At 41.6% G+C, this 121896-nt stretch overlaps 3 protein-coding genes across 7 annotated transcripts; 1 reads left to right on the forward strand and 2 right to left on the reverse strand.

Annotated features, from left to right (window-relative positions):
• Positions 1–39300: 39300 nt before the first annotated feature.
• On the reverse strand, positions 39301–42158 carry LOC124009775 (zinc finger protein SNAI2-like). The gene is made up of 3 exons (XM_046321929.1): positions 41914–42158; positions 41107–41628; positions 39301–40492 (listed from the first exon to the last, which is right to left on the reverse strand). The coding sequence occupies exons 1-3, from the start codon at positions 41990–41992 to the stop codon at positions 40311–40313; spliced, it is 783 nt and encodes a 260-aa protein (XP_046177885.1). The 5' UTR covers positions 41993–42158; the 3' UTR covers positions 39301–40310.
• Positions 42159–44943: 2785 nt separating this feature from the next.
• Positions 44944–90304, forward strand: LOC124009148 (gamma-1-syntrophin-like). 2 transcript variants are annotated; one of them, XM_046320665.1, is made up of 19 exons: positions 44944–45688; positions 57133–57412; positions 60265–60319; positions 62312–62446; positions 62704–62760; positions 62986–63043; positions 63147–63190; positions 63397–63438; positions 63754–63856; positions 64186–64268; positions 64639–64769; positions 66916–67045; positions 75507–75545; positions 77237–77353; positions 78253–78324; positions 86246–86398; positions 86762–86854; positions 88322–88432; positions 88611–90304. In XM_046320665.1, exons 3-19 carry the CDS (start codon positions 60293–60295, stop codon positions 88794–88796), a joined length of 1581 nt encoding a protein of 526 aa, XP_046176621.1. In that variant the 5' UTR covers positions 44944–45688; positions 57133–57412; positions 60265–60292; the 3' UTR covers positions 88797–90304. The 2 variants fall into 2 exon arrangements, with proteins under 2 accessions (XP_046176621.1, XP_046176622.1); XM_046320666.1 differs by lacking the exon at positions 77237–77353.
• Positions 90305–92811: 2507 nt separating this feature from the next.
• Positions 92812–111271, reverse strand: LOC124009527 (protein-L-isoaspartate O-methyltransferase domain-containing protein 1-like). Of its 4 annotated transcripts, none has more exons than XM_046321387.1 (9): positions 110924–111271; positions 108547–108644; positions 107956–108042; positions 107026–107341; positions 106577–106743; positions 106222–106324; positions 100328–100499; positions 96091–96214; positions 92812–95584 (listed from the first exon to the last, which is right to left on the reverse strand). In XM_046321387.1, the coding sequence occupies exons 4-9, from the start codon at positions 107163–107165 to the stop codon at positions 95166–95168; spliced, it is 1125 nt and encodes a 374-aa protein (XP_046177343.1). In that variant the 5' UTR covers positions 107166–107341; positions 107956–108042; positions 108547–108644; positions 110924–111271; the 3' UTR covers positions 92812–95165. The 4 variants fall into 4 exon arrangements, with proteins under 4 accessions (XP_046177343.1, XP_046177345.1, XP_046177344.1 ...); XM_046321389.1 differs by having other exon boundaries at positions 107026–107345; XM_046321388.1 differs by lacking the exon at positions 110924–111271 and having other exon boundaries at positions 108547–109059.
• Positions 111272–121896: the final 10625 nt, after the last annotated feature.

The following is a 121896-nucleotide window of genomic DNA, read 5'->3' on the forward strand; positions in this document are numbered from 1 at the left end:
TCTTGGATACAAACTGAGTGTCCTGTTTTCCTGTCCAGTATGTCAGTTTGTGGTGGGCTTAGCACTTAGCCTAGCCAGTGTGTGTTGCCTGGGTAAAATCAGGCCAGTCAGGCCGTGAAAGGGTTGAAAGGGTGAGAGAGGTGGAGGTGGACAAAGCAGTGGTATGGAGGATAGACCCGCAGTGTTTATGGAAAGAGGCCGGCCAGCCAGCTCTGCTTCGGGGGGCTGAGGCCGGGGGCTGAGGGGGCTCGACGGGGCTCGGGGAGGGAGGGAGAGAGGGCTGTAGACCAGAGACTGTAACTCATTGTAGCCTGACTCTGCTGGCTTGGGTGGCAAAGATCGGGAAGTTCTGGACATTCATCAACCTGCCGAGGAGGGCCGCCTGACTGGAGCCAGGGCCTGTTTTCTCCCCCCCCCTTCCTCTCCTCTCTCACTTTCCCTTCACCCTTCCTTCCCTCTCTCTCTCGCTTTCTCTCGCTCTCCCTCTCTCACTTTCCCTTCACCCTTCCTTCCCTTCTCTCTCTCTCTCTCTCTCTCGCTCTCCCTCCTACTCTATCCCTTCACCCTTCCTTCCCTCTCTCTCTCGCTCTCCCTCCTTCTCTTTCCCTTCACCCTTCCTTCCCTCTCTCTCTCGCACTCTCTCGCTCTCCCTCCTTCTCTTTCCCTTGCTCCATGTCAATGTGATCCAATGCAACTGTGTCCTGGCCGAGGCTAGCCGCCTGGCCCTGAGGAGACAGACCTGGGTCAGTGCAAATAATCAGGTCTCAGACGCCTTGGCTTGTTACTGGCAGGAGGGGTGGGGGAGGAGAGGGATGCCCAGTAGGCTGCACAGCAGAGGGGATCCCACAGGAAACCTACTCTCCCGGTGATAGCCTGTCAGCCAGGGGAGGAGAAGGTTAAGGCGTAGCTGGGCCGACTGGCCGTCCTCACTGGGCAAAACATGCACACATGGGGAGTGCTAGAGAGCAGGAATCCTTTCTAACCCTAAATTATCATTAAAGTAAGGATATAGTTAAACCCTACATTAACAGCTGACTCTGAGATGACTAGTGTGATAGTTTACTGAATGACACATCTAACATTTAAAAAATATATGATTTATTAATTCAATACATGGATATCATCATCTTTATCATTCTTTGGAATTATATATGGGAGCCACAATATCATCATGGTTGACCTTTGATTTAAAGAATGCCTCTGGTGGGAAGATACAATGAAAATATAAAAACTTGTAGACTAGTATTGGCTTCACACTGTAAGTCATCAATGGCTTGTTTCCTATGACATGGTCTCAGTGATAGCTTAACCATGCTGAGTCAGACCCTTTGCAGTTAGCATGGGAAAATCCGTAGGCTTGGAATGTGTGGGGGAAAGTCTGTCTGAACTGAAGACACTCCAGAGTCTGCTCAGCATCCTTTTTTAAATCAGAGCTCATCTCTCTTTTTTTTCCACAACATTTTGGGCTTTCACAACAATGTTCATCATCATCGTGCCTGGCTACTTGCCACCTCCCTTTAGATTTTCTGTTGACATTGGCACCAATTGTCCGTTAGACGTATTGCAGTGGATTGAGAACCATGTATTTGATGACGTGTAAAATAAAATGTAGATGAGTTGTTTTTCAGTATACATGGCAGCTAAAAGCTAAATTACATATACAGGAAATTCAACATAGTAAATCAGGCTATTTGAATTGTTTGCAGACAATATTGTGTTAGTGTTACTGTTGTATTTCTATTGTATTTACTGCTTGTCTGATCATTGTGACAGTGAGCTCATTTTAGCTGGCTTTCTTGGGAGAGAGGCCATTGAGATGGAGTATGATGTGTTTTATTGTGTATGGAAGCTGGATCCATTTAAAACATGTTACAAAATGCTCCAACAAAGCTCCACTTCCGCAGCTTCACTTTCAAGTTAAAACATGAATACATTTTCCTGTGTAAGTCGTCATTGCATTGGCGTCTCCTTTGTTGGCCTAATTTTTCAACTCTTTTAACACTATCTGATCGAGCCAACAGATCACCACCACCACCACCTCCCCTAAGACTCATAGGACCTCGGCAGTACAAATTTCCATTTATGCCAGTGGCTGGGGCTGACGACACCGCAGCGCTCTGCCCCACAGATTGACAAGGCCTCAGATGCTGATTTACTGTACATGACAGCCACTCTGGAGCCTCCGCACATCTGGAGTGGAGTAGGCTGACCGAGAAACAGGGGCCAGCCTTGGCCCAGCAAGTGTAGCAGAGCACAACCGATGAAAGGCGCCCTCTCCCCCCTCCTCCTCGGCTCCTAACCCCCCAAGCTCTCTCTCTCTCTCTCTCTATTTCTCTCTCTCTCTCCTTTCTAGTCTCAAGCCATTACAAAGACCATGGGAGTACTCAGTTCTGTAAACAAAAACTTGAAAACGATACATTTTAGAAAGAAGGCTGCAGACTAATGATGTGATTGTGCTGCTGCGAATGTCTTCAGAGGGCTTGCTACTGAAATCTTCACCTTGTGTGTGTGTGCCATGGTAAATGCTTTCCAGGTTTGCAACAGCAGACTTTTACTTATATTGAAATATTAATAGAGGTTGAATGCAGTCCACTGATTATATTTAAATCATTTATTTAAAAAAAAAAAATCTGTCCACATTTCATCTGGATTCAAATCTTATCAAATGTATTTCATGTGCACAATTAAATAATTGAAGCATTCTAAAATCACAAGTTAAATGTATAATCTATCAGTCGATACTAGTCAGTTGGTTGCAAATGTATCAAGGAAATACACATTCATGCACTCTAATACATACTTCTTTAGAGTGAAAAATCTTCAATCAGAATGAGCTGAATTGGTTTTAGAACATGCAATAAATGTCTGATCTATGCTTTCAAATGTATTAAAAGCTAACTGGACAGAATATCCTCTGAGCTGCTCCTTGGTAGTGTTGGTGTTAGCTCTGCTTGATGCATAGGACAAGGGGGGGAAAGAGGGAGAGACGGCATCAGAATTATTTGTGTGTCAAAAGTGTGTGTAGGTTGGACAGAGAGAGCGTGAGAACGTACGCCCGTGTGTGTGTGTGTGTGTGTGTGTGTGTGTGTGTGTGTGTGTGTGTGTGTGTGTGTGTGTGTGTGTGTGTGTGTGTGTGTGTGTGTGTGTGTGTGTGTGTGTGTGTGTGTGTGTGTGTGTGTGTGTGTGTGTGTGTGTGTGTGTGTGTGTGTGTGTGTGTGTGTGTGTGTGTGTATGAGGAGGTAAAGTGTCAAGGAATTCATTGTCTGTTCTCCACCTGTTATTATTCTGGTCCCAATCAACCTGCTAGCCAGTCTGGAGCCAGTGGCCATCTGGAAACACTGCTCTGTTTATAAACTTGGCAAGGATCAGCACTCCGGGGCCCTGACCTCCCACACAAATCTGGAAACAATTAGAGCAAGACAGTCTGGCTGATTACTGCAAACGGGCCCAGTGTGGATCCCACTGACGGTTGTGGGGACGCCATGGTCTTGTTAGAGAAAAACGCAAACTCTGTTTTGTTTTACATACCCAGAATCACAGTCTAGAGTACACACAGAACTATTTGGTTACACGGTATACTCTTCTAGCTCTCTATCTCTGCTGTGTTCCATTTCCATGTATTATTTTTACTAGTCTCTAACCAACCAATCATTCATGGTAGATTTTTTTGTTTTGTTGATACTGTAAAAAATACCCATGTTGTCTATTTAAGGAAGCAGAACCCAATAACCCCATCCACACAATGACTAACACTAGACTAACTGCCAACATACCTCCCAACCAGTCTAAATATAGGAACTTCTCAACTCTTTCTATACATTCAGCGCCTTGGGTGTGAGAAAAGAGCTTTACAAATTACATGACTTCCTGTTATTATTACATTTGTTGGAGTAATATTTTCCATACATTGGGTCTGAATACATACACATTATATGACCTACTTTGCTAGAACCCCTCGACCTTGTCACCATCTGTCTGTTTAATAGCAGTATGGATTTGGATCCAGTACTTGGGAGAGTACAGAACACACAGCCGAACACTTTCATGGAGTGGAGTTCCATGGAATTTGGAGAAGGGTTTTGACTGAGCAGCCAAAGAGGCTTCCCAATCAGTAATCACAGTTACCCATCATCTTACTGTCCTGTCTAGCTGCCTGTCTGCCTGCTCTCTGGATGGTCTCTGAATGTTGAGAAGTTCAAGCAAGCATTTTATTCATTTGAGATGTAATGCTTTTTTCCCCCAGTGTGAATTTGTGGGTCTCAAATGCATTCATGGCTAACAGAAATAAAAACAATGTTTGAAAACAATTGTTCTCATAGCCAAATTTTTCCCAAACAGTTATAATGAAATGGTCGTCTGACTGTGCTTGGATCCATTTTCTAAATCAACACCCAAATCCTTAGGAATGAATAAACTAGACATCTTTCATAGCTGCTGCTGGTTTCTCATGCAGCAATGACACTGATCCTTACCCTTCAGAAAACCAATTTGAACGATCTGGATTGAGTAACAATATGACTAAGAATACACCCACACCCATTACTGCCAAATATGGACTGAGTCAACATATCTTGTCTCTTGCAATATAACACACCAAATATGTGAATGGAAAGTACAGTAACATGGTAACCAACATATTGGTTTGTAAATAGTGGTCTCCAATTCGTTGTCTATGTAACCTGTAAATCTACAAGAACTAAATCAAATATTAGTATTTGGACAGTTACTTTTGTCATTACAGCTAGGCTACTACTGAATAATCACTGCTACTGTCCTGAAGCAACATTTTACAACACATACTTATCCCAATGCAAAACTACATTTACATTGACATTTTAGTCATTTAGCACAGGGTTTCCCAAACTCGGTCCTGGGGCCCCCCTGGGTGCATGTTTTGGTTTTCGTCCTAGCACTACCCTGCTACACACTAAGACAACTTTTCCTTTAACGAGTCGGACGAGAGAGATTTACTCCAGACACCAGACAAGGCCCTTATCCCCGTCATTTGCAGGGGAAAAAGATGGAGATATCGAGGACGATGATTGGGGTGCCTTGTAAGGATCCAGCGGCGAGTGGGTAATTTGCCTTGGTCCTATTAGCCAATGTAAAATCATTGGACAATAAAATAGATGAACTACAAGCATGTATATCCTACGAACGGGACATTAAAACTGTAATATCTTATATTTCACAGAATTGTGGCTGAACGATGACATGAATAACATACAGCTTGCAGATTATACACAGTATGGGCAGGATAGAACAGTAGCCTCGGGTAAAACAAGGGGTGGCGGTCTATGTATATTTGTAAACAACAGCTGCAGCATGATATCTCAGGAGGTCTCAAGGTTTTGCTCGCCTGAGGGAGAGTATCCCATGATTAGCTGTAGATCACACAATTTGCCAAGAGAGTTTTCATCTATTTTATTCGTAGCTGTCTATTTACCACCACAAACCGAAGCTGGCACTAAGACCGCACTCAATGAGCTGTATAAGGCCATAAGCAAACAGGAAAACACTAATTCAGAGGTGGCGCTCCTAGTGGCTGGGGACTTTAATACAGGGTAACTTAAATCCATTTTACCTAATTTCTATCAGCATGTTAAATGTGCAACCAGAGAGGGGAAAAAACTCTAGACCACCTATACTCCACACACAGAGACGCGTACAAAGCTCTCCCTCCATTTGGCAAATCTGACCATAATTCTATCCTCCTGATTTCTGCTTACAAGTAAAAACTAAAGCAGGAAGTACCAGTGACTCGGTCAATGAAAAAGTGGTCAGATGAAGCAGATGCTAAGCTACAGGACTGTTTTGCTAGCACAGACTGGAATATGTTCCGGGATTTTTTTAGATGGCATTGAGGAGTACACCACATCAGTCACTGGCTTCATCAATAAGTGCATTGATGACGTCCCCCCCACAGTGACTGTATGTACAGTACATACCCCAACCAGAAGCCATGGATTACAGGCAGCATCCGCACTGATCTAAAGGGTAGAGCTGCTGCTTTCACGGAGCGAGACTCTAACACGGAAACTTATAAGAAATCCCGCTATGCCCTCCGACGAACCATCAAACAGGCAAAGCGTCAATACAGGACTAAGATCGAATCGTACATCACCGGCTCCGACGCTTGTCAGACGTGGCAGGTCTTGCAAACTATTACAGGCTACAAAGGGAAGCACAGCCGTCAGCTGCCCAGTGACACGAGCCTACCAGAAGAGCTAAATTATATTCTCGTTTTGCGACAAGTAACACTGAAACATGCCTGAGAGCAACAGGTATTCCGGATGACTGTGTGATCACGATCTCCGCAGCCGATGTGAGTAAGACCTTCAAACAGGTCAACATTCCCAAGGCCGCAGGGCCAGACGGATTACCAGGACATACCTGTACACTCTGAGCATGTTTTGACCAACTGGCAAGTGTCTTCACTGACATTTTCCAACTCTCCCTGTCTGAGTCTGTAATACCAACATGTTTCAAGCAGACCACAATAGTCCTTGTGCCCAAGAAGACAAAGGTAACCTGCCTAAATGACCATTGACCCGTAGCACTCACGTCTGTAGCCATGAAGTGCTTTGAAAAGCTGGTCATGGACCATATCAACACCACTACTTTAGAAACCCGAAACCCACTCCAATTTGCATACTGCCCCAACAGATCCACAGAGGATGCAATCTCTATTGCACTCCACACTGCCCTTTCCCACCTGGGCAAAAGGAACACCTATGTGAGAATGCTATACATTGACTACAGTTCAGTGTTCAACACCATAGTGCCTTCAAAGCTCATCACTAAGCTAAGGACCCTGGGACTGAACACACCCCTCTTCAACTGGATCCTGGACTTCCTGACAGGCCATCCCCGGATCCTGGACTTCCTGACGGGCCATCCTCAGATCCTCAAAAAGTTCTACAGCTACACCATCGAGAGCATCCTTACTGGTTACATCACTGCCTGGTATGGTAACTGCTCGGCCTCCGACCGCAAGGCACTACAGAGGGTAGTGCGTATGGCCCAGTACATAACTGGGACCAAGCTTCCTGCCATCCAAGAACTCTATACCAGGCGGTGTCAGAGGAAGGCCCTAAAAATTGTCAAAGATCCCAGCCACCTTAGTCATAGACTGTTCTCACTGCTACCGCATGGCAAACGGTACCAGAGCTCCAAGTCTAGTTCCAAAAGGCTTCTCAACAGATTTTACCCCCAAGCCATAAGACTCCTGAACAGCAAATCAAATGGCTACCCAGACTATTTCCACCCCCCCCCCCCCCCCCCCCCCCCCCCCCCCCCCTTTTACGTGCTGCTATTCTCGGTGTATTATCTTTTCATAGTCACTTTAACTCTGCCTACATGTACATATTACCTCAATTACCTCGACTAACTGGTTCCCCCGTACATTGACTCTGTACTGGCACCCCCTGTATATAGCCTCGCTTTTGTTATTTTACTGCTGCTCTTTAAATATTTGTTACTTTTATTTCTCCTTTTTTTTATTTTTCTATTTTTTACACAACAAGTATTTTTCATAAAACTGCATTGTTGGATAAGGGCCTGTAAGAAAGCATTTCACTATAAGGTCTACTACACCTGTTGTACACGGCGCATATGACAAATAACATTTGATTTGATTCAAATAACCAACTCATCATCAAGCTTTGATTATTTGAATCAGCTGTGTAGTGCTAGGGCAAAAACCAAAACGTGCACCGAGTTCAGGAAACCCTGATTTAGCAGACAATCTTATCCATACCGATTTACAGAATCAATTAGGGTTAAGCACCTTGTGCAAGGGGCACATCAACAGACTTTTCACCTAGTCAGATCAGGGATTCGAACCAACAACCTTTAAGGTACTGACCCAATTCTCTTAACCACTAGGCTACCTGCCACCCTACTACTGCCATTAGAAAAACAAATTAAAAGTTATCAATCTAAACGATAATAATGATGATTTAGATTTTTGTACCCAGTATTATTTTCTCCCTTATATAAGGCCTTGTGGTGAGTTGTGCAATGCATGTGAATGACTGAGGAAGGGCTGTTTGTAATAAGCAAAGATTATAGGAAATGGGACCAAAGCCCAATAGAACATTTCCAGCTGGAAGTCCATCCTCTCAGCTCAAAGCAGAGCAGAACACCAGCTCACAGGGGCTCAGCCCAAGGGAAAGAGAAGGCTGCTGCATTTACTCCAAATGTACTGTATCATACTGGGAACTTTCTTCAAGGCTGCATTACTACAGCAACCTAAAGTGCTGCATAACATATGAATTCCTATAGAAAATGAGACCTTACAGATTCTTCTGCTTTTTCATAAAGTAATGTATAACTAGTAGACCTGTGTTCAAATAGTATTTGTTGTCTTTAAAATACTTTTAGAGTGATTGAGCTTGACTGGAGTTCAAGATGGGCAGGGTTGGCACTTTTGGGACTATTCTATTTCTGTAATCACTGGGTACTCTCCCCAAAACTGTATTTCTACACCGTACAGTTATTACATGTATTATATATTACTGTGCATTTCTCCTACAGGCCTTGCTGTGGTCACACAAGATGCCCTTGCTTTAGTCATGACCAGACAGCTATCACAAATCCCAGATTCCATTTACAGTTGAAAGACATTGCAAAATATGCTGATTGTTGAGTCAAGTGACTTGATGACACATGATTCCTACTGTGACTTTGACGCAGCATGCCTACATACTGTAGCTATTGAAGTTTGAAATAAGACCAGGGTAAAGGGCAAGGTAATGAGTGTAATATTAATAACTTAAGGAATATCAAATACCCGCACTGAAGTCACTGATAGGAGATGAAACGTGAGTTGATAAGTATTACTTTACACTCAGAAAACAACATACAATAAACAATAAAACCCCATGTAGTTGCTAATTATGCAAACAGGACAAGAAACATGAACACGACCAATTCAAATCATGTCGTTAGTCATTGACATTATCATCCAGTAGTCATATCTATTATGACACTTTTGAAACCGCTCCATTCCCTAACTTCCGTTTTACCCCGGTCTTTCAGTGTTGCGCAAACCACCCTACATGGACAGCCAGTGACAGAGAGAAAACAGGATCTTGTGCAGAACAGAGTACATTTTCAAGAGCTGCTGCCTGGTGGACAAGGTGAGGCAAGGCTGATGTATCTTTGAAGAGGCAGCAGAGGAAGAGCATAGGCCAGTGTCCTTCCTGGTTCCTGGCTCACTACAGCTTCCTGTAGCGAGCAGAGCCAATTGTTACAATTCATACTCACCTTCTATGCCTCTTATGCCATCGTTTCAACTGCCCATTGGTCTTCTGACTGAGATTTCTTCCTTTGACTTGACAACCCAACCCTGTTGACTAACTCAGTGGTTTAGTCCTCCCTAGAGATAGATATGTTACTAACAACCAAGTGAATCACTGGTGTCTACTGTAGCATGCCCCCCATTAAGGGCACTCCCAGTCACCCCACCCCACAGGCTGCCATGCCATGACCAATATCCTGTAGGTCCAAGTAAAAGGGAAACTCAGACAAGAAGTCAATATTCTCTGAGGTATTTTGACACCAGGCACATATGTTAGGGTCCACCATTTGTAACTTCAGGTGTGAACTCTCTGAGCCAGCGTTTTTGCAGTATTACTGTTAGTGATCATTTCTACATACTGTAGGGTGACCTCTGAGAAACGTCCCACATTTTCTCTTACAACCATCTAATGGAGTGAAAACAACAAGGGTCCCAAAATAAGAACCGTTCTGCAGTTTATTTTTTCTCTTTAAGAAAGTAATTCATTACTTATTCTCCTCAGGCGTTGTACTACAGCACAGCTCCAGGTGGTGGCAATAAGACCTTATCTATCCAGGTACAGAACACACCATCACCTACTCTCAGGGGAGCTCTCCTGATTGTCTCCTAACTGACCCAATAGCTGTTGGTTTAACACTGTTTGTCATGGTTTAAAAGATGCTAAATATGTTCTCTTAACTTCTGTATCTCAAACATCAGAAATGAGTTGTAGCCTAATTCCAATCTCTTTTATCGACAGCCATGCCTAGTGGCGCCAAGAAGTGTGTGTTAATTCTTTGGCACATTATCGAAATATAAAGTGACACAAAGACAGCACATGACCAGATTATGATATCAACTATCATTCTCATTGGTCAAGTCAAGCCAAATAGGATTCATATACAGATGCTGGGGTTTAAATGCTAAATGTGTTGTGCAGTTGGTACGCCACGTAACAACAATCTTGTCTCTGTCATAGCTACAGTAGTATAAACCTGTAGAGGGAATGAGTTAGTATTATGATCCAGTATTCCCTGGAACTGGAAGACAATTGACTGACCAATCATATTTCAGCAATCTGCCTCAATGATGCTCTCTCTGTCCCTCTCACTGTGAATATTACATGTTAAAAGTCTAGTCTGTCATTCAAATGATTATCACAGAGGTACAGCAAGAAGAGGAGTTGAGTAAATCTAGATGGACCCTGGATGCAGGTGGAATTGGATGCATTCTTACTATGATTATATTGGCTATGAGTTGAGGAAGTCCTTATGTGGGATTAATATTCAGTTGGGCCACAGCTCAACACAGCCTTGAACAGAGCAGCTGGGCTGAACATGAAAAAAGGAGCACAGCTTGGCAAGGGATGAGGATTCCCGAATTTGGGAAATATTAGGAGGTATGTAAGATACTATAAACATTTATACTATTAGGTGTTTTGTGTCAGTTCAGTGGGGAAGTGTCATGGTAGTTCTGGTTTGAGTTAGCTCGATATTTCCTTAATCAAATAGGAATACGAGGTCGGTTTTCTTCCTCAGCCTAGACAGATGGCGATGGACACCCTTGAGGAAGCAGGTGAATTTGAATGACAGGTGGTATCTACCGTGCTTCCTGTATCTTGGTTGGTGTAGCTGGACTGGCTGTAATGTCTCTGGATCCTCCAAGTCTCCAGAAAAAAAAATGTTTTTAGAGCCAAAACTGTCATAGAAGATTTAGATAATAAACTAACAGAAGAAAAAAACAATCTGAGGACACATTTTATTTACACTATTCAAAGAACTGTTCATGTTTTGTGTATGTCATTAGTTAGAATTTACAATAATATAATAATCTGCACGAAAGCATAGTTTACAAATTAAAATAGTATCAAACTTCAGCCAAATTTGAATACATCTAATAGACAAACTTTATTAACGATGCTATGCCAGATCTTCAGCAGGTGTACCACTTTTCCATTGAATTCAAATACTTCTGGGAAACCGAACCCATCTTTGTGTCCTACAGCAATGCCTCTGTCCCAAACACCACTAACTATACAAATATTTACTAAAACAGTGATGGTGCTTAGTGCAGCGTGTTTTAACTTGCTGTGGGTGCTACTCAGAATCACAGCCTGGAATGTAGGGCTTTTCTTCTGGTTAAGGGGTAGTGCTACCTGCCTCTCCTCTCCTCCTCTCCAGCCTTTGTCTATCATTATGATTACAGGAGTCACACAGTTATGTGGGTGTGAAGTACTTGGAAAATTGTCCTACTCAGGATGATATAGTTACAGTAGGCTACCTCACACCACACGCCTGTGCTTACAATAAACTCAGACCGTATGTTGTTTTATACTCTCAAAAGAGCTGATCAAATAATTACACTAATCAAAATGTGGGGGAAATGTACTCTGAAGATTTGAACAATAACACTTTATTCTAGCAAGTCAAAAGCTGACCTCAAACCACTGTGAGTGCACGTGTGCATTTGTGTGTGATCAAGTGTGTAAAGCCTTGACATGATCATTTTGACTGAAGAGGATTTAGGTTGTGGGTCGTGAGGTGAGGTGACAGGGGGCTAATGCCATTCTCCCTCCAGGACAGGTAATCCCAGGTTCAGGTCATCACCTCTGGATTTAAACCACTTCTCAACAAGAGCTACCAGGCAGCTCCGACATCCTCCGGTCTCCCCTTTCCACATTCCATCTAGGTAGTGCTTCACATTACTGCAGGGAAGTGATAATAACATGGTAATAGCCTGTTGCTAATATAAAGATATAAAGTGCTAACCTCTCTATGAAGTAGGAAGACTAGGGACAGGGAATGAGGTGATAATATACTTAATCATTTTCATAAATGGCCCTATAATTGAATCAGAACATAGCTAGGGGGGTATAGTGAAGGTACTGCAGCCAGCTATTGGTTATATGGTCCTATTTATGTTATGGGGACATTACAATATGCCCACATGGACAACCTACTTTTTATGTCATACATGTTCTATGTTTCTACTTACAATGTTTTCTCATATAGAAGTATAAAGACTGTTACAAGGTAAATAGTGATAAAATAACATTGTAAGCTACTGTATATGAACTTTTCACCTGCCTTGGGCACTTCACAAAATTACTTCCTGTTGTTGTTGTCTTTGTCACCCTGTTTGAAAGCTCTTCGAGGCTTTTGAAAATAAGCCACCCTTTCTCTCTCCGCCACAGGCTATGATTCTAAAACGCTAACGCTAGATAGCCAGGGGCTACATTAAGATGCCTTCCAGATAGGAGCTGGTTTAACCTGTCTATACTCAAGACAGATTTATTCAACAGGGGACAAGACAGCATCAGAGAAGGGCTAATTATTTGATCAAATGTATAAAGCATTACAGTATGGCTGAGTGGAAACCATGTGCATTGGACTAGTAATGTCACTCATTGCAATTGCGTGGGCTAGGTTAGAGCTAGAGTTATGATTATTTAAGGTTAGTGTTAAAGCTCGGGCTAGGAGTTAAGTTGATATCAGGATCATTTACCAAGTTTGATCTAATCTATGAAGTGTAAGATCCTGAAGTTGTTTGGGCCTGTGATGATAAAAACTGAGAGATGTACTGGGAGATTTCTAACCTTCATGCTGCTTTTGAAATTCAAAGATAAAATGAAAACCAACCGACATGCAATCACATGAATATAAATATACCTTCAAGCAATATTATTTTCTCTGCCTGCAAGGCACCTGTGGGGAACTTGTTCGTTTTAACTAGTAGACCTGCCATTGATGTCTTTACAGCTCTATTCTTAAAAAGGCAACAAAAAAAGCAACAACAAAAACATTCACTCTAATGTAAATTTAGGAATCCTTGTTGTTAAATAAAGACTCCAGAAATAAAGGAATATCAAAGACTGAAGAGCGTGCTCTCCCTTCTGCTTCCCTTGTTCTGTTGACTTAGGGTCAATGAATAGTAGCCCCATGGTGGTGTCAGAAGAGATTAGCAGCACAGTCCATCTTCCAGGTTTCAACAAACAAAACACTGTTTAAAGCAGGGGATGTCACTCAATCTCTCAGGAGACATGTACCTGTACGGATTACTGAAGCACTCTGACAGCTGGAAACTACCTGCACAAATAGACTAGAGGAAGTTTGAAAACAGACAACCAAATATTTGTATCAAAGTTATAACACATTTATAAGAAATGTATAGGTAACTATGTTGACTTTTCATTTAGACAAAATAAAAAGAAAGTTCCACCTTAAACCTAGCTTCCTGTCTACACCCCGGCACAACCCCAGCCATAGCCATAACCCTTACCCTAACCCTAGCTTCATGTCCACACCCCGGCACAACCCCAGCCATAGCCATAACCCTTACCCTAACCCTAGCTTCATGTCCACACCCCGGCACAACCCCAGCAATAACCATAACCCTTACCCTAACCCTAGCTTCATGTCTACACCCCGGCACAACCCCAGCAATAACCATAACCCTTACCCTAACCCTAGCTTCATGTCCACACCCCGGCACAACCCCAGCAATAACCACAACCCTTACGCTAACCCTAGCTTCATGTCCACACCCCGGCACAACCCAGCAATAACCATAACCCTAACCCTAACCCTAGATTCATGTCCACACCCCGGCACAACCCAGCAATAACCATAACCCTAACCCTAGCTTCATGTCCACACCCCGGCACAACCCCAGCAATAACCATAACTCTAACCCTAGCTTCATGTCCACACCCCGGCACAACCCAGCAATAACCATAACCCTTACCCTAACCCTAGCTTCATGTCCACACCCTGGCACAACCCCAGCAATAACCATAACCCTTACCCTAACCCTAACTTCATGTCCACACCCCGGCACAACCCAGCAATAACCATAACCCTAACCCTAGCTTCATGTCCACACCCCGGCACAACCCCAGCAATAACCATAACCCTTACCCTAACCCTAGCTTCATGTCCACACCCTGGCACAACCCCAGCAATAACCATAACCCTTACCCTAAGCCTAGCTTCATGTCCACACCCCGGCACAACCCCAGCATTAACCATAACCTTAACCATAGCTTCATGTCCTTCATGTCCCAGCTCAACTCTAGCCATAATCATAGCCATAGCCATAACCCAGGGTTCCAGACTAACATTTTCCCCAATTTTCAGTTGGTGTCTCAGCCTGGTCACACCAACAACAAAAAACATTCTCTAAATATAACACCTGTTGTAAAACATTTATTAATCTAACAGTAAATGTGGTGTCCTAATAAACCTTTGCATCAGTAGTAGACCTATAACCCAATGAGGCCTAGTGATCTCGCTATGGCCTGTTCGCATTTTGTGCACTCCTTATTTCAAAGCCATATCTCGATTGTAAATCAGTGTGTTTTGAATTCAATATTGAGAGTTGAGAAAAAATATAGACTTACAGAAAGCTGAGATCCTCCTCTCTTTAACATGGACAATAGTAGTTGCTTCCAAAGTTGTGTTTTCTCCTGCAATTGAGTATTGCTCATTACAGCAGCCGGGCACAGGCACAGCAGCAGGGCAGACACTTTCATTACAGGAATCATGAGGATAATGCAGTTGATCAAATCAGGATTTTATCTGGCCAAAAAAATAGGATGCTTTGATTGAGGTGACAATGTAAAATGTGCAACTTGCACCGGTGCGACCAAATAAATGTTTTACTCGCACAGCCAAGTCAATGGGTCTCAAAATGTTACTAAATGGTTGCAGTCTGGAGCCCTGACATAAACCCAACCCTAGCCCTAGCTTCGTGTCCACACATAGGCTCAACCCTAGCCATAGCTAACCCTAACCCAAAAACAACTAGGCTACGGGCCTGTGAAAGACAGGGTGACAATAGCTTTGTAACCCATAGTCCATCCCACAGCACTTACGAATAACAAGACACTATTATGAATTGTGAGTATACAGTAACATCTCACAAATCACATCACTGCTTCTTCTAAAATATTATTTAACTACAAACATTGCTCTTGTTGAACCTTTTCACTCTTGTTTTCCCCCTCAGAGTCAGCTCCATAAAGATCATTACTGTCAGGCTGTGATTAGAGGAATCCCTCCCAACACGATGGGACATGCTTGCTTACATAGCTTTGAGGTTTACTGCACCGTACAGGTACAGGTGCCGGCCTTTCACAGCACAGTAACTACAGAGAGAGATGGCAACACTATTTGAATTGTTTCTTTATTACATGTTGGGTATTCAAAGTCAGCTGAATGGCACATTAGATTTAGGTGAATAGAATGGGTATATTACAGTGACCACTGATGAGAACATGTGGGTTGAAGTACAGTGGACCAACTAAGCTTGCGTGAACTGGATCAGTGAAGGTCATGAAGGTACTATTCCTGCTTTGTTGTTGGACTTTTGTCTTAATTTGTTTAGTATCCAAAAGTTTTATATATATCATTTTGGCAAATGACTAGATGACACAAAATAAGTAAGATACTACTTTTCCCCACTGTTGGAGAGTGCTTTGTAAAAGTATTCCCAGACAATGTAATAACCATGTGTTATTTACTCACATTACATGACAAGCATTTTGCTACACCCGCAATAGCATCTGCTAAACACGTGTATGTGACCAATAACATTTGATTTGATATCAAATAAAAGAAACCTTCAAGTGTTGGTGAAGTTAAACATCCTGGGATTTTCCCATTGTTATTGCTGAAGCTTGGAGGTGCAAGTGGCCTTTTATTGAACCGGGTGGTTGCTGACTGAGTTTCTAACTTGTCCTGACAATTCCACATGTTGGGTACCTCTTAATAGGAACAGCTCAGCTTCGTCATGTCTGCTCCCTGCACCTGCCACAGGCAAGTGCTTCAGCCTTTACAAAGGCATAACTTAATGCCGGAGCAGGTCTCAGCCTGTGTCCTCAGTCACTCCATCCTCTTACTCAGCCCTAGCTTGTTGTTCCTTCAGTGTTCCATTGTCAACCGGCTAGGGTATAGAAAAGAGCCTACTTGACCCTGTTTTTGGGGCGTTTTCATGGTATTGCAATGGCTTTCAGGGAAAATATGGGGATTGCCCCTGGACTGGAAGAAATAGGGGGCGTTTCCAAGAAGACAAGTTTGGTTGAGAAGTTATTCTGAGATATCTTACTTCAAGCTCAGCTGATGCTAACGAGTGAATGAGGAATGGCGGATAATGCACTCTATGCCCAGTACATAGTGTTTCTGCTGTATTAGCATATCCAGTTCATTTTCTACATTTCCTTGCATGAGCCACGATCAGCTGAAGATAATACTAAATCTTTCTAAAAAAAACAACTATTTTGCCGTAGCAAGCCTCCATATTAGAACCAAGTTAAACTCTGATTTCCCCAACACACCCTAGGCCACAGTATAATATATTATGTACATTTTTTGGGACATTGAAGCTTAGAGCTTGATGTCTTAGAAGAGTCCTCTTGCCCCTCCTGTCCTGACAACTCCATGGTACATGTATGCCAAACAGATATTATTTAGCGTTCCTCTTTCTTTATCCCCATCTTCCTCTCCATCTGCTGCCAATTACATCATCAAAATGCCGCAGTTCCTGTGATTTCCTCCTTCAATGGCTGAGTAAACAGCACGGTGGGGAAATGCTTGAATCTATTGAGGCAGAAATGGAGGAGGAGGTGCATGAATGAACTAAGCTAAAAAAGAAAAAGAGGCAGATTTCTGCCTAGAAGTTATGCTTCTCATCTACTAGTCATCTGAGCCAGTGAAATAACCTTATCTTGCTTGGGATGGTTGATTAAATTAAATTCAGATCTATGCAATTGGTCGGATGAAATGTTATTTTTTTAAATGACATGCTTTCATGCCCGCCTTTATGCCTATCCCATTGGAGATTTCAGAGTCGAAGGGCCTAACTGGGGAAGTCAGACCGCATACTGCATAGGACAATTGTGGATTTATTTGAAATGTGATAGGATAGTTACTACACACAGTAGCCTGATGAAAATGCTCAACACACTGTGTACAACACATACAATATCAATCTTGAATGAGCACTCTTGCAAATAAAAATGAATGGAGAAAAAAAAGTCATTAACAGAAGCAACAAAAAAAAAAGAAACTGCCTCTGGCTGTTCTTTTCCACCTCGCTCCTTGAGGTTGCAAGGTCATTTGTCATCCTCTCTTTTCTTCTCAATGATTAGCCATAGTGTTCTTCCACTCCACCAAGCTACGCCCAGTCGTCTACCTCTGGTGAAGCAGCAGAGAGTCAGAGAAAAGGAGGGCAGGTACACCTGTGGATGGCTGGCTGAACAAGTGTATCAGTGTCTTTGGGGTGCGGTGTCTCAGCTTGTTTGGCCCTCTCGTCTGGAATGTGCAGATGAGACAATCAGGTGCAGGAGGCGTGTGGCAGCTTGCTGCTGGAGGAGATAACCTGCTCTGAGACACGGGTGGGGAGGGAGTGCCGGACGATTCATAAACCAACTATTTATCGCCCCAATCAACTCGCTATGCAAACTCAGAGAAGACATGCAGAGATCAGTGCAGGTGACACACCTCTTGCGAAGGTGTTGATTTCACAACATTGTATTATATATATTTTTTATGATGGTAGGACTGTACAGTATACAGTACCTTCAGAAAGTATTCACACCCCTTGACTTTTTTCCACATGTCCTTGTTTTACAGCCTACATGTAAAATTAATTACATTTCAATGTTTTGTCACTGGCCTACACACTACCCCATAATGTCAAAGTTGAATTATGTTTTTAGACATTTTTACAAATTAATAAAAAATGAAAAGCTGAAATGTCAATAGGTATTCAATCCCTTTGTTATGGCATGCCTAAATACGTTCAGGAGTAGAAATTTGCTTAATAAGTCACATAATAACTTGCATGGACTCACTGTGTGCAATCATAGTTTTTAACAGGATTTTGAATGACTAGCTAATCTCTGTACCCCACACATAAAAAATAATTGTAAGGTCCCTCAGTCGAGCAGTGAATTTCAAACACAGATTCAACCACAAAGACAAGTGCGGTCAGCCAATGCCTCACAAAGAAATAACCTATTGGTAGATGGGGTGGGAGCAGAGGTTAATTACACTTTGGATGGCGTATCAATACACCCAGTCAATAGAAAGATACAGGCGTCCTTCCTAACTCAGTTTCCGGAGAGGAACCACTCAGGGATTTCACCATGAGGCCAATGGTGACTTTAAAACAATTACAGAGTTTAATGGCTGTGATAGGAGAAAAGTGAGAATGGATCAACAACATTGTAGTTACTCCACAATACTAACCTAATTGACAGTGTGAAAATAAGGAAGCTTGCACAGAATAAAAACATTCCAAAACACGCATCCTGTTTTTACAATGCCCTAAAGTAATACTGCAAAAAATGTGTAAAAGCATTTCACCTTTTGTCCTGAATATAAAGCGTTATGTTGTGGGCAAATCCAATAAACTTACTAATTTTCCAGTATAGTGGTGGCTGCATCATGTTATGGGTATGCTTGTAATCATTAAGGACTAGGGAGTTTTTCAGGGTACATTTTTTTAATGGAATGGAATGCACAGTCCTAGAGGAAAACCTGGTTCAGTCTGCTTCCACCAGACACTGGGAGATTAATTCACCTTTCAGCAATAACATAAAACACAAGGCCAAATATACACTGGAGTTGCTTACTAAGAAGACAATGAATGTTCCTGAGTGGCTGAGTTATATCTGCTTGAAAATCTATGGCATGACTTGAAAAATGCAATGATCAGCAACCAATTTGTCAAAGCTTGAAGAATTTTGAAAAGAATAATGGGCAAATATTGTACAAACCAGGTGTGCAATGGATAGAGACTTACCCAGAAAGACTCACAGCTGTAATCACAATAGTTATGTGAATTATATATTTCTGTATCTCATTTTCAATACATTTGCAAACATTTCTAAAAATAAGTTTTCACTTTGACATTATGGGGTATTGTGTGTAGATGGGTGAATATTTATTTATTTAATCCATTTTGAATTCAGGCTGTAACTCAACAAAATGTGGAATAAGTCAAGTGGTAGGAATACTTTCTGAAGGCAATGTACTCTTAGAAAAAAGGATTTAAGTTCTACCTATGTAGAATCCTCTGTGGAAAGGGTTCCATGTAGAATCCTCTGTGGAAAGGGTTCTACATGGAAACCAAAAAGGTTCTTCAAAGGGCTATCCTATGGGGACAGCAAAGAACCCTCTTATGTTCTGGATAGCATCTTTTTGTTACCCACCTTTCTTTCTAAAAATGTAGGAACATACTGTGCATTTATGCTGGAGTGACTCACCCTGTTATTGAGAATAGGGTGGAGTTTGGGAAGACTTTGTTTAGCTTCAGGGGATGAATTCATCGCTCTTGAAAAAAATGTAATGAGCCATGTTTCAGCTTGACAGGAAACAGCAGCATCACACATGATTGGAGAACTCATTTTTTTGTAACACCCAGCCACGTTTTTGGTCAATTTCAACAACACACCAAAATGGAAGGGAATCAACTATTGCTCACAAACTTCAACTGCTATACCTATATTGACCTTTCCCTAAATGTTTTTTAAATCTTTTTATCTGTACAATTCTACTTCTCAATTTTCTTACAATTCTCTTTGAGTTGTTGTTTTAGTGACATGCTTCCCTACCATTATTTGACTGTGCTGTGGTCTTCAATTGGTATTTCCTCATGCAAGCCATAGCTAGCTAACCCCCCATAGTTAAAGTGCATATGTCTGGGGACACTATGTGGTTATGTGGTTCCTTTCGTAATACCAAAACATTTATTTTATCAAGGCATGCCATGACATCACAACCGATCACCTCTGGCCGTGAACCTAGATTAATTGGTTATTAACAACATGGTCATATGTTATCTGCAGACATATTTCTCTGAAATTCCCAAATGTTACTCTTTCTAAAGGGGGAATATTATTTACCACTGAAACCCAAACCAAAGCACACTTTGAGGAGAAACGGGCCCTTCTTAAATTCTCAAATGTTCATTTTTCCAGAATGTGTGTATTTTTGTTGTCTTAAGTTTTCCTTGGTGGCAGGGAACAAAGCGTTCTACTGTGAAGTAGTGGAGTCGATCGCAGACACAGTGTCTGTACTGGGAGTTCCTGTCCCTGGACCAAAACCCACAGACCCACAGCAGAGAAGGACAAGGTCAGCTATTGCCTTTCTGCTGCTGCTACTTTCTCCTGACATCAACGCACAGGAGATTTACCTCGCTCTAAAAGCCAAATTGCTAATGTTGTGTTTATTTATAAGTTTATAATTTTGCTTTCAGTATGGAATATTAAAGTCGTAAAACACATCAAAAATATATATTTTTTCTGCTTCTTTTTTTCAACGAACTTCTGTAAACTACATGCCACACATCACTTTTTTGCAGTGAATATTTTATGCTCCACACATTTCTGTCTGTTTGTTTAACTCTTTCCTCACATCACATTACTGACTAAGACATTTATCAGCTGTTGGAATTCCAGACGGTGTTGCACATGATAAGGGAAGATCAGCAATTGCGGGAGATTAAAGCAGAAACACTCACAAATGAAAACAGCACAAGTCTTATCAGATTGACATTATGGCTTTGATGATTCCTCCCTTGTCACTGGGATCCCTTTGAAATCCATTTCACTGTCACTTTTACAAACTCTGGTTTATATTGTTGTTCATCAGGCATTGTTTGAAGGGAATTCACAATCCTTTGTTCTTTTCTAAATGACAAAAAAATATCATGTAAAGTTCTCTTGACGTTTGTTCATTGTACATATAAGAATGTATGTTCTACAGTGTGGTGGTATCAAAATGTACGGAATTATTATTTGGCAACACATTACATAAAGAACAAAATAAGAATACTAAAGCCAATGAAAATGTAGTTTGTAAAGCAAAGTGACACTAGATTGCGTTTAGACCAGGTCTCTCTTGAAATAGATTTTATCTCAATGATAAAAACCTGTATAAATAAAGGTTAAATAAAATCAATGTAACGTGGCACCAAAAAAATACGTTAAAACGACTGACAAGAATACAGGATCAACAATTGGAAATGAATGCTTGGTATTAGCATAAATAACTCAAATATACCATCAGATGAGATGACCTTCAACATCTAGATATGCATTTAAGTCATTTACATATGCCTCAACAGCTCAGACCCATGACAGAGGCCATCCTAAAGTATATGTACACTTGGTTTCCTTATTCTTGCCTCATTTGCACACACTGTATAAAGACTTTTTCTACTGTATTATTGACTGTATGTTTGTTTTTTCCATGTGTAACTGTGTTGTTGTATGTGTCGAACTGCTTTGCTTTATCTTGGTAAGGTCGCAGTTGTAAATGAGAACGTGTTCTCAACTAGCCTAACTGGTTAAATAAAGGTGAAATATATATATTTTTAAATAAATAAATACATTCTTGGCACCCAACTCGCGGAGGGCTTGCAGCACGTCTGCAATAGCAACTGAAGTGAACAAGGATTGGAGGGCTTCTATGGTTCTATCTGGCCTTTGCGGTGCAAGAACGTCCAGACCCCGAGATGACATCACTAGAGATTACAGGGTCCATGTGTTGCGCTGGTATCTGGGGGAGGGGGTGCGTTCACAAGGCCTAATGACCAGGACGGGATGATGTGGAATCTGACCCTTGACCTCAGACTAGCTGTCTGACATCATCAAGCCTGTGTCCAAACTGAAGCTATAAGAAATATGAAGCCATCTCATTCAATTTTACACCAATGTTATTGTTGTTAATGATGGAATTATATCAAGGTATGTAAATATAAAGCACTGACATTCAATAATTTAAAATAATTAAATTACAGTCTCAAGGCTACATGTTTCCTGCATTCCCAAGGCGACAACAAAAATACTACATTTTGGCTACTGAGAAGGGGGGAAATCTCATTATCAACCCTCACTAGGGATATTGTGCCTTCTGCTATAGGAGTAAAGTGGATATAATTACTTGTTTTATCATAGTGCCTTCATTATACAGAATGTTTCAAATGCTAACCTATTTACCATGAGTAGCTAATCATTCTCATGTTGGATAATGGAATAGGACATGTTCTATTGACAGCAAAATACATAAGAATGAAAAGGATTGTTTAGTCTATATCATTGACACAATAGAGTACAGTTGCCAGGTAGAGTTTCAGTATTCGATGTTGCCTTCTTAACATTGATATCATTGAATGTAGTGGTGGTAACTGGCTTTTTATGAATCATGTCCACATAGGCAACACTCCCCCATGTGAACTCCCCTGCCTGTCTATCTGTCTCCACCACATCCTAGTGAGTAAGAGGAGCTCCAGTCAGTACTCATCACAACCCTGCCTGGTCCTAGGCCTGTGTTCACAAAATGTCTCAGAGTAGGAGTTATGATCTAGCATCAGGTCTCTCCTGTCCAGGTAATTTGATTCATTATGACCTAAAAAACAAAACATGGTCCTAAATCAGTACTCCTGTTTTGAGGCGCTTTATAAATATGGGCCCTGGTCTCTCCTATCCTTTCCTCCTGTCCTACCTCAGCATGTCATCATCATACTACAGACAGCCACAGCCAGGGCCACTCTACCCCTCTGCCTTTATCAGCTCACCCTTCCTGACACACAACAACAAGAGGATGCCTCACTTGCCTGCCTTCATGCCTTCAAGTAAACACAGTCCAGATTTTGGCCTTCACTTGTTCACTTCAAAGCTGCAGCATGCTGATAACAAAGCAGTGGCCTGGAGTGTCCCTCTCCTCCCCCTCCTCCCCCCTCCTGCAGTGAGGATGGCTGGTGGCTAGGACAGCTACACACAGGGGTGTGAGCAGGAGAAGGGAAGGGAGTGGGGGGAAGGGAGGTGTGAAGGGCCTTTTGACAGCCACAGCACCTGCTGCTTCACCACCACCAGCCGTAGAAGACACAGCCATTTGTCTTGGCTGACCAGAGAAGATAGCCCAGACCTGGGATTAGTAGGAGGACTCAGTGGGGATGCGTGGAGGTTTGGGCGTTGATGGGTCAGGAGAATGTGTTTCCTCTCCTGTGTTCAGCCTGCCCTGCCAGTCCCTCTGTCGTCTTAGTGGAACATTCCTGTTATCTGTGGCAAGTAGTGCGACTGTTGTGGGATGATGACGTGTCCCCAGTTTCTACAAGCCCTCATGTGTCTATCGTCTCCACTTCTGTACTCATTGTAGTGACACAGTGGAAGAAAAATCATGTCTAATTGATAAAGATCTCCAATGATCCCTGGTTACGGACAGGGAAATGAACAGGCTCAGTTAAGAGGCGTAAATTAGTATTAATCAGAAAGTCATTACCTTTATCATTCCAAATGGCACTTGTTGTTGGCCATAAAGCCCAAGTTTATTCTACATCATTCTACGTCTTCCCCAAATCCCTTATCAGAGTCTGTTTTCTCTGCAGCTCATGACACAGCTTGATCAGGTTCCGTTCGGGTCAGGGCAGTGGAATGAGAGAGCAGTGATGCAGAGACAACAGACCAGGCCAGACCACGTCATCTCTTCTCAAATCCTCAAAGGTTGTGCTAGGCCCAGGAATGCAGCAATGACAAGAGAATATTTATGGCAGTCGAGATTGTGACCACTAACTGAAAAGGCAAACTCTCTCTTGGAAGTTTCTTGCAAGATGCCATGGTGATGTTGATGCACTGTTTATAAGTGTTGTAATTGCAACATATCCACTTGTAGAACAGAAATATGTAACCCCCCCACCCCCTTTAGTTTGTTATCGTAGAAACATAAGAGTGCTGCAACTCTCCACTTTTCTTAGGAAACAGGATAATAGCAATTACAGTAAAAGCTCTGCTCTCTAGTAATACTAATATGATTAGGTCTAATTAAGTTTCTCTGTAGAGGCATCTGCCTAATATTTTTTAACCTGACTAATAACTTGTTGTACTGCATTATATGTGTTACTGTACATGCAATACATTTATTCAGATATTCTATTTGTTATGCATGTCCTTGTAACCCTTTTGAAAAACAATTAATGACTAACTCATTCTGAGTGAAGTATTTGTTGCAATTGAAAAAGTTTGTGAAAACGCACAGTTCACAATCAAAGAAACTTAAAGGCGTGTATCTACATCTACAATTGTATTATACTATACCATGTACACTATCCTATAGCATCTAATTGCTTTCCAAGTAAAAATCACCTTGAATGCATGATGGATGAGTTGTGTTGTCATGTGCTGCTGCCTTGCTATGTCCTTGTCTTAGGTCTCTGTTTGTGTAGTGTTGTCTCTTTGTCGTGATGTGTGTTTTGTCCTATATATACATATATATTTATTTTTTTCGTACATTTAAAAAAATGGTAGGACGTCATTGTAAACAACAATTAGTTCCTAACTGACTTGCCTAGTTAAATAAAGGTTAAATAAAATAAAATAAAATACACATTACCTGTGATTATAATAATAATAATAATAAATAATAATAATAATAATAATATATGCCATTTAGCAGACGCTTTTATCCAAAGCGACTTACAGTCATGCGTGCATACATTCTACGTATGGGTGATCCCGGGGATCGAACCCACTACCCTGGCGTTACAAGTGCCATGCTCTACCAACTGAGCTACACAGGACCATGTTGTTCCTGAAGAAGTGTGACCATCTGGTTCATGGTGCATGAATCCTGCGAAGCCAAGCCCCACTAGAAGCAGCTTCTCAGGAGGTATCTGTCCTGTTGGGACTTGTCTGCTCAACACAATGCCCAGAGTCTGTATAATAGTAGTAGTATTTAGTATTTATTGGGATCTGTTGGGTGTAACCCTAGATAGCAAGCTGTCATGGTCAAAACATAGACTAAATGGTTGATCAAATGGGACGAGGTCTGTTCATGAGAAGGCGTTTCTCTGCTTTCTTGACATCTCAGTCGACCAGGCAGGTCGTACAGGCCCTATTTCTGTCGCACCTGGACTACTGCCCAGTAGTGTGGTCATATGCGGCAAAGAGGGATGTAGATAACTTGCAGTTGGTCCAAAGGAGAGCAACGCATATTGCATTAAGAATGTCAGTAACCAGCCTGGTCTCATAGACTAGACATTTCAAATTAGTATGAGATGTTACGTTTGGTATGGTTACATAAGGCAGATGGTTACTTAAAGCAAAATGAAAGTAGTGGTTAGTCGGGATGTCTGGGTGGGTGTATAACTCAAACGTCTAGCAACCTGAGGCTTGCAAGTTCGAATCTCATCATGGGCAACTTTAGCATTTTAGCAAATTAGAAAACATTCAATTACTTACTACTTTTTAGCTACTTTGCAACTACTTAGCATGTCAGCTAACCCTTCCCTTAACCCTAACCTTAACCCTTTAACCTAACTCCTAAACTTAACCCTAACCATAACCCATAGCCTAGCTAACGTTAGCCAGCTAGCCACCTAGATAGAATTCCTGCCACCTAGATAGACAAATTCGTGACATTATTCATTTTGTAAATTTGTTACATACAGTGCATAAAGGTGAAATAAAAAAATAAAAAAATAACATTTGTTACGTTATGGCCTTATTCTAAAATTTATTAAATTGTTGTTGTTTTTTTGCAAATGTAAAAAAAAAGAGAAATATCACATTTACAAAAGTATTCAGACCCTTTACTTACTTTGTTGAAGCACCTTTAGCAGCGATTACAGCCTCAAGCCTTCTTGGGTATGACGTTACAAGCTTGCACACCTGTATTTGGAGAGTTTCTCCCATTCTTCTCTGCAGATCATCTCAAGCTCTGTCAGGTTGGATGGGGTGCCTTGCTGCACAGCTATTTTCAGGTCTCTCCAGAGATGTTCAATCGGGTTCAAGTCCGGGCTCTGGCTGGGCCACTCAAGGACATTCAGAGACTTGTCCCAAATCCACTCCTGCATTGCCTTGACTGTGTGCTTCGGGGTTGTTGTCCTGTTTGAAGGTGAACCTTCGCCCCAGTCTGAGGTCCTGAGTGCTCTGGAGTAGGTTTTCATTAAGGATCTCTCTGTACTTTTCCCCGTTCATCTTTCCCTATATCCTGACCAGTCTCCCAGGCTCTGATGCTGAAAAACATCCTCACACCATGATGCTGCCACCACCATGCTTCACCGCAGGGACGGTATTGGCCAAGTGATGAGCAGTGCCTGTTTTTCTCCATACATGACCCTTTGCATTAAAGCCAAAGAGTTCAATCTTGTTTTCATCAGACCAGAGAATCATGTTTCTCATGGTCTTAGAGTCCTTTAGATGCCTTTTGGCACACTTCAAGTGTACCTTTTACTGAGGAGTGGCTTCCATCTGGCCATTCTACCATAAAGGCTTGATTGGTGGAGTGCTGCAGAGATGGTTGTCCTTCTGAAAGGTTCTGCCATCTTCACAGAGGAACTCTGGAGCTCTGTCAGATTGACCATTGGGTTCTTGGTCACCCCCCTGACCAACACCCTTCTCACCTGATTGCTCAGTTTGTCCGGGTGGCCAGCTCTAGGAAGAGTCTTGGTACAGTGCCTTGCGAAGGTATTCGGCCCCCTTGAACTTTGCGACCTTTTGCCACATTTCAGGCTTCAAACATAAAGATATACAACTGTATTTTTTTGTGAAGAATCAACAACAAGTGGGACACAATCATGAAGTGGAACTTCAGCAAGGCGCTGTAGTTACAAACTTCTTCCACTTAAGAATGATGAAGGCCACTGTGTTCTTGGGGACCTTAAATGCTGCAGAAATCCTGTCTTGGAGCTCCACGTACAATTCCTTCGACTTCATGGCTTGGTTTTTGCTCTGACATGTACTGTCAACTGAGGGACCTTATATAGACAGGTCCCACAGTTGACCAATCAATTTAATTTACCACAGGTGGACTCCAATCAAGTTGTAGAAACATCTCAAGGATCATCAATGGAAACAGGATGCACCTGAGCTCTAACATTAATGGCACCTGATCCAATTCTGAGGTCCAATGATTTCATGCTGGTCTCCAGGACTGGCGATTCTCAAGCCCCTGCCACATTCTGTTTCACTATTTACCCATTCAGTCAAGAGAGGTCATGCTGTAATATTGTTGTCTCTGAACATATGTTCTTTGATGTTGGTACCTTGGAATTGCCCGGGAAGCCAGGGACTGGGAACTATTCCCAGGGGACCTCCCTGGGGTTTGATCCTGTTACTTCTATAGACTAGCAAGCCAGGGACTGGGAACTATTCCCAGGGGACCTCCCATGGGGTTTGATCCTGTTACTTCTATAGACTAGCAAGCGTCAATCTGCCAAACTCCATTTCCGTCAGGAAATTTTATCCATATCCAAATGTCTACTTAAACAATTATAAATTGCCCACCGTTCATCTGCTACGCTGTGTTTGAAAAGCTTTAGGAACTGTTTAGCCTCGCTATGATAGCTTATGACATTCAGTTACCTTTTGCAAAGAAATATCTCAAGGTAACATTAGCTAATTCTGATTCAAAATCTAAACACATTTTTGCTGCCCAATGGTTTGTAAATTGTAGTTGTGCATTCTGTTGCTGTGGAATGGAGAACCACTTACTAAGCGGCTAGTGGCCAGGCAGCCAGGCATCCAGGCTGTTCTCCCTAGCTCTGATTAATTATAATTAGATCACTGGCTCGGCCTCCCTCCCCTCCCTCCCTGGGGATGCTCTCACACACTCCACCGTGCCCCAGCTACACTCCTATACCCCTGCCACTGTATGACCAGGTTTGTGTTCAAGCAGCTACCCACATAATCAGCACTAAAAATAATGATGATGGACGCAGAGATGTTTTTTTAATTTTATTTATTTATTTCACCTTTATTTAACCAGGTAGGCCAGTTGAGAACAACTTCTCATTTACAACTGCGACCTGGCCAAGATAAAGAAAAGCAGTGCGACACACAACAACACAGAGTTAAACATGGAATAAACAAACGTACAGTCAATAACAAAATATAAAAAATCTATATACTGTGTGTGCAAATGAGGTAAGATTAGGGAGGTAAGGCAAGAAATAGGCCATAGTGGCGAAGTAATTACAATTGAGCAATTAAACACTGGAGTGATAGATGTGCAGAAGATGAATTTGCAAGTGGAGATACTACGTTCAATGTGCTCGGAAATAATGTGTATTGCTTCACCGCAGTGGCAGACGGGTGAAAACACTTCAAGAATAGTTCTTCACTAAATTCTTGTTCACATTGGCAGTTTGAAGTGACTCCAATGAATTTTTTCTTCAGATTTGATTACAATCTGTTATTTTGCCTGCAGTCTGAACAGCCAAAAAGCAACATGAAATCAGATATTTCATTCCACATTTCAAACCACCTCCGTAGGTGGTTCAAAATCAGATACAAATCTCATTCCTGGCCATGCGACTTTTTCTGAAAGGTTAAATCTGATTTATTTGCCCTAAAGTGGGTTTTAGACTGTTATTTGGTCAATCTTGTTGCTTGCTAGTTACTCTGTTGACAGTTTGACAAGAGCATGTGGTAGCTAACTAGCTTGTTCATTGTTTACAAACAAATGAGATAATGTGCTAGAAAGCTAAACCGCTACCTAGCTAGATAGTTGACTGCTGTGGCTAGACAAAAAATAACTAAGTTTGAAAGTTGGATCATCTTATCCTTTAAGGCTTTAAAAGTGTTCTTATACTTTGATTTTGAACATTCAAAGCAAATGGGAAATGTCCATGGCAGGCATTGTTGTCACCTTAGCTTGCTACAGAACTTCTGAGTTGAGGAAGCACAAGCACCGCCACCAATCAGTTTACACCACTGCGCACACACCTGTCGTTACATTGCCAACTAGCGTAGCCATGTCAGCAAATAACTGCTGCCTGAACACACACAAATCCAATTTGTCACTTGTAACTTGTTATTTTGTTGACTGCTGTGGCTAAAACATATCTGAAAAGAAAAACTGATTTAAGCATTAAGGCCTATAGAGTGAACAAGGCTTAAATAACCTGAAATCTTTTCATAAGAAACGGCAGAAGTAGTCTATAAACAATATAGCATATGTATTGAGAGTAACATGGTTTATTTCTCACAATTTCTTTTCATTTACCGTTTGGACATGAACTGATGCAATTATAGGGGTACAAGTCACAGCGGCTGGTGGTATAGTCCTCTGTGAGATCTGAACTGGCAAACACACATTTAGCAGGCATACTGTATCACCTACCTGTGGAGAACACATTATTGTAAAGCACCATGTAGCCTATCTAATGGGTCTGTGTGTCCGTATTCTAATAGTAGAGGTATACTGTGGAATGACCTCACTGCCAAACACCTTGATTGAAGTTGAATGAAGTTCACCTTGAAAGATCCCAGAATACACATTTCTGTGTGTCTTTTAATCTAAAAGTAAACTTTATTAACTAAACACAATGAATAGTAATGAATCAGCTGCTCTGGGTATTTTGTGCAGTTAGGATTTACTGTTGAGAGGGGATGGTAGCTGATATACTGCAGTCGAAGAACATGTCATTCTGATGAGATTCACTCTAATTAGTTAAGTGACATGTGATTCGGGTTGTCACAGTCACATGATCACATGATGGATCAGACTAATTTGTCAAGGTTGGGGGGCCGGGGGGTTACTGATGTTTGGCAAGTCTGTCTCACTGTAAGATATCAAACTCAGCACAGAAGCAGTGCAGGTTAAAAGATGGAAGCAGTCAGAACTTTTGTAATGAATGATTTAACAGTATTGTCAGATACATAATTCATTATGACATTTACCGTTTTGTCACCCTTTATTTAGCATAACTTTGTTCTGAATGATTTCTGAATCATCTACATATGTCTCATAAAATGGTTATAAAGGCTTCAATAAGCCTTAATTAATAGTTGTAGTCTGTCTACGTTCAACCTGTTTAACATATAGAACTAAAATAGATGTGAGAATCCATCACAATCAATATCATTATTCAAACGCCACTACCAATCAAATCAATAGGCCTACAACATTGAAGAACAAGTCTTGGTTAACTTAGGGCATGTTTCAGCTCTGCCAAACACTCCAAGGCCACAGGGACATGTTGTTTACTGAAATGTTCTCTTTTCTTGCTGTAGTCATGAGATTTTGCGACTTGCACATCGAGGAGGAAATACAATCAACTAAGTATGATCACAGGACCTTCGACAGTTGACCTCTGTTCGAATGAAACTGCATCTTGGAAATATCAGAGTAGCCTCCTATTGAATGGAACAACATAGCATTGTTCGTCATCACTTCCAACTCTTCTTAGAGCTTCTGTAACGACATGTTGACCTAAATTATTCCTTGACATGGTTGTAAGGGCATCACTCCACTTTCACAATCATGGATGTACACATCAAGTTAAATGCAGATTAAATGTTTTTGTTTGTTTGTTTCCCAAGTGTTTAGACACTCAGAGAAATTGCTCATACAGCCAAAATGCATAATAAGATTTTAAATGTTTTCACCTATTTGACAGCACTAACTTGATGTGTATGTGCACATTGAATAAAACTCTTTAACACCTAGCCTGCTACATTGCTGGAAGTTGAAGAGTCTGAGGCACCAAGGCTGTGTTTACACAGGCAGCCCAATTTGAGTCTTTTGACCAATCAAATTAGCCCTGAGAAAAAACTGATGTGAAAAGATCTGAAGTGATTGATCAAAAGACCCACAGAGCCCAATTATTATTTACATTTTTTCCAATAGTGGAAAAAATGTAAATAATAATTGGGCTCTGTGTAAACATAGCCCAAGACACGTTGACCACTTTCAGCAGAAATAATTAAAAACATGTATTGAAAAAAGCTATCCATACAGTCAGTTGGAAGTAATAGTGCAATTTGATATGAAAGGGGGGCTGAATATAGTGATTTAGCCTCAGTTTTAATAGTTCTCATTAGAAAATGCAACTGAGAACGAGATTTAGGTCTTGGAGGTGTGCTTTGATTATGTGTGTTTTTCGTACGTCGGACACATTTGTACATTCACTCTGCCAAAACAATACACAGTTACAGTCACTCACCCTTCTAGATAACAGTCTAACCAGGTCTAACCAGGTCCTGTGTCTGGAAATAGCCTAGGCTTGCTATCAAGCTAGCCAACTTATTTAGCCAATTAGCTTCAACTGGCTGGTGTGCGACCATGACAAAGCTGATTTGATATTGGATAGCGTATCCGTGGGACTAGTTAGGGACCGTCAATATATTATACAATTTAAATGGGACAGTATTTTCATTTTGCACAACTTTCAGTTCTCTCATTAAAGGGATACTTCAGGATTTTGGTAATGAGGCCATTTATTTACTTCCCCAGAGTCATATGAACCCGTGGATACCATTGTTATGTCTCTGTGTCCAGTTTGAAGGAAGTTGAAGGTAGTTTCGTGAGCCAATGCTTACTAGCGTTTGGGCAATGACTGGAAGTTCATGGGTTTCTGCTAGCAGATACCATAGACTTTCAGTCATTATGCTAACACTAGTTAACAATTGCTAACAATTGCTATAAGGCTAGTTGGTAACTCCCTTCAAACTGCACGCATAGGCTTAAAAATAATATACACAAGTTCATCTGACTCTGGGGAAGTAGATAAAGGGCCTCACTGACAAAACCAGAAGTATCAATTGAAATTATTTCAATATTTATATACACTGAATAAAAATATAAATTCAACATGCAACAATTTCAAAGATGTTACTGAGATACAGTTCATATAAAGAAATCAGTGAATTGAAAACATTTACTAATCTATGGACTTCACATGACTGAGAAGACAGATGTGCATCTGTTAGTCACAGATACCTTTAAAAAAAGGTTGGGACATGGTTCCGAAAACCAGTCAGTATCTGTTGTGATACTCATGCAGCTCAAAGATGCTCAATGGGTGACATGTCTAGCGATGCAGGCCAAGAACTGGGACATTTTCAACTTCCAGGAGTTGTGTACAGATCCTTGTGACATAGGGCTGTGCCTTATCATGCTGAAACATGACGTGATGGCGCCAGATGAATGGCACAACAATGGGCCACACGGTGTGTCTGCATTCAAATTGCTAACAATAAAATGCAATTGTGTTCGTTGTCCGTAGCTTATACCTGCCCATACCATAATCCCACTGCTAACATGGGTGACTGTTCACAACACTGCCATCTGCCCGGTACAGTTGAAACCGGGATTCATCCATGAAGAGCTCACTTCTCCAGTGCCAGTGGCCATCGAAGGTGAGCATTTGCCAACTGAAGTTGGTTGCAATGCTGAACTGCAGTCAGGTTAGGACCCTGGTGAGGACGATGAGCACGTAGATTAGATTCCCTGAGACAGTTACAGACAGGTTGTGCAGAATTCCTTTGGTTGTTCAAACCCACAGTTTTATCACCTGTCCGAGTAGCTAGTCTTAGACAATCCCACAGGTGAAGAATGTGGATGTAGAGGTCCTGGGCTGGAGTGGTTACATGTGATCTGCGGTTGTGATGCCGGTGGGACGTACTGCCAAATTCTCTAAAACAACGTTGGAGGTGGCTTATGGTAGAGAATTAAACATGACATTCTCTGGCAACAGCTCTGGTGGACATTCCTGCAGTCAGCATGCCAATTGCACTCTCCCTCAAAACTTGAGATGTGTGGCTTTGTGTTGTGTGACAAAAATGCACATTTTAAAGTGGCCTTTTACTTTCCCCCGCACAAGGTGCACCTGTGTAATGATCATGCTGTTTAATCAACTTGTTGATATGCCACTCCTGTCAGGTGGATGGATTACTTTGGCAAAGGAGAAATGTTCACTAACGGATGTAAACTAATTTGTGCACAAAATTTGAGAGAAATAATTGTTTTGTGTGTATGTGTCACGTCTACTCCCGCTCCCTCTAGCGTTCAACATTGCCAGTTTACTGACCACCGGTCCTGGCATTCATCATTATGTGCACCTGCGCTTTATCATTAGGCTTACCTGGACTCCATCACTTCAATGATTACCTCACCTATATCTGTCACTCCCTTAGTTCCATTCCCCAGTCAGTATTGACTATGTGTTTCATGTCTCTATGCTACTCTTGTTTTGGTGCATGTTCCATAAATTATTAAACTCACCACCTGCACTTGCTTCCCGACTCCCAGCGTCCACGTTACAGTATGGAACATTTTTGGGATCTTTTATTTCAGGTCATGAAACTTAGGACTCTTTAAATGTGGATTTACATGTGGATTTCATATATTTTTTCAGTATATTAATTTCTTTAATTTACAGTTGGCTTGAGGTGGAAATGTATGTCATTGAAATGTGTAGCTATTGAAATGTAAAATATTGTCCCGTGTACATTGTGTAATTTACTGATGGTCCCTAACTAGGCCCATCAGGATATCCCAAGGCAAACCAAATTTAACATGGTCAGTGTGCTGGGTATGCAGCTGTGCTCTGAACTGATGATTACTTGGTTGCTGCCAGCTTTGGGCATGTGGACAGTACTGACATCAAATCAAATCAAATCAAATCAAATCAAATTTTATTTGTCACAACCCAAGGAAAATTGTTACAATCCCTTTGTTCTGAGACGTAACCTTTTTCCTAATAATATTTCAAATCTCAGTATTGAACAAGACTGACATTGTAACCAAAATTATCCTATTACCACATTGTAGTCAATTTTGACAATAGAATAAATGCTTCTGACTCATATCGATGCCACATAGGCTGTTTTCAACTAGATACGTTTTTTTTTGCTCTTTAACAAGATGTGTGAGGTCTTTAAACAGGCCAGGGTAGCATCCCTGCAGGCGGGCGTAGGGAGTAACAGAGAATACACAATCAGGTCATTCTTCTGAGCCAGGGTTTGGAGAGGAGCTGGTAGATCACGCTGTGGCTGGCTGGACAATCAGGCCTCAGAGGACACCCTTAACTTTATTTGTTCCACTTGACGGTCACAGAGGAACCATACTCCTCAGTCACCATTAAGTCAGCAGGTTTCAAAGAATTTGCCCCCCTCACATCTCTCTGACCATCCCAAGCAGTCAGTGCCCTATGTGTGTGTCAGTGCTCTAGTTCTTGTGTCAAACATTCTGTGGTGTTTATATAGAGCATATGTTATAGGACAATGACATGGATTTGAATTGAGTAACCATATACTAGAACAAACAAATAAGAGTCCTGAATTTATTTTTAAAGCACCTAAAATCAAGTGGATTCAACCTTGTCATGCAGAGCTCTGGCCCCCCAATGGTGGAACAAACTCCCTCACGACGCCAGGACAGCGGAGTCAATCACCACCTTCCGGAGACACCTGAAACCCCACCTCTTTAAGGAATACCTAGGATAGGATAAGTATTCCCCCCCCCTTTAAGATTTAGATGCACTATTGTAAAGTGACTGTTCCACTGGATGTCATAAGGTGAATGCACCAATTTGTAAGTCGCTCTGGATAAGAGCGTCTGCTAAATGACTTAAATGTAAATGTAATGATTATGTCATTGTTTAAATCTTCAGGTTTGGTAATTATAGGGGAGGGTGGGGTAACTTGAGCCATTTTTTACATTCAGCATCACTCCATATTCTTTCTAACAAAGATATCTACATACATTTCAGGATGTTGTGTATCCCTGGAAATAATCAGAATTCATGTAAACATTACAGTTTTGAAAACATAGCTTGTCTAACAAGAGTGGTCTCTTGGCACTGCTTACTGTTATGTACTGAATTCAATAATACTGCTAGCTTTTTAAAACCATGTCCATCTTTATTTCCAAAAAGCTTTTTTTGTGTTTTAATAATTTTAAGCATATTTTAACCCAGGCGTAACACCTAACAAACTCTTTGTACTTTTTAAAAACACTTTTAACATTGGACAGGCACTGTTGTTACCTCATATCTTGTCAATAATGCCTTGCATGGGAAGAAAACATTTCAATTTGCTCAACTTACCCTATGACCATTGGCTCAACTTACCCCAAGGCAAATATTTTGACTATATTAGCCCCCACAGCTACAAGGATGGTTGCCGCTCAGGTTATGGATGTATCACTGCAACCTTAAAGGTCCTCAATGATGTCACCATTGCACTTGATTCTAAGCAATGTTGTGCTGCTATTTTTATTGACTTGGCCAAAGCTTTTGATACGGTTGTCACACCCTGACCATAGGTTGCTTTGTATGTTTCTATGTTTTGTTTGGTCAGGGTGTGATCTGAGTGAGCATTCTATGTTACATGTCTAGTTTGTCTATTTCTATGTTTGGCCTGATATGGTTCTCAATCAGAGGCAGGTGTTAGTCATTGTCTCTGATTGGGAACCATATTTAGGTAGCCTGTTTGGTGTTGGGTTTTGTGGGTGATTGTTCCTGTCTCTGTGTTTGCACCAGATAGGGATGGTTTGGGTTTTCACGTTTCTTGTTTTGTTAGTTTGTTCATGTGTAGAGTCTTTATTAAAGAACCATGAATAGAAACCATGATGCATTTTGATCCGCCTCTCCTTCAACTCAAGAAAACCGTTACAACGGTAGACCATTCCATTCTTGTGGGCAGGCTAAGGAGTATTGGTGTCACTGAGGGGTCTTTGGCCTGGTTTACTAACTACCTCTCTCCATTAGTGCAGTGTATAAAGTCAGAACAAATGCTGTCTCAGCCACTGCCTGTCCCCAAGGATATACCCCAAGGCTCAATCCTAGGCCCCACTCTCTTCTCAATTTACATCAACAACATAGCTCAGGCAGCAGTAAGCTCTCTCAAGCATTTATATGCAGATGAAACAGTCTTATACTCAGCTGGCCCCTCCCCAGATTTTGTGTTAAACGCTCTACAACAAAACTTTCTTAGTGTCCAACAAGCTTTCTCTGACCTTAAATTGGTTTTGAACACATCCAAAACAAAGGTCATGTGGTTTGGTAAGAAGAATGCCCCTCTCCCCACAGGTGTGATTACTACCTCTGAGGGTTTAGAGATTGAGGTAGTAACCTCATACAAGTACCTGGGAGTATGGGTAGACGGTACACTGTCCTTCTCTCAGCACATATCAAAGGTGCAGGCTAAAGTTAAACTTGGTCGACTTGGTTTCCTCTATCGTAATCGCTCCTCTTTTACCCCAGCTGCCAAACTAACTCTGATTCAGATGACCATCGTACCCGTGCTAGATTATGGAGACGTAATTTATAGATCGGCAGGTAAGGGTGATCTCGAGCTGCTAGATGTTCTTTACCATACAGCCATCAGATTTGCCAACAGTGCTCCTTAAAGGACACCTCACTGCACTCTATACTCCTCTGTAAACTGGTCGCAAGACCCACTGGTTGCTGCTTATTTATTAAACCCTCTTAGGCCTCACTCCCCCCTATCTAAGGTATCTACTGTAGCCCTCATCCTCAACACCCATTCTGACAGTCACATTCTGTTAAAGGTCCCCAAAGCACACACATCCCTGGGTCGCTCGTCTTTTCTGTTCGCTGCAGCTAGCGACTGGAATGAGCTGCAACAAACACACTGGACAGTTTTGTCTCTTCATTCAAAGACTCAATCATGGACACTCTTACTGACAGTTGTGGCTGCTTTGCGTGATGTATTGTTGTCTCTACCTTCTTGCTCTTTGTGCTGTTGTCTGTACCCAATAATGTTTGTACCATGTTTTGTGCTGCTACCACGTTGTGCTGCTACCACATTGTGCTGCTGCCATGTTGTGTTGCTACCATGCTGTGTTGTCATGTGTTGCTGCCATGCTATGTTGTCGTCTAAGGTCTCTTTTAATGTAGTGTTGTGTTGTCTCTTTTGTCGTGATGTGTGGTTTGTCCTATATTTGACTTTCATTTATTTTTAATCCCAGCCCCCGTCCCCGCAGGAGGCCTTTTGCCTTTTTTGAATCCGTCATTGTAAATAAGAATTTGTGCTTAATTAACTGACCTTCCTAGTTAAATAAAGGTTAAATAAAAATACATCAAATAAAAGGATGCACTATCATGCTAGGGTGAGGACCTCAAATGATGTATCGTACAATCTTAAAATGATCTACTTTGGTTTAGATACATTCATCATGAATCCTGTAACACAATAAAATCATAGACTTGGTGAATATATTTTTTTAACCTAAATTGCTTACCACCTTTTCCATGTGGTTTCTTTTTTCACAGACTCCATGAAATGATGACCCCACCTACATCTTTGGTCAAATCATTAATTTTGGGTATGGTTTCCTAGCAACAAGGGTGGCTCAGATTACCCCACTCTCCCCTACACAACAGGATAATTACCGACATTAACAGTTTCCACCCCCCACAAATATTTGATTTCACACGTTACCATAATGGCCATATGCTGCAAACCTCTTCTTCTCCTCCTCCTACCACCACCACAGCTGCTACATTAAATATTCATGCCAGGATGAAAAGCATTGCATGTCCTTTTCACAGATGATAAATCAGCCAGGCTATTAATAATCATTGTAATAAAAATAAATGGTAGGCCCTATTTCACAAGAGAAGGAGATAGCAAGTTATGGTAATATTACATTGAAAATACAACATTGTACAATGCAGTGTGCATTAAGTAGAAAGAAACCATGCTTTTATCTTATGATGGCATTTCGAGTATACCTAAGAGCAGCTGATTAATTAGTATTCCTTGGGGACATATTCCTCGTATTCTCTCATATACACTATGTTACTGATATTTCAACATGAAATCAGGACTGTATTCCCCATAGCTATAAGATAATATTATGTGGTGTATGTCAGTGCCTGCACCTGCTTCTCTCACAGAGAGGTCTGACGTAAAAGCATAGAGCCACCTGGTTCATACCTGATCCAATCAGAGGAACCCAGGATAGCACCTGGAATAGCTTGATGATGACTCATAGTGTATGTATGGATTTAGAATCTACCTACAGGAAAGACCAGCTCATCAGCCCTTCAAAATTACCCAGGAAGGAGCACAAGTGTCTGTTTGTCAAGTCAGATCACTCGGGTCAGCAGCTTTTGGGAATTACAGAACACTGAAAAAGTCTGGCTTGTTAGAGAGAGTTCAGTGCAAATGGTATCCTTTTAGGTATTGTACTCCTCAGCCTGGTTTCTCTCTAGGTTTCTTCCTAGGTTCCTGCCTTTCTAGGGAGTTTTTTCTTGCCACCATGCTTCTACATCTGCATTGCTTGCTGTTTGGGGGTTTAGGTTGGGTTTCTGTATAGCACTTTATGACATCTGCTAATGTAAAAGGGCTTTATAAATACATTTGATAGATTGATTGACTGTAAAAGATGTAGCCCGAGGAATTCTTTGGTGGCACACATCCCAGAATCCTTGGAGGTTGTCAAAGCAATAATGCAAAACTGGGAATTAAACTATTCAAGTGTCTCTGCAGTGATTGCTGTGAATTAAGCATTCAGTATTAGACATCAGTTTATGCATTAGCAGGAAGACAGATTCAATCAACACACTGGCTGAGAGCGTTCTCCACATGGTCAGACAGAGAGACAGACAGAACCCTGAGGGGTCCAGTTGATTGGCCAATTAGAATTACAATAGATAGCTGTCCACAAGACATCAGCTCTTCCATTTAAAAAGTCAAACTGGCTGCAGGCAGGAAAATGAGGGCCCTCAAAGGGTGTAACAAGTGAGTGTTGATCAATATAGCCAGCATGTGTTAAATTTCAAGTTTGTTTGGACAGGTTCACAAGGAGCAGGTCCAGCCTTGAGTCTGGGTTGAGTCACCCTTCGTTCTTTCTCCACCTCCACCATGGAATGAAAGCATGAAAGCAGACTGGAGCAGGAGCCTGACTTCTGCTGTTGTATGTTTATCTTTGAAGCAGTTGGAAAGTTACCATATAAAGTTGTCTATGACTCCACAAAAAGGTTGTTACCATAGTAATGCCAGGCTTGTAGTTTCAGAGAAAGTAATACAAATATTTTAACTTGTATACTGATAAAAATCTACGGTATAGACATCGTACATGATGTGATACATGTGATTTAGTATATTTGTTTGACTACTAATCTCATGAAGTTAAATTAAGAAGATATTTTATAACACATTTTCTAGAATATCCAGCAAGTGCATGGCACCATGCCATGATGGATCCCTGATAACAAACTATTCACAGTCTTTGCACAGAAAAAGAAAATCAAGCATTACAAACATTTCATGAACCTTTATTTTAAAAAGCATCTTAAAAATAATCAAATCATTCATTCAGTATCACAATTCACACTGTCAAAAATACAATAATCTTATTCACACTTACATTCAAATATATAAAAATATAAATGCAACATATTTTTTTAGAAAAACTACATAATTGCCAAGGCGAAGTGAGTCACTTGATAAAAGTATTGCTATCTTGAGCAAAACAGTTGCTGTGTCATGATTGTGCAGGAATTGTAATACTTTCACCCTAAAAATACATCTTTGCACTTGTTCACTAAGTTATGATGGCTTCTAATATTTCATTGGCTGTGCACTGCTCTGTCTCTATCGTTTGTTTCCATAAACCATGTCCACTTGGAATAACTATGTGGTTTCTTAAGAAAATAAAAAGAATATGACATAAGCAGAAACATATCCTCTAAGAGAGATTGGTCAGAAAATCCAAATCTTTGAGAAGGCACATTATTTCATATCTCTCCACTTCCCAAATGCATGGGCGCAACTTTCCCTGGGGACGGGGGGACATGCATTTTTACCCTCCCCCCCCAGTTTTGTGATCCATGTATGTGATACAAAACGAGGCAACAGTGTGCTTATGGACCATGCAGATGCCTCCAAGCGGTCGGGTAGGCTGTTTGGAGTGTTTATCCGACTGGATAAAAAATATAGATAATTATGCCCCCCCCCACTTCTAAAAACAAAGTTGCGCCCTGCCCAAAAGTACATGAAATGTACAGACAGACTGGCACATGGTATAACTAACATACTGTATAGTTCAACACTGATTGCAATAGGAGAAAAAAAACCTGCTTAAAATGAAAAGCACATGACAGAGAGTATTTGATTTTACACTGAAATTAAATGGATTGTCATTCAGGCAGTCAGTCAAAGAAAGTCTTGCATATTTGGTAACAAAGCCTCAGTATGTAATATCCCCTGAACAGTTATTGAGGACTGAAAAGTACCAGAGGTCTCTGGCGGTCTCCCATTCCAGCAGTCTCAATGTACTACACAACAACCAGATTCCTCATGCTTGTGCAGAAGAGACATTCTGGAGAAGGTTTTGGAACAGTTCTTGCATTGGTATTTTTTCACATCCGAATGGGTTTGTAGGTGAGCCCTGAGGTTGGACCTGTCCGCAAAAGCCCTACTGCAATGGGGGCAGGAGAAGGGCTTCTCTCCTGTCAGAGGGGAAAGGAGAAGAAATGTGTCAGTATTCACAGGCAGATAAGATATACAAAACAAACACAACTATCCACTCCACTAAACTGACATAGGCCTAATACTGTATGAACTATTTGCTCCATAATCAACTGTAATAACTTAACTAGAGCATGGACTTATACAGTTACGCTTATAGTGCACTGTAAAAGTTAGGAATCACTAGAGGAAAGCCAAATTCCTTCTTCCCTGACTTTATGTCAAGCATGAGATTTGGCTTGACATAGGAGTAGGAATCTTTTAGGCAACTGAGTGAAGAGTATGAACCAGAACATGGAACAACACAAGCATGTCCCAAGTCTTGTAAAGTGGTGTGAAAACCCCTTCTTTAACATGAGTTACCACTTATCACATAACTGTTTTGACAGGCACATAGGGAATTTCAGCATTGCAATACACTTTGCAATATGTATATGATAAATACACGTACAGTATGTTAAAACCCATTATCATAAATAATATATCCCATAAATTGCACAGTTATCCTAAATTGGAACAGCCCACCAAGCAGCTATCTTCAATATTTCCAAGTGTAGGCTACAGTACAGTATGGCACTCAATTTTAGTCACTCACCAGTGTGCGTTCTGATGTGTCCCTGAAGCAACCACGGTCTTGAGAAAGCTTTGCCACATAGTTTACAGACACAAGGCAAAGTGTGAGTTCTGATGTGCATTTTTAGCGCTCCAAGACTGATGTACTCCTTTTCGCAGTATTTACAACTGAATGATTTCCTCGTCTGAGCGTCACAGTGCAGTTGCTTATGCTTCAGCAGGCCAGAATAAGTAGAATACGACTTTTTACACAAACTACATTGGAATTTCTCTGCCTCCACTCTATGAGGGTCTGTTAGTTTGGTAAGCATCCGCTCGTCTTCATCGCTCCTGGGACTCTCAGAGCCGCTGTGGTCTTTGGATGAGGTGTCAGAGAGCGATGAGGGGTATCCAGAGATGGGAGACAGGTCACTTGAAAGCGGGGATAACGGCAAGCTGCTCGTAGTCCATACGGTGATAGGGTTGTAAACCACGGAGCTAAGGATCTCCGGTTGAGGGATGACTGGCAATGGAAGGCCCTTGTAGAGATACGGTGAAATAAATACTGAAAATGGAAATAAAGAAAGCATTCATTTAGGTGATTAAAAGTAATTTTACCTCACAGCAATAATAGGCCTATATATGTTAATTTATAATTTCCTTCAAAAAGAGCTGAATAACATCGCCTCACTGAATTGCACGGATTAGAAAGTTACAAAGTAACACCAACTTTGACATAGAGATACAATGAAACTACATATCAGGATAATAGCCTGACCGCAGTCAATTTGTAAACTTTGTAGCATGTCGGTGTAACCCATATATCGGTTTAGAAAAGGTTGTTGCTTACCTATAGGGCTTTCCAGCTCGCTATAATTTGGCTTCTTAGATGAGTTGAAATGTTTCTTGACAAGAAACGAGCGTGGCATCTTGGAAAAATAGATGGACTGAAAATGTGGTATAAAACTTTTTTCGTAAATATAACGGTCCCCTCAGGGCGCGACAAATCACTGCAGAGACGGAAATCCTTATTGCATAGTCCAGTGAAGTGTCATCGTGTAGTGCAGAGAGCGCTGTTGTAACAGTACAGCAGGCAGCAGTAAAGAGCTGTAAATACTCCCTATCAGGTGCATGGGAGGAGTTTCACAAAACGAATTTACATAGCAGGGGTCTTCAAACCAATTAAAAACATTTTTTTAGACGTACATTTGTAATGGGCGGAGTCAAGACCCACCCTCTTGCTAAACACTAAACAGGTGTTTTTGTGTGTGGAGTGGGGAGGTGTGTGGACTAGTGGTGGTGGTGGTGGTGTTTGGGCGTGTAACTAAGCACAGCTCTGATCTAAGAATGCATACCAGTGCAATCATCGGAATGTGCAGATTGTTGGTAATGAGCGTTGAGTGCTGCATAGCTCAGAAGGCATGGAAATGGATATACGGTGCAATGACATGGAGGACTCATTTCATTTAATAAGGGATAGAATTGTAAAAACATGTGCATGGTATTACATTATATTGATCCCAATGTGCTACAGCATACACACGTTTGATTTTATATTTATTTAGGCCTATAAAATATATGTTTCCCATTTCCCCAATACAATAATGACATGTAGCTAAATACAAGCATTAAAAGGTGAAAACAAACTCTGTTCACATTGTAATTGAATGTGATTGTCCTCAGGGAAGCGTCCTCTGACGTCGGTGTGTATGCAGGCAGAAAGTCATACATTTCCTTTCCAATAATCCAATAAAGTATTCTTCCTTAAAATGTCAATCTAACTTCAGTTGGTTTTCAAGGTCAATCTCAACAACATAATCACATTTACCTCTTCCGAGTCTGCTGAGACTGAGGAGGGGAAGGGAACGTATCACCCTACGCCCTCTTGTGTCCAGTTAACTCTTGGCAATGGCTTTATTTGGCACAAATAATAAAACAAAGGAGGAATATTAATAGTTAGCATTATTAAGATTGGCAAATTCATCCGGTTTGTTTTATCTTATTTTGGTGCTAACTTAAAGTGAATTGTGTACTAGTTATATTATCTTCAAAACCTAATTGGAGACAAATAATTTCACTTTGTTACTGGCTAAATTATATATTATACATAATTAGTTGGATAGCTCAATATTTGATCCATGTGGTCACCGACCTAATGTTCCAGCATGATGGATGAAGCTGTCTTGAACAACATTTGTCTGACAAAACACTGTAAATGGATGTGCGGCTCCATATGTTTATTTGTGTTTGTATTTTTGCATGTTCGAATGTTGGTGAGTGTTATGTTGTACTTTCTGATACATAGTTTTTTCTAAATAAAAAACGACAACAACGACAAAAACACAAAGTAAACTTGCCTACTTTTTACAATGTTTCACAAAGGGATTTTGGAAGCTTTATTTAGAAAACACAAGTCAAAACTGCAGGTTTCAACATATACATCAACATGGATACCCAATATACAGGTATTACTGTAACAGTATTGCTTCCGTCCCTCTCCTCGCCCCTAACTGGGCTTGAACCAGGGACCTTCTGCACACATCGACAACGGCCTCCCAAGAAGCATCAAAAGCTGCAGCCCTTGCAGAGCAAGGGGAACAACTACTTCAAGGCCTCAGAGCAAGTGACGTCACCGACTGAAACGCTATTAGTGCGCACCACGCTAACTAGCTAGCCATTTCACACCGGTTACACACAACCCCCTTTTGCCTACTTCTTTTCCACAGCAATGAGTGATCCGGGTCACGGCACCAATGTAACAGTATTGCTTCCGTCCCTCTCCTCACCCCTACCTGGGCTCGAACCAGGGACCCTCTGCACATATCAACAACTGCCTCCCTCGAAGCATCGTTACCCATCGCTCCACAAAAGCTGCGGCCCTTGCGGGGCAAGGTCTCAGAGCGAGTGATGTCACCGATTGAAACACTATTATCATGCACCCCATTAACTAGCTAGCCATTTCACACCGGTTACATTACTCACAGGTTGTACTGTAGGGGGATGTGATGCTTAAGCATATTGGTGTGCATCCTCTTCAATCTAATCAGGTCATGTTCAGGGCAGAAAAGTGATATTTTCTATAAATAAATATTATCAACAATCATTTTGAAAATCACCTGAAATGACAAGAACTAATTTGTGAAAAGAGGATCAAGCACTTACATGTGAGATGACATCATGACTAGGATGGCTTGCTATGTGGAGCATAAAATTAATAGCATTCACATTCACATAAGGGTCATTTTAACTCTCAGGTCTATGATCCTCAAATTGGTTCCACTTTATATCAAGTGTGTATAAAACTGATAATTAGAATGGCAATACACTTACAAAGCTGAATGCAATTACATGGTAACACAATACACTTACAAAGCTGAATGCAATTACATGGTAACACAATACACTTACAAAGCTGAATGCAATTACATGGTAACACAATACACTTACAAAGGTGAGTGCACGTTTTATGTAACAACACCTTTATTTAATTAGGCAAGTCAGTTAAGAACAAATTCTTATTTTCAATGACGGCCTAGGAACAGTGGGTTAACTGCCTGTTCAGTGTGTTGGGGCAGTGTGTTGTGCAGAACAAAACAGAGACACTATTGCAATCATCTAGGCCTAGATATTGGACTGTAATCTATATGGCTACAGCCTAGATAGCTCTGATTGCATGACACCTGCAACTGGAACACCTGCACAGTTGCTTACGCAATAAGGGCTGCAGGGTAGAGGATCTGAGGCACTGAAAACAGCTGTCAATGTACTGAGGAGCTCCAAGTGAGTTTCCTGATCTGCTGTGAGATACACACTGAATCCTGAATAGCCTACCTTCTCCGAGTAGCAGAGAAGGTAGGCATACTGAGAGGGAGACCATATCTAGCCCTGATAACGGGTTAGGAATACATGTTCTTGATATGTATTCCAAGCTAATATATTGCACAATAGACTACTTTAAAAATCACAGTTTTGAAGAAAAATATGTTGGAACTGGTTCATTTGAATCTGCTTTTGCATCAATTCGCCTTCACTGCAGGCTGATAGCAGCCCAGGGTCCCATTCAACAAAACCATACCGCAGTGCTCGCCGATAATTTCCTTTAAAAGCGCTCCTTGCACCGGAGACCTTTAGGTTGGATGTATCTTAGGCTATGTACATAGTAGGTGCTCTTATTCAACAGTGAAAGTAATTTCACATCGGGAGAGATGTAAGAGCTCCGCGAGTATCCTAAACGAATAACTGAGGCGATTGACGTGAGTTGAAACAAATCGCATGTGATTTTCAGCCAGTCATTTTGGCACCAGAGCGCACAGTAAGGAAACATGTGAAACAGTATTCCATGCCATGCTGGAAATTACTGTCGACGAAAAGGATGCCGTGTCTTGTTTCTGCATGACTTATATGGAAAAATACACGTTTTTCGTGTAAGTGTGGGATGTTTAACGGTTTTTGCACATTGCCTCAGTGTATTGGATATCGTGGGCGACGGTGCCAGGAAACGTGATTTTGCAGAGATTCTTTTGAATCTGTAGCCATCACTGAATAAATAAACACATTTCAGGACAGATTGATGTGAGGAGCAGACTGGAACCAATATTACATCACACCTGTTACCAGAAAATCAGGTAAGCTGGACATTCTAGTCAACCACTAATTTGTATGTTGTATAATAGCCTACAATGCAATTTACATGTAAGATAAAGATGGTTATTCACAGTAGTGTGGTATCGTGTAGCCTATGATACCTCGAAAAACGATCACTTTTATTCATACGCCATTTGTAGCCTATCGCTACTATATAGGTTAATTTCAGTATAATAGTCTCATGATCCATCATCTAATATCTAATAAGTAGACTAACAATATATCATCATTGGCTCTCACATTGCGTAATGCACAATGGGGAACAGTTCATTCAGATTATGATAAAGGGCCTATTAAGTGTAAAATATGCAATTACTTCAGGTTTCAGCATGCAGTAGCCCTTCATACTGCCTCCGAGGCTCCGACGTGTCCAAATGTATAGGCAGTTCCCCCAGCTAAGTGCGGTGTCAGTCCTCTTTCTGTCCACAATGATGTAAAGCAAGGTTGAAGTACAGAGGCTATACACTGCCCATATCGACATTGTCAGTTTTAAACAGACTGGTAGATGAGGGAATGCTGCTCTTGCAGTGACATTATTGTTGGTATTAATACCATTCCAATGTTCTACATGGTTATAGCCTGCTGGTTGTTAGTCTTCTGCACCTAATAATGTGGAATGCATGCAATCAAACCAGCCGGGCATAATATGACCAGTCCCATGGCAACCCAACTATCGTCTGCATTCTGGTTTTAATACTTTTTAGGACGTTATCTATATTTACTTGAATAGCCCTTTGGAATATATCTGATCCGTTATAGAATAGATATATACAATTTCCACCCTTCTTACAGTAGTAACGTTTGATAAAGACAGGGCAAGTCAACTTAATAACTTGAGGGGTCAGATACAGTGGGTATCAGAAGTATTCACACCCCTCAGATTGCTTTCACATTTTGTTGTTTCAAAGTGGGATGGAAATATAATTAATTGTGATTTTTTTTGGTCATTTATCTACACAAAACAACTCCATAATGTCAAAGTGAAATGAACATTCTACAAATATTTACAAATGAATAACAATTAAATAACTGTAATATAGTTGTTGCAAGCCTAAATTAGTTCAGGAGTCAAATTTGGCTTAACAAATCACAAAAATTACATGGACTCAATTTGTGTGAAATAATAGGGGTTGACATGATTTTTAAAATGACTACCCCCTCCTCTGCCCCCATACATAATACAACATTTGTAAGTCCCTCAGTCAAGTGTTAAATTTCAAGCACAGATTAAACCACAAAGACCTGGGAGCTTTTCAAAAGCCTTATAAAGAAAGGCAGTGATTGGTAGATAGGTAACAATAACAAATCAGACACTGACTATCTCTTTAAGCATGGTCAAGTTCATAATTATACTGTGGATGATGTATTAAACCACCCAGACACATCAAATATACAGTTGTCCTTCTGAACTGAGCTGCAGGACAGGAAGGAAACTGCCCAGGGATGTATGTCACCATTGATTTTAAAACAGCTACAGAGTTCATTGGCTGTGATGGGAGAAAACTGAGGATGGATCAACATCCACAATAATGACCTAAATGACAAAGTGAAAAGAAGAAAAAACAAATATACAGAATACAAATATTCCAAAACATGCATCCTGTAGGTACTAAAGTACTACTGCAAAAAAACAGGAAATGAACAACATTTTTGGCCTAAATGCAGAGCCTTATGTTTGTGGCAAATCCAACAGAACACATCTCTGAGTAACTACCTCCTTCATTTCAAGAATAGTGGTGCCTGCATCATGGTATTTGTATGCTTAACATCGGCAAAGACGGTGTAGTTTTTCCAGATAAAAATAAACGGAATGGCTCTAATCGCAGGCAAAATCCTAGAGGAAAAACTGTTTCAGTCTTTACAGCAGACACTGGGAGAGGAATTCACCTTTCAGCAGGACAATAACCTACAACACAAGTCAAATCTACTCTGAAGTTGCTTACCTAGAAGACAATGAAAGTTCCTGAGTGGCCAAGTTGCAGTTTTGACTTAAATCTGCTTGACAATCTATGGCAAGACTTGAAAATTGCTGTCTAGCCATGATTCCCAACACCTGGACAGAGTTTGAAGTTTTTTGAATACAATAATGGGCAAATAATCCAGGTGTGAAAAGCGCGCGGGGGGGGGGGGGGATACTTGTCTTAATAAAGGTATATTAGTGGTGTCTTTCATGAATCTTTATAAAAAAATGAAAATGTTTGAGTGTATTGTGTAGATCATTGACAAAAAATGACAATTTAATCAGATTTAATCCCACTTTGTAACATAATTAAATGTGAAGAAATCCAAGGGGATGAATACTTATGATACCCACTGTATCTTGTTACTATCCATTGGCTTTGAAGTGGATGTTAAGGCTCTAGGTTTGATCGTCACTCTCTCATAAGTAGTATTCAAGGTAAGCCGCTTGCTGAGCTCAATGAGCCTAACAACTACACCTGTTAGGGCTGTATCAAGGCTTTTTCATCAATATTCTGTCATTGTTACACATTCTTGTGAAAGGAGTATTGAGCAGTGCAGGTCAATGGTCAAAGGTAGCAATCTAGTTGATGTATTGAGTCAGATCCCAGTTTCTATTCAATGAAAAGGTGTTGACATATCATTGACATGTTTATGTTCCGACTATACCCTCTCTACCCCATACAGCAAATACCATAAATCAAAGATCTGTAGGTCAAGTTAAGAATGTCTTTGTCAAGAAAACCGGGCTTGAGGGAAATTGGCCAATAAGGTCCTGTGACAAGATGTCAACCAGCCTACATTATGACTAGCTCTCTCCAACCTACAGTGCCACATTGTATACCATGAAGTTGGAAAGAGTATGATAGATTAACACATGCACATAACATAAAGAAGGGTTCCCCAACTGGTGGTACGCGGGTGATTTTATGTGGCCGCCCATTGTTGGACATAAAAGACTGTAAAACACCAGCAAATATAGCTCCAAGTGATTTTACTTTTGGAAATCTGTTCCAAAGTTTTCCCACATTTAATAGAGAGAAAAACAGTATGTGATTGTATATCTGTTTTTGTCAAATATTATATCTGTTTGGGATTCTTGCAGTCAATTTGCAGTCTACAATTGATTTGTAATTATGTTACCAAAGAGAGTACAGTTTGAAGATAGGCAGAAACTGCTTCTCCAGTAGAAATCCTTGAAAATGCTTGTAGGCGATGTCATGGTGACATTGGCTAGCTAAGCTAATGCACAAAAACATGGAATCGCGCTGAATTGCGCATCTGCCATCAAATCAAAAGCACTCCTTTGATATAAAGTAGTTTTTGACAGAAATTTAAGTTTGTCACTTTCGAGGTTGGAGTAAAAACATGTTCAGTTAGACATTGGCTTGAATCTGCGTAGGTTGTCCTTTTAGAAATCGAGAAAATGAACAACCAAGGAGGAATTTTTCACTTCTCTCATTGACTTCTCAAACCCCAAACCCTGACCTGGTACACTGAGTCTGCTTCACAAGTGTTCACGGAAGTCTTGCGATGTTGCGCCTCTGGGTTTATTAACTGTGCTCTTACCATTATTAGGCTTACTACAACTATTATTTGATTAGCCAACTATTGGCACTACTACCACCCTTATCATCTCTTTAACATTTGATTCACACATGTTGGTTTACGATATTAACTTGGCCTTTTGGGTGCATCAATGTTGCCTTTGAAAGTTATAAGTAAAACGTTAAAACTGCTAAATGTTCTCTCAGCCTCATGGCAAAATGTGAACAATAGCATGCGATGAGCAATAAAGCAGCACATTTTTCTCTCTGACCCATGGCAAAAAAGTGTAGAATTGCAGGAAATTAGCTTTTAAACTGCAATATTTTATCTTAGCGTCATGACAACATGTGTAGAATAGCATTATAAAACTGCTAAATGTTTAACAAATGTGTTGAATTGCAGAAAGGTAGCTATTTTCACAAAAGGAAATCTGCCCCACCCCCAAAAAATACATGTAAAAAAAGATTGTTGCCCCAGGTTCCCAAATGCGGTAGTCGGTCCCTGAATGAAAGCCAATTCCACTGTGAAAAGACAAATTAGAAGCACTGATCCTGATGTTGTCCTTTAGCCATGGCTGCTGCCTCTGAAGGGAAAATGTAGAGGGTAAAGAGATGTCAAGGAGAGGCTGTAAGTCTCTCTGGAAGAGAGCATCTGCTAAATAACTCAAATGTAAATATAAAATGTAAGGTGAGGTTGTGGTCATCTTCATCACAATTTACTGCAGTTCCAGAGCTGAGCAGGGGAAAGAGGAAGACTATCACACCTCATATTTCTCTGGGGGCCCGATTCGGTCGACCATCCATCCGTATGAATTGTCCCAGATGTTGACTGGATTTTACTGAGAACGAAGGCTACAGTTGAAGTCGGAAGTTTACATACACCTTAGCCAAATACATTTAAACTCAGTTTTTCACAATTCCTGACATTTAATCCTATTAAAAAGTCCCTGACTTAGGTCAGTTAGGATCACCACTTTATTTTTTATCATGTGAAATGTCAGAATAATAGTAGAGAGAATGATTGATTTCAGCTTTTATTTATTTAATCACATTCCCAGTGGCTCAAAAGTTTACATACACTCAATTAGTATTTGGTAGCATTGCCTTTAAATTGTTGAACTTGGGTCAAACGTTTCGGGTAGCCTTCCACAAGCTTCCCACAATAAGTTGGGGGAATTTTGGCCCATTCCTCCTGATAGAGCTGGTGTAACTGAGTTAGGTCTGTTGGCCTCCTTTCTCACACACACTTTTTCAGTTCTGCCCACAAATTCTCTCTATGATTTAGGTCAGGGCTTTGTGATAACCACTCCAATACCTTCTTTTTGTTGTCCTTTTACCAATACCTTCTTTTTGTTGTCCAATACCTTCTTTTTGTTGTCCAATACCTTCTTTTTGTTGCCATTTTGCTACAACATTGGAAGTATGCTTGGGGTCATTGTCCATTTAGAAGACCCATTTGCGACCAAGCTTTAACTCCCTGACTGATGTCTTGAGATGTTGCTTCAATATATCCAAATAATTTCCTACCTCATGATGCCATCTATTTTGTGAAGTGCACCAGTCCCTCCTGTAGCAAAGCACCCCAACACCATGATGCTTCCACCCCTGTACTTCACAATTGGGATGGTGTTCTTCGGCTTGCAAGCCTCCCCTTTTTTCCTCCAAACATAACGATGTTCATTATGGCCAAACAATTCTTTGTCCCCATGTGCAGTTGCAAACCGTAGTCTGTTTTTTTATGGCGGTTTTGGAGCAGTGGCTTCTTCCTTGCTGAGCGGCATTTCAAGTTATGTCGATATGTGGCTCTTTTTACTTTGGATATAGATACTTTTGTACCTGTTTCCTCCAGCATCTTCACAAGGTCCTTTGCTGTTGTTCTGGGATTGATTTGCACTTTTTGCATCAAAGTACGTTCATCTCCAGGAGACAGAACTCGTCTCCTTCCTGAACGGTAGGATGGATGTGTGATCTCATGGTGTTTATACGTGCTTACTATTGTTTGTACAAATGAACGTGGTACCTTCAGGCATTTGGAAATTGCTCCCAAGGATGAACCAGACTTGTGGAGGTCTACAATTTGTTTTTCTGAGGTCTTGGCTGATTTCTTTTGATTTTCCCATGATGTCAAGCACAGAGGCACTGAGTTTGAAGGTAGGCCTTGAAATACATCCACAGGTACACCTCCAATTGACTCAAATGATGTCAAGTAGCCTATCAGAAGCTTCTAAAGCCATGACATCATTTTCTGGAATTTTTCAAGCTTTTTAAAGGCACAGTCAACTTAGTGTATGTAAACTTCTGACCCACTGGAATTGTGGCACAGTGAATTATCAGTGAAATAATCTGTCTGTAAACAATTGTTGGAAAAATGTATTGTGTCAAAGTTACAAATTACTTGCACAAAGTAGATGTCCTAACCAACTTCCCAAAGCTATAGTTTGTTAACAAGAAATGTGTGGAGTGGTTGAAAAATGAGTCTTAATGACTCCAACCTACGCGTATGTAAACTTTCAACTTCAACTGTATAAGGATTTGTGTGATGAATAAACAATAGCACAAACAGATTTGACTGTAGATGCTTCAGTCAGTCTGTCAGTCAGTGTACCTCAGAGTGTTATGTCTCTCTGTTTGCTACAGAGTCGCTGTTGTACAAACATAAAATTGTTTGTCCTCTAGCCCAGGCAGCGCAGAGCGATGAGTAAATGAGTCAATCCTCACGAACTCAAATAGCTCAAAACACGCAACACTAATAGTGCTATTTTTGTTTCTTAATTACTTTTGTTCTGTATTGCAACTCAAAAATAGAGATAGATTTCAGCTAATGTTAGCCCAGTGGTGTTATTCATTGTGTAATATCAATGTGGGAATGAGTTAAAATGCACATTGTTTAGTTAGAGCACGTACAGCACATTGACTCAAGTTATGATGTTATTTGCTTATTACAGATAAGTAGGTTGTGACTTTATAATTTCCCTTAAAGGGCAAGTACGTCAGTTATATATTAGACGCCAGGTAAATGCCATACAGTCTTGATGCATTGTTTGTTGATTGTACATTGCTTCATTTGTGATATATATTTTCAAATCATTCATGAAATTGCAAAATGTCTAGGAGTACTATTTGGGAACAACTCCACATAATTACACAATTCATCTGGGAGGTATAAATGTACAGAATTAGAGTTCTGTCAGATTTAGCTCAAACCAAAATGAGAAGTTTCTTATTTTCCCCTATGACGTACATTGAATGTAGGCTATTATAAGACCATTATTTCTGGTAATGTGCTATACATCCTTCAGACAGTATACCCCCATTTGACAAATTTGTCACTTGTCAAACAAATTGCCTTTCGTGCACAACCATGTCCCTTAGCATTTCAAGTCTTTTGCTGATTTAATAGAGGATACAGTCCTCTATTTCAGAAAATAATAGGTTACGTCATCTAACAGTGCAAAGTTGTTTCTATCAGGCCAATGCTCACTGCAATGCACTTAGGTTATTCATATTTCATGTTTGTGTATCCTCACAGCATGATACCCCCCCCCCATGTAGGACTGGTTTTTTACACTGCTAATGGCTGCTACTTGAATTTCATGTTGTACTTCATGTTATTCTCATTTTTAAAATGAATTAGGGGGAATTAACTATCTATTATAAGAGGCACTGTAATGTGCATGAATACCTATGAGTTAAATGAATGCGTTAATGTTAATTGAGACAACAATGTCCGATTATTTGCTTCACTTCACTCAAGCCATTGGCTTATATGTTAGTACATTTACATTACATTTAAGTCATTTAGCAGACGCTCTTATCCAGAGCGACTTACAAATTGGTGCATTCACCTTATGACATCCAGTGGAACAGCCACTTTACAATAGTGCATCTACATATTTTAAGGGGGGTGAGAAGGATTACTTTATCCTATCCTAGGTATTCCTTAAAGAGGTGGGGTTTCAGGTGTCTCCGGAAGGTGGTGATTGACTCCGCTGTCCTGGCGTCGTGAGGGAGTTTGTTCCACCATTGGGGAGCCAGAGCAGCGAACAGTTTTGACTGGGCTGAGCGGGAACTGTACTTCCTCAATGGTAGGGAGGCGAGCAGGCCAGAGGTGGATGAACGCAGTGCCCTTATTTGGGTGTAGGGCCTGATCAGAGCCTGGAGGTACTGAGGCGCCGTTCCCCTCACAGCTCCGTAGGCAAGCACCATGGTCTTGTAGCGGATGCGAGCTTCAACTGGAAGCCAGTGGAGAGAGCGGAGGAGCGGGGTGATGTGAGAGAACTTGGGAAGGTTGAACACCAGACGGGCTGCGGCGTTCTGGATGAGTTGTAGGGGTTTAATGGCACAGGCAGGGAGCCCAGCCAACAGCGAGTTGCAGTAATCCAGACGGGAGATGACAAGTGCCTGGATTAGGACCTGTGCCGCTTCCTGTGTGAGGCAGGGTCGTACTCTGCGGATGTTGTAGAGCATGAACCTACAGGAACGGGCCACCGCCTTGATGTTAGTTGAGAACGACAGGGTGTTGTCCAGGATCACGCCAAGGTTCTTAGCGCTCTGGGAGGAGGACACAATGGAGTTGTCAACCGTGATGGCGAGATCATGGAACGGGCATTACATTAGTACATTATCCTGTGTTGTTAATGGGACAATTTATTCATTTTAATGAAGAAACTCACTGGAGAAAAGTATATAAAACCCACCAGATGGTAAATGCTTGAACTCTAAATAAAATGTACCCCTCTTTAAAGCCACAATCTGGAGTTTGTGTTTTAGCCCCGCCACTTGGTTTGGTATATATCTGAGAGATGGGGCTGGGGAAACGTAACCAACACATTTTGAAGCTATAAATAAACCGTATATTCACATAACACCATTTGGTCATAATGAACCATTCCTGGATATTCAGTGCTATAATGGGCCAGCACCAGTTTGTGAAATGCTCCGGTTGGATTTAAGTTGGCACCCACTTGATAGTTGTAGGCTATGCCATGCCAAGAACCATTCATCACAATCAGGAAGGTCAGGAAGCGGGTCCATAAATGTGTCTGTCACTAATTTACCTCTGCTCCCTCACTCTCACTGCTGAATGGATCTGGTATAGAGCGAGCGTAATAGCACTGACCATACTGGTATAGAGAGATTGAGCACACATACGGTTGTGGCTCAGGTATTAGTTAACTTGAACATTTCAAGAAGTAATAGCAATCTCTTCCTCTCCCTATATACTTGACAGAATGAAGAACGTTACGGGGGTAATGTGGGGAGCAGTTTGACAGTCCCTTTTTCAAATGATGCAAAATAGTAGACAAGGACTCAGGAACTAGCGGAATATACAAAAGTCACACACACACACACACACACACACACACACACACACACACACACACACACACACACACACACACACACACACACACACACACACACACACACACACACACACACACACACACACACACACACACACACACACACACACACACAATCACAGCCATGCATAGGCCTACTGTAAGGAGCATTTGAAAACAGTACACTAATTAGGGTGCTCTTGAATCTGACGGATCCTCTGTAAATACTGAGAAAATAATTGGTTGCTTTCTGAGGTTAGCCTTTGGAGAGCGACGATCAAGCACTGTTGACTTGTTTTTCTTATTCTTTCTGTCATGCAAAAACTATCAGGAGAAATCGAGCACAGACAGGATGAGAACATAAACACTATTTATTATAATGAAACCTCATGGTAAGGGCTATGGAATGCAATGAGATAGACTTCAACTATTTAATTGGAGAGTCCGCTCACTGTTTCATAGGACTACTCATGGTTGTTTTGTCACCAATTCATTTAAGTAGATTTTTCCACATGAACCAAATTTCTGCGTTTGGTTATTATCCCATTTTTCTGATGACTGTGCAGGTATGGACATATGGTTGAGAAATGGAAAATACTGTAGTTACTTTGGCTTGGATATGGTCTCGTGTCGGTTTGGCTCCAGATCAAGGACCGAGGTAGAGAAGAACTCATAGAGAATATCTAGTAGTTTTCATCTCATATTATCTCTATGGAAGAATCCGCCAAGAGAGAAGAAGGAAGGGAGATGGGCGTTGCTGGAGGTGGGATGCAGAAATCAGCCAGCACACCATTGTGAGGAATGTCACTGTTTATATACTGTGTAGGCAGAAGGGTAGGCAGAGTTGTAAATTGATCCTGTCATCTGATTGATTTCATTTTTCGTCCTGAACCTATGTGTTAATTTCAACTAATCAACAATAATGGGAACTTCGCCTGGGTCATTAGTGCATTGAAACCAATGAAAAGCTGTCTTTGCTAAAAGCTTTAAGCTCACATACCAGACTTTACAGATAGGCGTAAATGTACAGTATGTTGGGGTATACTCCATATCCAGAGGCACACTCGTCTGGTTACATAAGACTACTAAGGACTCGGTCCGTATCCGTATCACGTCAGATCTGTGGTATGGTCAGATTGTCATTTCAAGGTCATTTTCGATTGAGCTGATATATGCAGCATTTACCATGAATGCATTCTCCGCGAGCATGGGTAACATTGCCTTTACATTTCTGTCACGCTATACCACAGATCTTCTACGATACGTATTGAACCGAGCCCTAAAGCTTAAGCCTCGAGCTACTATGGTCACCTCCCTTAGATTCAGGTCACGGTACCAAGGTAACAGGTCGAATAAATGGCTGGTCTCTTCCTCGAGGGCCGACACCTGCTGTCTTCAGGTCCTAGGCAAGGCGATGTCTCTATCAGCCAACACCTTCCAAGCAAATGAAGCAAAACTACTCCTCTCCACTCCACGCTAACTTTCTACTGCTATTGTGTCGGCGCCAGGAGTGCTATTTGAGAAACACTGTGCAGTGATTTGGGGGAAATATCTGTGCCTGTGAGTTACGCTGACTCAACTTAAATTGCACATAAGGTTCAGCTCAGTCTATCTGACTGGGATTCTGGCAGTGAAGTGAACTGCTTGCATTTGTCAGTATGTTCTCGAGGGCCCCTGCTGGAAGCAGGCCTGCATTCGTGGACAAACAGCCAGGCTGCATACAGTATATGAAACATTTCCTGTTTTAGATGCACATTTTGGGACAGATGTAGACATTTTTATTTAAAGAAGATCTAAAAGAGCGTTGGAATGCATCACTCAATGAGTTGGCAGGCTCCAGATGGAAGCCACGATACCGAGAGACATTGCAAAGGCTGTGTTTTAAATAAACGTTTAAAAAATATATAGTATTTTAGCATACTCTTGGATGCAGAGAGAAAAGATTTCCGTAACATGATGATGTATAGTTTCAAATGTGAATGAAAAGTGAGTTGAAAAGGTGCCTTAAAACAATGATCAAAGAGGCAGCTTGCCAATACAGCTTCACAGATATGTGATATCGTGTCAACAAATGTGCACTAACGAGAATAAATTCTCCTGAGGTTTCAATTGCAACACAACAAAACACCTTGGCAGAAACGTTTGCGCTTGGCATACAAACAACAAGGACACTGAAGAATACGTGTTAATTGCCGTTAGGTATTTATATTTTTGGACCCACAGGTGCCTTCAACCTGCAGCAGTTGAGACTTTTCACGGCGTTGTAACAAACTGCTCTCTGAAATTCACCCTCTGCGCTTGTCAAACAAATTGCCTCTGTGCCTTCCCATAAACTGGTTTGAAAACCATCACACCCAGAGTTATGCTGTTAAGTTATCAGTCTTTTTGCACTGGGAAATATTTCTGTGCGATGATTGGGAGCTCTGTAAATATGAAACATCATTGCATCCGGTTAAAGTGGTATGGGCTGTTACTGTTGTGCCATAATTTGTTGGCATTGGCCCTTTATAGCCTCATGGTTTAGTTCCCACTACCTCACAAACGAACTAATGTTATGTTTTGATCTCAACTCAGCTCATTCTGGATCTGAGTGGAACTGCTCCTGAGTCCACCATCGGACGCCCTCCGTAACCACTGTTGGAACTGTGGCAGCACATACACCAGGTCAGCCACTGCCCAGAGCCAACACCAAGCCCACCGCAGGCCAGGCTTTGCCACCAGCTCCAGGGGAGGGCATGCGTCCCCCCACAGACATGCCCAGGGAAGCTCCTCTGCCACGGGTAGGATCAGTGCTCACCTGCCTGCTTCATGGCTAGACCTCTACAGACGAAGAGCCGGGGGCCTTTCTACTGAGGTGAACCTTGAATATATACTGCAACATATACCCCTCGAGCACAATGTTGTTATAGTGTAACTATTTCCTTCTCAAGGACAGCAGTTTTTTTCACCACAAAGTTGAGGTCAAGGGAAGCATATGTTCTATATCTTATCCTCATCCCCATCCAGAGCCATGTATTTATTGCTCTGCACTACTCCTTCATCTGATACTTGTTTTCAAAAGCTTCAATGATTCGCCCTGCTGTAACTCCGTAACAGATAGTGTAACACAGTCAGTCAGGTGACGGGAGCAATAGATTCCATATTGAAACATTTATCAGGATAGATACTTAGGTTCCCACCTTCAGTTTATGAATTATTCATAGACATTTAATGGTCTCTGGTTTCCCCCCTGATTAGTTCTGCACAGGATTCTGCTTGAAAGAAGTGAAATTGCAATGAAAATCTATTACTCTGGATTGATATTGCTGGTCCCACAAGGATGACATGACAGAAAATAGGCAGACCATGCTAGTGGGTTTTGTGTTTATATTAAGTGGTGCACAATCATACTACTTGAGTAATCTGTGTTATTACTACAAGTGAGAAGAACCATGTCACTGACTAACTGCTAGGTAATCTGTGTTATTACTACAAGTGAGAAGAACCATGTCACTGACTAACTACTAGGTAATCTGTGTTATTACTACAAGTGAGAAGAACCATGTCACTGACTAACTGCTAGGTAATCTGTGTTATTACTACAAGTGAGAAGAACCATGTCACTGACTAACTGCTAGGTAATCTATGTTATTACTACAGGTGAGAAGAACCATGTCACCAACTAACTGCTAGGTAATCTGTGTTATTACTACAAGTGAGAAGAACCATGTCACTGACTAACTGCTAGGTAATCTGTGTTATTACTACAAGTGAGAAGAACCACGTCACTGACTAAATACTAGGTAATCTGTGTTATTACTACAAGTGAGAAGAACCATGTCACTGACTAACTGCTAGGTAATCTGTGTTATTACTACAAGTGAGAAGAACCATGTCACTGACTAACTGCTAGGTAATCTGTGTTATTGCTACAAGTGAGAAGAACCATGTCACCAACTAACTGCTAGGTAATCTGTGTTATTACTACAAGTGAGAAGAACCATGTCACTGACTAACTGCTAGGTAATCTGTGTTATTACTACAAGTGAGAAGAACCATGTCACTGACTAAATACTAGGTAATATGTGTTATTACTACAAGTGAGAAGAACCATGTCACTGACTAACTGCTAGGTAATCTGTGTTATTACTACAAGTGAGAAGAACCATGTCACTGACTAACTGCTAGGTAATCTGTGTTATTACTACAGGTGAGAAGAACCATGTCACTGACTAACTGCTAGGTAATCTATGTTATTACTACAGGTGAGAAGAACCATGTCACCAACTAACTGCTAGGTAATCTGTGTTATTACTACAAGTGAGAAGAACCATGTCACCGACTAACTGCTAGGTAATCTGCTTTATTACTACAAGTGAGAAGAACCATGTCACTGACTAACTGCTAGGTAATCTGTGTTATTACTACAAGTGAGAAGAACCATGTCACTGACTAACTGCTAGGTAATCTATGTTATTACTACAGGTGAGAAGAACCATGTCACCAACTAACTGCTAGGTAATCTGTGTTATTACTACAAGTGAGAAGAACCATGTGACTGACTAACTGCTAGGTAATCTGTGTTATTACTACAAGTGAGAAGAACCATGTCACTGACTAAATACTAGGTAATCTGTGTTATTACTACAAGTGAGAAGAACCATGTCACTGACTAACTGCTAGGTAATCTGCTTTATTACTACAAGTGAGAAGAACCATGTCACTGACTAACTGCTAGGTAATCTGTGTTATTACTACAAGTGAGAAGAACCATGTCACTGACTAACTGCTAGGTAATCTGTGTTATTACTACAGGTGAGAAGAACCATGTCACCAACTAACTGCTAGGTAATCTGTGTTATTACTACAAGTGAGAAGAACCATGTCACTGACTAACTGCTAGGTAATCTGCTTTATTACTACAAGTGAGAAGAACCATGTCACTGACTAACTGCGAGGTAATCTGTGTTATTACTACAAGTGAGAAGAACCATGTCACTGACTAACTGCTAGGTAATCTATGTTATTACTACAGGTGAGAAGAACCATGTCACCAACTAACTGCTAGGTAATCTGTGTTATTACTACAAGTGAGAAGAACCATGTGACTGACTAACTGCTAGGTAATCTGTGTTATTACTACAAGTGAGAAGAACCATGTCACTGACTAAATACTAGGTAATCTGTGTTATTACTACAAGTGAGAAGAACCATGTCACTGACTAACTGCTAGGTAATCTGCTTTATTACTACAAGTGAGAAGAACCATGTCACTGACTAACTGCGAGGTAATCTGTGTTATTACTACAAGTGAGAAGAACCATGTCACTGACTAACTGCTAGGTAATCTGTGTTATTACTACAAGTGAGAAGAACCATGTCACCAACTAACTGCTAGGTAATCTGTGTTATTACTACAAGTGAGAAGAACCATGTCACTGACTAAATACTAGGTAATCTGTGTTATTACTACAAGTGAGAAGAACCATGTCACTGACTAAATACTAGGTATTCTGTGTTATTGTTACAAGTGAGAAGAACCATGTCACCAACTAACTGCTAGGTAATCTGTGTTATTACTACAAGTGAGAAGAACCATGTCACTGACTAAATACTAGGTAATCTGTGTTATTGCTACAAGTGAGAAGAACCATGTCACTGACTAAGTGCTAGGTATTTTGTTCAAGAAGCTAATGCAATTGAATTCCCTCTTCTGTCTTTTTCCAGGGCAGATTCCCTCACTGTACCATAGCACATGGATTTCAGGACTTCAAATGAAGAGGTAGGTAGAATTTCAGTTGAATAGATTTCAATCCCTCAGCATTTTGCAAAGATAATTGGAGCAAATTGGTCTGCCACGGCAAATAGCATTTTGTCTTTTTACTTGACAGCGTACTCAATTGCTGACACATGTTAACCTTTGCACCACCACAAGTGTCATTGAATTATCATATCTCTATAATGCATGATTGGCTTAGGTAGATGAAAATGTGACTGTCCTTGTTGCATACCTGGTGCCAACCGCCTGTGGTGTAAATTGTGAATGTACACAGACGACAGTGTCTGACTGGAGTTGATGATGTAGCTAGATAAAGATGGAGAGGATTAGGATGAGAAGGTAATGATGAAACACAAGATGGGATCAGAGATAAGGGTAATTACATACATGCTCTACAGCAGGTCAAACAATGCTCAGCCGAGTAGAGAGAGACAGACAGAGTAGAGGCTGCTTCTGATCTACCCAGTGATAGATATATCAGCATCGTAGCATTGATTCAGCTCGGCTAACGAGAATGACTGCCTTCAACGTCTGTCTCTCTCTCTCAACACATGCACACACAGACTCACGCGTGTGAGTCATACACACACGGTGGATATAGTGTGCAAGGCAACTCACTGTAAAAACACTTTCACATTGAGATGCTGCAGTTGATATTAATACACACCCAGGCTGATTATGTTATGGTTTCTTTACACAGATCTAGATACTGTACAAGTAAATGTAATTATTTGAGTTGCCATACCTACCATGTCACCTTATTTTTTCAAAACTGGTATCCTTTAGTGACACTACTGCGTTTGTCATCAAGGATGCTTAGTGACATTGGTGTGCTTGGCTTTACATGAATAATACAAATAAAAACGATTAACCTTTATTTAACTAGGCAAGACAGTTAAGAACAAATTCTTATTTACAATGACGGCCTACACTGGCCAAACCCGGATGACGCTGGGCCAATTGTGCACCGCCCTATGGGACTCCCAATCACGGGCGGTTGTGATACAGCTTGGAATCAAACCAGGGTGTCTGTAGTGATGCCTCAAACACTGAGATGCAGTGCCTTAGACCGCTGCGCCACTCGGGAGCACCTAAATCTTGTAATCATGTCAGGTGAAGGTGTTTTTATTATTTAGACTTAACCGTGGTTTCAAGGACAGGACATGCATTCCAATTAGTTGGTGGGGAATTGGCTATACAGAATGCAAATGTATGCAGATCAGCTTGTTTTAAATGGATCGCGGGATATGATGATGATTTCTCTCATTCCTTTCAGAGAAATGCATATCTGGTGACTGAGCATAATTTATTCAAACTTTTTAATTCCACAAGACCTTAGATGGATAGACAAAATGAAGATTGATTATTTAATTGGAGATTTATTAAATTAGATGATTGTAAATCTTTTTTTTTCTGTTGCCTGTGATTAAGAGGCGTATCGTTGCAGTTATCTGGTTTTGGATAATTATCAAATAAGGATTTTTATTTTCAGGGCCAAGACAACAATATATTTTAGTCTGATTAATGTTATAGCACAGTGCATAGAAAATGCTTGTAATTCAAACCAATTAGTGAAAATTATTTACTGAGACCTACGGTAACCTAATTAGCTTAACTATATTTCTACTGTCTCCTATTATCAAACATAATTGCAACATAATATTGAAGATGTATGCAATATAAACACTAGTGGAATTTTTTTTCCCCCTGATGTGATCATGAATAATATCTATTTTCGAAACCTATTAGATACAATGTAATTGAAATGGTTTCTTGGTTACTAGCTTTCTGAAAGTGGAATTCACATTGTTTTACATGTCACCATTTTGAAATTAACAGGCTAAGAAGAATTATCATTATCATACATGTCACTCTGTCAAGTCTCTTCAATGTCTTTACAATTTGATGACATATTAATTTGATTTAATTTCATGGCCAGTTAATTTGGACAAAGAAGAACGATACATGATTTTCCCACTTTGATTTACTTTGCAGACAAAGACTGGGGTTTATCTGCTGCAAGATGGTAACGAGGAGCCTTTCAATATTCGACTGCACTTGGCTAAAGACATTCTGACCATTCAAGAGCAAGATGTCATCTGCGTGTCAGGAGAACCATTTTATTCCAGTGTAAGTAACCTGCCCTGCATGTCAAATTAAATACCTTGGGAAAGGATGTTTCAATTACCAGAAAAATATATCATGTCGGGGAGACGATACATTTGGAACCATGAGAGTGAAGTGTGAGCATGACTGGAGAGAAAATACCTTTTAAAATGGGCCTTTCCGTTGTCAGCTTTGTTATACTTGTACTATCTACGGTAAACTTTTATACTCGTAAGTATGTCCACAATAAACACCTCTTTATTCCATCTGATTCCTTGTAGGAGAGAACTGTAACGATCAGAAGACAGACGATTGGAGGTTTTGGCTTGAGCATTAAGGTCATTTAGATCTCCATTGATTAGACTGTTTCTGCCTATTCTATCATTGAATTTACTGTTACCTAATGCCATTGATCTTTTGAAGCCACAATTGATATATCAACAGTAGACTAATGGAGTATCGTATTGGGGAAGACACAACAGTTTTTCTCTTTTTTTACCCTCTGTTTCTTTCCTTCAAATGTTTGTGCAACAAACTACATAACTATATAATTCACCCCCTAGGGAGGCGCAGAACACAAAATCCCTGTTGTGATATCAAAAATATCAAAAGAGCAAAAAGGTAAGCTTTCCTTTTTTTTCGTCTTTTTTTTCCCATTTCACTATGAGTTATGAATCACGGTTTATTTACCCAAACGTAATAATATCTCATATATTGTCTGCAGCTGAACTGTCTGGGCTGCTGTTTATTGGAGATGGGATCCTCCAGGTAAAGGATAATGATGAGTATTTTGACAGTTTCTTCTGTCTTGGGTTATTCAGTATTTGTACTACAGGTATGTCTGATCAAATTCCAACTCCTTCACACTTTGGGATGGATCACAATATGATATATTAGTTCACTGAGCCACCTCATATCATCAATTTAATGGATTGGATATTATTGTTACTATTGTTATTATTGTTTGTTTTTAGATCAATGGAATAAATGTTCGAAGCTATCGCCACGAGGAAGCGGTAAGCAGCTGCCAACTTAATATTTTATATTTCCCTGAAGCTGCAAACACTTGCAACACCACTTTATCTTGTTTAACGTTTTGGACCTTATCTTTGGGGCATGTAAGATGAGTTTTACACCTTTTCCGATTTGTGTGTATCAACCTCCTAAATGTGTGAGGCTGCATAAATCTCCCAGGTTTTTAGCTGATATCTAATCTACTTGTTCTAAGAAGGGAATTTGTACTACATCCATCATCCAAGTACGTGGTTGAGATGAGTAACAGACTTAGAAGTCCTATGGCAGTATTGTAAATACACAATATTTCTTTACAGGTGCAGGTTTTACGAAATGCCGGAGAGGAAGTCACTTTGACTGTGTCTTTCTTGAAGAAGACACCTGCTTTTCTGAAACTGCCCCTCTGTGAAGACTGCACATGTACGTGCATCTTAGAAACCGCCAAAGAAATATAAGAGCTGAAATTGTATGTTATTTTCAGTAAGGATATGATGAGAGAAAATAAAACAAGATTGGAGAAAAAAACTCCATCTGCACATGGATTACATGATGATTCCTGCATTGACTATTATTTGTCTCCGGTATAATTATCTCTGAAAAAGAGCTGGAAAGAAGTTGATTTGAATATAGTTTTTACCTGAAATAGAGCTAGACATAAAAGTTTTGGATATTGTACCAAGGCTAAAGAAGATATGATATGACTTCCAAATGACTGAATAAATAACTTTTGAATGTCATTCTCCTCCCAGGTGTTCCAAGTGACCAGAGCAGTGGAACGTCCTCCCCTCTGTGTGACAGTGGCTTACACCTGAACTACCATCCTAACAATACGGTACAGTTTAGCATTCTTAACCCACCCCATTTTGAGACTGATCTCTTTTCTGTACAACTCTCAGCCATATCTGTCTCTCTGCAACTCTTGTAACAATGCCAGTAGGCTGTTGTTATTCCGCAGTGGCATTCACAGGCAGACGGTGACAGTCCGGGTGCTCTAACTCTTTCTCTGGGCCAGAGGGAAAAACAACGTATTCAGTAGTTGAACTATGGCTTGCACATATACAGCTTCTGCTGCATCTACATCTACCTGTATGAATCATGAACAAGCCTGGGCTATTGACGTATTAGAAAAACGATGGGAGATACTATATGAAGAACTAAACTAAGAGGTGTTCTCTTCTTTCTGTGTGTATAAACCCCTCTAGGACTCACTGTCCTGCTCATCTTGGCCCACGTCCCCTGGGCTCCGCTGGGAGAAGAGATGGGTGGACCTGCGCCTTATTCCTCTCCTCCACTCCCGTCTGTCACAGCACATCCCGGGCTCTGACGTCTGCAGGTAAGCTCAGCGCTGGGCTGCAGCCGGGGGACCGGGGAATGTTTGTTGTCAAAACACAGCCAGGGGCCATTCTCTGTCACTACTGCTGAAGGTTCAGTGGCCCCTGTGCCCCGTCTATTTGAGAGGGGTCTGCTGGCGAGGGACTTTGGGGGCTAGGTGTTAGGATGACTTGTCTCCTGTAAATACCTTGAGACTATTCAAATGGAGAGGTCAGCCACTGGCAGTTACAGTGCCTTCGGAAAGTATTCAGACCCCTTGACTTTTTCCACATTTTCTTCTAAAATTGATTCAATAGTTTTTTCCCCACTCGAATCTACACACAATACCACATAATAACAAAGCAAAACTTGGTTTGCTGCACAGCTATTTTCAGGTCTCTCCAGAGATGTTCGATCTGGTTCAAGTCCGGGCTCTGGCTGGGCCACTCAAGGACATTCAGAGACTAGTCCCGAAGCCACTCCTGTGTTGTCGTGGCTGTGTGCTTACGGTCGTTTTCCTGTTGGAAGGTGAACCTTCGCCCCAGTCTGAGGTCCTGAACGCTCTGGAGGAGGTTTTCATCAAGGATCTCTCTGTACTTTGCTCCGTTAATCTTTGCCTCAATCCTGACTAGTCTCCCAGTCCCTGCCGCTGGAAAACATCCCCACAGCGTGATACTGCCACCACCATGCTTCACTGTAGGGATGGTGCCAGGTTTCCTCCATACTTGATGCTTGGCATTCAGGCCAAAGTGTTCAATCTTGGTTTCATCAGACCAGAGAATCTTGTTTCTCATGGTTTGAGAGTCCTTTAGGTGCCTTTTGGCAAACTCCAAGCGGGCTATCATGTGCCTTTTACTGAGGAGTGGCTTCCGTCTGGCCACTCTACCATAAAGGCCTGATTGACTGAGTGCTGCAGAGATGTTTGTCCTTCTGGAAGGTTCTCCCATCTCCCCAGAGGAACTCTGTCAGAGTGACCATCGGGTTCTGGGTCACCTACTTGACCAAGGCCTTTCTCCCCTGATTGCTCAGTTTGGCCGGGCAGCCAGCTATAGGAACAGTCTTGGGGGATCCAAACTTTTTACATTTAAGAATGATGGAATGATGGAGTACCTTCAATGCTGCAGAAGTGTTTTGGTACACTTCCCCAGATGTGTGCCTCGACACAATCCAGTCTCAGAGCTCTACGGACAATTCCTTTGACCTCATGGCTTGGTTTCTGCTCTGACATGTACTGTCAACTGTGAGACTTTATATAGGCAGGCGTGTGCCTTTCCAAATCATGTACAATTAATTGAATTTACTACAGGTGGACTCAAATCAAGTTGTAGAAACATCTCAAGGGTGATCAATGGAAACAGGATGCACCTGAGCTCAATTTTGAGACTCATAGCAAAGGGTCTGAATACTTTTGTAAATAAGGTATTTCCATTTTCAAATCAAATCCAATTTTATTTGTCGCATACACATGGTTAGCAGATGTTAATCTAACTAACAATTCCAAAACTACTGTCTTATACACACAATTGTAAGGGGATAAAGAAAATGTACATAAAGATATATGAATGAGTGATGGTACAGAGCGGCATGGGCAAGATACAGTAGATGGTATCGAGTACAGTATATACATATGTGATGAGTATGTAAACAAAGTGGCATAGTTAAAGTGGCTAGTGATACATGTATTACATAAAGATGCAGTAGATGATATAGAGTACAGTATATACGTATACATATGAGATGAATAATGTAGGGTATGTAAACATTATATTAGGTAGCATTGTTTAAAGGTGGCTAGTGATATATATTTTAGAATAAGGCTGTCGCGTAACAAAATGTGGAAAAAGTCAAGGGGTCTGAATACTTTCCAAAGGCACTATAAGACAGTGATTCCTCCATTTGCTGCAAAGCTTGCTTGTCTGTTACATTTACATTTACATTTAAGTCATTTAGCAGACGCTCTTATCCAGAGCGACTTACTTATTTCTCTTGAATAGAAATTGAGAGGGCATGGGTTATGATTAATATATGGACAGACAAGCTGTTTGCCTGACTAAGGATAAAACATTTTTGAGATATGCCTTGTTCATATTGATATCGATGTTAATAGCATACTGAATTGGTGCCAACCACTACTAAAAAGTATATTTGTCTGATTCTGATTTCTAAAGGAAACATGCATTTCAAGTCATAGCTGTGGATGGGGTTTGCAGTGGGGTTATCACGTGCCCCACTGCTGAAGATTGCCTAGATTGGCTCCAAGCAATAGCAGCCAATATATCAGCTCTCACCAAGCACAATGTGAGTACAATCAAACCAAATTGATGTGCTTCTTAGGCAAAAACATGAGTAAGATAGATTCAATTTTAGGTTGATTTTCCATAGTCTTAAACAGCCACGGGTTCGGTTTTGATGAAAAATGTCATAGAACACTGTATTACTACACTCATATGGATTGAGGATGGCTGTTAAGGTGATTGAGTATCTACACACAGTAGTTAACCTATAACAGTTTATGATCTTGTCAATTTTCATTAAGGTTTCACACAGCTATCATTAAATGTGTCAGATGTATCATATAAGTCATATACTTATGAATGTCTTTTCATGCTATGGGACATTCTTGGAGGCGTAAGTCACAATATCAGTGTTGGTGTTTGGAGGCAGTCACTACATACACTTACATCCCCCATGCTAACCAATACACTTGTATTTGCTATAATTCATAATAATGCATTATGTAATAATAATCATCCCGAGAGGTGGTAAGCAAATTAAAAGTAACTCAGGAGATAGCGACTGTGTACTATGCTCCATTTCTCTGTTTGCATGTCTTTGAAAAAGCTTTCTCTGGCTGGATGTGTTAAACACGTTAGTGCTTTGTGTTACTTCCAGATGGATAGTACTCAACAAACAGGGGAAGGCAGTTCTGTATCTTACTGCATGGACCATCCTCAATTTGTATCCTCCAGACAGAAAGCAAATATCCGTTTTGTTTTTTAGTGTTGCTATCTCTTAGCAGCACAGTTGATTTTTTCCAAATACATAACAGGTTGGCCATTAGTGTTTAATGATTAAGTGGACCTGGCAAAGACCAGGTCAGGAAGTAGAGCTAAAAGCTAGCCTGGCTGTCGCTCGCTAACTCTAAGTCCCACTCAGATAAATCTTCATTCTGGACTCGGTGGGTGGTTGGAGCACTGCTGAGAGAGGGGTTAGAAATGTAGCTAGTAAAGAGCATCTCAACACCTAGCTTAGTATTAGCAACCTCTGAGAAATGTAATTATAATGCAGCCTGAGGGCAGTGTGAGGGAGACCAGCGTCTCTAGGGGGCGAATGTGGAGTGGAATAAGTGAGGGGTCACATTGAGCATAATAATGATGAGTCACTGTCAATACTGTACTGTGTGGATGAGAGGGTTTTCTGGCTGTCACCACCTCGCTCATCTCTTACTGTACCAAAGTGCATGAAAGAGGTTGTAACCCAGATATGATTACGGTGCATTTGGAAAGTATTCAGTCCCCTTGACTTTTTCCACATTTTGTTACTGTTACAGCTTTATTCTAAAAATGATTCATTTTATTTGAAAAATGTTCATCAATCTACACACAGTACCCCATAATGCCAAAGCCAAAACAGGTTTTAAGAAATTTTAGCAAGAATAAAAAATAAAGATAAACTGAAATATCACATTTACATAAGTATTCAGACCCTTTACTCAGTACTTTGTTGATGCACCTTTGCCAGCGATGACAGCCTTGAGTCTTCTTGGGTAGGACGCTATAAGCTTGGCACACCTGTATTTGGGGAGTTTCTCCCAATCTTCTGTGCTTATCCGCTCATATCTGCCCATCCATCAGGTTGGATAGGCAGCGTCGCTGCACAGCTATTTTCAGGTCTCACCAGAAATGTTCGATCGTGTTCAAGTCCGGGCTCTGACTGGGCCGCTCAATGCTATTTAGAGACTTGTCCCGAAGCCACTCCTTCATTTTCTTGGCTCTGCATTTTCTTGGCAGTGTGCTTAGGGTCGTTGTCCTGTTTGAAGGTGAACCTTCGGCCAGGTCTGAGGTCCTGCGTGCTCTAGAGCAGGTTTTCATCAAGGATCTCTCTATACTTTGAATCCGCTCATCTTTCCATCGATCCTGACTAATTTCCCGGTCCCTGCAGATGAAAAACATCCCCACACCATGCTTCACCGTAGGGATGGTGCCATGTTTCCTCCAGATGTGACGCTTGGCATTCAGGTCAAAAAGTTCAATCTTAGTTTTATCAGACCAGATAATATTTTTTCTAATGTTCTGAGACTTTTTTAGGTGCCTTTTGGGAAACACCAAGCAGGCTGTAATGTGCTTTTACTGAAGAGTGGTTTCCGTCTGACCACTCTACCATAAAGGCCTGATTGGTGGGGTGTTGCAGAGATGGTTGTCCTTCTGGAAGGTTCGCCCATCTCCACAGAGGAACTCTGGTGCTCTGTCAGAGTGACCATCAGGTTCTTGGTCATCTCCCTGACCAAGACCCTTCTCCCCCGATTGCTCAGTTTGGCCGGGCGGCCAGCTCTAGGAAGAGTCTTAGTGGTTCCAAAATTCTTCCATTTAAGAATGATGGAGGCCACTGTGTTCTTGGGGACCTTCAATGTTGCAGAAATGTTTTCGTTCCCTTCCCCAGATCTGTGCCTCAACACAATCCTGTCTTGGAGCTCTACGGACAATTCCTTTGACCTCATGGCTTGGTTTCTGCTCTGACATGCACTGTCAACTCTGGGACCTTATATAGACAGGTGTGTGCCTTTCCAAATCATGTCTAATCAATTGAATTTACCACAGGTGGACTCTCATCAAGGTATAGAAACATCTCAATGATGATCAATGGAAACAGGATGCACCTGAGCTCAATTTTGAGGCTCATAACAAAGGGTCTGAATGATTATGTAAATAAGGTATTTCAGTGTGTGTTTAAAAAAAACAAATTTACCACATTTAAAAAAGAAAACTCAGACTGGGGGGGAAGGTTGACCTTCCAACAGGACAACGACCCCAAGCACACAGCAAAGACAACGCAAGAGTGGCTTCGGGATAATTCTCTGAATCCCCTTGAATGGCCCAGCCAGAGCTCGGAATTGAACCCGATCGAAAATCTCTGGAGAGACCTGAAAATAGCTGTGCAACCACGCAACCTGACAGAGCTTGAGAGGATCTGCAGAGAATAATGAAGGAAACTTCCCAAATACAGGTGTGCCAAGCTTGTAGAAACATACCCAAGAAGACTCAAAGGTATAATTGCTGGCAAAGGTGCATCAACAAGGTACCTGAGTGAAGGGTCTGAATACTTGTAATGTAAATGTGATATTTCATTTTTAAAATATATATATATACATTAGCCACAATTTCTAATAACCATTTTTTATTTATTTAATCCATTTTAGAATAAGGCTGTAAGGTAACAAAAGGGGAAGGGGTTTGATTACTTTCCGAATGAACTGTATGTGGTATTCTGACCCAGAACCCAGCTCATGTATAGTCCGGTAATAAAAGGCATCTTTCCATAACATTGAAAAAATAAACATTGGTCCCTCTACTGGATCACTGTTAAATTGTACACTTTGAAAATGGGACACTGTGAAAATGTAAATGTAATAGCTACAATTTGGTATAATTTGGTTCTCTCTCTATTCCTGTGAGAGGGTTCTACTTATAGCGCGGTGATTATTTGGCGGTGCTGATACCTGGGTTCAAATACTATTCCAAACCATTGCAAATGCGTTATCTGTGCTTGATTGGGCTTGCCTGGCTTCATGGGCCAATAGACTAGTCCCAAAACTTTAAATCCCACCTATCTGGCGCTCTAGGCAGGCTAGAGCAAACACTCAAAGTATTGGAAAGATTTTAAATACTATTTGAAACCCGTTCCGAGCTGCTGATACCTGTAATCTTGCAGAATGTTTCATTTGAAGCCTCAATGCTGTCTCTGTCTCTCAATTCAATTCCATGTCAATTTAAGGGGCTTTATTGGCATGGGAAACATATGTTTACAGTGCCAAAGCAAGTGAAATTGATAATAAACAAAAGTTAAATAAACAATAAGAAATTAACAGTAAGCATTACACTCACAAAAGTTCAAAAATAATAAAGACATTTCAAATGTCATATTATGTCTATATACTGTGTTGTAATGATGTGCAAATAGTTAAAGTACAAAAGGAAAAATAAATAAACAGGTTATATTTACAATGGTGTTTGTTCTTCACTGGTTGCCCTTTTATTGAGGCAACAGGTCACAAATCTTGCTGCTGTGATGGCACACTGTGGTATTTCACCCAATAGATATGGGAGTTTATCAAAATTGGATTTGTTTTCAAAGTCTTTGTGGGTCTGTGTAATCTGAGGGAAATATGTGTCTCTAATAGGGTCATGCATTTGGCAGGAGGTTAGGAAGTGCAGCTCAGTTTCCACCTCATTTTGTGGGCAGTGTGCACATAACCCCTCTTCTGCCTCCGGGGGCCTTTCTCAATAGCAAGGCTATGCTCACAGAGTCTGTACATAGGATTTCCTTAAGTTTGGGTCAGTCACAGTGGTCAGGTATTCTGCCACTGTGTATGTACTGTCTGTTTAGGGCCAAATAGCATTTTAGTTTGCTCTGTTATTTTGTAAATTCTTTCCAATGTACCGGGGATATACATTTTTCAGCAAACATTAGCTATCTCGTCTTCAGTCTAGCTAAATGAGATGGAGATAACAAAACATTACAAAAACAAATCTGTCAACAAAATGTATTATAGTACTTGACTATCTGAGGTGGAAGCTAGCTACCGTAACTAGCTAATAACAAGGGTACACGGAGAAACTATGTTGCAATTTTAGTTGCAGTTGAGTTGCTTGCTAATGTTATTTGCTGTGGGGTTTTACACAAAACACTTCAGACCCAATTAGCTAATTACCTTCAACTAGAGTTGCAACAAAGTTGTCCAGTGTCTAACGCTAGCCTAGTCAACAACAGTCATGACCGGTTAACGTTACCTCTGGGGCTCCATTGCATTGACTCGCATCGCCTCCTCTTTCAGTTAAAGTAAACTCACCCCATTCCGTACAAATGTGCGCAACCGCAACATTCAAACGAGGTTACAAAGAAAACTAATGGGACTGTAGCGACTGTGTTGACTTCAAAATCGGGGGTGTGAACTAGGTTTCTATTCATGCGTTGATCGACATGGTAATGGCTCTATAGTATTGGAGAAAAGTTGAAAAAAACGGACCCTCCGTTACATCGTGGCGTGTCATGTCGTAACGTACAGCACGCATAAAGCAACTATTTCTGAATTATAATCTCTCTCCACCAGGTGTAGCACTTCTCTCATCCTTTAGAAACAAGAAATGGACAGTGACTGGGTAAGGGGGATACCTAGTCATTTTTTCCGTCATCATTGCATGCGATCATCATTCTCAATGCCGCTGTTTACTTCTAAGATCACTTTAGCACCGCCCTAAAAACCTGATTCAAATTGGACACAAACCTTCAAATAGGTATGTAATGACACATTATATAAACTCTTTATAGTGTTTTATTTACATTTTAGGGAAGATAAGGTGATAAGTTGAACAGATCGAGTGAAAAAAGCTATTTTCCCACACGACATCTCTCCTTCTCACTATCATGCATTAGTTTCGCTTCCCCACCTGCCATTTTTAAAAAGACCCGACAGGGCTCATTGCCTGCTTGAATTATGCAGAAACGGGCAGCGTTGAGGTCATGCCATTTATTTTGTTGGAAAGGGAAGAAATTGTGCTTTACAATGGTATTGACATTACTGTTGATCTGGAAGTGTTACGTTTTTGGGGGCGCTAAAATAAGGGCAATTGTACGGACCAAGGCGATGTACGAGTTCACGTTACTTTTGCTTGACTCCGAAGTGAGCGATGTTGATGATGGTCCGTCGGTAACCCCTACTCCATAACCCACTAATTTTTAAATGGAGGTGCAAGCAGAGGGCTTCAACGTTGGCCTATGACTCTTTTCCATTCGGAAACTCCCGGTTGTTGCATCGAAAGTGCCCTTCATTGCGAAGTCTACCTCCACGAAGTGCTGTCTGCAGATCCTGCTAGCTCGAGCTGGCACGTCCTTCATGTTTAGGACATGGAGCCACTTCTTCAAAAGTTGTGGGTCCTCGGGCAGCCGATTGGTAGCTTACAGAGGGATTTTTTTTGAGCCAATTCATACAGCCTGCCGCTATACAGTTCATATTTGAATTACTAATTGTTGTTGCCATCTTCGTTGTCCGCACCTAACATCACTCTCTTCGATTCACTCTCCACTTGAAAACTCAATACCACAGACAATTTGATGATTCCTGCCAGTGACACACTGGCGTCAGTCATTACTATGGCAATTTAAAATGACACTGACCATAGCTCAAATAAATCTTGTTGACGACCAAAATACTAAAAATAGAGATGTCAGTTAAATGCGCATGTTTAGTATTAGTGGACTGACTACATCTAGTAGCTTCGATTTAGTTCCTGAAGTGTTTCCATTCCCCTTTAATGATAATGCAGAGAATTTCCCCAAGGTTGCTGTTGACGCATATTCCCCGGTAGTTATTGGGGTCGAATTGTCTCCCCTTTTGTGGATTGGGGTGATCAGTCCTTGGTTCCAAATATTGGGGATGATGCCAGAGCTGAGGATGATGTTAAAAAGTTTAAGTATAGCCAATTGGAATTTGTGGTCTGTATATGTAGGATACCATCAACCCCACTAGGCCTTTTTGGGTTGGAGGGTTTGTATTTTGTCCTGTAGTTCATTCAATGTAATTGGAGAATCCAGTGGGTCTGGTAGTCTTTAATAGTTTATTCTAAGATTTGTATTTGATCATGTACAGTTGAAGTCAGAAGTTTACATACACTTAGGTTTTAAAATATATATATATTTCACCTTTATTTAACCAGGTAGGCTAGTTGAGAACAAGTTCTCATATGCAACTGCGACCTGGTCAAGATAAAGCAAAGCAGTTCGACACATACAACAACACAGAGTTACACATGGAATTAACAAACATACAATCAATAATACAGTAGAAAAATCTATATACAGCATGTGCAAATGATGTAGGATAAGAGAGGTAAGGCAATAAATAGGCCATGGTAGCGAAGTAATTACAATATAGCAATTAAACACTGGAATGGTAGAATGTGCAGAAGATGAATGTGCAAGTAGTGGTACTGGGGTACAAAGGAGCAAGATAAATAAATAAATACAGTATGAGGATGGGGTAGATTGGATGGGCTATTTACAGATTTTTTTCAGTTCGTTCCAGTCATTTTGGAAATGATATCGCCGAAGTCGAGGATCGGTAGGATGGTCAGTTTTACCAGGGTATGTTTGGCAGCATGAGTGAAGGATGCTTTTTTGCGAAATAGGAAGCGGATTCTAAATTTAATTTAGCATTGGAGATGTTTAATGTGAGTCTGGAAGGAGAGTTTACAGTCTAGCCAGACACCTAGCTATTTGCAGTTGTCCACATATTCTAAGTCAGAACCGTCCAGAGTAGTGATGCTGGACGGGCGGACAGGTGCGGGCAGAGATCGGTTGAAGAGCATGCATTTAGTTTTACTTGCATTTAAGAGCAGTTGGAGGCCACGGGAGGAGAGTTGTATGGCATTGAAGCTCGTCTGGAGGTTAGTTAACACAGTGTCCAAAGAAGGGCCAGAAGTATACAGAATGGTGTCGTCTGCGTAAAGGTCGATCAAAGAATCACCAGCAGCAAGAGTGACATCATTGATGTATACAGAGAAGAGAGTCGGCCCGAGAATTGAACCCTGTGGCACCCCCATAGAGACAACCATGTTTTTGGTTGGATAGAATTCTCAATTTTTCTCTGTTGAGATCATTTCATTAGTAATTTCTAGCCAGATGTAAAATGTTCCTGGTTTGACTAATTTAATAGAGTAGGTTAGGTCTGCTCTATACCAAATGAGCATACACCCTGAGTCTCTTCCCTGTTTCACGCCTGTCAGTTTGGTGGATGGAACTACCAGCTCTCTGTAACCTAGAAGGCAACCAGTGGGTCTGTCTCCTTTATACCATGTTTCTTGTAGGATGACAATGTCTGTATTTCCAATTTCTATAGGAAGTCTGGGTTCCTGCTCTTTAGGCCAAAGGCAGATGACCTCAGACCCTGTATATTCCAGGACGAGATAGTAAAAGCTTTGTGTGTTCCAATGTGTCTAGTGTTGTTTTTGTGTGATATAGCCCCCCCTCTCTCTCTCTCAGTGGCGCCACAGTTTTTATTGCTCACGGACAGAGAGAGAGAGCGAGGGGGGAGCGAGGGGGCAATAGAGAGAGAGAGAGGGAGAGAGAGAGAGAAAAAAAGAGAGGACAATTGATTTTTTGGGAACAGCCTCAAGTCTTTGTGGAAATGACTATCTATGCATTTTGCAATTTGCATATGTTGAATAAATGAAGTTATTTTACTTCAACAGGATTATTTTATTTCTTTGGGGATAACAGTTAGCTGTTGTTTTTTTATTGGTATGAGTATGCCAGCCTGAGTGTGTTCCACAAAGAGGAGCATATAGTACTGGTATGATGATACTTAATGAAATATATTGTTTTATACATCCAACAAATGGTGCTTCAGTGAAACAAACCAGTGATTATTTGTTTATTATAGTGTAGTAATAAATATGCAAGCGAAAAAGTAGTCTCTGGACTATAAAATCGTAAAATGTACTTTTTGTGTATTATATAGCAGTGAGTTTTATGTTTGATTTTACAGGTGAAGAAGATAAACAGAAACTTCCCAGTTAATCAACAGGTAAGCAGCTACTACTACTACTATTACTACTACTACTACTACTACTATTACTATTACTACTTACTACTACTACTACTACTATTACTATTACTACTTACTACTACTACTACTACTATTACTATTACTACTTACTACTACTACTACTACTTTAATACTACTACTTTAACACTACTACTATTACTTTAATACTACTACTACTACTACAACTACTTTACTACTACTACTACTACTATTACTACTACCGCTACTACTGCAACTACTGCTCACCAGTGGAGGCTGCTGATGGGAGGACGGCTCATAATAATGGCCGGAATGGAGTGAATGGAATGGTATCAATTGAATGGTATTCACTGACTTTTACTACCGCTACCACTACTACTACTACTACTACTACTACTAATACTGCAACTACTACTACTATGAATAATACTACTACTACTACTACTACTACTACTACTACTACTACTACTACTACTACTACTACTACTACTACTACTACTACTACTACTACTACTACTACTACTACTACTACTAATACTGCAACTACTACTACTATGAATAATACTAATACTACTACTACTACTACTACTACTACTACTACTACTAATACTACTACTACTACTGCTACCACTACCACTACTACTACTACTACTACTACTACTACTACTACCACTACTACTACTACTACTACTACTACTGCAACTACTACTACTATGAATAATAATAATACTACTACTACTACTACTGCTACCACTACCACTACCACTACTACTACTACTACTACCACTACTTACTACTACTACTACTAATACTGCAACTACTACCACTACTTACTACTACTACTACTAATACTGCAACTACTACTACTATGAATACTACTACTACTACTACTACTACTACTACTACTACTACTACTGCTACCACTACCACTACTACTACTACTACTACTACCACTACTACTACTACTACTACTACTACTACTAATACTACTACTACTAATACTGCAACTACTACTACTAGTGCTACTTTTCTGCTACTAATACTACTACTACTATGTATACCATACAAGTGAATCCTTAACATTGTTAATGAATTATTATGACATAGTATTTTGTTCAATAGAAAATTCTCACAATATTATGTTTCATTCTTCTGTAGCACAGTTTACGGTTACAAAACAGACGTTGCCCAAAAGATGCTTCATCCTTTCGTCTCTACTCCACTCGACATAGCTTACTGTACTAGAATATGTTCTCTGAATGTCAATCCAACCAGGTTGAATAGTCCACAGAACGGCCTGGTTGACTGGCAGTGCCAGTGGCAACTATTGCAGGGGGAGGCAGAATTTTTACACAATAAAGTCAAACCAGAATGAAATCATCAGAGAGAGAAGGCAACACATGTTTTCTTGCTTCCCACTTCACCACCAATCCCTCCTTCAGCCTAGACATGGATAGTTAGTTAGCTGTTTTCACAATTAATCAATCTCCTGCCAAACATTTTCACTGTGGCTCGTTGCAATCCTCCAGATTGAGAAAAGTGCAGAAAGACTTGATGCCTGCTGCCTTCCCCTTTCTGCCTCTCTCCCTTTCCATTTGATCCACTCCTTCTTCTCTCTCTTTCTCTACCTCTCTTCCCTTTCCTTTTTCTCTCTCCTCTCTACCCCCCCCCCCCCTCTCTCTCCCTGACAGATTATCTTCATGGGCTGGGTAGATGAGAAGGAGCAGGACTCCGGTCAGGACCGAATGTATTCACCAAAATTCCTCGCCTTAAAGGGTTCCTCACTCTTCAAGTTCTCAGCACCTCCTGTACGCTTTATACACCCTCTTTCCTTAAGTAGCAATGGTATTTTATAGCCTGGTTTAAGCTGGTATTTACCTGGCATTTAACTAAGAAACTACGTGGCAACAATGGATACATTCTGGCACTTACCTGCTAAATACCAGGCTGTAAAATAAACGGTTACCATATCAACTGATACAACTCGTTTCTGAAAATATGTGTCCAAAAATGATCAATGTTTCCAGGCAATAATGGAGTCCAACACACGTTCGCCACATTTTTTTAATGATCTATTAAACTATAAATGGACAGCGATTATAAATCCACACCTGATTGATGACCGTCTGTGTCCCATTGCTTGCCATTTGATTTATTATTATTAAGATAATTATGTTATGCCAACCATATCAGTAATTGTGGATATAGGCACAACTCAGAATAGGAGTTATTAGGACAACTGTGTCGCTGGTATTAAACTGAACTGTAGAACAAGGGACTACTTTTTTAGTTTGAATGACTTCCTCAACTGCATGTGTCTGTGGCTAAAATCCGAATGAAATGGTTGTGTTGGAGACTTTGCACTGCACATTTGGTTTACGCTTGTCACTAGCTTTAAACATATCCTTTTGATGTTGGGATAGATGTAGCGTTATAGTTTGAACACGTGAACACAGTGTGTGCAGGAATTGGAATATAAAAGATTCAAGTTAAAGCAACTGAAACTGACCACTGTAATTACACTTCAAAAGATTTCAAAGGGATCCATCTGAATAAAATAAAAAACTCATGATGGATAGTGGAGAATGTTCCGTTTTTTGGACTCTAGAGTGGAAGCAGGGTTTCATTACCCTGTGTGTGTAGTTTATTAATAAAATATGACGTGCAAGGTGTATTTATAAGGTGTATTTCATGTGGAATTTTGCAGGTGACTACATGGGACTGGACCAGGGCAGAGAAAAGCTTCACCGTGTACGAGATCATGTGTAAAGTTTTGAAGGTAAGGCAACAACTTTTACGACGGAGATATGAGTAAAATGTTTAGGAAGTGCTGAGTAACAAATCTCCGGGTCTGTGTTTGAAAGACGACACATTAAAAAGAGAATAGATCTGTGCTATATGTGTCTTTGCAAGGCTGGAGTTATTTTCTTGCAAAACTCACAACACTACTATTGGAAGCGGTTAGACTTTCTGAAACTCTGGCTGGTATTTAATCAAACAAAGCTCATTGAACTTTTCTGCAATGCACTTTCACAAATGTGTTTGCTATGCACAGCAGTGTGTCTCAGGTGGGTGGAAGGAGTTGACATTTGGTTTAGAAATCCTCACAGCAGCGACTGCAGCTCCACCTCTTAATTTCTCACTCAGCCAGGTTCATTGTCACATACTGACTGATTTGGTCAATCGACCTACATCATGCACAGAACTGGTGATTCCTATAGTAGGTGTCAACTATTCCATTCCTATCATAACACACTGCATTACACATCCAAAACAGCATTTCGAACATGTGAAACAGCTTTTCTGAAGAAGCACAATGCATGTTGATAAAATTCCAGCCAATGTCTGTCACATCCCCACCGTGTATATCCAAGTTTCCTATCTGCTTACAGTACAGTATGAGTCTCTCATTGTCCCTTGTGCGCATTATCAGCATGACAGCAAGACCTGGGTTCAAATAATATGTGAAACATTTCAAAAACGTAAGCTGTGCTTGCCAGGGCCAATGAAACCAATTTGAATAGTACAAAAGTGCAAACCCTGCCCATCTGGCCTACCAGGCAGGTTCAATAAATCCATTCAAAGCATTTAACATAGCCAAACCAGAATATGTATATTTTAATTATATATACAAAGTTGGTCACAAACTGGCATAAGTATTTGCTGGGATTAGGATAATTTAGTTAGCCTACCACCAGTAGCATATTGTAGCGACCCGCACAGACAGCTGTGTGTTATGTGTTAGGCTAGGAGGTGGTTGTGTTGTACTGACCAGTACCCGGTGTTCGCGGGGTCCAACCTGTCAATCAACCTGCTATCTGCCAATCACGGGAATGCCTGGAATGTTCTGATGCCGGGCATCCTGGTGGTTGGTGGAGTGGCGTGGAGGGGGGTTGGGCAGGGGGGTGGAGCATTGGAAGTTAAGACCAGGTTCAGCTTTTGTTCTCTCTCTCTTACGTCTGGGCTTCACAAGAGAAGGTCACGATTGGCTTGTGTCATCTATTTGGCGTGTGCTACGGCCCAAACAGTAGCCTGTGTAAAGTTGGTGTAATAAACCGTCAATTCGTAAACTCAAGCCTCTGTCTGGACAATTGTTCCTTTATGATCTAGTCGGGTCATTACATTGGTGTCAGAAGTAAAAACGTTGATACAAGTTAGCCAGCTAGCTAGCTGACTTATGTGGCTAGCTACCGTAGGTGAGAACGGGGATGGAAAATGCTTCGAGGGAATCCGAAAGTGAAGGTGGAGGTAGGGGACGATTATGGCCAAGGAGCTGCATGTGAATGGACGTCGGGGCTCTGTCTGAGGAGATCGCCAGGGCGTCGGAGCGCAGAGGCCGCTTGAGGGAGGACGTTAGAGCGATGGCGGCTGAAGCGGGCATGAGTGCTTCGTCGAATGTATTTCGCGCGGATTCTGGTGGGCGGACCGAAGTGGTGACGTCGACGCGGCGTGATGAGGAATCTGGGGCTCAGGATGTAAACAAACATGGCGGCGCCCAGTTCCCGGCTGCGTCCGTATCTGTTAAGACCCGAAGTATTCCGGTAAGGCGGATTGGGAAGCTTTTCATGCTCAGTTTGAACTGTTAGCTCATTTTAGGGGTGGTCGGATGAAGAAAGGGCACTGCAGTTGGCTTTATGCCTCACGGATGAAGCTCTGGCCTGTTTGATATTGATTAGCCCTGAGGACAGGCATGATTATGGGGCTTTAGTGGGAGCACTGAGGAGGCGCTATGGACAGTGTGTACAGCCCGGGCTACTGCGCTCCGAACTGAGTAATAGACGCAGGCAGCCTGGAGAGCCTCTACGGGTGCTAGCTAATGACATTGAGAGCCTCTCTCGGCGGGCATATGCTCACATGCCCCCTCCGTGCAGAGCGAGCTAGCACGGGACCAGTTCATACAGGCGCTCTCTCCTACGGAGCTGCGCATACAGACCCAGCTGGCTCATCCTGAGTCATTGCAGACAGCCTTGGAGATGGCTTTGGAGAGGGAGCTGGTGTGGGCTGGGGCTTCAGCTGGGGCTTTGGTGGGGGTGCAGGGAGACACACCCTCTGTGCGAGCTGGGGGCAGAGCAGTCCGGAGCCGGAAAAGCCTGCTTGGGTGGCCGAAATGACAAAAATCATTCGTGCTGTGTCGCTACAGGCGGAACGAAACACACGCCCTGGTCCCAGGGTCTGCTGGGGTTGTGGCCAGCCAGGCCATCTGCGCCGAGTTTGCCCCATGTCCCCCAGAGCTCAGGGAAACGGCTCGGGGTCCGCATAGACCGGGTAGTGCGGACCCCTGGCTTTCTATCCCAACCACCATCATCTTCTGGAGGAGCCCACCGGCACAGACGGGGAAGCAAGGCTCCACTTCCCCCAGAAGCAGACGAGGGCAAGCGGATGGAGCCTGTTGTTGTGGTGGGCCGGACCTGTGTTGGGGACTTTTGTCATGTCCCTGTCACTGTGGAGGGGTGCCCTGCTCCGCCCTGGTGGACACTGGTTCCACAGTAACCCTGGTGTGAGGCCAGATATTGTGCCAGGTTGGACTCAGTGTGAGCCTACAACTGTGCAGCTCCGCACAGTCACAGGTGAGCTGGCACCCATGAAAGGGAAGGGAATAATGACTCTGACAGTAGGGGGCAGGACTGTGCGTCATCCTGTGTGGGTGGCGGCTGTGCAGGACCCTTGTATCCTGGGGTTGGACTTTCTTAGGAGCACAGGCTGCCAGTTAGACCTAAATAGGGGCACACTGAGCTTCCAGGGAGGGACGGAAGTCACCATGGCCCCCCTAATGTCACATTCACTCAACCCAACAAACCCTTTACTCCAACAGTTAAAGCAGCAGAGACTCATGGCTGCGCCCCCTCCCCCACAGCTGTGTGTGACTTTTCCCCAGTCCCCCTGTCACCTACAGCGGTGTGTTACATTCCCCCAGCTACCTCCATGACACAGCCCTCTGTGAGCCGGGTCGCATCCCCCAGCCCAGCTACCCCAGATGGGAGAGGAGAGGACACTGTCTGCAGTGAGGGAGATATGGGGGAGGAACTGTGTTGGTCTTGACCCTGAGCAGCAGGAACGGTTGTGGCAGTTGCTGTTTGAATTCAGAGACAGCTTTGCGTTGAGTGAGGAAGAGGTGGGTCAGACTCATCTGGTGCAGCATGAGATCGACACAGGTGATGCTCGACCCATCAAGATGCGTCCCCGCCGTATCCCGCTGGCACGCCAGGAGGCGGCAGACAAGGCTGTGTTGGAGATGCAGCGAGCAGACTTCATTGAGCCCTCAGACAGCCCCTGGGCGGCGCCAGTCGTCATGGTTCCGAAGAAGGGGGGCAAGCTGAGGTTCTGTGCGGACTACAGGCGGCTGAATGAGGTAACCAGGAAGGACTCATACCCCATACCACGTATCGATGAGTCGCTGGACCTGGTTAGGGGTCCTCCTGGTTCTCCTCACTAGACCTCCGCAGTGGCTACTGGCAGGTGCCCCTCTCCCCAGAGGCCAGAGCCAAAACTGCGTTCTCCACTAACAGAGGACACTGGCAGTTCAAGGTCCTGTGCTTTGGCCTGTGCAACGCTCCAGCTACTTTTGAGCGTTTGATGGACAGGGTGCTGGATGGCATCCCCCGACAGCAGTGTCTGGTATACCTCGATGACATCCTGGCCCATGGCAGCTCCTTCCAGTCAGCCCTGGGGGCGCTACGGCGTGTGCTGGAGAGGGTGGCTGCCGCAGGTCTGAAGCTCCACCCCGAGAAGTGCCACTTCATGAGGAGAGAGGTGTCCTTCTTGGGCCACCGAGTGGGGAAGGAGGGGATCAGCACCATGGAGGACAAGGTAGGGGCTGTCAGAGACTGGCCCACCCCCACCGACCAGCGTCAGCTGAAGAGCTTCCTGGGCCTGGCCTCGTACTACAGGAGGTTTGTACGGGGCTTCTCAAGCGTTGCTGCTCCACTGAACCGCCTGCTGCCGAAGGACAAGGCTTTCACTTGGACAGTGGAGTGTGAGGAGGCGTTCAACACCCTCAAACGTGCACTGATCGAGGCCCCGTGCTCGCCCCCTGACCTCACCTTGCCCTTTATCCTGGACACAGACGCGAGCAATGTGGGCATGGGTGGGGTGCTGGCCCAGGTGGGGCCAGAGGGGGAGAGAGTGGTGGCGTACTTCAGCAAAACATTTGACAAACATGAGCGCCGCTACTGTGTCACCCGGCGGGAGCTCTTGGCTGTTGTGGCTTCCGTCAAACACTTCAAGTACTACCTGGGTGGTCTGCCCTTTACTGTAAGGACTGACCACTCTGCTCTCCAGTGGCTCATGTCTTTCAGAGAGCCAGAGGGGCAGGTGGCACGCTGGTTGGAGGAGCTTCAGCCGTATGACTTCACGGTGGTGCACAGGGCAGGGGCACGCCACTCCAACGCCGACGCCATGTCCCGTCGGCCCTGTACTGCAGACGGCTGCCGCCACTGTGAACGGAGAGAGGGACGGGAGAGAGAGCTGCGGGCAGAGGAGGGTGTCTGTGCCACAGTGTGTCGGGCGAGCGGGCCTGTCTGCTGTGAGCTGCAGACTGTCGACGTGGCTGAATGGCGGCAGCAGCAGGGACGGGACACAGACCTACAGCCAGTGCTACAGTGGGTAGAGGCGCAGGTGAGGCCACCATGGGAAGAGGTGACAGCGCTCTCACTCGCGACCAAAGGGTTGTGGTCGAAGTTTGAGAGACTGCGGCTGGCTGATGGCGTGCTACAGCGGGCATGGAAGGAGTCAGCTACGGGAGAGGAGAGGTGGCAGGTGGTGGTCCCAAAAGCATTGCGGGAGGCTGTGCTCCAGAGTACTCATGGGGGGTGGGGACTGGACACTTTGGGGTCACAAAAACACTGCGCCGTCTCCGTCAGGGCTTCTACTGGGGGCAGCACAAGAGGGATGTGGAGGACTTTTGTCGCCGCTGTGACAACTGCACAGCGAGAAAGGGCCCCCAGGCCGCTCTCATGCTCAGCTACAACAGTTCCCAGTGGGGGCTCCCATGGAGAGGGTGGGAGTGGATGTAGTTGGGCCGTTCCCCACCACAGACAGTGGAAACCGCTGGGTGCTCACGGCCATGGACTATTTCACAAAATGGCCCGAGGCCTATGCTCTGCCTGACCAGGAGGCAGAGACCATCGTCGACGCCCTGACAGCGGGGATGTTCAGCAGGTTTGGAGCTGCAGAGTCCATCCACAGCGACCAAGGCAGAAACTTTGAGTCCCGTGTGTTCGCCACCATGTGTGAGAGGCTGGGTATGCACAAGACCCGCACTACTCCTCTCCATCCTCAAAGTGATGGCCTTGTGGAGCGCTTCAACAAAACGCTTGGACAGCAGCTGGCCATCGTCTCTTCCAAACACCAGCGTGACTGGGACAAGCACCTGCCTATGGTCCTCATGGCATGCCGCTCCGCTGTCCAAGACTCCACTTCCTGCACGCCTGCCCTCCTCATGCTGGGAGAGAGATCCGCACCCCTGGGGAGATGGCGTTTGGTCGGCCCCTGGATAGCCCTCATGTTCCTCCGGGGCCGGAGTATGCCCGGAGACTCCAGGACCGCCTGGAGACAGCCCACACCTTCGCCAGAGAGCAGCTGGTGAATGCAGGTGTGAGGCAGAAAAGGAACTATGACGTGCACACCCGGGGAAGGCACTTTGTGGCTGGGGAGCTGGTCTGGGTCTACAGCCCCCTAAGGAAAAAAGGCAGATGCCCCAAGTTGGACAGTCACTGGGTGGGACCCTGCAGTGTCCTGGAGAGGGTAGGGGAGGTTGTGTACCGGGTGCAGCTTCCTCCCAGGGGGAGAAAGGTGGCACTGCACCGGGACAGGTTAGCCCCATACAGAGGGGCCTCTTCTCCCCAAACCCCAGGAACCCCCACAATTCCCCTCTCTGGCAATGACATTCTCCAGGCACCCACCCTCAGGTGCCGCAGACAAGGCTCCAGACAGCCCACTCCCCCTGTCTCCCCCCCTGTGTCACCGCGTGGTTCCCCAGAGCCACGGACTGTATTACCCGTTCCCGCTTCCTTGTCACCCATATCCCTGCCTTCATCCCCTGGGTCCCAGAGGGGCACTCTGCGACCATCACGACCACGCAGGCAAAGGAGACCTCCGGGTCGCTTCAGAGACTTTGTTTGTTCCCTCGGGGACGAGGGACTTTGTGGTGGGGGGGCTGTGTAGCGACCCGCACAGACAGCTGTGTGTTATGTGTTAGGCTAGGAGGTGGTTGTGTTGTACTGACCAGTACCCGGTGTTCGCGGGGTCCAACCTGTCAATCAACCTGCTATCTGCCAATCACGGGAATGCCTGGAATGTTCTGATGCCGGGCATCCTGGTGGTTGGTGGAGTGGCGTGGAGGGGGGTTGGGCAGGGGGGTGGAGCATTGGAAGTTAAGACCAGGTTCAGCTTTTGTTCTCTCTCTCTTACGTCTGGGCTTCACAAGAGAAGGTCACGATTGGCTTGTGTCATCTATTTGGCGTGTGCTACGGCCCAAACAGTAGCCTGTGTAAAGTTGGTGTAATAAACCGTCAATTCGTAAACTCAAGCCTCTGTCTGGACAATTGTTCCTTTATGATCTAGTCGGGTCATTACAATATATTTACGTTTAGCTAGTACAGTAGTTCGGTAACGTTAAGTAGCTAGCTTGGGTGCTTTGCTAACTTTGGTTATATAGTTGCAGATTTTTACAATAAGCTCGCTAGTTAGTAGCAAACAGAACCTGCATCATTTTAGAAGAGACCACTGGTTTTCATAATAGTTCGCTCGCTACTCACATGCAGCAAGGAGAGGAAGCTGGTTTTGCGCTCGTGCAACTGTTGTACTAGGTAGCTAACTGGATTTGTATATACTAGCCGTGGGGCGTGAAGTTGCTGCAGTTTAATATGCATGCCAGACCAAAGTTTCCTATTAATTGAAGGAAACGTAATATCACACATTTACTATGCATCCATTTTTATTAATACATTACCTTTCTCAGTTCGCTGTTTGTATTGCGCCTGTAAGAATAAAGGAAGTTGGCCCATGTCCGGTCTGATATTGCGCTGGTGGATTTTGAGCAATCATGACAGCTGCATCCCATAAGTTTCATAGCCAAGCACGAGGGTTCCATATCTCTGGTTCCATATCTCTGGTTCCATCCTGGTATACAGAATGATCCAGAACACAACACCCACTCAAAATCGCACATATGCATCTTTGTATCTCATCATTCCCCCTGGATTCATGTAGGATGAAGTTAGTCCAGGCCATCATCACTAATTATCCAGTGTTCAATGGGCTACATATAGATAAGGTTCATGACTGTTAGGATGATTAATTATGAACTTTCATATGGTCAGATAGGGAAGATCATGCCAGGTCAGACTGATGTTTTACCATCAGTGTACAGTTGAAATGGTACCCTGCATTGACTTCACCCATTAGAAGTAAGTATTCATTCCAGTGACATACAGCACAAGGGATAGTGACAGTTGGTTGCCTGTTTTCAGCCACAAGCAAATAGCAAGTTCTAAGAATTTGTTGCATTTAACTTGCGTGAGCAGTTTGATATGGTATTGTGTGGCATGAACAGTTGAGGGTGGTGAATGCACCAATTTGTAAGTCGCTCTGGATAAGAGCGTCTGCTAAATGACTTAAATGTAATGTAAATGATTTGAAAGAAAACAAATAAAATTTGAATCCAGGTGCGATGGCAGGTATGACTAACGTGGTTCTCTCAGGACAGTGACCTCTTGGACAAGCGGAAGCACTGCTTCAGCATCCAGACGGAGTGTGGAGAGGACATGTTCTACAGCGTAGAGCTGGAGTGTGAGCTGCTCATCTGGGAGAAGGCCTTTCAGATGGCCACTTTCCTGGAGGTAGAGAGAATACAGGTACACAGTATATAAGAGGCAGCACTTTTTCCTAACCCAGTTTCGTGGCGGGGTACAATGGCCTCAGTCCAACATCCAGGCTCTCTGTCATCAAAATTGTCACTTGAAACAAATCAAACTATTTTAGGTGGGTTGGGAGTGGGGCAGAGCTAGGCGGGAGGGAACATCCTGCCTATAAAATGGTAGGCGAAACATTGAAAAGTAGTTAAGAGAAGCTGTGACATACTGTACCATACAGGCCAAGCCTAGTCATCTTCTCACAATGGATTTATGTTCAGTTGACATGTTTCACCTGTGGAAGGTTATGCTGTCTATTAAATATGCATCTTGTAACTAACATCATGCACCGTTGCCTCTCCGCAGTGTAAAACATACGCTTGCATCATGGAGAGCCACCTGATGGGGCTGACCATAGACTTCAGCATGGGCTTTGTCTGCTTCGATGCTGCTTCAAAAGTAAGTTACATTACCGGTACATCAACATTCATTTGTCCAGAAGTCATACATGTAGATGAAGGATACATAGACATGAACACTGAGTTTCTCTAGCGTTACTTTAAAAGTAGAAGTAACCATGACACCATTACCTCCCGAGTGGCACAGCGGTCTAAGGCACTGCATGTCTGTGACAGAGGTGTCACTACAGACCCTGGTTCGATCCCGGGATGTATCACAACCGGCTGTGATCGGGAGTCCCATAGGGCGGTGCACAATTGGCCCAGCATTGTCCGGATTAGGGGAGGGTTTGGCCGGGGGGCAGGCCGTCATTGTAAGTAAGAATTTGTTCTTAACTGACTTGCCTAGTTAAATAAAGGTACAATAAAAAAATATATGTTTTTAAAAATATAAACATTATTTCACCTTTATTTAACCAGGTAGGCCAGTTGAGAACAAGTCCTCATTTACAACTGCGAACTGGCCAAGATAAAGCAAAGCAGTGTGACAAAAACAACAACACAGAGTTACACATAAACAAATGTACAGTCAATAGCGCAATAGAAAAAAAAATCTATGTACAGTGTGTGCAGATGTAGAAATGTTTTACCATTCAAATCTACTCTGTGGTGTTCCTAACTTATTCTGCACCGTGTGCATTTTGATAGACTGAGCACATTTGCTTTGATGGCTGGTCCCCTCCAGCCCAAATCCCTTACATTCTGCCTGCAGTTGACTTTGGCCTTTTGCCAAGTCTGAGTGCCACAATAACTATTCCACTAGAACACATAATGTGGATGAACAGGACGCATCGACAGCTATATTGTTCCCTGTGTTTCTTGGCCTAATTCCTACACAGCAAAGCAAGTGGTTTTTCTCTCCCCAGAAAGTCTCACAGCAGCCTAGCCAACTGCTGACAGGCAGGGTATTGTTTACCAAAACAAGCATGAAAGTACAATTCATATTTAAACTGCAATTGTAAAACAATACACATGGTGGAGAATGTTTAATAATTCAATCAGATAGAAAACCAGCCTTGTCTTATGCACTCAGTGTTCAGATCTGTGTGAAGCCCCTAGGGGAAAAAGTGTTGCTTACGATTGTAGGTTGTGTACATGGATGTCTTGTTTCGTATGGAATGTGTACTATGTACATTCATTTTATATTGCCAAAGCTTTTACACGTGGACATTCGAGGGCAAATAAAGTTACATTCTCTTTATGACCAAGAACAGACTCGTAGATTCAAATCAGCATTAAAAACAGGACATTGGCGCTCATCATCCAAGGTTATGAACTTACACCGTCTGGTACATTTGCAAATAATTAGGAAAAAAAAACCCTGATGGGAATCATTTTGTTGTGGAAGATCAGAATAAGATTAGACCACAGATAATAGTAATTAGAATGAAAGATAAGATAACAACGAGAAAGAGAAGGTAATGTTCTTTATAAACCACCTTCAACTGTATTTACTTCCTCTATACAGGCGGTGCTGTGGAGATACAAATTCTCCCAACTGAAAGGATCGTCTGATGATGGGAAGAGCAAGATCAAATTTCTGTTCCAAAATCAGGACAATAAAGCAATTGAAGCCAAGGTAACAAACATATGCTGTATCTCTGATTTAAATTAAATTAGCCAATAGTTATATATTTTCATGCTTTCTTTGGCCATTATCAGCTGATACCAATTAAAAATCATGCATAAGAAATGTTTCATTCATTAATTATTATCCCAAAACGTGAATAAGTTAGTGTCTATCTTTTGTTCCACAGGAGCTGGAATTTTCTAACCTCTTTGCCGTGCTGCACTGTATCCATGCATTCTTTGCTGCTAAAGTTGCTTGCCTGGATCCGATGTTTGTGGAGAGTCAAGGTGCTGCGACTACCACTGGGGGGGTTTCCACGCTCACCAGTGTCTCCTGTAATACACAGACATCCAGAATCAAATACTCCATCTGACAGAGCCTGCTCAGCCCCTCTCCTTATCCCTCTCTCCCAAGTCCCCCCTCTCCCCTAAGACACTGCACTTTTACTACATCAAGGCCTAGAAAGGCAGAGGAGAGACCACAAACGAGTGTGTTATACTGTATCCAAAGCCGTCTAATGAACAAGGACATGTGAATCCAACATTTGAAGTATTATTGACAGAACTATTTTTTTCCCTTCCGAAAGACACATTTGATATTTCATCAGAGAAAAGGAAGCTAGCTGTGTGAACTTTTTGACCAGTACATTGTACTGTACTTCGAAGAACATTGTAACACGAAGGAGTGAGTGCAGAACCAATGGACGTAGAATGGATGGATGATTATAAACATTCTGAATTCAGTTATTTGTCTTTGGTCAGATCCCCAGGCACCTTTCACAATGATTCAAACGTGTTGTTGACACTGTTGTTAAACATAACATGATCGTGTTGCCAAGGCGACAAAGCAGACAAACTGTTTTCTACAATATTCAATCCGCTTCTTGTAGGTTTAAGTAGATTTTTGAAAAGGTAGACATACAGTATAAGGATGGTGACTATAAACAAATTGTTTTCTTCTTTTCGACCAAAGAAGATTTAAAGAAGACTTAATTTTATTTCTGATGATTATAGCAATTATAAGGATGGTCAGTTGGTATTGCCATAATTTATCATTGGAAAAAAACATGTCCCCTTCTCTCTTTTCATGGATATTGATTTCTTAATGACCATGAGTAATGATTAGATGAATAAATATGGATTAGATGGCATCATGGCAGTGTAAACTGCAATGTTGCATAGTTAAGTAGTTTTCACCTGTGTGGTTGTATAATGAAGTTGAAAGCACTTCATATTCTCTAACCTATGTGTTTTGATTTATCTGAAAACATCTTTTAATTCAACGAAGAAACACTGAAATATGTGTGTATTATGGATTATACACAAATATGAAATTAATCAACCTCATGACACCTTTGATTTTTTTGTTGTTGCCCATGACGTGGTTATAGTCCAACTATAAATAGAAATCACATCATGTCAAATTGTATACGATTTCCTTTCAACACGACAGGGTCATATAGAGAGGGAATGACTCAGGTTATAGATGTACGTGAGCATAGCTTTTTTTATTGATGTTGAGGAGAGGACAGGGATGAGTGCTGCTATGAGTCTGTCAGAGAGGCAATCAAGAGGTGTTTTTAATCAAGGCATTCAGCAAACAGTAATCCTTCACACACCCAACCTGGACTGGACCCGGATTATGAAGAACGGATTTCACAAAGTGAATCATTGAGAATTATTTTGACGAAGTGCTACAGCCAACATAGTCAGTCAGATTCAGAACATGTGGTTGTGTGAGAATGTCTACACCTGGTCCTGCACTCACTGGAAGATATTGCTCTAAATACAATTCACTGAAATGAACGAAACCCTTTCTGTAATTACATTTATTTCTGCTAATCTTGATGATGTAAATAAAGGTTGACATCTAAATGAACAAAAGGGGAATAATGAATATGGGCGTTTCCTTGAGGGATTACTTAAAAGAATTAGGACATCCATTCATTTGATGCGTTCCACAGAGAATACATAGTTGATAACCTCATGCTCTCTTTACCAATGACGATGAACAATATTGACCCATGATTAAAAAGATGATGTCTCTGTTATGTCAGTGTAAAAATGGTGACCATAAGTACCACATTGCAAGCAGATTCTAATATGTCCCAAAGCGCTTAGAAAAGCCTCTTTAAACTGTGTCCATCCACTCTAAAGTCAAAATCGATTTGAAAATATTGTAGTCTGTCAACTAATCCAAAAACCTATTTTGAAAGGCTTCGACTCAGAGTGCTGTATGAAGTCACGTGCTTGACCACCATTCCCTTCAGTTTCACTAAGTATAAGGCTTCAGAGGACAACATGACATGGGGGTGAGGAAGAGCATAACAAGTTGGTTCTGACATAAGTGTAGAAAGGGAAAGTGGTGCTGTAGATTCTATGCAAAGAAAATTGAAGAGGCACTGTGTTGTGCTTTACATATAGCCTAGATCTCTTTCACATACTCTTGGCTTGGAACACTTCAAAACAAGAGATTGATGTGGTGGCTTTTATTTTTTGGCAAATGATAGCTGTTTTATTAACAAATATATAGTGTACTACTTAATAAATCAAATGTTTTATAACATGGGGCTGATTTGAGATAATAGATACATTGTTTGACAGTAAAGTCAGAGAAGGTGGCAAATATTATTTTTTTTCAAACTTGTCAATAATGTATTTTATATCACCACTGAATGAGCCAATGTTACTTTATAAAACAGCAACATTATTTACTATTTTTAGGTTACAGTCAGGGCTGGGCTAGTGCTGGGTTAAGGTTGTTGCTATACTTATTTTCTACAGAAAGAAATGAGATGAGAAAGGTTAAACCACGACTCACTGAGTCTTGGCCAAGTGGAATAATTAAAAAGACTTGGGTGAGAAAAGCTGTGGGACTCTACGGCAGTGGGAAGGCATTAATGATTCAAACAGAGGCAACACGAAGACTGTGACCTTTACTTTGTGTGTGCTGAAATATGTACATAGTGAACAACAGACACAATTTCAAAAATGTACTACCAGCCTACTTTCAAATATCAACATACGTAGAATACATTGAAACTATGAAATAACACATGGGAATCATGTAGTAACTAAAAAAGTGTTAAGCAAATCAAAAGATATTTGAGATTCTTCAAAGTAGCCACCCTTTGCCTTGATGACAGCTTTGCACACTCTTGGCATTCTCTTAACCAGCTTCACGAGGAATGCTTTTCCAACAGTCCTGAAGGAGTTCCCACATATGCTGACCACTTGTAGGCTGCTTTTCCTTCACTCTGCGGTCCAACTCATCCCAAACCATCTCAATTGGGTTGAGGTCGGGTGATTGTGGAGGCCAGGTCATCTGATTCAGCACTCTCTTTCTTGGTCAAATAGCCTTTACACAGCCTGGAGGTGTGTTTTAGGTCATTGTCCTGCTGAAAAACAAATGATAGTCTCACTAAGCACAAACCAGATGGGAAGGTATATCGCTGCAGAATGCTGTGGTAGCCATGCTGTTTAAGTGTGCCTTAAATTCTAAATACATTAGTGTCACCAGCAAAGCAACCCCAAAACCATTCCACCTCCTCCTCCCTGCTTCACGGTGGAAACCACACAAGCGGAGATCATCCGTTCACCTACTCTGTGTTTCACAAAGACAGCATTTGGAACCAAAAATCTCAAATTTGGACTCATCAGACCCAAAGGACAGATTTCCACCGGTCTAATGTCCATTGCTCATGTTTCTTGGTCTAAGCAAGTCTCTTCTTCTTATTGATGTCCTTTAGTAGTGGTTTCTTTGCAGCAATTTGACCATGAAGACCTGATTCACACAGTCTCCTCTGAACAGTTGATGTTGAGATGTGTCTGTTACTTGAACTCTGAGAAGCATTTATTTGGGCTGCAATTTCTGAGGCTGGTAGCTCTAATGAACCTATCCTCTGCAGCTAGAGGTAACTCTGGGTTTTCCTTTCCTGTGGCGGTCGTCATGAGAGCCAGTTTCATCATACCGTTTGATGGATTTTGCGACTGCACTTGAAGAAACTTTAAAAGTACTTGAAATGTTCCAGATTAAGACATGAAGGTCAGTCAAAGTAATAATGGACTGTCGTTTCTCTTTGCTTATTTAAGTGGTTCTTGCCATAATATTTACCAAATAGGGCTATCTTCTGTATACTACCTTGTCACAAGACAACTGTTTGGCTCAAACTCATTAAGAAGAAACAAAATTCCACAAATGAACTTTTAACAAGGAACACCTGTTAAATTAAATGCATTCCAGGTGACTACCTCATGAAGCTGGTTGAGAAAATGCCAAGAGTGTGCAAAGCTGTCATCAAGGCAAAGGGTGGCTACTTGGAAGAATCTAAAATATTACATATATTTTGATTTGTTTAACACTTTCTTGGTTACTACATGATTCCATATGTGTTATTTCATAGTTTTGATGTCTTCACTATTATTCTACAATGTAGAAGATAGTACAAATAAAAACCCTGGATGGAGTAGGTGTGTCCAAACTTTAACTGGTACTGTACATCAAACGCAGGATGGCAGGTCTATTTTCATGATTTAGGATTTAACAGAATACGGTGCTTGTTATTGTGGATACTGTCACAGTCCAGAAATAGAAGGATCCCAAAATCTCCCATTATTGAGACTTTGCTGCTACAAATAGAAAAAGCGGTCTATGCAATGTATTGTGAGTGTTTGTGTCATGACCCGCCTCGGGCCATTTGTTGTGGTTTAAAAACACAGTACATATTTTCATACCACAAAGTAATAGTACATTTATGTTGTGTTTACCAAAGCTGACAAACATTATCTTTCAGAGAAGCCATAACACTTACTAATCACTGCACATCAGTGGAGGCCAGTGAAGAGAGGACAGTTCATGGTAATGACTGGAATTAAATGATATCAAATACATGGAGACCATGTAATACATGTGTTATTGTTCTTAGCATCAAGGACCACTTTGGAAACAAGCGTTTTAATTAATACTTTCAAGTGATATCCTCTGGGTCCACATTGTGCATTTTGTTGTATATGTCTGTTACCCAAAATAAATTAAATTCAGTGTGTTAGATACTGCTCCATTCCAAACATTACTATGAGCCTGTTCTCCTGTTAGATACTGCTCCATTCCAAACATTACTATGAGCCTGTCCTCCTGTTAGATACTGTTCCTTTCCAAACATTACTATGAGCCTGTTCTCCTGTTAGATACTGCTCCATTCCAAACATTACTATGAGCCTGTTCTCCTGTTAGATACTGCTCCATTCCAAACATTACTATGAGCCTGTTCTCCTGTTAGATACTGCTCCATTCCAAACATTACTATGAACCTGTTCTCCTGTTAGATACTGCTCCATTCCAAACATTACTATGAGCCTGTCCTCCTGTTAGATACTGCTCCATTCCAAACATTACTATGAGCCTGTCCTCCTGTTAGATACTGCTCCATTCCAAACATTACTATGAGCCTGTTCTCCTGTTAGATACTGCTCCATTCCAAACATTACGAGCCTGTCCTCCTGTTAGATACTGCTCCATTCCAAACATTACTATGAGCCTGTCCTCCTGTTAGATACTGCTCCATTCCAAACATTACTATGAGCCTGTCCTCCTGTTAGATACTGCTCCATTCCAAACATTACTATGAGCCTGTCCTCCTGTTTGAAGTGACATCAGTCACCACTGCAGTACAGGATTATTATTATAATAATATGAGTCCTATACCCGTGACTTTATGGGTCTTCAGTGTTGACATACAGTAAGTGATTCAAGGTCTAGATAAAGGGCTGGAGATGATGTGTGGGTGAAAGATTCTTGAAACCAGAATCAATATGTTTTCATTCACCATTAGAAAAATCTTCATTCATCAGATTCCCCGTTCGCCTAACTGCTGGTATGATAATTGCAAACCCTTTGCACGTCACCCAAAAAAAAGAGGGAAAATTAAGTCTGGCGGACGAAACATTTAAGGCAATAAAAATGTGTCACCAAGTGAAAATGCCTATTACGTGCAAAGTGAGAGAAAGCAAGAGGATATAACCATCCTAAAGAAATACTTGAGATTTAAAAATGCGGTACAAAATAAATGCCAAACCAATCTGCCATTGAGCTCTCATCGTCACACAGCATTACAATCCCTCTACTCAAACATAACAGTGTGAGGAAAGAACAATGAAAGAATTGCCCCTTCAATGATTCATGAGGAAATGTTTCAGAAAATGTTCCATAATAGTCTTTGATTCAAATAGGAAGTGTACATGCATTTTTTTTGGTCTCTGGTTATTCTATTCAGCAATTGTAAATCTTAATTCAGTAATATCAAGTTCCATAATGCTTCTAGAAAAGGTGCAGTAAAAATCTGGATTTTTACATTATCTTATTGTTAACAAATATAGGTAGCATTTTATTTTATACAATTTCATTTCGTGACAATTTGCTGGAATATTAACATGTGATACAATCTACATCCTCAAAATACCATATTTGAAAAGGAGTTTCCATTCAGTAGGCTTTTAAATAAATCTTTGATATAAAAATTCAAAATACAATCGATAACATAAAAACGAACATAACCATATTATAGTAACGATAGAAAATGATCCATGACGACACAGGAAGTCTCAGTGTCCATTCCATGTTCATATTGAAGAAGAAAAAGAATACTAAATTCAGTACTGAAAAAAGAGAAAACAGGAGAATGAAGAAAGGTATCTCAGCAGGCATGGCATCCATGAGAACGGATGCCAGCAGGTTGAGCAGTCAGTCATTTTTCTCTGTAGTATAACAGATAGGTCTTCAGCGATTCAGGCAGAGGTAAAGTCATGATTTTGTCTCTCAGCACATTCACTGTCTTCAGTATCTCAACGCTGCCAATGTCTCTCTCCTCCTCCTGCTCCTTCTCCTGCTGCTCCTTCTCCTGCGCCTTTTGCTGCTCCTGGTCCTCCTTGTGCTGCTCCTGGTCAATCTGTTCGTCCTCCTCGCTCTCCATAGCTTGGGGGATCAGCTGGTTACCCACAAAGATGTACGTGTTAATGCGTCGCAGCCGGCAACGCCTGCGCTTGCGTTTCTGGGGCGCCCTCTGCACCAGACCTTTGTCAGGACATTCTTCACTGGTCAGATCTCGGAGGGTGCGGCGGATGTAGACGCGAGACAAGTCCTGAAGGCTCCTGACTGTCACTGGGGCTGAGGAGGAGGAGAGGACACGGACATGGATGGCAGGTCAAATCCCATTAGCCCAATAACCTTTCAGTACGCAAGAGCTCGATTATAGGTTGGTCATTTGGATAAAATACTTCAAATACATTTATAGAAAAATAAGTAATGGAAAAATGTCATTACGGTTAATGAAATACTTAGAATGATGCACCAACCCACTGGGTAACTAAGCCTCTAGAGTCAAAGCAAAGTTTTTGTTAGAAATAGGCTCGTCTTAACTTTAAATAAATCCTTTGACTTGAAAAGTGTGGCTTACTTTAAACCTCAAAAGAGAGATAGAAAACAAAACAAAGGGGTAATAGTTCTGATATGTCTATTTACAGATAACAAAAAAAAATGGTTTGCGTACAGAACAGAGTTATATAATCATTAGTGCACACCGTAGCAAAACTCTTGTATTTTTCTAGTTTGTTGCCTAGTGAATAAGACCCAATATTTAAAGTAGAACAGGGGATAGAGTAAGGAGAACTCACGGAGTTCTACAGCATCAGGCTTGCTTCCCTCAGCTCTGTTCTTCTGGACCAGAGGTGCGAATGACACGGCCAGGATATTCTTACTCTCCCAGGAACACTGACCAGTCCTGGTGATCTGTATCAGCTGCAACCAGAAAATAAAGAGTGACAGTTACTGTATAGCAACCACAATAACGTCAGTCCATTGAGACAATGGAGAACATACCATGTTAACACCAATCCACTAGACAAATAAAATAACATTATATTGGTCGCATACCCAGTTTAGCAGGTTTTGTGTCGGGTGCAGCAAATGCTTTTGTTTCGAGTTGTAATCAATCAATGCAGTAAAAATCAACACGCACACAATAATCCAAAATGTAAAAAAAATCATCTCAAATTTGGTTCATCAGTAGACTCAGAGTATACCAAACACCAGGAACCACTTCCTAATATTAAGATGCACCCCCCACACACACTTTTGCCCTCAGAACAGCCTCAATTCATTGGGGCATGGACTCTTCAAAGTGTCAAAAGCATCCCACTGATCCTGGCCCACGTTGAGTCCAATGCTTCCCACAGTTGTGTCAAGTTTTCTGGATGTCCTCTGGGTGGTGGACCATTCTTGATATACACGGGAAACTCTTGAGCGTGAAAAACACTGCACATGGCACCTACTACCCTGTTTAAAAGGCACTTCAATATTTTGTCTTGCCCATTCACCCTCTGAATGGCACACATACACAATCCATTTCTCAATTGTCACAAGGCTTAAAAATGATTCTTTAACCTGTTTCCTTCACCAATGACTGAAGTGGATTTAACAAGTGACATCAATAAGGGATCATAGCTTTCACCTGGATTCACCTGGTCAGTCTATGTTATGAAAAGAGCAGGTATTAATGTTTTGTATACTCAGTGTATATAAATAAACATTATTTAAGTGACCTGTGTTCCATGACTATGTACATAGGACAGCAGTCCCCAAGGTGCAGGGTAGAGTAGCCGGCAGACGACAGAGACTGAAGGTCAGAGTAGGGTACTGGGCAGAGAGGGCAGTGTACTGGGTGGAGAGTAGGGTACTGGGCAGAGAGGGCAGGGTACTGGGCGGAGGGCAGGGTACTGGGCGGAGGGCAGGGTACTGGGCGGAAGGCAGGGTACTGGGCAGAGGGCAGGGTACTGGGCAGAGGGCAGGGTACTGGGCGGAGGTCGTATAGTGGTGGCTTGGGTGACTAAGGTCCTTGATTTTCTTGGCCTTGCTGCGACACTGGGTGCTATAGAGCTCCTGGAGGGCAGGCAGTGTTCCCCCGATGATGCGTTGGGCTGAACGTACCACCCTCTGGAGAGCCCTGAGGTTGCGGATGGTGCAATTTCTGTAGCAGGTGGTGATACAGTTGATAGGATGCTCTCAATTGTGCATCTGTAGAAGTTTGTGACACACTTAGGGGCCAAGCCAAATTTCTTCAGTCTTGTGAGGTTGAGGGCGCTGTTGCGCCTTCTTCACCACACTGTCGGTGTGAAGGGACCATTTCAGCTCCTTCATTTTGTTGACATTGATGGGGAAGTTATTTTTCTTACACCACTCCACCCTGTGGGCTGTCTCGTCATTGTTGGTAATCAGGCCTACTACTGTTGTGTTGTCAGCAAACTTGATGATTGAGTTGGAGACGTGCGTGGCCACGCAGTCATGGGTGAGCAGGGAGTACAGGAGGGGCTGACCACAAACCATGTGGGGCCCGTGTTGAGGATCACCACAAATAGCTTTTTTTAAATGAAATATGACAATTACAGAAGTAATCAGACCCTTTACTCAGTACTTTATTGAACCATGTTTGGCAGCGATTACAGCCTTGATTCTTCTTGGGTATGAAGCTACAAGCTTATTCGGAGGGTTTCTCCCATTCTTCTCTGCAGATCCTCTCAAGATCTGTCAGGTTGGATGAGGAGCGTTGCTGCACAGCTATTTTCAGGTCTCTCCAGAGAAGTTCGATCGGGTTTAAGTCCGGGCTCTGGCTGGCACACTCAATGACCGATCCTGTAGAGGTTTAAACATCAATCTACTAGACGCATACCAACCATGTTAACACCAACCCACTAGACGCATACCAACCATGTTAACACCAACTCAATAGACGCATACCAATCATGTTAACACTAACCAACTAGACACATACCAACCATGTAAACACCAACCCACTAGATGCATACCAACCATGTTAACACCAACCCACTAGATGCATACCAACCATGTTAACACCAACCCACTAGATGCTTACCAACCATGTTAACACCATAATTCCACTAGACCAGAGGGTTATCCTACGAATCAGGTTTGAGAAGATAGCGAGGTAACTTTGGTCAACTCCGAGTTCTTCAACTCCAATACAAAAGTGTCTGACCTTTCAGCCAGGTACATTTTTATGGCAATGAATCATTCAATAATAACCTGCTCCGGGCAGGCTAACTCACGACTGACTCCGCTTACCCTGAATGAAATGATTGAGCTGCGAGTTGATGACAAATGAAATCAGATTCCATCCCTCTTGCAAAGAATTTGCGTCATCATCACCTTCATGAGGAAGACTGATTAAATATTTTCTTCATCAAATGTTTATTTGGTGTAAAAACAAATAGTGTTGGAATATATCACATTACACATTTAGTAAAGATAGAATGCATTTAAAACTTCACGCAATGTAATACCTTTGTATGACTTTATAATTTAAAAGAAATATTGATATGTGTTGGAGAAAAAGATGTTTGTGCACACCAAAGAAGGCATTACAAGTAAGTCATAAAATAAAGACGGCGCTTCTGAAAGCCTATTTCACACCATAGCCTGCTGAATTTGCAAGATACATTTCCTTTCATTTTGATTTGATTTGAGCACAAATTAAAATTTCTCACTCACCCGCCCATGGATTTATGTTTTTAGCATTGTCTGAATGAAGAGTTCGGCATTTGACTAGCCATGTGCTACGTGCACGAGCAGTCACAAGCCTGCTAGAGTTAGCGGCAGGTGGACAATCAATATCAACCGTGGTAATACGGAGGAAGCCTGAGCTGGAATGTGAATCTAACTTGAAGCAGGTTAGCTTTAGAAAACCCAAAGTAGATCTAGCGTGCAGTTTCGGATATCCCTCAGGGGTCCCCAATTACATTCAGCTGCAGACCGATTTTTTTCTTGAGCGGATGGTCAGGGGGCCAGAACACAATTATAAACAATTTGTACACTTCAAAATGAATGCAAGAAGCCCAAACAGATATAGTATTTGACAAAAACAGAATCATTCAAAACCTTGATTTCATTGGGATACGATCACGTATGCCTCTCTATTTATGCGTGGGAATACTTAAAATCACTGAGCTGATTTCTTGGTAATTTGACAGTCTTAATCTTCAACAACAATTTAGGATGTTTTTGATTTTATTAGAAAGCTTGGGGGGGAATAAAAATCATGTCGAATTTGGAGTACCCAGCACTAGAAAATGGAAAAGTTACACCAATCATAATAACACCACCACCAATACACCAAGACAAGAGGGACAAAATGTATTATATGCATCTTCAGTTCCACACCAGAAAGAGACATGGGTACCTTCAAATATCTACTTGACAAAAAGCTGGTTTTGGCCATCACATGGAGGTGTTGATCCAGAGAAACGGTGTTGGACCTGAGCTTCTAAGCTGCCTCAGCCCTTGGCCTCAATTCTCCATATCAAAACCTCCCCCCTCTTTATTGCACCACCACACAAACCTGGCAATGCAGGAGTTCCAACTGTTTCCTGAAAAACAACATAAGCAGCTAGACTTTCCATTTCACAAGATGACAGACTGTGTGGGCTTGTGCAAGCCCTTCAAAAATGTTATTTCTCTGCTTGAGTGCCACACAACGTCATCCTTTTTCTAAAGTGTTTTTGCTATTTTCCAATTTGTTAGAGGACAAAATAGACCAGACTGATGGCGTAAGTACCAGTTCAGGGCCTTCTGAGGAACAATAACGATGGCGGGGTATCGTAACATCATTGGTCATGCAGGGCAGGGCTGTATCACTAACAGCATCCCAAATGGCACCCTATTACATATATAGTGCACTTCTTTAGATCAGGACCCATAGTGCTCTGATCAAAAGTATTGCACTATATAGTGAATAAGTTGCGACTTCAGACGCAGACTCTGATTACCAACGCAGAAGGCACCATCATGAATAATGATGTTTATAATATCTGCATTATTCAGAGACATTCTACCGCTTACCTGATCCTCTATAGGCATCACTAGAATACCCCCAACTTTGAGCAGGATTTTCATGTCATTTTCATGATCCTTCTCCACCCCCGCACCACAGTAGATACGGTCGTATTGGTGACTGTCTGACGAGATCTCCAGACAGTTGCCCACCACAAAGATGGGTTCACAGAACTCAAACCTGACAAAAACAAAATAAAGTAAAAAGGTAATAAAAGCAAGCCAAAAGGCGTCCACGAAAAATGTGTTTTTCCATCAGTCAGAAATAATGTAAAAAAGATTTCAAAGCCTTAAAATGTATTCAAATGGCAAGGCACGTCTTAAAAGATGCTGTCCAGGATCTTTAGCACTTACAAATTCGTAACATATTGTATGAATTAGTATCTGTAACATACATTAGGAATTGAAAATAAATTATATATGTACAAGTAAAAAGTTTGGACACACCTACTCATTCAAGGGTTTTTCTTTATTTTTACTATGTTTTACATTGTATAATAATAACTATGAAATAACACAAATGGAATCAAGTAAATAAAAATGTGTTAAACAACTCAAAATATATTTTAGATTTAAGATTCTTCAATGTAGCCACCCTTTGCCTTGATGACAGAGTCGCACACTCTTGGCATTCCCTCAACCAGCTTCGAGGTAGTCACCTGGATTGCATTTCAATGGACAGGTGTGCCTTGTTAAAAAAGTGAATTTGTGGAATTTCTTTCCTTCTTAATGCATTTGAGCTAATCAGATGTGTTGTGACAATAAGGGAAGATACAGAAGATTGCCCTATTTGGTAAAAGTCCAAGTACATATTATGGCAAGAACAGCTCAAATAAGCAATGAGAAATGACAGACCATCATTACTTTAAGACATGAAAGTCAGTAAATCCTGAACATTTCAAGAAATTCTGAAGTTTCTTCAAGCGCAGTCGTAAAAACCATCAAGCGCTATGATGAAACTGGCTCTCATGAGGACCGCCACTGATTTATTTAGAATTCAAGGCACACTTAACGAAAACGGCTACCACAGCATTCTGCAGCAATATGCCATCCCATCTGGTTTGCACTTAGTGGGACTATCATTTGTTTTTCAACAGGAGAATGACCCAACACATCTCCAGACTGTTTAAGGGCTACTTGACCAATAAGGAGAATGATGGAGTGCTGCATCAGATGACCTCACCGATGGTTTGGGATGAGTTGGACCGCAGAGTGAAGGTAAAGCATCCAACAAGTGCTCAGCATATGTGAGAACTCCTTCAAGACTGTTGGAAAGCATTCCTCATGAAGCTGGTTGAGAGAATACCAAGAGTGTGCAAAGCTGTCATCAAGTCAAAGGGTGGCTACTTTTAAGAATCTCAAATATATTTTAATTAGCTTAAGACTTTTTTGGTTACTACATGATTCCATATGTGTTATTTCCTAGTATTTATGTCTTCACTATTCTTTTACAATGTAGAAAATAGTAAAAAATAAAGAATAACGCTGGAATGAGTAGGTGTGTCCAAACTTTTGACTGGTACTAAACTCAGCAACAAAACTGTCAACTGTGTTTATTTTCAGCTAATTTAACATGTGCAAATATTTGTACGAACATAACAAGATTCAACAACTGAGACATAAACAAGTTCCACAGACATGTGACGAACAGACATGGAATAATGTGTCCCTGAACAAAGGGGGGGGTCAAAATCAAAGTAACAGTCAATGCAGCTGGTGGCCACACCAGATAATACGTTTATTTTTTTGCCGAGAGATATATATATATATATATATATATACACACACACATACATACACACACAGTTGAAGTCGGAAATGTACATACACCTTAGCCAAATACATTTCAAATCAGTTTTTCACAATTCCTGACATTTAATCCAAGTAAAAATTCCCTGTCTTAGGTCAGTTAGGATCACCACTTTAATTTAAGAATGTGAAATTTCAGAATAATAGTAGAGAGAATGATTTATTTCAGCTTTTATTTCTTTCATCACATTCCAAGTGGGTCAGAAGTGTACATACACTCAATTAGTATTTGGTAGCATTGCCTTTAAATTGTTGAACTTGGGTCAAACGTTTCAGGTAGCCTTCCACAACCTTCCTTGATGGCCACTCCGCTACCTTGGCTTTGTTGTCCTTAAGCCAGAACGCATCTCCTTATTGAGCAGTATGACAGCTGCGCGGTACCATGGTGTTTATACTTCTACTATTGTTTGTACAGATGAATGTGGTACCTTCAGGTGTTTGGAAATTAGTCACAAGGATGAACCAGACTTGTGTAGGTCTACAAGTTTTTTCTGAGGTCTTGGCTGATTTCTTGTGATTTTCCCATGTCAAGCAAAGAGGCACTGAGTTTGAAGCTAGGCCTTGAAATACATCCACAGGTACACCTCAAATTTACTCAAATTATGTCAATTAGCCTATCAGAAGCATCTAAAGCCATGACATCATTTTCTGGAATTTTGCAAGCTGTATAAAAGGCATAGTCAACTTAGTGTATGTAAACTTCTGACCCATTAGAATTGTGATACAGTGAATTATAAGTGAAATAATCTGTCTGTAAACAATTGTTGGAAAAATGACTTGTGTCATGCACAATTTAGAGGTACAATATCCATTTCAATTAATATTTTTGGTTTATATAAAATGTACCCATGGGATGCCACTCAAAAAAAAAAAGTAAGAAATACATAGAGTTTAAGTAACAATAGATTCAGTATTAACCCACCCCCCAAAAAAAATATACAAGTGGGCCTCCACCCCCAACCTCCCCTCCTATTCACTGAACCAACATGTCTCCATCCAACAACAGTATATTTGTCCAGGCCTCAATTGTTCTTTGACTATCACCATTAGTTATTGCTGTCGATAATTCTAATGTTTTAATATCTAATAGTAACTGTATCCACTGGCAAATTGGGAAAGAGTGAGGTGAATGCCATCGAAGAGCCAACATCAGTAATTGTCTTTGATTGATTGAGAGATTCAAGGAGCTATCATCATTAAGTAACATGGTAGATGAAAAGCATTTAACTGCAGGGCACTCCCACATGATATGAAGGAATGTGCCTACTTGATTTAGGGGACACGGTGAACAGTTGGGATGAATGTCATCGTAGAATGTTTCCTCTGTCTTAAATACAGTCGGTGAACAAACGTAAAATGTTTAAGTTTATGGTTTAGATTACAGGATGCCAAGGTCAAATATTAACATATTCTGTTCTAGTTAAAAGGGTTGTTCAGATTCAATTAGATCTGGGGCCCATACTTTCTTTATGGCCAACCCCCAAAAGTTGTTTATATATTATAGAGATCAGTCCTTTTGGGAGCCCAGATCATGTATTTTTAAATCCCATATTTTGGATGGGTTTCCCAAGGGCCTCCATAGGCAAGCATAGCTGACTTCAATTGTAAATATATACATAACCTAAATATAAACGCAACATGAAACAAACATTTTGTTTTGAGTCACAGTTCATTTAAGGAAATAAGTCAGTTGAAATAAATTCATGAAACGTGGGACCAACACTTCACATGTTGCGTTCATATTTTTGTTCATTGTAGTAAAATAGAATCTGTGTATAATGAAATGAGTGATCAGTAGATTTGAAAGAATGTGTGTTCTTTCCTTCGATTGATGAATTGCCTTGGGCAGGGGTTCCATGGATAATAAAAATAGCAAAGTAGAAATTGGTTCGCCTTATCTGCTGCTTCTTTTGGTTCTGAAAGGAGAGGAGCAGATATTGCCTGTTATAACTATGGTTGAGGAATTGGCATATAGCATTTTAATCATATTAATGAAATTGGAGACAATTCCCATAGGTTCTAAGACAGACCAGAGACGACCATTCTAGTCTATTAAAAGCTTTATCTGCATAGAGCGATTAAGCAGCCCAAGGAGCTGTATGTGTTTAAGATCTGTAATAATCGATGGAGGTTATCCAAGGAAAAACTTTTTTTAACAAACCCATCCTAATTGATTACAAAATTTGAAATAGAGCTCAGAAGAAATACCATCCCATCCAGGTCATTTGCCTTTATTCGTGCTATCCAATGCCCTTTTGAGTTCATTGAGAGAGATTTGGGCTCCCAGCGAGGTGGCTTCCTCTGTTGAGAGAAGAGGAGTTCTTATTATTTTAGAAAGGATAGTCTGGCTTGGTGTGGATTTAAAATCAGAGGTGTACAATTCTTTATAGAAGCGGGGTTCTGATAGTAATTCCCCTATTTCAGATTCAATAGTTGCTATATCAGTTCATTGATCATTATTGCATAGCTTTTTGGCCAGTAAACGCCTGGGACGATTTCCATGGAATTAATGGTTGAGTCTGACTCGATGAATGGAAAATTCTGCTCTCTGTATTATTAATAAATTAAGCTCGGTCTTGACTTAGAAAAGAGTGTTTGTTGAGAACACTAAATGCAAATAACAACATTTCCAATTCTGCTATCTTTTTTAATTGTGATTTATTCAACACAGATGCAAATGCAGTTCCATTATTTTTATAAAATCTATGATGGCATCCCGTAGAATCCGGGGTTCATCGACTGAATCTTTATTGATCATTATGAATGATCAATCACAGAATGTAGGAGTTTGTAGTAATGAAACATTGAAACGCCATCTTGTTGCGTAGGAGATTCTGAAATTTTAAGTTGGCAGTAGTAAGCATGGTGGTCAGTAGTTGTAGACTGTAGTTGGTCTTATCAGATTTGTCCCGCATGTCCAAAATGGCATTCATGTTTGTCCTGATAACCAGATGGAATTCAGTTAATTTTGACAATAAGCTATTCAGAGAATCAAAAAAATGTAGGATCATGAGTTTGGAGTGTACACATGAATAAAAGGCCATTTTCTTTCCATTATGTATACATTTAAGGAAAGTGATTCTGCCTTCTTGGCCTTCGTCTTTACCCAAGCTGGTGATTTTCAGTTTCTTATGTATCATTATGATTACACCTTTAGTTCTGTTTGGGGCTGATGAAAAAGCATCCAGTTTGTACAAATGATTCTCTATTCTATGTGCACCCTTTTAGAGTAGGTGTGTTTCTTGGAGCATTGCAATATCAATATGGTTTCTTGCTAGGACATCAAGACAGCTGGAACATTTGATAGGACTATTAAGGTCTTTCAAATTCCAAGAGAGAATAACTAGCTTTGCCATTGTTTTTCAAAAAACAATTCATTATTAATGATGAATCTTTAGTGTTAATAAGCCTATGGATGTGAAACAAAAAACAGGACCCACAGGGGAACCAACCCATTCGTCGTTTCCCATCCAGAACCACTCCCCCTGCCCCGCAGCCCTCCCGCCCCGGTTCTCCCCTACCTGCACTGTCATTACAGGGTTGCAGCATAACGGTGAGTGACAGCTTTACATATGAAATCTCTAAAGCAGAATATTTTGGGGGTTATTGAGAAAGAAAGAAAAAGTCAAACATAAAATAAGTAACCATTTAACCTTTCAGACCTTTAAAGTTAAGTTTGCAGACTTGTTGAGTTAGGGTGGGTAATGAAGAAAAATAAAGGAAAAAAGTATTTCTATTAAGCATTTATGTGCTCTATACTATTTCCCAAAAAAGAAAGACGCTATCTACAAGAAATGCAGTCTATAATCTAGATCTTCACAATAGTTAATCATGGCCTGTAGGCCAAGTCCTCCCTGGGTGATACATTTAGTAGCAGAAACAGAGGGGGAAAGTCAACAACAACATTTTTTAATAAAAGGCTGAAATTATACAAAAGCTCTGGAGCATCACTGGAAGGCAATTTCCATGTCTGAAAATTGGCAGGCAGAAAAATACTATCTGAACTGTATCTAGTTATTTAACCAGAGTTTCACTGCATGCACCATTACACCCTATATAACATGTGTAACGTTTTGATTAAGCTTCCAACTCACTTATCAAAGCTGTCACTATTCTTGATGAAGTCATCTAGTTTCTCCTTGGCGTATTCCACCACATCCGTATGGAGCTCCACTCCATGGTTCACACCAAATGGACCTGCAAAAAAACTATTAAAAGTTCATTTGCAGTGATTACACATCACTTACGAACGGTTAGGTGGGTCTGCGTTTGACTTCGTATGCTATCCATGTGTGTTGCCTTGTGTTGTTTAAGCATAGGTTAACTCATTAGGGCTAGAGCATTGATGTGTACCATCACCATATAATCGTTAATCAAGATTTAAATGAATATCTCAACACATCATAAGACAGGGAAAATATTTAATTAAACAAACAGAGGCATCGTTACCTATTATGAGTCCCACCATGGTGCTGAGGTATCCAGTCCCACTGCCCAGATTGAGGAAGGACAGTCCCTGCTGGAGCTTCAGAGCCTCCATCACCTCAGAGTAGATACAGGGGGCAGAAAGGTGGATGTTTCCATGCTTCCATGCCAGGTCCTTATAGGCATTGTCCCTGTAGTGTAGGTAAGGAGATGGAACACCCTTATGTTAGCTCCAGGAAAATGTTTACTAAGATAAAACAATTTTGTACAGAGCATTATAGGTACCAAGGTTGGGGCAATACCTTTTCAATTCAGTTGATTCAGGAAATAAATTGAAATTCACATTGTATGTTTTGCTTATGAGAAAAATGAGGAATTGGAATTTCTGTTTACTTCCTGAATTGAAATGGACCCCAAACCTGATGTTGATAAAACTGGATAGGTTGTATAGAGCATTAAGGGTAGTGTAGTACCTGTAGCCATCCAGGTAGTAGTCCCCGCGGTCTATGGCCCTGAAGGCCTGCTCCACGCGACCTGTACGGATGTACTGCGCCTCCTTCAGGTTGTCAATCAGATCATTGTTGTCCTCCCCAGCGCTCACTGCACCCCCCATGGCAAGAAAGAAACGGTAGAGCAAAAAGAGGGTGCAAAACTCCTCTTTCCACAAGTGGAACACTGTGTTGTCTTCTTAGCGGGGCATGGAGCGATGAAGAGGACAGTGGGACACCTGAGGGACTTGTGTTCTTCTTTCCTGAGGGCCACTTCACACCATTGTCATATCAAGATAGGCTAACTCCAGGGAATTGAGAAAGAGGGAGACAATGATAAAAGAGAGATAAGATGATATGTGTAGTAGGGGATGTCAGTCTATGGAAAAACCATAACTACGCAGCCTAGAGGTCAATACCCATGTTTCTACAGTGCAAAGCAAGCAACTATGGAGAAAAATATATGTTGTGAATTTGTGTGTAAGCACATGAAGCTAGTGGTAACCAAAATTGTTAGGAGTTCATTGAGATCTTCATTAATAATTCTGTAAAACTGATGAAGTATAGTGTCCTGTTTTTATGAAGCGTGAAAAACACTGCGGGACGGGTGGCTACTTATCATTTCAGTTACTAAAAAACATAAGTGAAAAACCTAGCATGACTCGAATGAGTATGGTCTGTGAGGAGATCATAAAGCCCATCTACAGTGTATGAAAGACGGGGCAGAGGAAGACACGTTTTGAATTCTCTATCAGCCTTCTCAGCATCTCCACCTAACACATCTGAGTCAGCTAATAAAGATTGCATCCAGAGGTGACATTGTAGTACAGTAGCTAGTAGGGCTTGTGGAGAGGTAATTTTCCATTGGCTCTTCTTTCACACACTGGCAAAAATAAATAATTGATTCATTCTCACCCTTGTATGATAGTACTGTGTTACAGGAGCAGATTTTTGTTCTGGTTTTATTCATCCATCCCTGAAATGCATAGTCCTTTGAGTTTTCTGCAACCAAAAAAAGGGCTGTCAAAATGGGTCAAGCAGTAAAGGACTGAGTAGAGTACTGCACTGCACTGCAACCATGCATGCTGCTGCTGACAAGCCTATGACTTGTCTTAAACATACAGACAGAGAAGGGTGGGAGCTAATTTAGTTACCTAAAATAGGTACATGTGGTTTGAACTTGACCTGAAATCCTGCAATAGATTCAGATAACCTAGTTAGCTAAATATACACACAGAGAGAAATTATATTTGCCTATGCATTAAACACCTATGTTCAGGGCTGCATTCAGTTGGGCACAAAGTTGTGGACCGTTCAAATAAGCCAGAAAAATCCCATGTAGAACAAACACACCTCTAACAAGTAGAAGATGGCGCCGGGGAAGATGGCAGATGTTTTTTTGTTTGCTTATTTGTGTTGTTTGTCATTTATTTTTTACATAATGTTGCCGCTACTGTCTCTTATGACCGAAAATAACTTCTAGACACCAGGACTGTGATTACTCACCACGGACAAGTAGAATCCTCTTTTTCCTTTCACGACTCTGACGAGCCCGACGCGAAGGATACACTGCTTCCTCAGGAACAGGCCCTGATCCCCGTGATCTGCGTGAAGAGGAGGTGGAGAAAGAGGGGGCGAATGTCGGGCTACCTTCTGAGAATTCGTAGGCGATCGAATAAACCCCCACTTCCCTCCATTCTGCTAGCAAACGTGCACTCTTTGGACAATAAAATCTAAGAGTTACACGGAAGATGGAACTACCAACGGGACATTAAAAACTAACATCTTATACTTCACGGAGTCGTGGCTGAACGACGACAACATCAACATACAGCTGGCTGGTTATACGATGTACTGGCAGGATAGAACAGCGGCATCTGGTAAGATAAGGGGAGGCAGTCTATGTATATTTGTAAACAACAGCTGGTGCACAATATCTAAGGAAGTCTTGAGCTATTGCTCGCCTGAGGTAGAGTATCTCATGATAAGCTGTAGACCACACTACCTACCGAGAGAATTTTCATCTGTATTCTTTGTAGCTGTTTACATACCATCACAGTCAGAGGCTGGCACTAAGACAGCCAATACTTAGTCCAATACTCTACTCAGCAAACTGGATGCAGTCTATCACAGTGCCATCCATTTTGTTACCAAAACACCTTATACCACCTGTATGCTCTAGTCGGCTGGCCCTCGCTACATATTCGTCGCCAGACCCACTGGCTCCAGGTCATCTATAAGTCTATGCTAGGTAATGCTCCGCCTTATCTCAGTTCACTGGTCACGATAACAACACCCACCTGTAACACACGTTCCAGCAGGTATATCTCACTGATCATTCCCAAAGCCAACACCTAATTTGGTCACCTTTCCTTCCAGTTCTCTGCTGCCAGTGACTGGAATAAATTGCAAAAATCGCTGAAGCTGGAGACTTATTTCCCTCACCAACTTTAAACATCAGCTATCTGAGCAGCTAACCGATCGCTGCAGCTGTACATAGTCCATCTGTAAATAGCCCACCCAATCTACCTACTTCATCCGGTTTTTATTTACTTTTCTGCTCTTTTGCACACCAGTATCTCTACTTGCACATCATCATCTGCTCATTTATCACTCCAGTGTTAATCTGCTAAATTGTAATTCTTCACTACTATGGTTTATTTATTTGCCTATCTCCTCATGCCTTTTGCACACTGTATATAGACATATTTTTTTTCTACTGTGTCATTGACTTGTTTATTGTGTTATTGGCTTGTTTATTCCATGTGTAACTATGTGTTGTTGTCTGTGTCACACTGCTTTGCTTCATCTTGGCCAGGTCGCAGTTGTTTTCAACTAGCCTACCTGGTTAAATACAGGTGAAATAAAAATAAATAAATAGAAACTGCCTTGTCCAGGGGCAGAACGACAGAGGTTTACCTTGTCAGATCCGGGATTTAATCCAGCAACCTTTCGGTCACTGGACCAATGCTCCAACCACTAGGCTACCTGCCTATTTTGGGTCAGTAGAAAGAAAAATCTACTTTTAATTCCCCTGCACTATTTACAGAGATTATTGTCAAAGAACAGTAGACAGGCTGCCAGCTGACGTTTTCCATCAAATCATCTTGCCCTGATATCTCAGCACTGCGTTTTGTGGAAAACAAAAAAACAAACAGGAAATGGGCTAGCCTCTTTTCTGGTTAATTACCTTTCAAATTGAGAACAATAACTGTTTAAAATATTACATTGAATTGAGCTTCATTCATGATGTAACTCGTTGGCTAGCTAAGAAACATCAACTTGCTAAATTACATACATTGGCTGAAACGGTGTTATGTTGCGTTATTTTAATCATACAACGCATGAAACAAACAACACGACATTGCAGACAATTTAACGTTACCTAGTTAACGTAACTAGCTAGGCTTTTAGCCACAACACATGTCAGGTTAGTAGCTAGAAACTGTAGTGTTATGTAAGCAAGACGTGACAAAACCAATTTCACAATGTTTGCGACATAGCTAATATCCATCAGCATTGCAGTAGGTTCGATAGTTAATGTGGACCAAATAGCACGATACATATTGAACGTTACCAGCTAACGCCAGGCTCCATTTAGCAGTCGATGATGGCCATAATCAACTAACGTAGGCTAAACTAGCTAAGTATTAACGAAATCATTTGCAAAAAATACATTGCGATTCGTGGTGAAAGGAAGTGGAGTTGACAGATGGACATTGGTGTAAACAGTCAATCGTCTCTAGAAATGAAGTTTTGAACACATGCAGGCCCAAACAGTCTGTGTGTCACCAATTCAGACAAAGCCATGGTAGTTAAGCGAGTAGCCACTTTATAAAAGACAAAATGTCGACATTGCACTTTTAGATTGGAAAATACTCACAGCGCAGAGTCAATGGTTCAACGCAGTCCCAATAGCTATGGAGTTTGGGAATAGCAGCAATGCAGTCGGTTACACCACCTTCTCCGTTGTTATTGACTGGAATCCTTGCAAGAAATGGAAACAAAGACTGAACTTGTACTACTTAGCCAGAGGGATAAATGACAAGCCATAGCCTAGGGAAATAGCAGTTTTTAGACGAGCTGGAGAGATCACATATGCCGACCCGGAAAACAAGAAACTGGTCGAGGTGATGAAGGCATTGGACAACTACTGTGCACCACGCAGGAATACTGTGTTCGAGAGACATTCATTTTGGGCACACAACTTCAATGAACAGGCAGGTATTGACAAGTGTATAACCTTACTGAGAACACGCGGTTGTGAGTTCAAAGACACCGAGGATTTAACCCTAGCTAAGGCAATACATGTTTGCTGTACAAAATACATTACATCAACTCAGGCTACATTACCAGTCAAAAGTTTGGATGCATCTACTCTTTATTTTTTACAATTTTCTACATTGTAGAATAGCAGCCAAAAAGTACTCAGCATATGTGGGAACTCCTGTGGGAACTCCTTCAAGACTGTTGGAAAATCATTCCAGGTGAAGCTGGTTAAGATATAATGCCAAGAGTGTGCAAAGCTGTCAAGGCAAAGGGTGGCTACTTTGAATAATCTCAAATATATTTTGAAATATATTTATATTTGTTTAACACTTTTGGGGGGTTACTACATGATTCCATGTGTTATTTCATAGTTTTGTCGTAGAAAATAGTGTAAATAAAGAAAAACACTTGAATGAGTAGGTGTGTCAAGTTTTGACTGATACTGTATGTTAGCTAGCAATAGCACAGAACAGTTTGTGCATGCTATGGAAGAAAAGGGCCGCCATTATACAATCACGAGCACAGTCAGAATAAAGGCCGCCTCCATGCTCAACCAGCGAGCAGCAGGCAAAGACTTGTGGAAAAACACACAAACCAAAGAGGTGTCCTGCATTCAATGATGAATGTAAAAAATGTGGCAAGATCAATCACTTTGCAGCTGTGTGGAGGTCAAGGACAGATGTTGCTCCTTTTGAAACAGAGGTCAAGGAAGTGGACATGTTGTTCATAGGTGCAGTGACACAAGCGCTCAAAAAAGATGCTGGCTGGCACACAAACTTGCGTATAGGGGGACAGACAGTCAACTTTTCAGTTAGACACAGTAGCTGAAGCTTATGTGCTCCCACAAGCAATAGCTGACAAATTGCCCAAGCAATTCAACGTGAAAGAGACTGAGACTGTACTCATAGCCTATGGAGGCACCCGCATTAAACCAACGGGCATCATGATATTGCAAGTTGCCACGCGGCACAAACAAGCCCATCTACAGTTCTATGTTACAGATGCATCTGATACCACTACTAGGCAGAGGCCTGTGTGCAGCTTGACCTCATCAGAAAAATGTCAACAGTTGCATGCCATGCTCTGCCATGCTCCAAGAAGAGCTACTCAAGCCTCTTAAGGCTCTGCCCCTTTTTTTTCTTCACCTAAAATGACATACCCAAACCTAACTGCCTGTAGCTCAGGCCCTGAAGCAAGGATATGAATATTATTGGTACCATTTCAAAAATGTTTTGGGAAACGTGAAAGGGATGTAAAAGAATATAACACAGTAGATCTGGTAAAAGATAATACAAAGAAAAAAACAACTGTTATTTTGTAATTTTTTTGTACCATCTTTGAAATGCAAGAAAAAGGCCATAATGTATTATTCCAGCCCTGGTGCAATTTAGAATTTGGCCGCTAGATGGCAGCAGTGTATGTGCAAAGTTTTAGACTGATCCAATGAACCATTGCATTTCTGTAAAAAAAAATGTATCAAGACTGCCCTAAATGTGCCTAATTAGTTAATGAATAACATTTCATGTTCAAAATTGGGCACTCTTCTCAAACAATAACATGCTATTATTTCACTATAATAACTACTGTAAATTGGACAGTGCAGTTAGATTAACAAGAATTTAATCTTTCTGCCAATATCAGATATGTCTATGTCCTGGGAAATGTTCTTGTTACTTACAACCTCATGCTAATCGCATTAGCCTACGTTAGCTCAGCTGTCCTGTGGATGGGACACCAATCCCAAAGAAGATTTATTAAAGGACTCTGAGTTTGCAGGCCTGCACCACATCTACATTGATCCAAAAGTCCCTCCTGTTGTTCATGGATGTAGGAAAATCCCATATGATGTGCTTGACCAGCTGAAAGAGACATTGGACAGCCAAGAGCAGAGCGGTGTGGTCAGCACAGTAAGAAAACCATCAGCGTGGTTGAAGCACCTTTGGCAGCAACTATAGCCTCGAGTCTTGGGTATGACGCTACAAGCTTGGCACCTGTATTTTTGGAGTTTCTCCCATTCTTCTCTGCAGATCGTCTCAAGCTCTGTCAGGATGGATGGGGAGCATCTCTGCACAGCTATTGTCAGGTCTCTCCAAAGATGTTCTATCGTTCAAGTCCGGGCTCTGGCTGAAGCCACTTCTGCGTTGTCTTCGCTGTGTGCTTAGGGTCATTGTCCTGTTGGGAAGTGAACCTTTGCCCTGTCTGAGGTCCTGAGTGCTCTGGAGCAGGTTTTCATCAAGGATCTCTCTGTACTTTGCTCTGTTCACCTTTCCCTTGGTCCTGACTAGTCTCCCAGTCTCTGTCGCTTAAAAACCTCCCCACAGAAGGATTCTGCCACCACCATGCTTCACCGTAGGGATGGTGCCAGGTTTCCTCCAGACGTGATGCTTGGCATTCAGGCCAAAGAGTTCAATCCTGGTTTCATCAGACCAGAGAATCTTGTTTTTCATGGTCTGTGAGTCCTTTAGGTGCCTTTTGGTAAAATCCAAGCTGGCTGTCATGTGCCTTTTACTGAGGAGTGGCTTTTGTCTTGCCACTCTACTATAAAGGCCTGATTGGTGGAGTGCTGAAGAGATGGTTGTCCTTCTGGAAGCTTTCCATTCTCCACAGAGGAACTTTGGAGCTCTGTCAGAGTGACCATCGGTTTCTTGGCCGCCTCCTTGAACAAGGCCCTTCTTCCCCGATTGCCTTGTTTGGCCGGGCGGCCAGCTCTAGGAAGTGTCTTACGTGGTTCCAAACTTCTTCCATTTAAGAATGATTGAGGCCACTGTGTTCTTGGGGACCTTCAATGCTGCAGAAATGTTTTGGTACCCTTCCCCAGATCTGTGTCTTGACACAATCCTGTCTTGGAGCTTTACCGACAATTCCTTCGATCTCATGGCTTGGTTTTTTCTCTGACGTGCATTGTCAACTGTAGGACCTTATATTGACAGGTGTGTGTGCCTTTCAAAATCATGTCCAATCATCTACATCTACAACAGGCTGACTCCAATGAAGTTGTAGAAACATTTCAAGGATGATCAATGGAAACAGGATGCACCTGAGCTCAATTTCGAGTCACATAGCAAAGGGTATGAATACTTATGTAAATAAGGTATGTATGTGTTTATGTTTAATCAATTTGCAAAAATGTCTAAAAACCTGTTTTCTCTTTGTCATTATGGTATATTGTCTGTAAATTGATGAGGATTTTATTTATTTCATACATTTTATAATAACGCTGTAACGTAACAAAATGTGGAAAAAGTCAAGGGGTCTGAATACATTCCGAATGTACTGTATGGTCTATGGACCAACGTCATTCAACGCAATATTTTCAAGTATGTAAAACAGCTGACCAGTAAACTTTAATGTGGGCGTGGGCTGGCACATAAATGTATATACACCAGTACACATGTTACAAACCCTGATAAGACTCAACATATGCGAGCATGTTCAGATTGACCACAAGGGAGCGCTACAACAAACACATATCTCTTGATCTGTTTGACTGAGGTCTGGATTGTGATTCCTAGGATTTCAGTGACTACTTATTTTGAACTTTGTTTGTTTTATTCAAAAGGAGAAACACTTTTACATCCAAGGCTACAGATTACAGATTGAGAGACAGAGAAGTTTGTCATAAAGTGGCTGCAGCTTGCACCAGACAGAGGCAGAAAGGAGAGGACTGAACACAGCAAGGAAAGGGCAGCTAGAACCAGAGACACACATTTACATAAACACATAAACTCAGGAAAAAAATAAATGTCCTCTCACTGTCAACTGCGTTTATTTTCAGCCAACTTAACATGTGGTAATGTTTGTATGAACATAAGATTCAACATGTGAGACAAACTGAACAAGTTCCACAGACATGTGACTAAAAGAAGTGGAATAATGTATCCCTGAACAAAGGGGGGTCAAAATCAAAAGTAACAGTCGGTATCTGGTAGAGGTCGACCGATTATGATTTTTCAACGCCAATACGCCGAATTACAACCATACTGAATGAACACTTATTTTAACTTAATATAATACATCAATAAAAATCAATTTAGCCTCAAATAAATAATGAAACATGTTAAATTTGGTTTAAATAATGCAAAAACAAAGTGTTGGAGAAAAAAGTAAAAGTGCAATATGTGCCATGTAAGAAAGCTAATGTTTAAGTTCCTTGCTCAGAACATGAGAACATATGAAAGCTGGTGGTTCCTTTTAACATGAGTCTTCAATATTCCCAGGTAGGAAGTTTTAGGTTGTAGTTATTATAGGAATTATAGGACTATTTCTCTCTATACCATTTGTATTTCATATACCTTTGACTATTGGATGTTCTTATAGGCACTTTAGTATTGCCAGTGTAACAGTATAGCTTCCGTACCTCTCCTCGCTCCTACCTGGGCTCGAACCAGGAACACAATGACAACAGCCACCCTCGAAGTAGCGTTACCCATGCAGAGCAAGGGGAACAACTACTCCAAGTCTCAGAGCGAGTGACGTTTGAAGCGTTATTAGCGCTCACCCCGCTCATTTTAATTTTAATTTGACCTTTATTTAACCAGGCAAGTCAGTTAAGAACATATTCTTATTTTCAATGACGGCCTGGGAACAGTGGGTTAACTGCCTGTTCAGGGTCAGAACGACAGATTTGTACCTTGTCAGCTCGGGGGTTTGAACTCGCAACCTTCCGGTTACTAGTCCAACGCTCTAACCACTAGGCTACGCTGCCGCTAAAGTGCTGTTTGAATGAATGCTTACGAGCCTGCTGCTGCCTACCATCGCTCAGTCAGACTGCTCCATCAAATCATAGACTTCATTATAACATAATAACACACAGAATTGCGAGCCTTAGGTCATTAATATGGTCGAATCCGGAAACTATCATCTTGAAAACAAGATGTTTATTCTTTCAGTGCAATACGGAACCATTCCTTATTTTATCGGGTGGTATCCATCAGTCTAAATATTCCTGTTACATTGCACAACCTTCAATGTTATGTCATAATTACGTAAAATTCTGGCAAATTACTTCGCAATGAGCCAGGTGGCCCAAACTGTTGCATATAGCCTGACTCTGCTTGCAATGAACGCAAGAGAAGTGACACAATTTCACCTGGTTGCCTGCTAACTAGCTAAATATGCAGGTTCAAAAATATATACTTTGTGTATTGATTTTAAGAAAGGCATTGGTGTTCATGGGTAGGTATATGTTGGAGCAACGACAGTCCTTTTTCGCGAATGCTCACTGCATTGATTATATGCAACACAGGACACGCTAGATAAATTAGTAATATCATCAACCATGTATAGTTATAACTAGTGATTATGATTGATTAAGTTTAATGCTAGCTAGCAACTTACCTTGGCTTCTTACTGCATTTACGTAACAGGCGGGCTCCTTGTGAGGCAGGTGGTTAGAGCGTTGGACTAGTTAACCGTAAGGTTGCAAGATTGAATCCCTGAGCTGACAAGGTAAAATTCTGTCATTCTGCCCCTGAACAAGGCAGTTAACCCACCGTTCCTAGGCCGTAAGAATGTGTTCTTAACTGACTTGCCTCGTTTCATAAAGATTAAATAAAATTGGCGTTCAAAATGACCGATTTCCGATTGTTATGAAAACTTGAAATCGCCCCTAATTAATCGGCCATTCCGATGAATCGGTCGAACTCTAGTATCTGGTGTGGCCACCAGCTGAATGAAGTACTGCAGTGCATCTCCTCCTCATGGACTGCACCAGATTTGCCAGTTCTTGCTGTGAGATGTTACCCCACTCTTCCACCAAGGCCCCTGCAAATTCCTGGACATTTCTGGGGGGAATGGCCTTAGCCCTCACCTTCCGATCCAACAGGTCCCAGACGTGCTCAATTGGATTGAGATCCGGGCTCTTCGCTGGCCATTGCAGAACACTGACATTAATGTTTTGCAGGAAATTACACACAGAACGAGCAGTATGACTGGTGGCATTGTCATGCTGGAAGGTCATGTCAAGATGAAGGTCATGTCCAGCCTCTCACAGCCTATTGTGGACAGTCTGAGCACTGATGGAGGGATTGTGCATTCCTGGTGTATCTCGGGCTGTTGTTGCTGCCATCCTGTACCTGTCCCGCAGGTGTGATGTTTTGGATGTACCGATCCTGTGCAGGTGTTGTTACACATGCTCTGCCACTGCGAGGACGATCAGCTGTCCGCCCTGTCTCCCTGTAATGCTGTCTTAGGCATCTCACAGTACGGACATTGCAATTTATTTCCCTGGCCACATCTACAGTCCTCATGCTTCCTTCCAGCACACCTAAGGCACGTTCACGCAGATGAGCAGGGACCCTGGGCATCTTTGTTTTGGTGTTTTTCAGAGTCAGTAGAAAGGCCTCTTTAGTGTCCTAAGCTTTCATAACTGTGACCTTAATTGCCTACCATCTGTAAGCTGTTAGTGTCTTTACGACCGTTCCGCAGGTGCATGTTCATTAATTGTTTATGGTTCACTGAACAAGCATGGGAAACAGTGTTTAAACCTTTTACAATGAAGATCTGTGGAGGTATTTGGATTTGTATGAATTATCTTTGAAATGCATTTGGATTTGTTTAAGCTGTTTTCTAGTGACATTTATTTGGATACATCCATGCTACTGTACATAAATAGTGCCTGTTAAGGGATGAAACCCACACAGTCAATTTCATCTATTTAGATCAAATCGAGTGAATTCGGGGCATTGCTGGGCCTAAAATGGCAGCTTTGGCTCAGTTCTGGCTGCCAGATCGGGCCCAAATGACTCGGGCCTATTCTGTACCGTCATTCATTTCAGACTCGGGCCGGATCCGGCTGCCAGTTTTAGATCTGGCATGCAGGAATCAGGCAGATGTCTGTGCCACCTGGGATGCAGCTAGTTTGTGAAGTGGTTGACTAGCCTACCAGCAGTTTCTCCAAGCCGAAGGAACACAGCTGAGAGGATGTTAACACGTCACATGGTGGTTAGCAGATGTAGGCTGATATATGTGTGTTTTGCCCTACTGTAGAAATAGCCTGGTAAAGATGGATTCAAAGGAAATGTTTACCCGGGGACTCAGAGGTGAAAGCATCAGAGATCAAATTAATTGTGAATCTCTCGCTCTCTCTCTACTATGATAGACCCTATTATATACTCTATTATTCTCCTTTAAACTTCAACTTTAAAGTTTGCAATAGTATAAATTGCAAGAGGATGTGATCTGTTGATCAGTGTTATCATACCATCGGCTTGTTTATAATGAGAGCTACTCAGACCTGTGTTTCCTGAGTAAGTGTGAGGTCATAAAATGTAGTTTCCACACTGCCTTTCTGTGTCTGAAGGTACTCATCAAGCTGTGAAAAAGACACACATCAAGCTGTGAAAAAAGACATATAGACATACAGTATATATTCAAAAGTATGTGGGCACCCCTTCAAATGAGTGGATTTGGCTATTTTAGCCACACCTGCTGCTGACAGGTGTATAAAATCGAGCACACAGCCATGCAATCTGCATAGACAAACATAGGCAGTAGAATGGCCTTACTGAAGAGCCCAATGACTTTCAACATGGCACCGTCATAGGATGGTCATAGTCAGTTCGTTAAATTTCTGCTTTACTGGAGTTTCCCTGATCAACTGGCAGTGCTATTATTGTGAAGTGGAAACGTCTAGGAACAACAAGAGCTCAGCTATGAAGTGGTAGGTAGGCCAAACAATTTCTTACGGGACCACAGAGTGCTGTAAGAAATGAAGTGCAAAGCGGGTAAAAATTGTCTGTCCTTGTTTGCAACACTCACTACCAAGTTCCAAACTATATCTGGAAGCAACGTCAACACAACTGTCATGAAATGGGTTTCTGTGGCCGAGCAGCCGCACACAAGCCTAAGATCACCATGTGCAATACTATGCGTTGGCTGGAGTGGTGTAAGGCTCGCTGCCATTGGACTCTGGAGGAGTGGAAAGTGTTCTCTGGAGTGATGAATTACTCTTCACCATCTGGCAGTCCGACGGACAAATATGGGTTTGGCGGATGCCAGGAGAACGCTACCTGCCTAAATGTATAGTGCCAACTGTAAAATTTGGTGGAGGAGGAATAATGGTCTGGGGCTGTTTTTCATGGTTTGGGCTAGGCCCCTTAGTTCCAGTGAAGGGACACTACAGCATACATTCTTACAATAACTTTCTAGACGATTCTGTGCATCCAAATTTGTAGCAACAGTTTGGGGAAGGCCCTTTCCTGTTTCAGCATGACAATGCCCCCGTGCACAAAGTGAGGTCCATACAATCGAAATCGGTGTGAAAGAACTTGACTGGCCTGCACAGAGCTCTGACCTCAACCCCATCGAACACCTTTGGGATGGAACGCCGACTGAGACAGTGAGCTCTTAAGGCCATTCTACTGCCAATGTTTTTCTATGTAGATTGCATATCTGTGTGCTTGATTGTAACCTCTACGGGATCGCCCCCCCCCCCCCCCCCACGAGACAGTTGAGCTAACATAGGCTAACGTGATTAGCATGAGGTTGTAAGTATCAAGAAAATTTCCCAGGACATAGACATATCTGATATGGGCAGAAAACTTAAATTCTTGTTAATTTAACTGCACTGTCCAATTTACAGTAGCTATTACAGTGCAATAATACCATGCTATTGTTTGAGGAGAGTGCACAGTTATGCACTTGAAAATGTATTAATAAACCAATTAGGCACATTTGGGCAGTCTTAATACAACATTTTGAACAGAAATACAATGATTCATTGAATCAGTCTAAAACTTTACACATAATCTGCTGCCATCTAGTGGCCAAGATCTAAATTGTGCCTAACCTGGAACAGTACATTATGGTTTTTGTCTTGCATTTCAAAGATGATGGAACAAAGAAAAACATATGTTTTTATATTTGTATTATCTTCTACCAGATCTAATTTGTTATATTCTCCTACATTAATTTCACATCTCCACAAACTTCAGTGTTTCCTTTTCAAATGGTATCAAGAATATGCATATCCTTGCTTCAGGTCTGAGCTACAGGCAGTTAGATGTCATGTCATTTTTGGCGATAAAAAAAAAGAGTGTCCGATCCTTAAGAGTAACTCCTGTCAGCAACAGGTGTGGCTGAAATAGTCAAATCCATTAATTTGAAGGGGTGGCCACATACTTTTGTATATATATAGTGTATATCAGCATGGTAGAATTTAATGGCTAGTTCATTCTTGCATGTTCTTTGTTTTGCGCAGCTTTTGCAAGCAAAAGTCGAATTGAAAACATTAATGTTATTGGCATTGTTGAATTCAATTTTCATAATGGCAAGCTAGGACTGATGGTTTGGTTGGCTACGCTTAGTCCCTGGTTGATTATCCCTTACATATGCACAGTATATCAGCATGGTATAATTCAATGGCTATAGTTCATTCTTACATGTTCTATGTTTGATCTGCTCTAATTTAAAGCATTGTTGTCATTGGGATTTTCATAATAGCAAGCTAGGACTCATGGTTGTTTAGCTAAATGAGCAAGTCTGTTTGTTTGGTGACCAAGGCAACTACTGTAGCTATCTAGTAAACTAACTTGCTAGCTACTTTAGTTGATGTTGAACACATTGCTAGTGGCTTATGTGTTCAATTAAAGCCATGGGATAAAAGGGACAATCAACACGGGGCTCTATGCGTTCTCTGAGAAATGAACACGTAGAAATAGCCTATTAAAGATGGATTCAGGGGAAATGTTTACCTGGGGAGTCGAAGGTGAAAACATCAAAGAGAAAGAACAAATGAATGTGAAGCTCTCTCTCTCTACTGTCATAGACCCTACTGTATAGGAAAATATACTCCTTTAAACTTCCACTTTAAACTTTGCAAGTTTGCAATAGAATGAATTGCAAGAGGATGTGATCTGTTGGTCAGTGTTATCAAACCATCTGCTGGTTTATCATGAGAGCTTCTCAGAACTCAGACCTGCGTTTCCTGAGTAACTGTTGGGTCACCCGATAGGTAGTTTCCACACTGCCTTTCTTTGTCTGAAGGGACTCAGTCCACACATCAAGCTGTGAAAAGGACAGACTGACATGTATCACAAATGGGACTGATTGACATTATGTGCTTGATCTTAAGGATAGCTTTTCTCTTGGTCCAAGTAAGAGGTAAGTCTAGGCATAGCCAGGCATAGGCTTTTAGTGGAAAGGAGTATGTTGTTCTCTCTGTCATATTTCAAATGGATGAATAGGATGGATAAATAGGAAATAGAGCTTGGACCATCTTTGCTTATATCCTAACAAGTAGTTATAACAAGCTTATAAGTGGTTATAACACGCTTAACACAAGTGTTCTATCTTATAAAAAGTGGATGTTTCTGGATTAATAGGTCACTGTTACACCTCCATCAACTCAGCCCATGTGGACCAAATGATCCGGCCGGGCCACAGCTTCAGCCTGGCCTGTGAGTTTGTCTGCCTACAGCCCAGCCATGTGATGCAGTGGTGGAAGGATGGCCAGGTCCTACTTAACGCTAGCGCCATCCTGCCCAACATTACTCTGTCTATGCATGTGAGTGGAGCTGGGGAGAAGGACAGTGGAAACTATAGCTGTAGGACAGAACCACCGGATGCCCTGGGCACCACAGCTGTTAT

Source organism: Oncorhynchus gorbuscha, linkage group LG22 (assembly GCF_021184085.1).
Source record: "Oncorhynchus gorbuscha isolate QuinsamMale2020 ecotype Even-year linkage group LG22, OgorEven_v1.0, whole genome shotgun sequence".
NCBI classification, from domain to species: Eukaryota; Metazoa; Chordata; class Actinopteri; order Salmoniformes; family Salmonidae; genus Oncorhynchus; species Oncorhynchus gorbuscha.

Bases quoted from the DNA above. Each gene is read 5' to 3' on its own strand.
- LOC124009775 (XM_046321929.1), bottom strand. From the start codon at position 41,992: ATGCCACGCTCGTTTCTTGTCAAGAAACATTTCAACTCATCTAAGAAG. The intron at 41,629-41,913 runs GTAAGCAACAAC...TTCCATTTTCAG, and splicing joins CGAGCTGGAAAGCCCTATAG to TATTTATTTCACCGTATCTC. The intron at 40,493-41,106 runs GTGAGTGACTAA...CCCCTCTGACAG, and splicing joins ACACATCAGAACGCACACTG to GAGAGAAGCCCTTCTCCTGC.
- LOC124009148 (XM_046320665.1), top strand. From the start codon at position 60,293: ATGGATTTCAGGACTTCAAATGAAGAG. The intron at 63,857-64,185 runs GTACGTGCATCT...TTCTCCTCCCAG, and splicing joins CCTCTGTGAAGACTGCACAT to GTGTTCCAAGTGACCAGAGC. The intron at 86,855-88,321 runs GTAAGTTACATT...TCCTCTATACAG, and splicing joins GCTTCGATGCTGCTTCAAAA to GCGGTGCTGTGGAGATACAA.
- LOC124009527 (XM_046321387.1), bottom strand. From the start codon at position 107,165: ATGGGGGGTGCAGTGAGCGCTGGGGAGGACAACAATGATCTGATTGAC. The intron at 106,325-106,576 runs GTAACGATGCCT...GTTTTTTTGCAG, and splicing joins CATGGTGGGACTCATAATAG to GTCCATTTGGTGTGAACCAT. The intron at 100,500-106,221 runs GTGAGTTGGAAG...TGTTTTTGTCAG, and splicing joins AATAGTGACAGCTTTGATAA to GTTTGAGTTCTGTGAACCCA.